The 144,179-nt window shown below is 37.6% G+C and overlaps 2 protein-coding genes and 4 pseudogenes across 4 annotated transcripts; all 6 read right to left on the reverse strand.

The window, feature by feature from the left end:
* Positions 1-1,489: 1,489 nt before the first annotated feature.
* Positions 1,490-25,667, reverse strand: LOC120618858 (zinc finger protein 420-like; annotated as a pseudogene).
* Positions 25,668-26,473: 806 nt separating this feature from the next.
* On the reverse strand, positions 26,474-27,862 carry LOC120618859 (vomeronasal type-1 receptor 2-like; annotated as a pseudogene).
* Positions 27,863-35,414: 7,552 nt separating this feature from the next.
* On the reverse strand, positions 35,415-48,323 carry LOC120618847 (zinc finger protein 677-like). Of its 3 annotated transcripts, none has more exons than XM_039882891.1 (4): positions 47,193-48,319; positions 44,065-44,156; positions 42,601-42,727; positions 35,415-38,345 (listed from the first exon to the last, which is right to left on the reverse strand). In XM_039882891.1, exons 1-4 carry the CDS (start codon positions 47,197-47,199, stop codon positions 38,200-38,202), a joined length of 372 nt encoding a protein of 123 aa, XP_039738825.1. In that variant the 5' UTR covers positions 47,200-48,319; the 3' UTR covers positions 35,415-38,199. The 3 variants fall into 3 exon arrangements, with proteins under 3 accessions (XP_039738825.1, XP_039738824.1, XP_039738827.1); XM_039882890.1 differs by having other exon boundaries at positions 35,415-38,469; positions 47,193-48,310; XM_039882893.1 differs by lacking the exon at positions 35,415-38,345 and adding an exon at positions 38,476-39,266 and having other exon boundaries at positions 47,193-48,323.
* A 916-nt stretch (positions 48,324-49,239) lies between these two features.
* Positions 49,240-62,500, reverse strand: LOC120618860 (zinc finger protein 253-like). Its single transcript, XM_039882902.1, has 4 exons — positions 62,210-62,500; positions 61,811-61,892; positions 56,671-56,807; positions 49,240-49,451 (listed from the first exon to the last, which is right to left on the reverse strand). Exons 2-4 carry the CDS (start codon positions 61,819-61,821, stop codon positions 49,240-49,242), a joined length of 360 nt encoding a protein of 119 aa, XP_039738836.1. The 5' UTR covers positions 61,822-61,892; positions 62,210-62,500.
* LOC120618864 (uncharacterized) lies at positions 58,600-58,718 on the reverse strand (annotated as a pseudogene).
* A 57,574-nt stretch (positions 62,501-120,074) lies between the features above and the next one.
* On the reverse strand, positions 120,075-121,046 carry LOC120618861 (Y-box-binding protein 1-like; annotated as a pseudogene).
* Between the last annotated feature and the right edge of the window lie 23,133 nt (positions 121,047-144,179).

The raw sequence follows: 144,179 nt of genomic DNA on the forward strand, positions 1-144,179 counted from the left end.
ATCCTATAGAGTGACAGGAATCAAGCCAGGGTATTTGTTATTGGCAGAAGGATAAGCACATAGGTCAATGGAAGAGAATAGAAACCCAGAAATAGACATATACAAATATATTCAATGAATTTTTGACAAAGGTGCAAAAGCAATTGGAAAGATAGTTTTTCAGCAAATGTTGCTGGAGCAATTGGACATCCATAAGCCCAAACAAACAGGAAAGAAAATCAAGCCGAAACATACAATGTAGGCAAAAATATAACTCAAAATGGATCTTATACTTTAAACGATAAAATCATAAAAATTTTAGTCAAAAACATAGGGAAAAGTCTGGGCTATGGGGTTAGGCAATGATTCCTTAGATTTGGCACCAAAATCAAAATCCATAAAAAGAAAAATTGATAAGCTAGACCTATCATAATTGAAAATGTTTGCTCTTCGAAAGATTCTGTTAAAAAAATGAAAAGATAAGCTAGTCTTAGGAAAAAATATTTGCAAATCATATATCCAACAAAGGACTAGTATCATCTAAAACATAGAAAGTACTCTCTCAAAACCCAATAGTAAAAAAAAAAACCAAAAACCACACAATTCAAAAATGAATAAAAGACACAAACAGGCATCTCACCAAAATGGATATACAGATGGCAAATAAGCTCATGAAAAGGTGTCCAACATAATTAGCAACTAGGGAAATTCAAATTAAAACAAAAAAGAGATATCACTACACACCTATCAGAATGGCTAAAATAAAAGGTGATGACAACACCGAATACTAGCAGAGATGCAGAGAAACTGGGTCTCATGTTAATTATATTAGAATGTCTTGTTCAAAAATGATTTATCTGATGCTTAGTGAGACTGACAAAAGATTGACTTTACTGTACTTTGTAGTCTCCCTCTCATTTGAATTTTGTAATAATATACAATTAAAATACAGGATAAAATGTTTACAATAATATCTTACATCTATTATGCATAAACTATGTATGTAAAATATATATGTATGTATTTACTTCTTTAAACTGCAGAACACCATGATAAGATAGATCATGTTGTTATATAAATGAGAAACTAAAGCAAACAGGGGTTAAGTAACTTTCCCGAATGAACGCACATGTAGTAAATGGTGGAGCTCAGATGATGCTGAAGAACAGAATGATGTTGAACAACAGAACCTTACATTTTAGTGTCGTGTTCTCATATGAATTCACTAATGTCTAACAAAGACTGAAATATGATAGAAAGTACTTCTGCATTTATATTCATCTAGCATTCTTCACTGTAAATTCTCTGAAAGTGAGTTAGTTATAAGTTAAAGTAAAAAAAAATTTGCAGATTCGTAATTTGAATTTTTTGATATTCCAAAGCATGTGCAGACAGGTAAAGGAGTTACTAAATTATTTTTGTACAGTTTTCCTCTGTTATAAAATTTATGTTGAATAAGGTGTGAATGACATCTAAATTCCTTACTGCTTTCATTACATTTGTAAAGCTTCTAACCAGAATGAATTCTCTTACACTGAGTCAGTTGTGAGCCACAAATAAAGGCTTTCCCACACTCTTTACATTCATAAGATTTTTCACAAGCATGAATCCTCTGATGCTGAGTAAGAGGTGATCCATGAACAAAGGCTTTCCCACATTCCTTACATTCAGAGTTTTTCACCAGTGTGAATCCTCTGATGCTGAGTAAGATGTGAACTACAAATGAAGGCCTTCCCACAATCTTAATATTTATAGGGTTTTTTCACCAGTATGAAGTGAAAAAAGTCTATGATGTAGAGTAAGCTGTGAGCCAGAAATAAAGGCTTTCCCACATATATTACATTGATAGGGTTTCTCATCAGTATGAATTCTCTGATGTTTGGTAAGTTGAAAGCCATGACAAGAAAGACTTCCCACATTCATCACATTCACACATATGAAATCTTTGATGCTGGGTAAGATGAAAGCCACAACTAAAGGCTTTCCCACACTCTACATTCATAAGCTTTCTCCCCAGTATGAATGAATTCTTTGATGATAAGTGAGTTGTGAGGCGCAATTAAAGGCCTTTATACATTCCTTACATTCATAGGGTTTCTTAGAAACATGAACTCTCTGATGGTAAGTAACTTATGGGCCTCAAATAAAGGCCTTTCCACATTCTTTACATTCAGAAAACTTTCCATTAGAAAGAATATTCTAATTTTCAGTCAGTTGAAAGCCAAGGATACAGTATTTTATGCATGCTTTACATTCATAGCATTTCTCAGTAGATGTACGGAATGCGGTCTGCCTAAAATCAAGAATGTACGGAATGTGGTCTGCCTAAAATCAAGAATGTCTCAATAAGCAATAACTAGTTGCCTGAAAAATTCCTCTTTATTTCTTAATTTGCTTTCAAACTGGTCTTTGCTTTGCCTAGCACCTTGCACTCATTTGCACTTTTGCACTCATACTTATGGCTTGTAAGAGTATCTCCCACTGAGATGATTCTATTTCATAAATTTCTCTTTTTGAGGATAGCTTCTTGGTCTTACACCTGGATCCCAAGTCTATAAGATAATAAGAAAATAAATGCAATTTTCATATTCCTTGAAAATAAAACTTCTAAGGTAGAAATCATAGTCTCAATTGGAATATTATACTTATAAGAAGTCAACAGAAACGATAGAGCAGAAAAGAAAGATCTAGAAACAGACGCAAATATAAGTACAAATTTAGTTAGCAATAAAGCTGGCAGCTCATATTAGTAGGGAAAAAAATGGACTATTTAATACACAAAAGTGATAAACATAATAAAGATAAATATAGAAAAAAAGATAAAACTGAATTAATTTGTCAGATTATATAGCCAGATAAATTCCAGATGGATCAGACGTTCATATTTACAAAAATAAAAACACACGAATAACTACAATAAAACTTGGGTGACTTCTTCTGTAACCTAGAGATGGGGAATACTTTCCCAATCATAACTTGATAAAGATGACCACATTACAATTAAAGAAAAAAATTGTCATGTCAAAAACACAATAAGGTTAAGTAAAATGACAAATTGGGAACAATATTTGCAAAGGTACAATATCCCTAACATATAAAGTTTCTAAAAATTGGAAAGAAGAGACTACCAGTACTATATAAAAATGAACTAGAAAATGGAGAGTTGATAGAAAAATAATGTAAATCGCTCTTAACAATATGAAAATATACTCAAAATTATTCATAAGATAAATGAAAGTTAAAACTACATAGAGGTGAAGCTATGGAGAAATTGAAAGCTTCTTATGTTTCTAATGGGAATGTAAAATGGTAGAGCTGCTTTGGAAAAGTTTTGCATTTTCTCAAAAAGTTAACATAGAGTTGCCACACTACCTAGTGATTTCACTCTTAGTTATATACCCAAAAGAAATGTCCAACATAGAGCTACCACAAAACCCATGAATCCCACTCATAGGTATATATCCAAAAGAATTGAAAACATGTCTGCATAAAAACTTGTATACACTGTTTGTAATAATCAAAAAGTGGAAACAACTCAAACATCCATTAACTAATAAATGGATAAATAAAATGTGGTATATTCATATAATGGAATATTTGGCAAAAAAATAAAAAGAAAAAAGAAAGGAAAAAGAAAATACTGACACATGCTACAACATGGATAAACTTTGAAAACATTATGCTTAGTGAAAGAAGCCAGTCACAAAATACAACATATTGTATGATTCCATTTACATAAATTGTCCAAAATGGGCAAATCCATAGAGACAGAAAGATTAGTAGTTGCCTGGGCCTGGGATTGTGAGGGGCTTAAAGGAACATGAAGAATGGCTACTGCAGGATATTAGGTTTCATATTGGAGTAATAAAAATATTCTGAAGTTGACTGTGGTGGTGCCGATACAAGACTAAAAGTCATCAAACTGTCTACTATAAATGGGTGAATTGTATGGTATGTGAATTAATCTCTAAGTAATTATTAATAACTACATTGAAATTTTATGAAAGTTTGCAGCAGGAGCCAAGATGGTTCTTTTGTATGGAATAAATCACTGGAAACAGCTTGAGTGGGCCCACAAGTTGGAAGAGGCAGAGTCTCGGAGAATGTCCTGGGTGGAGCGACCTGTGTTATCCAGGTGGGTGGCACATGTGTCTGCTGGAAGGAACAATGGCTTCTGCCTGCATCTCTGTCCAGAAGCAAGCTGTACCTCCAGCCCTCATCCTGAAGCCCAAGTGCTCAGTGCCTCCCTGTATGTCCCTGGCATCCCTCAAGCAGCTGCTCAAGAACTGAAGCTCAGAGTGAGTAAGTCCATCAGCAAGTAAAGCTGGGCATAGGTCCTTTAGAGGAAGGTCTTCACTTCCCACAGCCCTCCATGTCACTCAGCCACAACCTCTGCTGGTTTTCACAGCCAGAGATTGTGGGGACTTCTCTCTTCCTGGCACTAGAACCCTGGGCTGGGGAGCCCAGTGTGTGACTGGGCCCCCTCACTACTCAGGTTGAGGAGGTGGCTCTACAGCCAAGATAGCCCTCCTGATTCTCGCTCACCACATGTGGTTGTGGGATCAGGCTATTCCACATCTTCAACCCTTCTTCTGTTTTGAGGTGACCTAGTTGCAGGGCTTCTGTTCAGCCAGACCTCTGGCAACTTGGAGTACTGGTTGCTCTGTAGTTTTGTTATAATTTTGATGTGGTCTCAAGAGGAGGCATACCCAGCATCTAGCTTCTACGACATCTGAATCTCTGCATCGCATGTAATTCTTTAATGTGTACTTGAATTTAATTTACTAATATTTTGTTGCAAATTTGAGAATTTTTGAATCTATATTCATCAGGAATATTAATCTATAGTTTTCCTGTAGTGTTCTTACTTTGAAATCGGGATAATGCTGGCCTCATAGAATGAATTTGGAAGTGTTCCTTTCTCTTTAATTTTTAGAAAGACTCTGAAAATGATGGACATTAATTCTTTAAATGTTTGGTAAATTCACCATTGAAGCCATCTGGTCCTCGGGTTTTCTGTATTGGAAGGTTTTTAATAACTGATTTAGTGTCTTTACTGATTGTTGGACTGTTCAGCTTTTTATTTCTTTCTGATTCAGTCTTGGTAGGTTGTATGTTTCTAGGAATTTATCCATTTCTTCTAGGTTATCTAATGTGTTGAAATATAATTGTTCATAGTAGTCTCTTATAATCCTGTGTATTTCTGTAGTATCAGGTGTAATGTCTCCTCTTTCATTCCTAATTTAGAGTCTTCTCACTTTTTTTCCTTTGTCAAGCTAAATGTTTGTCAATTTTATGTTTTGTGGATTCTTTCTATTGTTTTTTCTCATCTGTATTTTATTTATTTCTAGTCTGATTTTTATTATTTCCTTCCTTCTACTATTGGGATTAATTTGTTCTTGATTTTCTCTTTCCTTGAAATGTAGAGTTAAGGTTATTTGAGATCTTTTTAATTTCTTGACATGCATTTATTGCTATAAACTTTCTCAGAACTGGTTTTGCAGCATCTCATAGTCTTTAGTATGTTGTGTTTCCATTTTCATCTGTTTGGGGATTTTAAAATTTTTTTTTGATTTCTTTCTTGACCTATTGGTTGTTCAGAAGTGTATTATTTAGTTTCCGAATATGTGTAGATTTTCCTGATTTCCTCTTGTTGATTTCTAGTTTTATACCATTATGTTTAGAAAAAATAGTTGGTATGATTTCAGGCTTCTTGAATTTGCTGAAATTTGTTTTGCGTCCTATATATGATCTATCCTAAAGAATGTTTCATGTGCACTTCAGAAAAATCTATATTCAGCTGTTGTTAAATGGAATGTTCTATACATGCCTGTTAAGTTCATTTGCTCTAAAGTATAGCTCAAATCCAGTGTTTCCTTGTTATTATGTATGGATGATCTATTCATTGCTGAATGTGGGGTATTGAATTTTTCTATTATTGCTGTAATGATGTATATATCATCTCCCTTCAGATTGTTAGTATTTGCTTAATATATTTAGGTGCTCTGATGTTGGGTGCATATATATTTATGATTGTGATGTCTTCTTGATTTATTGACCCTTGTATCATTATACAATTACCTTGTGTGTTGTTACAGTTTCCAATTTGAAGGCTGTTTTGTCTTATAGAAATATGGTTACTTTCACATTTTTTGGTTTCCACTTGCCCAGAATATAATCTTCCATCCATACGCTTTGATCCTATTTGTGTCTTCAAAGCTGAAATGAGTCTCTTGTAGCATACAGTTTGGTGAGTTTTTGTTTTTGGGGTTTTTTTTTTTTTAACTCATCTAGTCATTCTGTGTTTTTCTTTGGTGAATTAAATCCATTTATATTTAGAGTGATTTTTTGGTATGTAAGCACTTACTAATGTTATTTTATTAATTACTGGTTTTTTTTTTTGTATTTTTATTGTTTCTTTTTCTCTGTTCCTTCCTACTTTTGTAAATTGGTGCTATTCCATAGTGGTATGCTCTGTTTTTGTTGTTGTTGTTTGTTTGTTTGTTTTTGCTTTGTGTTTGTTTTTGTTTGTGATTCTGCTCTAGATTTATATTTTGTGGTTACCATGAAGCTTACATAAAACATTTCATAGATAAAACAGGACATTTTATGCCAACAGCAACTTAATCTTTGTTTTGCCTATAAAGGCTCCACCCTTTTACTCCCCTCATTTTATATTGCAATGTTAATATCTCCTTTTCATTCTGCATATTTGTTAACAAGTTATAGGAGCTATACTTATTTCTGTTGCAGTTTTCTTTACATTCATTTTGTTCCTCAGCTCAATAATCTTTTTTTTTTTACTATTTCTCTTTGTTATATTTTTATTTTGTTCATGTATTGTTTTTTCTTATTTCATTGAATTGTCCTATGTTTTCTTTAGATCACTGAGGTTCCTTAAAACAGCTGTTTTTAATTCTTTACCATGTAAGTCACAGATTTCCAAGCCTTTGAAATTAGTTACTGGAAGACTCTTTTAACCCTTCGGTGCTTTTATACTACTTTTATCTTTCATGTTCCTGACGTTTTGCACTGCTGTCTTCACTTTTAAGATAGCAGTCGCATGCTCCAGTTTTTAGTAACTGTCTTTGGTAGAGAAATACCTTCCATCAGCCCTCTAGAATTAGGAATTCTGAGGCTTTCTCAGACCTTCTATGGATAAACCATCTATATAATGTTATTAACATTGGTTAATAACATTATATAGATTACAAGTGTACATTATAATTTGATACCTGCATATTGGATTGTATGTTCCCTACTCAAAGTCTAGTTTCCTTCTATTAGCATATATTTGACACACTTTACCCAATTTTCTCTTCCACTACTTCTTCCCCTCTGGTAATCAACATTCTGTTGTGTGTATCTAATGGTTTAGTTCTATTTGTTTTGTTAGTTTATTTGTTACTTTTTTGTTTTATATTACACATATGAGTGAAATCATATGGTTTTTGTCCTATTCCATCTTATTTCACTTAGTTGAATACCTTGAAGATCTGTCCATGTTGCTGCAAATGGCAATGTTTCATTATTTTTATGGCTGAGTAGTATTCCATTGTATGTGTATGTGTATGTGTGTATGTGTGTATGTATGTGTGTATATATATATATATATCTTTTTTATCCATTGTGTGTGTATTCCATTGTGTGTATGTGTGTGTGTGTATATATACACATACACATGTATATACCATATCTTTTTTATCCTTTCATCTGTTGATGAACATTTAAATTTTTACATGTTTACATTAATGTTTTTACATTATATAAATAATGCTATAGTGAACATAGGGTTACATATATCTTTACAAATTAGTGTTTTCACATTTTGGGGTAAATACCCAGAAGAGGATTTGCTGGGTCATACTGTAGTTTTATTCTTTTTTTTTTTTTTTTAGGAACTTTCATACTATTTTCCACAGTGGCTACACCAATGTACCATCCTACCAACAGTGTACATGGGTTCCTTTTTTCCCACATCCTCAATAACATTTGTTATTTCTTGTATTTTTTTAACAAAATCCAGTAAGGTTCAGGTGTACGATTCAACAGAAAGGCATACATATATACATTGCATTGTATATTCACTGCCCATAGTTAGTTTTTTTTGTCACTACATATTTGAACCTCTTTACCCCGTCTACCTCCTACTCCACTACCCTCTGGTCTATTGTCCATGTCCATGAGTCTCTGCTTCTTTGTCCTGTTCGTTTGTTGATTTTAGGTTTATATCCCACATATAAGTGTTTTTCATGTGGTTTTCAACTTTTTCTGTCTGGCTTATTTCGCTTAGCATGATTATCTCAAAGTCCATCCATGTTGTCACAAATGGTAGTATTTCAAAACTTCTTATGGCTGAGTAAGATTCCATTGTATATATGTACCACAGCTTCCTTATCAAATCGTCTGTTGTAGGACACTTCGGTTGCTTTTATGTCCTGGCTACTGTGAATAATGCTGCTATGAACATCAGTGTGCAATTATCTTTTCAGATATGGGTTTTGAAGTTTTGGGGGTAAATATCAAGTAGAGGAATTGCTGGATCATATGGTAGATCAATTCTTAGTTTTTTAAGGAACTCCATACTGTTTTCCATAGTGGCTGTACCAATCTGCAGTCCCACCAGCAGTGTATGAGGGTTCCTTTTATCTATTTATTTTTTTTTGCATCTTCTCCAACATTTGTTATTACAAGTCCTGTTGATTATAGCTATTTTAACAGGTGTGAGATAGTATCTCATTGTGGTTTTGATTTGCATTTCCCTAAAAGCTAGTGATGTTGAGCATTTTTTTGTATGTTTATTGGCCATTTGTATGTCTTCTTGGGAGAAGCATCTGCTCAGGTTCTCTGCTCAATTTTTGATTGGATCATTTGGTTTTTTGTTGGTATTGAGTTGTATGAGTTCTTCATATATTTTGGATAATAGGCCCTTATCAAAAGCATTGCTTGCAAATATATTTTCCCATTCAGATGGTTATCTTGTTGACAATTTCTTTTGCTGTGCAGAAGCTTTTTGTTTTGATCTAGTATCATTCATTTATTTTTGCTTTTACTTCCCTTGCATTTGAAGTCACCTTCATAAAATGCTCTTTAAGTTCAAGGTCCTTGAGTTTTGTTTCTATGTTTTTTTCTATGCATATTATTGTTTCAGGTCTTATATTCAGGTCCTTAATCCATTTTCAGTTAATTTTGGTGTGTGGTGATAGACAACAGTGTAGTTTCATTCTTTTGCAGGTGGCTTTCCAGTTTTCCCAGAACCATTTATTGAAGAGGCTTTCCTTTCTCTATTGTATGTTTTTTACTTTATTGTCAAAAATTATTTGCCTATATAAACATGGGTTTACTTCTGTACTCTTGATTCTGTTCCACTGGTCTTTGTGGCTGTTTTTCTGCCAATTTCATGCCAATTTGATTACTGTCGCTTTGTAGTATAATTTGAAGTTGGCCAGAGTGATGCCTCCAGCCTCGTTCTTTTTTCTCAGGTGGCTTTGGCAATTTAGGGTCTTTTGTACTTCCATACAAATCTGATGATTTTTTGTTCTATTTCTTTAAAAACTGCCAATGGGATTTTGATGAGGATTGCATTAAATTTTATAATGCTTTAGGTAATATGGTCATTTTAACTATGTTGATTCTTCCAATCCAAGAACATGAAATATCTTTCCACTTCCTGTACCTTCTTCGATTTCTTTTAATAGGGTCTTGTAGTTTTCATTATTTAAGTCCTTCACATGTTTCATTAGATTTATTCCCAAGTATTGTATTCTTTTTGTTGCAATTGCAAAAGGAATTATCTTTCTCACTTCTTTTTCTGACACTTCATTTTTAGAGTATAGGAAAGCTATGGGTTTTTGAACATTGATTTCTATCCAGAAACTTTACTGTATTTGCTTATTGTTTCTAGTAGTGTTCTTGTGGAGTCTTTAGGGTTTTCTATATAGAGAATCATGTCATCTGCAAATAGTGACAGCTGGACTTCTTTGTTTTCTATTTGGATATCTTTTATATCTTTCTCTTGTCTGATTGCACTCGCTAGGACCTCCAATGTTATTTTGAATAACAGGAGCAATAGTGGACAGCCTTGTCTTGTTCCTGATCTTAGAGGAAAGGCTTTTAGCTTTTCACCATTAAGTATAATGTTGGCTGAGGGCTTGTCATATATGACATTTATTATGTTAAGGTATTTTCCTTCTATACCAATTTTGTTCAGTGTTTTGATCATAAATGAATGCTGTATCTAGTTGAAGGTTTTTTCTGCTTCTATTGATATGATCACGATTCTTATTTTTTAATTTGTTTGTGTGGTGTATCACATTAATTGATTTGCGTATGTTGAACCATCCCCGTGTCCCTGGGATGAAGACCACTTGATTGTGGTGTATAATCTTTTTAATATGTTGCTGTATTTGGTTCACTGGTATCTTATTTAGGATTTTTGCATCTGTTCATGAGAGATATTTGTCTGTAGTTTTCTTTTTCTGTGTTATCTTTACCAGGTTTTGGTATCAGGGTGATATTGGCCTCATAAATGAGTTGGGAAGTATTGCCTCCTCTGTGATTTTTTGGAATAGTTTGAGGAGACTAGGTATTAAATCTTCTTTGAATGTTTGGTAGAATTCACTGGTGAAACCATCTGGTCCTGGACTTTTACTTTTTGGTGGTTTTTGATAATTATTTCTATTTCCATACTGCTGGTCAGTCTATTTAAATTTTCCAGTTCTTGATTCAGTCTAGGAAGGTTGTATTTTTCTAGCTACTGATCCATTTCTTCTAGGTTATTAAATTTGGTGTTATATACTTATTATAGTATTCTTGTATGATCCTTTGTATTTCTGTGGTGTCTGTAATCTTTTCCTCTCTTTCATCCCTGATTTTGTTTATTTGTGTCCCTTCTATTTTTTCTTTAGTGAGTCTAGCCAGAGGTTTGTCAATTTTATTAATTTTCTCGAAGAACCAGCTTTGTGTTGCATTTAATTTTTCTATCGTTTTGTTGTTGTTGTTGTTCTCAATTTCATTTATTTCTGCTCTAATTTTGATTATTTATTCCGTCTTCTGACTTTAGGCTTCATTTGTTCTTCTTTTTCTAGTTTTTTAAGATGAAGTGTTAAGTTGTTTATTTGGGTTCATTCTTGTTTTTTTGAGATACACCCGTAATGATATGAACTGTCCACTTATGTCCACTTTTTGCCATGTCCAAAAAGTTTTGATATGTTGTACTATCATTATCATTCTTTCTATGTATCTCTTGATCTCTCTTTTATTTCTTCTCTGACCCAGTTCTTCAGTTGCATGTTGTTTAATCTCCATGTATTTGTGGTTCTTACTGCTTTCTTTTTGCAGTTGATCTCTAAAAGCATTATGATCAGAGAATATGGTTGGTATGATTTCAACCCTCTTATATTTGTTGAGGCTATCTGTGTGTCCCAGTATGTGATCAATCCTTGAGAATGTTCCATGTGCACTAGAAAAGAATGTATAAGCAGCTGTTTTGAGGTGGAAGGCTCTGTAAATGTCAATTATGTCCAGTTGGTGCAATGTGTCATTTAAAAATATTATTTCCTTACTGATTTTCTGTTTGGATGATTTTTCCATATCTCACAGTGGAGTATTTAGGTCTCCTAGTATGATAGCGTTGTGGTCTGTTTCTCCCTTTAGTTCTGTAAGTAGTTGCTTTACATATTTCAGGGCTCCCTGATGTTAATAAGTGTTAATATTAGATATTAATAAGTGTTATATCTTTTTGGTACATGATTCCCTTTATCATTATGAAGTGTCCCTCAGTATCTTTCTTTACCTTTTTTATTTTGAAGTCTATTTTTCTGATATTAGTACCGCTACTCCCGCTTTTCTCCTAATGCCATTTCCTTGAAATATCATTTTCCACCCTTTCACTTCTATCTTTGTCTTTGGAGCTAAGATGTGTCTCCTGGATACAGCATATGGTTGAATTTTGTTTTTCGATCCATTCTGCAACTCTGTGACTTTTTATTGGTGAGTTCAGTCCATTTACATTTAGGGTGATTATTGAAATATGAGGTCTTCTTACAGCCATTTTATCTTTTGCTTTCTGGTAGCATGGTGTTTCCATTGCTTCCTTGACCTTGTGTTTCTGTGTTCTTTATTTTGGTTGGCCTTTGTGGGTTTTTCTCTGGCCCTTCCTGTTTCATGTTTTATACTTCAGTTCTGAAACTTTGGCGTGTGGTTACCATTATGAATATGTAAAGGATAGTTATGTATATATAAAGTCATGCATTTTCTCCTGCGCTCGCCTTATCTCCATTCTCTTTTGTGAATTTGGATCTTTGGATCCTCTCCTTTTTAGTCATTGTTATCTCAAGTTGTCCCTGTGTATGCTGAACATTCATTACTATAATGTTATAACAATTTAGTTCTTATTATTTAAGTTATAATTCCTTGTTCTTAGTAAAGTTTGCACTCCTTTGCTGCTATTTGCCTGATAGTCACTTTACTCCTAATTATGTATTTTTGTTGTTGTTGTTGTTGTTGTTGTTAATTTAGGTGAGCTGATCCTTTCAGTATTTCTTGCAATGCAGGCCTGATCCTTTCAGTATTTCCTTCAATTTTTGTATGTCTGAAAAGGTCTTTAGTTCTCCTTTGTATCTAAAGGAGAGCTTAGCTGGATACAATATTCTTGGCTGGTAGTTTCTTTCACTTAATAGTTTGAATATTTGATCCCACTCCTTTCTGGCTTGTAAGGTTTCTGCTGAGATGTCTGACAATAATCTAATGCGCTTTCATTTCTAGGTTACCACCTTCTTTTCCCTGGCTGCCCTGAGAATTCTGTCTGTGTCGCTGATTTTTGATAGTTTTAATACAATGTGTCTTGGAGAAGGCTTTTTTTGATTGAGATAATTAAGTGTTCTGTTGACTTCTTGAATTCCAAGCTCCAGCTCATTCCTTAGATTTGGGAAATTCTCGTTAACTATTTGTCTGAAAATGCTTTCTAGTCCTTGCTCCTTTTCCTTGCCTTCGGTAATGCCCATTATTCTTATGTTTCTTATCCTGATGCTAACAGCTAGTTCTTGTATTTCTCTTTCATTATTTTTCATTCTTCGGTCTCTCTCTTCTTCCTTCTGATTTATTTCTAGATTTCTGTCTTCAATGTCACTGATCTTTTCCTCCATTTGGTTGACTATTTCCCAAGCTTGCTATTTCATTTTTTTAGTTCTTGCAGAGTGTTTTTCATCTCCAGAAGTTCTATTCTGTTCTTTTTGAGGGTTCAATCTCCTTGAAATCTCCTGCTAAAGAACTCATCCTGCTCATCTAGTTGTTTTTTTAATTCCTGAAATTGTTGATATGACTCATTTCAGAACTCACTGAGTCTTTTCAGAACTACCATCCTGAAGTTTTTGTCATTTAAGTTGCATATTTCTATGTCTGTAAGCTTACTTTCTGGAGATTTTTCTCTTTTTTTTTTCTGAGATGCCTTGTTGCCTTGGTTGTTCATGGTGTTTAATGGACTATTTCTCCACCTGGGCATTAGTGGATGTGTGTTCTGCTTTTTTTTTCCAGAAAGATTTATTATATAAAGGTCACTCATTAGTCTGTTGCAAAGAAGGAGTTTTTGTTCTGGTTTCCAGTAGGTGTTGTCTAAGCCTTTTGGATCCCTGCTTTATCTAAAGTCTTAATCATTCCTTTTTTTTTTCTTAGAGATATTCAATCACGCTCGCTATCTGCAGTCTCAGTCTCTGTCAGTGTTAGTGACAGTTTTGGTAGTGTTTGCTCAGATATCCCTGGGGCTCCGCTTTGTTCGGTCTTGAGGATATGGGGAGAGGGGCCCTTGGGTTGGGGAATGGGGGCTGCTGCCCAGCTTCGCATTTTGCAACCACAGCTGGTAATAATCAATTCTGTTTCTCTGCTGTCCTCGCTTCTCTGCCATTCCCACTTCTCTCCCTTCTGCCTTGATGCCTGAGCACTGCCACAGGCTGCGTGGAGCTCACTTCTCTCCCAGGCAGAGCTGTGCAAGGAACTCGCTGCACCTTCTCCCTTCTCCCTCTTCCTGCAGGGTATTCCCGTGGCTGCAAGAGGCAGCTTCTTTTTTTCCCAGCGTACCACCTGACTCGGCTTTCTGACCTGTGGTAGAATCCATACTCAGATGTGCTGATGTGCAGTTTGGATGTTTTTTGTTGAGTTTTAGATCTTCAGCTTGTTATTTCAAGGGGAGAGATTTGGGACATCTCTCACTCTGTCATGTTTTTGACATCACTTGAATAATTATTCTTTTAGCCCAGTGTCTATGCCACTACTCTCTCTTCAAAATGATTCAATTTCCTTTCACGTTATCTCTTTACTTTAAATTAACAAACTGCCATGGAAAAGTAACTTCATTGTTAATTACCTCTACTATTAATTTTGACTTTTGTCTTTTCAATCTTTTTGTTAACTTTATATCTTCTAGGCTGCAAGGCTTCCTGCTACTCCCAAATGCTGGAACAACCTCACATTCTCTGTCTGCAGGGCCCTTAGAATAGGCTTCTAAACAATTTTATTCCTGGTAAGCAGGGACTACAGCCCTATCTCAGTTTTGAAAAAGTTACAGAAGATAGTCTTATGTCCCTCAACATCCCCTTACGAATAACAGAATAAAATCTCTTTGGGAATAATGGGGAAGGAGGCAAGAGAATTAAAATGTTAAAACAAGCTATATTCAGAGACTGCTATATGCTGATCAGCCCTGCAGCCAGGCCAAGGGGACACCTGCAGAACAAAGGAAGATTTCCGCTAGCATTACTAACAACCCATTTCCCACACCTGTGAAGGGGAAACAGGAAAAACAGAGTCCTTAAATGGCTACCCTACACAAAATTGTTCATTCTCTATGGCTAAAACCATCGGGAACCTATGGAATAAAGGCTGGGAACTGCCATCAGGCCTCTTTCATGCTACATGTCCTTACCCTTTTCATGCTACGTTCTCTTCCTCTTCCTCACTATATGTCCATATCAAAGAAAGTCTTTTAAATTGTAACTCGCAGGAACTAAAGAATGATATATAAACTGAATTCCTCAAACACTTGGAGTCCCTTTCAGTCTCTTTCTCTGGGTCCCTCTCACTGCCTTTACTCTGTCTTTTCTCTGTGTCTTTCTCTTGGTACTGTTTATTCTGTCTCTCTCACTGTCCTTATCTTTCTTAGGCTCTCTCACTCTCTGCATCTGAGAGGAGACCACACTTTGCCTGTGGAATGTTACCCCTTTTCTAATAAACTTTCTTTTTTGCCTCTAACTCTGGCGTGTGTGTTGAATTCTTTCTACACACTCCACCAAAAGACCCTGTTCTTCTCTGTGTAGGACTGGGTCTCCCCCAACTCAGGGAAATCTGCCCTATCCCTCATCACTTGAATTCTTATGGCATTAGACAAGAACCTGGTCACCAGAGATCCATGTTGGGGTCCCTCCCTGGACTCTCCTCCATCTCAGCCCCAGGGAGGCGTGTCCCTTGGTAGTCACAATGGTTGGCCATGAGAGCTTTTGCTTGGACACAATCTGAACTGGGTGTGACAGGGGATGATCCCCCTCCTACTCCCAAAGCCACCATTTAGTGGTCAGTGGCAGACACAGAGGGGAGCTGTTAGGGTGCCAATACCACTGGGTGTGAAAGAATTCACAAAGTCAGGAAGTAAAAGGTTTATTCACTTTCCAAGCCAGGAAACAGACCAAACATTAAGAGTAACGCTGGCCCTGCAGGGTAAGGGTTTTGAGCTTTTAATGAGTTGTAAAGGGCAGGGCAGCTGATGTTTGTAAACAGCTGTGCAGACTGACAAGAAACTTGGGTATTCTTTGATGTTATCTAAAGCAAAGTCCCAGGATGTAGTTAATTAACTGCATGTTTGCTTTTCTTGGTATCTTTTCCCAAGCCTGTGAACTGAAGCTTGAGGGAAAGAAAAATTAGAGGGGCCTTGGGGTCCCTTGCAACTTCACGTTGGTTATTGTGGTTGCTAGACAGGCCGACTGCGGCATAGGCCCTTGGGTCCGAGAGCACTTCACTCCTTTGCTGCCCACCCTGGGGCCAGAGGCAACATGTACAAGGTAAAAAGCCGGTCTAAGTCCTAAAAGCAAAGGAGTTCCTTGCATTAGGTTGTCTGTTGGGGCCTGGGATAAATGTTTAATTTTATAACTGCCAAACAGCTGTCCAAAGTGAATATACTCTTTACACTCCTATCAGCAATATATGAGAATTCTAAAGCCTCAACATCCTTGTTACAGATTCGAGGTTTGTGTGCCTGATTGTTCTAATATCTAATATTCAAACCGTCAGAGTCTGAAATAAGGAAAGTTGATGAAGAAGGCACCAGCTCAAGAAGATAGGGAACTTTAACTCTTCTGCAAATTCATCTTAAGAGAGCCCCAAATTCAGGCCTTTTTTATGTCAAGGGAAGGGAAGAGGGGCAGGAGATGGGGTTGGGTGAGGACTTTAGGCAGCTAGTCCCCAACAGGGATCCAAGGAAGAGCCGGAAATCTCTAAATCTCTTAATTCTGGGTTAGTCTGTTTACCTCCACAGATGTGTGAGTCTGGTCTTGAGGCTCCAGTAAATCTTTGATAAACAGCCTTTGTTTTGTATATAGTCACCCACCTTTTTAGGAGAGGCACCTTCTGACAAGGCACTGTTTTTGCAAAATACTCAAGCCTCAAGCAGAATTCCTGCAGTTAATTAGCATATCTGTAGCAGGAACTATTAGCTCCAATGAGAGAGAGAGAGGGAGAAAGACAAGAAGGAAGAGAGAGAGGGAGCGCTAGGGCCTGAGAGCATTTACTCTGTTACACTCTCACTGAAATTTGGTCTTACCAGGTTTTGTTTTGTTGTAATTTTTGTTTGTTTTTGGTAATTTTAACCATTCTAGAAAATATTAAGTGGTTTCTCACTATAAAACATAAAGTGGTTTCATTACAGTTTTTCTGGTGATGAGGATGACTCTGTAGGGGAAGAAAACTTTTCCTGTCTTCACTTCTAGGTTTTTTGGCTGGTCTAATAATTAAATTGACATGAAACAGATTTACAGAAGAAAAGTAATTTAATTTTGTCCATATGAGAACCCCAAAATATAAGACTCAAAGACAGGCAACTGAGCCTTAAATACCATCCTGGGCTAAGGAGAAGGAGGTAAGGATCTAGCACTTCAAAGGGGAGGAAGACAATTCACATGAAGATGGTAGAACAAATGTTTGGTAAACGAATGTGTGCCAGGCCATGCAAATGTCTTTCTGATATTAAAAAAATATATAAAAATAAAAATCTCTAATATTAACTCTCTTCCTGGTGATGCAAGACAGGATGAATCTCCCCCTGTGGGGAGATTCAAGTCCTGTACCAAGAGAGCACATAGGAAAGAATTCAAGTGCACGCAAGAGTTAGAGACAAAAGTATACTAGAGAAGGAATAACGCTCCATAGAGAGTGGTCTCCTCTCAGAGACAGAGAATGAGAGAGACAAACTTGTGTGGAACTCAGTTTACAGTCATTCTTAGTTTCTACGAGTTATAATATAAAGACTTTGTTTACCTGTTTTCCTTTGATGGTATGGGCATACAGTGTGAAAGATATGGGTATGCAGCCTTACAAGCATGCTAGCAATTTTTGTTCTATAGATTCCCCATGGTTTGGCGATAGAGAATGAATAGTTGGGTTTATTTGTGTAGAATATGACTTAAAGACTGTATTTTCCTTTCATAGTGTGGGTAAATTGTTAGTAATCCCAGTAGGAATCTTCCTTTGTTCTGAAAGTTTCCTGTGGTTTGTCAGCAGCATGGTTGTAGGATCTGGTTTAACATTTAGTCAGTTTATATAGTTCTCATGTCTCTTCCCATATCACTGGGACAGGCCTTCTATCTGAATTCTTTTAGGCAGTTATGGGAGAGATAAACAAAACTCTTCCAGAGACTGATGGGTCCTAATTGCCTTTAGCTCAAAACAATCTACATGCAAAATGGCATATGCATTCAAGAGTTGTACTTATAAAAGTGAAGATTATAGTGTTTATTGCCCGGGGCTGAGAGTGAGGGAAATGGGAAGATGTTGGTCAAATGGTAAAAAGGTTCACTTATGCAGGATGACTAAATTCTGCAGATCCACTGTACAGCATGGTTACTAGAGTTAATAATAGTGGATTGTATCTTTGAAATTTAAGAGAACATCTTAAATATTCTCACTACAAAAAAAAATGTAGCTATGTGAACTGATGAATATGATAATTAGCTTTATGGTGGTAATCACTTCACAATGCATAAGTGTATTTACTCTTTTATAACTTTGTGCAACTCCTAGATCTGCAGCTGTACCAATTTGCAATTATACCTACAAAGTATGAGGGTTCCCTTTTCTCCACATCCTCACCAACATTTGTTGTTTTTTGATTTATTGATGATAGCTGTTCTGACAAGTGTGAGGTGATATCTCATTGTGGTTTTAATTTGCATTTCTCTGATGGTTAGTGACTTTGAGCATCTCTTCATGTCTATTAGTCATCTGTATTTCCTCTTTGGAAAAGTATCTGTTTGGGTCTCCTGCCCATTTTTTAATTGGATTGTTTGTTTTTCTGTTGTTGAGTTGTATAAGTTCTTTATATATTTTGGATATTAACCCCTTATCAGATGTATCATTAGTGAATATCTTCTCCCAAACAGCCGGTTGTCTTTTTGTTTTGTTGGTTTCCTTTGCTGTACAAAAATATTTTAGTTTGATGGAGTCCCATTTGTTTGTTTTTTCTTTTGTTTCCTTGCCCAAGGAGATACAGCTGAAAAGAAATTCCTGTAATATCAGAGAGTTTACTGCCTGTGTTTTCTTTTAGAAGTTTTATGGTTTGGGGTCTTACATTTAAGTCTTTAATCCATTTTGAGTCTATTCTTGTATACGGTGTAAGAAGGTGGTCCAGCATGTATGTGTCCAATTTTCCCAAACCATTTATTGAAGAAACTGTCTTTACTCCATTGTATATTCTTACCTCCTTTGTCATATAGGCATGGATTTATTTCTGAGGTCTCTATTCTGTTCCACTGATCAATGTATCTGTACCATGCTGTTTTGATTACTGCAGCCTTGTAGTATAGTTTGATATCAGGTAGTGTGATACCTCCAACTTTGTTCTTCTTTCTCAAGATTTCCATGGCTGTTAGGGGTTTTTTATGGCTCCACATAAATTTTAGGATTATTTGTTCTAGCTCTCTGAAAAATGCCACTGGTATTTTTGACAGGGATTGCACCGAATTTATAGATTGCTTTGGGTAGTATGGCCATTTTAACGATGTTGATTCTTCCTATCCGTGAACACAGTATATGCTTCTATTTATTTGTATCTTCTTCAATATCTTTTTTCAATGACATAATTTTCTAAAAACAGGTCTTTTACCTTCTTGGTTAATTTGATTCCCAGGTATTTTATAGTTTTCGATGCAGTTGTAAATGGGATTGTTTTCTTAGTTTCTCTTTCTGAAAGTTTATCATTGGTCTATAAAAATGCCAATGACTTCTGAATATTTATTTTGTAACCAGGTATTTTACTGAATTCATTGATCAATTCTAACAAATTTTTCGTGGAGTCTTTTAGGGTTCTCTCTATATGTTATCATGTCATTTGCAAATAACAAGAGTTTTACTTCTTTCTTTCCAATTCGGATACCATTTATTTCTCTTTTTTGTCTTATTGCTGTGGCTAAGACTTCCAAAACAATTTTGAAGAGGAGTGGTGTAAGTAGGCATCCTTGTCTTGTTCCTGATCTTAAGGAAAATGCTTTTAGCCTTTCCCCATTGAGTATGATGTAAGCTGTAGGTTTGTCATGTATGGCCTTTATTGTGTTGAGGTATATTCCCTCTATTCCCACTTTGCTGAGAGTTTTTATCATAAATAAGTGCTGGATTTTGTCAAATGCTTTTTCTGCACCTACTGATATGATCATATGGTTTTTATCTTTCGATTTGTTAATGTGGTGTATCACATTAATTGATTTGAGGATATTGTACCAAACTTGCATCCCAGGAATAAATCCAACTTGATCATGGTGTATGGTATTTTTAATGTATTGCTGAATTCGGTTTGCTAATATTTTGTTGAGGATTTCTGCATCAATTTTCATAAGAGATATCAGCCTGTAGTTTTATTTTTTTGTAATGTCTTTGGTTTTGGAATCAAGGTAATGGGGGCCTTTTAGCCTGCAAAGTTTCCATTGAAAAGTCAGCAGATATTCTTATGGGGGTACCCTTGTAAGTAACTAGCTTCTTTTTTCTTGTCTTTGACCTTTGACATTTTAATTATGATGTGTCTTGGTGTAGGTCTGTTTGAATTCCTCTTGTTTGGGACTGTTTGTGCTTACTGAACTTCTATGTTTAATTCTTTTGCCAGGTTAGGGAAGTTATCTGTCATTATTTCTTCAAATAGAGTCTCAATCCCTTGCTCTGTCTCTTCCTCTTCAGGTACTCCTATGATCCAGATATTTTTATGCTTCATATTGTCCCAGAGGTCTCTTAAAGTATCCTCATTTTTAAAAAATATTTCTTGTTGTTGTTGTTCTGATTGGGTGTATTCTGTTACCTTGTCTTTCAATTAGCTGATTCGATCTTCTGCTTCATCCAGTCTACTGTTGAATCCTTCTAGTGTATTTTTCATTTCAGTTACTGTATTCCTCATTTCTGTCTAGTTCTTTTTTGTGGGTTCTATGTCCTTTTTTATGCTGTTGAGGTTCTCATTGTGCTCATCCATTCTCCTCATAAGTTCATTGAGCATCCTTATAACCATTATTTTGAACTCTGTCTCTGGTAGATAGCTTGCCTCCATTTCATTTAGCATATTTTCTAGAATTTTCTCCTGTTGTTTCATTTGCGACATGTTTGTTTTCTCATTTTATTAGCCCCTCTGTGGTTTGTTTCTATGTGGTTTGTTTCATCTCACAGACTTGGCCAAGATGGCCTAATGTGGAAGGTGTCCTGTGTGGCCCAGTGGTGCACTCTCCCTGATTCCTTATGCCAGGGGCTCTGGATGTGATTTTTGTGTGGGTTATGTGTGATCTTCTGTTGTCACCAAGCCTTTATTGTTGTTAGTAGATCAGCAGATGGGATTAACGTTCAGGCTAATTGTGGGAATTGGCTGCACCCACAGGGTTAGAGTTGTTGTGTGGGGGCTGACCCCACTGAGTGGGATTTTCCCTAGCAGGCTTGTGTACTTGTTGCAACCACCCTTTGTGTGTATCACTGATGGGACTAGTCAAAAGTTGCTCTGTCTAGTGCCAGCCTCCAGATGCATTGGCTCCCCCATAGGCCAAGGTCAGCTGCTGCTTTTGATTGCTCAGGGCTATCCGATGAGAACTACAAAGCGATCCATAGATGGTTGTTGCCTATGCTGGATTGGCTTCCATGTGTCTCCTTTATGTTATCAGATATAGGTATTAAGATCAGCTGGACTTCAGGTGATTCTCCACGTTGATTATTTTATAATTTGTTTATAATTTCAGTGTGGACCTGGGAGGAAACAAACCCTGCTTTTACCTAGTCTGCCATCTTCTCCTCTCTCTGCCTGCATTCTTTCGTCCCCTGCAGTTCATTATTCCAATTTTTAAGTGGAAATATTTGTAATATGCTCATCTTTCTCCATGAGTATTGTCATATACCATGAGATCACTTTTGCTCTTAGGATGCAAGATACAACATGGACAACTTCGCCTCCTATGCCTAAATTAACTAAAATCTAATTTTCCATCCAGCTTCGCCCCACACCACTTGCATTATAACTGAGGGTCAATGTTTCCCATCCCAGTTTCTTAAAGGTCCATCACACATGCTAACCGTTTGTATGGAACTTATCTCAAAATCCTACATCCAAGTAAATCTTGGAAAAATATAATATCTCATATTAAAAGGTAAACTCAAAGACATTTCCAATATCTCCTCAAGATTTCAGGACAAACCATTTGGACTCTGACTTTCTCTACTGTGGCCATAAGTAAAAAAGAATTATAATAATTACAGAAGAGTTCACTTAGTATGGCCATTATAAATGACTCATATTAGAACAAATTCTCAGTCTGTGATTCTATCTGCAATGAGACTGCCTTGTATTTGTGCAGAAGATTCTTTGAGGTATGTATATAATAATGAGAGACATGGTAAAAATTTAAATTTTTCTAATGAGGTAAGTAGATTGTTTCTTTCTCCCAGGTTACAGAGACAAGAGCCTGAAATCACAGGAGTCACAACTGAAGAAAATAAAGGGGATGAGAGTTGGGAAATATGCATTGATTCAGGCAGAGGTGCTGACCAGCCACCAAGTGGTCTTATAAATAAAAAGAAAAATAACGGTAAGTAATAAAAAAGATGTTATAAAAACATACAATGTTACTCACATATACATACATACAAATGTATATATAAAGATATTTCCAAAGTTTGATGTATTCCTTTACATAACACAATGTATTGACCACCGTTATCAGTGCTTTACATATTCCGACTTATTTAATATTCAGAACTCTGTGCTTTAGGAAATAATAATTCTCCTTTTACAGACAAGGATAATTTAGCCAAAAGAATGTTAATAATATATCTAAATATTGGTAGAGTTGAGACTGGAATCTGTAAGACCTGTCTGCAATGGTGTTACCATTGTGCTATACTCTCAAAGCTACCTGGCTGTGCTTTTTAAACAATCCATATGTCTGTCTGTATGTATATAAATATTACATATATATATATAATTATGAATAAAATATAAATATAATTATGCATGTATATAAATATATAATTATTAAACATATTTATTAATAATTATAAATTTGATTAATTCATAAGTGTGCTGATTTATCATTTTCATTTTTGTTTTATTATACAGACATATATCACTTGCGTATTCAAGGGCCTTAATAAAATGTAGATGCTCTGAATAAATTTCCATAACCAGACTGGGTTTGCTAAATATGGGCCAATATTTGGATAGCAACATAGACAACTCTATACCTAATTTTTGCCAGTGAGACCAACCACAGAAATTATATATAACATTGGTTTTGCTCTAAGCTATGGTATATGAGATTTAAATAAGAAATAAAATATTTTATGGTAGAATTAATCATCACTAGAAAATATACAATTACGTTTTTTAGAAAATTTAACTGAAAATAATCAGCGTTTTGGGAATGATAACGAAATACAAGACAATAATGAAAGAGGAAAATTCAAGGCATTAATTTTTGTATTGAATAAATTGAAATGGGAGAAACAGAAGAAGGAGCCTAAAAATGACATTAGAGTTTTTTTTAACCAGACAGATATCATGATATATTTGAGCTTGAAAAATTCTGAAGTCCTTAATTTTTTTCCTGACAAAACCCCTCAAGTGGAATGCTAATTTTTCTGAATATCTCCTTCCCTAACTTCAGAAAGGAAAATTGTCCGACCTTGAAAAACAGATTACAGTTATTCTCAGGAGAGACCTAATTATCATCTCCATTAAACATATCAAATCCAATAAGAGAAAAATAATACTTTTCAGCAATTACCAGTCACCTTATGTACACAGAGATGAATGATTCAATTAGCTCCATTGAATGCATTATCACATGCACAGAATTTTTGTGAAATAACTATATTAATCATGCACATTTCTCTATGATTTCTGTAGAGCAGATTGAATTGCAGATTAATTTATGAATTATAGTCTTAAAGATCATAAAAATCAGACTTTATTACTGCTTGGAACACATTCTAATAATCATCAGGAAGAATTATATTAAAATATGCACACAGAAATATACACATTCACATAAATATGCACACTCACAACATATGTACAAATGTACGGACATATATACACACATACATACCCATACAACACAGAATTCAGTACATTAAAAATGTTCTTTGTATAAGGTAAAAAAAATGAAGTTTAATAATCCATAAATATATTATAGAAGAGTATTATATATTTATAAAATGTAAATTCTAATAGAGATATGAAATGTAATAAAACTACACAAAATACCTATATATTAAACACCTTAAATAATATTTATGGCTACTGTAAAAGAAACTGATTTTATTAACTAAAATGAGATACTACATTCTTTTTTCTTTTTTAGAATCAAAAGAAAAGTTTATTAGAAAAGGGGTAACACTCCACAGGCAGAGCATAGTCTCCTCTCAGAGGAAGAGAGAGGGACCGAGATACTACATTCTAATGGCTTATTTCACTATGAGTATTTCACAGAAATGTAAAGACATAGTTAAATAATATGAACACCTGATTAACAAATATATATTTATATATATATAGTGTATAATTTTTATTCGCATTAATAAAACATTTCATAGCCAAATCTATATGCCAGATAATGCTGTATGCTGTGTAAAATGTATAGCATTTTTATATTTTAATTATGCTAAAACAGTGCTAAATGAAAAAAAACTAAGTCTATACCTTAATAAGTTAACAAAAGAAAATTAATTCAACTGTCCTCACTCCTTCATGTTTTGACTGGACTTGGTGACTCTCGTCCAAGTAATAGAAGATGGAGATGAACACATGGTAACTTTATACCCGGAAAACACTATCTCAACTAACTGATCAAGGTTAACTTGCATGAATTCCCTGATATGACATGACATGTTGAAATGAGATATTCTTACAAACACGTATAAAAAAAAAAATCAGACAAACCCAAATTTAGAGATATTCTAAAAAGTACTTGACCAGTCCTCTTCGAACCTGCCAAGGTCAGGAAAATCTAGGAAAGACTGAGAAACTGACACAAAATAGAAGAAACTGGGTGGACGAGATGACTAAAAATAATGTATTCTGGAATGTATTCTGGAAGAGAAAAGGACAGTGTTAAAACTTGGAATACGTGAATAAAGTTCAAGGTTTAGTTTATAGTAATGTGCCAATGTTAGTTTCTTAGTTTTGTTAAATGTATCATGATGATTGAGATGTGACCATCAGGGAAAATGGGTAAAGATTATATGAAAACTCTCTGTATTATCTTTGCCTCTTTGCTGTGAGTCTAAATTTATTCCAAAAATATTTACATAAAAATTCCAACTGTTTTTAATTATAGAGAGTTACATTGAATTATTGAATACATTTGAGTTAATATATCCCTTGGTGACTTCAAAAGCAATAAAACTCATTTAACAATAGATTTATGTCTTTTGTCCCCAGATTGCTACTACTTTACTGCTCCAAGCTTGATGAAATCCTCCTCCATAAAACTGCTTCTTAGAATTGGAAATGAATGAGACTACTTTAAACCTGTTTCTTGTTAACAGATCCAACTGGCATCAAGACTGAACACAGAAAGTTTGTCTTCTAAGGGTCACCAAAATCCATTCAATTTGATACCACAAATGAAATGTCTATTTAATGTTTGCTTCCCACCTACACCTTTAAAATATCAGCCAATACATTGTGTTGCTGTAGATTTGAGGTTCTGAGGTAAAGGGTGCTAGACTCAGGCAGTTGGAAGAAAATGTGGGGAGCTACAGGCAACTGCGGCATAGCTCTTTATTCCCGCAAGGGCATAGCCCACCTCTCAGGACAGCGGCATCTTTATATACACAGGTTAAACAATAGCGGCACACTGCTAAGTTACAGAAGCCCGCATCTGCCTACTGGACACATAGTTACATAAGGGGAGAAGTGCTGAGTCACTTTCACCAGGAAGCTGGGTGTCAAGAGGAAGCATGACTACAGCCATCCTTCTTTCTCCTCACACACATCTATGTTTTCCTTTGTCTCCTGCAGTTTACCTGGAAATATTTTAATATGCCAATCTCCATGAGCATTTTCATATTTTGAGTGATCATCATATCTTTTAGGATGAAAGGTCTAATATTAACAATTTGGCCTGTATATGCCTATAAAATTAAAACCTAAATTTCCCTAAAATTAAAACCTAAATTACTAGAGCATTCTCTTTTTTTCACAACTCTAATGTAGAAAAAAACTTTGCATCCAAAATCTATACTTGTACCTAAAAAACCTAAGGTTCCCCCCAGGCAACTTGCATTATAATTCGTGGACACTGTCCCCTACTCCAGTTTCATGAAGGACCAGAACAAAGCTAATTGTGTTTATAACTGTCCTCAAAATCTCATGCCCAGTTAAATACTGGGAAAAATAATATCTCAATAAAAAATATACAATGTCAAAGACATTTCCAATATGTTTACGTTAGTGCAGGACTTTTTTTTTTTTTTAAACACTGATTGGACTCAGCTCTTCTCTACTGCAACTGTTAATAATGTAAAATTATATAGCTACTTATATAATAATTATACAAGATTTCATTTACTGTGGCTATTATTATTTACTATTAATTACTAGAGCATTCTCTTTTTTTCACAACTCTATCTGCTTATAATTGTGTTTAAGATTCTGTTGGGGATAAGTATATCAGTGACTGAACATGGTGAAAAACACAGAATTTATATTTTTCTGATAAGATGAGGTCATTACATATTTCTTCCAGCGCATGTACAGAAGAGCCTGAATACACAGGGGTTATAAATCAAGAGAATAACGGGGCTGCAGTTGGGAAACACACATTAAGACAGAGGCATTCACTAACCACCTGGAGCTCTTACCAAAAAGAGAAAAATAAATGTAAATGATGGGCAAGGGGTATAAAAAGGTACAAAAGTGCTCACGAGGACAAGGATGGTTTGGGTAACCCTGGTCTCAGGGAGAAGTTTAGGTGAGATATTGTTCTTATGAATATGATAGACTCTTTGTTTATATCTGTACAAGATGAAAACCATGGAGCTGCTAGCCCATAGCATGAGTCCCAAACACAAACATCAGGGGTAGATATGAATACTGCATATAGTAACTCTGCACTTTTGTCATGAAGTGTAGTTGAACAGTACTTAAAATCTATACTTGTACCAATGTTTTTGTTACTCCATTTTTCAGTCACATACATAGGTGCAATGTTTTTTACTAGCATGTGGAGAATCCAGTACAGGATATTGGAGGAGCCAATGTACTATGGGGCTTTTCCTTTAAGCTTTGCCCACCTGGAGTTTCTGGGGCTAATTGTCATGGCCTGGAAGACACTCAAGAGGCAGGTGGAACAAAGGACACACCCTGGCCACTCTGTGAATGTAGAAAAAAACTTTGCATCCAAAATCGCCGAGAAAATGTTTCAATCCAAAAACTGCCATTGTCTCGAATTCCTCTAGAGAAAGAGAAATGACCAAGGAGTTGGCTACAGTCAGGTGCCTGAAAATCAGATCTGCAGATCTTGATCTACCTCCACTGAAGTAAAAGATATAAGAGTGAGAAATTTCCCAGGATTCCAATCTGGACCAGGAAGATCATTCTAATTTTCAAATCCATGGAGGCCATTTGGTTACTTTCCAGGGCTTGTATTCATTCTTTAAACAGAGGATTTTGCATGGAGACATGAGTATGGACTACCATTTTCAGGGGGAATTAAATCCAAAATTTTCCACTAAATATCACTTTCCCTCTGAGAGTTTATTTCTAATATATATTTTCTTTTGTTGAGAGTTTGAAAGTCTGATACGGCACTTATAATGTATGGGTCACTATTTTTAATGCTTTATTTTTAACATATTTAGTATTTACAACTCTTTGAGTGAAGACCTAACAATATTCTCCTTTTACAGACAAAAAGAATTCAGCTGACAAGAAGTTAAAGAACTCAACTAAATGTCAGAGTATAACCTGAGTAGCTTGGTTGCAATGACACTGGTGTTTTCCATTGTGCTATTTCTTCATATCTTTTATGTTTTTTAAATAATCCAAATATACACGGTCATATTTAAAACTTGTATTTTATGTTTAATGTGCTAATAATTTTTGATTATTTAGTCTGTTGACTAATATCACTTGTGAATGAACATTTGACGGTCTTAATAAAATGCCAATGCACTAAAAAATTTTCCATTTACAAAGTGACTTTAGAGGAAATGGGTCAATATAGGGATAGCAATAAATCACATCATATATTTTGCCAATAATATCTACTACATAAAATATTGCATAATATGGGTTTTTTTCCATAAGCAATTGAATTTAAAATTTAAATAAGTAATAAAATATTTTAGGGTACAAAATAATCTTCATTTTATGTAATAAAACAAGTACAGTACACAAAATATAATTTGAGACATGAAATTTCATGCACTGAATAAATTCAATTAGGAGAAACATGACTATGAGACTGAAAATGACATTAGAAAATTAGAAATTAGAAAAAATATCAGAAGGCATATTTCAGCCTGAATAATGCTGAAGTTTGTTCTGCTGTCTGAATCTCTCAAGAATGAAGTTACTTTTCCATAAAAAACTCCTTCACTAACTTTGTGAAGGAAAATTGTCCCATCAAGAATACAAGTATTTTCAGAAGAGACATAATTAACACTTCCATTAAACTCATCAAACCTAACAGTAAAATAATTATATGTCAGCAAATATCACTCAGTCACGTTGTTTATGCAGAGATAAATGATTCAGTGATCTCCCTCAAAGTCATCACATTCACAGAAATTTTTCTGAAATAACCGTACTAATCATGGAAATTTCTCTGTGATTTCCATAGAGCAGATTCATTTCTGAATTCTAACCTTAAGGATCATAAGAACCAGAATCCATTAATGCTTGGAACAAACTCCATCAATCATCATCAGTGAGGATTACATTAAAAAACATTTTAGGAGCAGTTAGAAATTGGTGTAGGGTCTCAGACTTCCAGTCTCTCTCCACAAGTTCAATCTGTGCCTCAGGAATTTTTACTTTCCTGGGTAGGTTTATTATGGAACAAATTTCTACCCCAGAAGAATCCCTTCCACAGACATAAGCTTTTACCCAGACCCTGATATGCCTTAGTCCCATATATAATCTGTGTCTCGGAGTGAAATAGAAAAATACTCACTCAACTCTCTTCTGCTTCCTGGACGGGGGGTTTGGTGGCACAGTCATGACACTCTCTGCTTGTGTGGGAGGGAGGTGGCTAGACCCTAAGATATGCATTCATGATTCTTTTACCTCAACTTTCCACAGAATTCCAATTATCACTTCACCTGTAGTTTCAATGACAGTGCATGACTGGACAGTTTTTTAATTCATCTTTAAAAAAACTTTCTCTGAGTTCCCAATTCCCAGAAACAATGAGAAGTTCTAGTTCCAAAGAGACAGGGTGAACATTTTGGAGAAGTGCTTTTTCTTTTTTCATAATACCTGGTTGCAGACAGAGTCTCATTTGGTAGAATCAGAAAAATGTTGAGATCTGACATATAAGAGAATCACAGTGAAGCATGTGTATATACTTGGACCCTCAGAAGTTCACTATACTTAAAATACACTTGTCTGTTTATCTCCAGGCTTCTGAGATACAAAATAAGGTAGGTTATGAGCAGAGACATGTAAGGATACAAAGGGCCTGAGAAAGATTTTTCAAGAAAAGAAGAGTGAAAGGAAGAATATGATATAAAGAGCATATATTAAATATCATTAGAGATAATTTGTACAATAGTGCAAATTATTTTAAAAGTCTAGTTGACATGTATATTTCTGGGGGTATATATTCTATGACACTGTCCCCAGAAGTAGTACAAATTCTGAACCGAATGATGTGCACAGAAGGAACAGCAATACTTATAAAGAAACTCCTTCACTAAAACAGCACCAGCTGATATGGTTTATCAGTGGCATTCCACCATTGCTAAATATTAGATGAACCCATGCTGTTTAGGCCATTCAAAAGTTATTTCTCACAATCTTACAAAAATTGCTACAAATATTTAACAGATCTCACATATGTCTAGGGATGTTAAATTATTAAATATATAATATTAGAAAATATTGCCAACAATAAAAGATTTAGCAAAATGAAGTTCAGATTATACCGGGTAGGCAATGGTTTTATTGATAGGAAATACATTAGTATAATTAATTTTCTTTATGAAGAAAGGACATATGATTATGTTAATAGATGCAAACAATTTTTTGGCAAAATTCTACATGTGGTAATGATAAAAACAAAACAATAACATATTACTGGGTATGTTCTCAACTTCATAAAACCAATGTCATTGAGCTAGAAAGCTGTTAGCTATACTGACCGTGAGAAAAGATTGAAGACTCAGTTTACTAATACAGAAATCAAAGTATTGATTTTACAAAAATAAAAAGGATCATAATAGAGTACTATGTACAGTTGTATGCCAATAAACTGGTTAATATGTAAACGAAATGGGCAAATTCTTGAAACACACAACCCACCAAAACTTAATCATAAGCTATAGAAAATATGAACAGACCTATAACTAATGAGCCAATCGAAGGAGTAACCAAAAACCTCTCAACAATGAAAAGCCCAGAACCAGAAGGCTTCACCAGTGAATTTTAGCAAAAAAAACAGTATAAAAGAATTAAACCCAATTTTCTCAATCTCTTCCAAAATTTGAAGGAGAGAAGACTTTCAACTCCTTCCATGAGGTCTGCATTACCTTGAAATTAAAAGTCAGACAAAGACTTTACAAGAAAAGAAAACTATAGACCAATATATCTTAAGAATTTTTATGCAAAAATTCTCAGCAAAATACTAGTAAATTGAATTAAGCAGCATATTTAGAAGATTATAAAAGTGACTTGCATTTATTTCCAAAATGCAAGGATGGTTCAACACAAGAAAATCAATCAATGTAAAACACTTCATTACAAGAATGAAGGAGGAAAATACATGATAATCACAATTGATGTAGAAAAAGTATTTGACAAAATCCAGTACCTTTCATGTTATGGAAAAAAAAAAGTCAACAAACTAGGAATGAACAAAACTACCTGTAAAATAATAGGAAAATACATGTTCCTGGCACAAAGCACCTGTAACTTCCCAAATATATGAGCACTAAGAGCATCTCTTGTTCTAATATTTGGTCTTTGACCATGTTCCTAATGCTGGGATCCTATAACCCTTATAAATCCTAAGTAATAAAAGCACTAGGAGCTTCTATTGTTCTAATGAGGCAACTCTGAGTAGGCTCCTGGATGGTTCCTGGGCACCAGAAAGACCAAGTCATGATCAGAAGCTTGGAATTTCCATTCCCATGTCACACACACACACACACACACACACGACTTTTCCATAGAGGTATATTAGGAAGTGGAAATGGACTTGAGTAGGCCTCTATAAAATCCCATTGTAGGGAGTTCAGAGATGTTCTGAGTTAGTGAACATATGGAGATTTGGGGAGAGTGGAGCACTTAGAGCATGAACGCTCCATGCCCCTTCCCCATACCTTAGCCTATGCATCTTCCATCTGGCTATTTCTGAGTTACATCCTTTTATAATAAACCAGTTATCTAATGAGTAAATGGGCTTCCTGAGTTCTGTGGGTTACTCTAGCAAATTATCCAAACCCAAAGAAAGGGTCATGGGAATCTCTAATTTATAGCCAGTCAGAACTATGGGTAACAACCTGGACTTGCAACTGAGTTGAAGAGGGTCATTGGAACTTCCAATTTATAGCCAATTTGTCAGAAGCGCAGGTAAAAACCTGAGCTGTTGATCAATGTCTGAAGTGGAGGGAAGTCGTGTGGGACTTTGCCCTTAACCTGTGGGATCTGATGCTATCTCTGCATAGATAGTGTCAGAATTGTTTGAATTGTAGGACATCCAGCTGGTATTGGGGAATTGCTTGGTGGTGTGGGGGGAGCCACCCCCAAAACATTGGAATTACTGTCTAGACCTTTTACTACCTCAAATGATAAAGGCCACATATGAAAAACTTATAGCTAAGAATATAATCAATGGTAAAAAAACTGAAAGCTTTACCCCTAAGATCAGGAAAAAGACAAGGATGCAAGGATGCTCACTTTCACCATTTCTAGTTAACATAGTATTGGAAATTCTAGCCAGAGAATTGAGGCAAGAAAAAGAAAAAAAGATCCAAATTGGAAAGGAAGTAAAACTGTCTCTTCACAGAAGACATGTCTTTATATGTAGAAAACCCTAAAGATTCTACTAAATGAAAACAAAATCTACTGAAATAAACTAATTCAGCAAAAAGGCAGGATGTAAAGTCAACATATAAATCAGTTGTATTTTTATACACTAATGGACAATCTGAAAAGGAAATTAAGAAAACTGTTTACACCTCTTCCCTTCTGCAGCTATTGCTGAAGTGCCAGTGGCCAAAACGAAGTATAATCCCTTTTTACATCTTAGACATTGTAATATCATCCCCATGCACTGGTACAGTGTTGGTACAAAGGGTGAATTGATGAGGTCTGGAAATACTACTATTTTGTTCACATGTGAACACAATAATATCAAGACACATGCATATGCTATGTGGATTTTTTTGATTGAGAATGAAATAGAGTTTGCATGAATGTATATCATATTAAGTATTAATGTATTTCTATGTAGTAAATCTGTGGATGAGTATGTTTATGTTGGAATGTGCATGTGAGGATGCATTGCATAAGTATGTGAACGCATATTTGATTGAGTGTGCATGTGTCTGTATCTGTGTGTATGTCATTGTGTGTGTTAGGGTGGGTAGATGTATTGGGGGCTGTCCACCATTATGGCTCTACTACATGACTTGGATATTGAGAGATATTGGGTACTGAATCTGGATCTAATGTGGATTTATTTATAGGAAAATCTTCAGGGTGAGGTGTAGGGAGAGCAGTGTTAATGAAACATACTCCCTTGACATTTTCCATCAGTGGGTAGCTAAGGATATTGTGCACACATTTGCCTCTACCCTCCGATGTCAGTTTTAATTACATAGGTAATGTTTTGTTTTTTTGGAAAGTTAGAGACACTAGCCTTGTCAGCTCTGCCTAGCATGTTTCCTCTGCCAGTGGAGAAGACTAATAAAATACAACAAATTCAGAGTTCTCTTTTCCAACTAAACTTTATAGGAAATTTGTGGGCAGATGTGCAATGTTCAATGATTCCAGTATTAAAGAAAAATAAAACTTTTACCCTTCCCCTTCCATCAAAAAGGAGGCAAACCCCCTTATTAGACTTTGAGAGCAAAAGAGACAATCCAAGTCTCTGTGCCTGATTATGCCTTTTGGAGTTTAGACTCAGGTTTGACACAAGTAAACTACTTTTGAAAAGCGGCAATTAGCTTGCAATCGAGCTTTTGTCAAAACTGAAGCCTGACTCATATAGGGCTCTTAAATGTCCAGTCTGACATTCCCATTTGTCAATTTGGATTCTCAACGAGGTAGAAATATCCCAAAAAGACTAGCTGAGAATGGCTTTTGGGGTATATTAGACTGAGAATCTCTTGAATTAAGATACCGAAGTCTATGGCTTATAATAGGAGGGCTCACACATGTACAGTGCTGTAGGGAGCTAAAGCTCCCAAAATTCAAGAGTGCATGGATTATCTCGGGAGGCCTGCTTGCATATAAAAGGGAAAAGGCTGGTTCTGAGGAATTCCAGGAAGAAGAAGATTAAGAATAGAAAAAGGGAGTGTCAAAGGGAGTTTCGATTGTACCTTGATCTTCAGGATGTTACTTTAATTATGTTATCTTGGGATACACAAAGGAACAGATTATGTATAAACAGGAGCATAAGAAATAAACTCGGAGAGACAGTTGTGAGATCTGTTCTCCCTCCTGCACCCTGTCTGTCTTCTCTTTTTTCTCAGTCCCCGCTCCCCCATTCAGGTACCTGGTTTGACTTGGTCGGCTGGTTTCCGACACAGTGCCTTCTATTTACCAGGTTTTCACAGGAGGTTCCCCTGTGAGCCTCGCAATAGCCAAATGAAATTTGCAGGACAAGTATAATCTCAAAGGAGCAATCTGAGACTTACAAAAGTTTAGCAACTTGTCCAAAATGAAGACCTGGAAGTTCTGCCACCAAACCCAACTGGTAATCCTCACTACGCCAGAACCCATTCATACTCCTACTCTTGTCTCATGTTGGGTAAAAATGAATCTCCCTATTGCTACTTCAGAAAATGTTTTATTTCGAGGATTATGACATTCACCAATGTCCATAAAATTCTCATAAAAGCACTAGAGTATACCTGGACCATCCTCACAGGCCTTATGAACAGGGGCATATGACATATTAGAGAACTATAGAAAACTGGTCTTTGTGTGCGAGGATACATTCCCTCCACAAGACCTGTTCTTTTGTATCCTTTCTCCATGGTGAGTCTCTTGAGAATCTCTGCCTTAAATGCTTGAGATTCAGGTCCCTGTTCTTAAGGGAAAGATTGAAGCTTTATTAATTCAGAAATGAAAAGAATCTTTTCACTTTTTAAATTTCTGAATTAACAAAGCTTAAGATGCTCAACTTCATTAGCCATTAGGGAAACGCAAATCAAAACCATAATGAGATACTACCTCACACCTGTTAGAATGGCTATCATGAAGAGGACAAGTAATAAATGTTGGAGAGGTTGTGGAGAAAAAGGAACCCTTATACACTGCTGGTAAGAATGCAAATTGGTACAGCCACTATAGAAAACAGTATGGAGTTTCCTCAAAAATTAAGAATAGAATTACCATATGACCCTCTTCTGGGTATTTATACCCAAATTTTGAAAACATTTCTGTGAAGATATGCGCATCCCGATGTTCACGGCAGCATTATTCACGGTGTCCAAGACATGGAAATAACCAAAGTGTCCTCCAATAGATGATTGGATAAAGATGTGGTACATATATACAATGGAATATTACTCAGCCACAGAAAAGATGAAATAGTGCCATTTGCAACAACATAGATGGATCCTGAGATTATCATGCTGAGCAAAATAGGTCAGACAGAAAAAGTTGAGAACCATATTTCACTCATATGAGATATAAAACTGAAAGCAACAAAGAAACACAACAGAGACTCATGGACAACAGTTTACCCAGAGATAGCATCAGATCCCACAGTTCTACCAGAGGGAAGAAGGGGGAGGGGAGGAGGCAGCTAATGGTAAAGGGGGTCAACTACATGGTGACAGAAGTAAATTAAACTTTGGATGGTGAACACACAATGCAATATACATATGTTCACTGAATTGTATACTTGAAATCTATATAATTTTATTAACCGTCACACCAATAAAAGAAAAAGAAATAAAAAGAAAAAGAAACAAAAGTTGAAAGAATCACAAGAACTGAATCTGCTCTCGATTCAGTTCTTGAAAGTAGAGTAGATCCACATTACGTAGGATGTAGGCATATCCTTAAAAATTCGAAAGGAGGCAATGAGTAGACAGTTTCAAGAATTGTTTTTAACTAGACTTATTGGGCAGATCATTTCATAAGTTATATAAATGTCTAACCACTATGCTTTATACATGAAATATTGAATGTCAACAGTAATTTTTAAAAACTTAATCTAAAAATGAAGAAAAACATTGTTTTTCGACTCATTTACAATACCCTTTATTCTCATATGAACAAAGAGCTAGATTTGAATTTTATAAAAACACAGCACGCCATGTTCAATTTTTAAACTTTTTATTTTGAAATAATTATATATGAACAGGTAGATGCAAAGATAGCTCCTTGTAAACTTGTTTCCTCTGATATTTGCATCTTACATAAGTACAGTACAATATCATTCTGTGAACACAGTAAACAAATTTGTATCCAAAATCTTGAGAAAATGTTTCTACCCAATAGCTGTCACTGTACTGGAGATTCCTATAAACATGATCTAAGAAGCTGGCTACCAGCAGGTGGTTGACAATCAAATCTGTGCACCTTAACCTTCACCCTAGTGAAGGAAAGGAAGATATAATGGTACAGAAGAAATTCCCCAGGATTCTAATCGTAGTCTGTGATAAGATTATTCCTATTGCTAAAAACCTGGAGGCCATCTGTTAGTTCCCAAAGTCTGACATTTTTCTTCTGGGGGATGCTACAGGAGAATGTGAAGCATGGAATACACTTATCATTTCAACTGAAATCCAGTATTCTCCACTTACCATTATTTCCCACTGAGAAATATTTACTTAATTTTTACTTTCACAAAAGCCTTTTAAGAATCAAATGTGGAACTTTAAGAAAACACATAATGTAAGAATCACTGCTGTGAAGGCCAGTAAAATCTTCATTCTTCATAAATCTTGGAAGTGAGAATTACTATTTCCATCTGAAGAGAACTTACAGAGTTAAGTGACTGCACTAACTTCACACCCTGTTTATCAGCAGATTACAGACTTAAACTTTGTGGGGATGGTTATTATGTACAGTATTTAATCATCCTGAAAAAGCTCATTAGCTATGTTCTCCCCATAATCTAAATCTGTATTTGTTTTTATAACATATTTTAGATCAGTGGTATGTTATTTTATTATTTTAAAACTGTATGTGTAAAGATTTATTCTATATGCTAATAACAATTATGCATAAAACTTTTGAGACCATAATAAAATGCAGATGATCTGGTTGCAATACAGTAAAACAGGAACCTGCCCCAAGACGATGTCGGACTTAATGATTGCAAGACAGGCTTGGTATTAATATGGTAATAGATTTTTTTTATGACTCACTTTTAATTTTTAACTTGTTTTTAGAACAAAACAGAGTGGGTACCTATCACTGCAATTATTAAACAATCTCATATGATGTCGTAAAGTGTTACATTACGTGCCCTTGATTCAACTCCAACTCCTGGTGACCATATGAATTAATGAACTGTCTCATCATTGGGTTTTCAAGGCAAAAAGAGAAAGATTAAGAAAACAAAATGCAGAAGTGTCTTCAAGTACAGTACATAAAAATTAATATGCAATTATAGCAAGGTTGCAGGATACAAAGTTAATGTACAAAGCTAACTGCCTTCCTACATACCAGCAATAAACAAAATTAAAATCAAAATAGCATTTACATTAAGACCAAAAAATAAAAGAAGTTCCTCCACAGGTACCATCATAGCGACACAAAGAAGGTCTGTGAAGACATATCATTGACATATTTTGAAACACAAGTTGAAAGTCAATCATAATATAGCCTTATCAAAAAACCTAAAATAAAAATATTTTATAAACCAATGATAAGTAGGCTTTTCCACAGATGACCTTGCTTCTTTGACACCCATTGTCTCAGGACGAATAAATAATTTTGACTTACTCTGCGGAGTGCAGCATTTGATTTGATTAATCTTCAAGTGGGACTAGACTTAGTTTTCCCTAGTAAGAATTCTCTAATGCTAGCACATTGTGAAATCTACTTAAACAACTTACCACACTCACTATAATTGTAAGCACTTTCTCCAGTATGAAATCTGTGGTGAATCCTGAGGCCAGGTCATGGTCTGAAAGCCTTGCTACATTCTTTTGTAGTTTCTTTCCAAGTATGAATTCTCTCATGACCCCAAAGGTGTGAACATTTAATAAAAGCATTACCACAGCCTCTGCATGTGTATCTTCACTCTGTGTACATTCTGATGCCTACTGAGGCTTGAGCACTGCTTAAAGGCTTTACCACTTTCACAACACTGGTAAGGCTTCTCCCCAGTATGAATTCTTTGATGAACTGTAAGGCTTGAATTCTGACTAAATGCTTTGTCACATATGTTACATTTATACGATTTCTCTCCAGTATGTATTTTCTTATGTTGAGTAAGGTTTGAACTCCCTGTGAAGGTTTTGCCATACTCGTTACATCTGTAAGGTTTCTCTCCAGTATGAATTCGCTCATGATCCCAAAGGTGTGAACATGTGGTAAAATCCTTACCACATTCATTACATTTGTAAGGTTTCTCTCCAGTATGGATTCTCTGATGCCTCGTGAGGTTTGAGAACCTGTTAAAGGCTTTGTCACACTTATTGCATTTGTAAGGTCTCTGCTCAGAATGAATTCTTTGATGATTAGCTAAGTTGAACAATGGCTAAAAGCCTTCCTACAGTCATTATATTTGAAAGGTTTTTCTCTAATGTATGTTTTCTGGTGTTAGGTAAGCAATGAAGCATATGTAAAAATCTTCCTATACTTATTACAAATGTTGGTTTTTACACTAGGAGAAATTCTTTGAAGTGGTGAAACTGAGGAACGATATTTGATAGACTTCTCAACTTGATTACATTCATAAATTTTCTCTTTAGTTTGAAATCTCTGCAGTTCAGCCAGATGTGAATGAAAGCTTAATCCAAGCCTATTTTCCCAACATTTTATGTACTCGTTTCCTGAATAGGCTACACTATTTTTTCGTTCTTTTTCCCTTTTATATGACTTGTCGTGTTTATAATATTGAGACACACTTCTTACAGAACTATTTTGCTTTACAGGGAAATTGTTCCAAGGTTTATGATGCCGTTGATCTCTTTTACCAATGTGGTTTTTGTAATGGATTGTAGGATCTCCTTCATAATTTTTTTCTTCACATACCCACTGATCCTCAACCTTGTGCATATTTTGCTGGACTTCCCTGAAATCAAAATCATTAAAATCATGACTTATATCTCTTTCTAAAATCAATATTTGAAATAATTCTCCATTACTAATGTCTTCTTTTGGTGATAATTCTTTGATCACACATCTAGTAGAGATATCTGTAAGATATAAATAATCATAGGCTTCCTATTAACCAGAGTTGGAAAATGAAGAAGGGGAATTTTTCCACGGGCATCCCAAAACACACACCACTCACAGGAGATATATGGGTGTCTCACATTGCGAAAAAAAAGTAGATGGTAAAGCTAATTGCTTAATACTTATTATACACAACATTAAAAACAACACTTAAAGAATAACAAAATATTCTTCTGAATACTTCTTACAAACTATATCCATGCAGAAAGGCATATCGCAACAATAACGATCAGTGTGCTTTGGTTATACTACATAATATATGCTAAAAATTATTAATCAGAATAAACACTAATAAACAATTTAGTTATTCAAGACAAATCCAGCAGGAAATAATAAGTATTTATAAACATATATAATATGTATAATACATAATATTATATACATATAAAAGGAATTCACCCATAAGAACAAAAAGACTTATATTTCAGAAAGAGCGCACAATTTGAGAGTTAGAAAATATGAGAATCACTAATTTTGAAATAAGAGCTTCAGGTAAATATATAACATTATAAAGATTAACAATGGGGAAATGTGACATCAAAAAAGGCAAAGGAGAAAACTCCAAATGTACTTCCTTCTATAAAAGCAGGAAATGAAGTAACGAAAACTGTTAGAATCTACTTTAAAAGAACTCTAGAAATTAATCAAAGAATTCCAGTAACCAGTCATACTCTTAACCATAAAAAAGGCAGGTGTTTTAACTTACCCTGACCTTATCCTCTGTTCCCCAGTTGGCAGTGGCCTTGAAGACGGCAGCCTATAACGTGGTACAGGCTCCCAGAATCAGATGGGACAAAACAGAACTTATAAAGAATTGTAGAACTTTTTTTTTTTAAATCTGCCTGCTGACTGCCTGAAAGAATGGCGCAAGGTGCTTGCCTTTATTTGGCCTACCTCAAACAACTACCTAGGTGGAGGTGCTAACCAGGAGGCATTTGTCAAAAACATTTAAAAGTAAATGTATTTGCCACTGCCATTTAGAGCAAAGCATAACAATAGAGGCATACAAGGGACAACCTGAAAACCCTGAGAAAAACACTGGGGAGTGAGTTGCATTGGGAAATAAGAACTTTGAAAATCTCCCACATATTCCAATAATGAAGATGGTTATGGGCATGGACATGATTGAACACATGAGAAAAGACCTGAGAATCCCCTAAGCTAACCCCTGCTAACCATCATATTCTATGCAAGCAGGAATGAAAGGCTAAGGCAGAGTTGTAAACCTCTTGGCTGTCCAAACACATGCAGAGCTCAACTACAGATTGCAGGTGGTTTTGTTTTTGGTTCCTGGGGTTTAAGGATATCTGTCAAATTACTAGCAGACCAATAAGCTAACCAGAATTCAGTAGCCAAATACAGCAAAAACAACATAATACATAAAATTAGTTGAGAACAAAACCTGGGAATGAGAAAATTATGATTTCCAAAGTTCCAACGTCTCATTTTTAACAAAAAGTTACAAAGCAGGAAAGGAAACAATAGAGTATGGCCCTACAGAAAAATAAATAACAGAAATTGTCCTTAAGGAAGCCCAAAATTTGGACTTACTAAATAAACATTTTAAATCAACTATTTAAGCTAAAGGAAATGATGGACAAAAAATTAAAGAAAATCAGAAAAGCAGTTTTAAAACGAATGAGAATATCAATAAAGAGTTAGAGATTATAAAAAGAAACTAACGGAAATTCTAAACAGAATTCTTAAAGATAAGAAAACCAAAATGAAAAATTTCTTAGAGGGGTTCAACATCAGATTTGATTAGGCAGAAGAAAAAATCAGCAAATCTGTGGGTAGACTACCGGTTGAAATTACCCAGTCTGAGGAGTAGAAAGAAAAAAAGACTTAATATAAATGGACAGAGCCTAAAGACCTATGGATACCATCAAGTAAGTCAATATATAAATAATGAGAATACCGAAAAGGAAGGAGAAAGAGGAGGCAGAAATAATACTGGAAGGAATATGGTCAAAAAAATTTTTAATATGAAACAAGACATGAATTTACAAATCTAAGAACTTAATGAACTGAAAAAGGGGTAAACTCAAGAGATCCACACTGTAACAAATTATAATCAAACTGTTGAAAGGAAAAGGTAGAGAAAGAAATCTTGAAAGCAGCAAAGTAGAAGGTATTCATTATATACGAAGGATCCATAGGAGATTAAAAGCTGATTTCTCAGCCAAAACCATGGATCCAGAGACAATGGGATAACATATTTAAAGTGTTGACAGAGGGGAAAAAAGAAGGCCAACCAATTCTATCTCCAGCAAAACTGTCCTCTAAAAATGAGGGAGAAATTAAGACTTCCAAGGTAAACAAAGGTGAGAGAGTTTCTCACAACTAGATTTGCCCTACAAGAAATAAAAGAGGGAACACTTCTTAATTTCTTCTATTGCAGACCAATAATTCTTATGAATGAACATGATACAAAAGTCCTAAACTATCTAAGATACTAGCCAAATGAATATACAGCATATTAAAAGTATACATAAGTAAAGGAAAGTTATTCCAAGAATCCAAGGGTGGTTAGTTGAATATATGAAAATCTATCAATGTAACAGCCTACATTAATAGTAAGAATGCAAAAAAGAAAACTTACATTATCATCATGTATGCAGAATAGACATTTGAGAAAATCCAGAACTGTTTCAGAACAACGCTCACCATAATAAAGGGAAATGAATTTCCTCAACCTGATAAGGATCAGTTATGAAAAATCCACAGCTAATATCATAGTCAATGATGAAAGAATAAAAGCTTTACCCCTAAGATATTAAATAAGACATGGCTGCCTCTTTCACCACTGATATCCAGCATTATACTGGAAGTGCTACCCAGAGCAATTCGGCAAGAAAAGAAAAAAAAAAGCATACAATTAGAAAAGAAAAACGAAATTTATCTCTACATGCAGATAACATAATCCTATATGTAGAACATTTTATAAAACACAAAGACAAAAATCTACTAGTGTTAAAAATGTCAGTAAAGTTGCAGAACACATGAGAATTAGTTGTGTTTCTTTACATCAATAATGAATAGTATGAAAGAACATTTAAAAAATAATTCCATTTATAATAACATCCCAAAAATAAAATACCTAGGAATAAATTGAACCAAGAAGGTAAATGTTTTCATGTAAACTGAAAACTATACAATAGTGCTGATAGAAATGAAAGAAGACCTAAATGAAAGATATTCCATATTTATGAATTGGAAGATTTCATATACTTAAGATGGCAATATTCACCAAAATGGTCTACAGATTCTATGTAAACACTATCAAAATTCCAAGACCCTTTTCTGGAACGGCAAAGGGCCCTGAATAGTCAAGACAATATTGAAAAAGATATGAAATATACAGAATAGAGAAATCCAAAGGGACGGAACAAAGACTGGCAGTTTCCACGGACTGGAGACAGAGGAAAATGTGGAGAAACTGCTTAAGTGGTGATGGATGCTAATGTGGAGTGATGAAAATGTGGAACTAAATAAAGGTGGTAGTTGCACGACTGGTAAATGCCATAATGCCACTGAGTGGTTCACTTTCAAATGGTTCATTTTATGTTATGTAAATTCCACCTCAGTAAAATGTTTTTTTAAAAATAACTAACAATCTAAGTGATTTCACAATATTTTTTTAAATAGATATTTATAAATTATGATATGTTAAAATTTTGAAGCTAAGTCTCTTTATACTATTTAAAAATAGTGTCTCCTTTGCTGGCCTCTAATTACCAGAAATTCTATCATTGAAACATTTAACACAATCCTTCACATGAAACAGACATATCTAGTTCTCTTCCAACAACTACTGAATCAAAAGCACAGGAGTAAAACCAGGAAATCAGAAATTTTAAAGTTTTGCTACAAGATTTTGTGCTTATTCAACTTCTAGAACATCCACTAACCTAGTATGAATTGGGAAGATTATCTGAAGAAACGGGAAGTTTAAAATCCAGACACTGCATCATAAAGCTTTTCATTTCTGAATCAACATTGCTTTACTCTTAGTTCCCAAGAGACTCACAAGAGAAAATGCAAAGATACACAAAGGCAGATTCCAATTTCTAGAAGAAAACTATCCTCACCCATGGAGAGCAGGTTCCTATAGTTCTCTGACATCATGTCCCTGTACAAGGCCCTCTGAGCACAGACTAGGAATTCCCACTCTTCCAGAGAGAATTCTATGGCCACATCCCTGAATGTCAACAGTTCCTGAAAAGAAAACACATTTCACCAAGAAGACATCAGGAGAGTATGTATCCTCACACAAACAGAGAGGAGGAGGAAGGTGTTAAGGGTCAATTAGCTAGAAATGAATGTTCTGATAGAGCCACAATAGTTAATTTTGAGCAAGTCCTATATCCTCAATTTTGCTTAATTATACTTTTCCAACAGACAGTATGAAATTACTAAATTACTGATGATTTTACAATTTTGTTCAAGTCAAAAGAAACATACAACTGAAAAATTCAACTAAGGGTCTCTGTACATAAGTTCTAGATTTTATACATCAAATGACAGCTAATGTCTAGATGAATTACAACATAAGTAGCATCTCCAGGGAAGACAAAATCCACAGTAGCTTTAAAGAAAGATGAGAATTGAAAAAATGGCATAATTACAGTAAAACCAGGAAGTTTGGGATACTTCACATATGGTAAGCTTTACTCTAAATGTTTTGTAAGTATGAACTTACATAATGACAGCATTAGAGAAAGGTTTGTTCTCACCTTACCAAGGACCCCACTCTTAAGAGTCACCGAGACTCTAAGAAATTCGCCTTAGGTCAAAATAGTTAATAAATGACAGAACCCGCACTTGAACCAGGTGGTTCGCTTTAGAATGGAACCTATAGTTATCACAGTTAAGTAATAGAAGCAACGTTAAAAGTATGTTGACAGAGTTGTTTACTACGAAAACCTGAAACTTTAAGGGTGAAAATACGGAACTGACTAAAAGGTCACTATATATACACGTACACACATGCATACACACAGTCCGTTATTGTTACTGCTATTAACTCATAAACATGGTAGAATAGAAAAAAATTTAAGGCCATGGAAACACATAAGACATACTTTTGAAGGTTAAAAAATGTTATTTATATACACATCACGAGTTCCTGCTCACATACAAAAGAGTGCACACAACATAACACCGATATTAACCGAAATAAAAGTAGTAGTCTCTGACATATTTTTTTGGATAAATCTTCATTATCTATCTTCTTTTACTCACGCATTCTTAGTATAATGAACACGTATAAATTATACTTAATTTAAATAAGATGTTCAACATTATTCTCAGCCTACTTACCAAAAAAAAAAAAAGCTGCAGAAAGTGAAAAATATACATAAAACACATTTAACTTGAATCTTCATTAAATACATATTTGTAAATGCCACAGAACCTGCATGGAGACTGAGGGAAGCCCCTGGGGTGGATGCAAGCAAACAGGTCAGGAGGGTAATTTAGAGTAAGAGATTATCAAGTCCAAATGCCATTTCAGGACAGAGAGGACAGAACAAAGAATGAGAAAATGAATTGACCTGAGAAAGAGTCATTCCTGACTCCTTGTTCTCTCTGCTTCTTCCTCCTCTGGGCTTCTTCCTCAGGCAAGGTGAGTCTTGAGACATCAATCCTGAGTGTCAAAAAAAATGCTACTTGATGCTGAGACTCAATATACCCCATTCGGTGCCTCAACCACACACACAGCACCTCAAAATGTAGAATAGACAGTCCTTTGCTGCACACGGCCACAGGAGGGATTCAGGGACAGTAAACTCCTACCTGCAAATTAACAAGTGAGGTTTCTGACCCCTTTGTTCACAACTCACTCCCCTCCTGGGAAGCCCTCACACAAGCTGCAGCTGCGGGGATCTTGGCAGGACTGACCTTCCCCTTGAAGTCACAGACCCATCCTCACCAAACCCCGAGCAAAGGGCAGCTTTCACGTCTTTCTGGATTAGGAGCTGGTTTCAGTCCTCAGAAATGAATGAGCCCTGGGCACAGAATAGGATCACTTGTGGCCCTTTAAACACCATTGAAGCTGGGCCTTATTCAGCTTTGACCATAAGGAGAGAAATCTCTGGGGACTGGGCACAAGCTATGCCTGCAAATGTCTCAGCAATCCAACATGAAGATGGGACTGAGCACCACTCAGAGGCGGCAACTCCAGCACACTTCTCACCTGTGGCTCAGCTCTTTTTGGGAGCCCTGTCCCTAGTATCTGGACAGTGGAAGGGGAAGGAGCAGGCAATACAGGCCAGGGCTGGGAGGAATGTGGATGGAATGTTAAAGGGGTGTCAGAGAAGACCCCACAGAGAAGAGAGGTGTGGTGTCAGAATAAAGAGCTGGGGAAGGAGTTCACCATGTTCATCTGAGGGGTCAGAGGGTTCTAGGCAGAGAGGCCACAGGAGAAGGCCCTGAAACAGTGACCCTGGACCCAGAAAAAAGACATTTGTGTGGCTCAATCCCAGGGAGGGTGTGTGTGTTAGCGGGGGGGGGGGGCAGTACAAGCAAGATTGGTCACAGATGAACGGGAGGAGCAGGTCAGGAATGGCTGTGGTTTTTTTCTCCCCATCCCCGTGATTCCCTCACCTATCTTAATACCTAATTCTTTTTAAAATTTATCTTAAATAAAACACATAGAAATAATGTAATAATCTGTATATTTTAAAACATGCCAAGATGGTCACAGAAGCTCCAGGAAGTACAACACTGCTCTTAAGTAGAATTTGGTGGGGGAACACAATTGGGGAGTTCAGGTCATGTTTGGACATTTTAAGGTAGAGATGCCTATTAGGTGCCCCCAACAAAGATGCCAGGAACACAGCTGGGCTGTTAATATAATTCTGGAGTTCAGCAGCGAGATCTGAGCTGGAGATGAGAAACTGGGAGATGTCAGATGTTTAAAGCCATGACGAGGATAATACGGAAAGTCACGGGGTGTAGGCAGAGAAGGGGTCCGAGACTAAGGTATGGGCCCACCCCCAAATCAGAGACAAGAGATGAATAAAAACCAGCAGAGGAAACTGAGAAAGGAACGAGAAGAAAACTGAAACAGATGGACAGATAATAGATAAGAATTATATTTAAATAGTGGGATGTCCTGAAAGTCATGAAAAAAAGAGTTAAAAGAAGATGTGATCAGTTGTTCAATGTGATGCTTATAGGTCAAGACAAGGCCTGTGAATTTCTAAACCACTACTGGATTTAGAAATGTGGAGGACAGGACTGCTGCTAACAAGGCAAGTTATCAGTAGAACAGCAGATGAGAAAACGACTGGATGGGGTTTAAGTGACAAGTAGAAGCCTCTTTCCTTCTAGTTTTCATCACTCTTATTAGGCTGGGACCTATAAGACTCTAATTACAACTGTCTCTCCACACGCAGACACACTTGTAATATTGCCAGTTATTTCAGGGATCACTGTCACTTAGTTCGTGGTCTTGTCCATCAACTCCATGTTGCAGGTTGGTTCACTGAGGCCCAGCGGAAGTCTTTTTTCCAACTCACCTAGAGAACATCTGACTTGAATGAGAACTGAATTTAGAAAGAGTGGCCTAGATGAGGCAGTGGGCAGTTTGTCCTTATCATCTCATTTACTTTTTAAAAATTCCACTTTCATCTTTATTTTACCTTAGCAAAAGAAACTTATTTTGCAGTTTTAATCACATTGGCCCCAAGCATTTCTCTTTTCCAGGAAATCACAGTGAAGTATTAAAAATATAAAATCATGAACACAAACTTTGGTGTTGAAAACCTGGTTAGCTTTGGAAATATGCCAATCGAATTACTTCACCATGAATAGATGGGCTCTGTGGAACAAAGTTTCATGTCAATACAGTCCATCCTTCAACATTTTCAGAGAATGGACGAGAGGGACTTCAGGGGAACATCTACTCTGTAGCTCACAGTTAATTCGACAAATTACAGAAAGGAGGAAAAAAGCTGCTGAATACTAGACTGATTAGCTAAACTAAGTCCTGAGTATTAAGATGACAGACGTCCTTACCAAGCCCACACTGACATGGCCTCACATTATTAACTAAGTAACAACAGATGTTTCAACATATGATAAAGAATAGAAAGAATGCAGGGCTTATAATAGAGACATAATATATTAAAAAGGGAAATCAATTTGGGATTTTTTTAAATGTAATGACTTCTAGAGTGAAAGTCTTTTAAAAAATTGAGACCACATCATATTTATAACAGAATGATAAAAGATGCCAAAGCTTATTTCAGAAGTAAATGACTACAAAGAAGAAATTCAATACACTAAGATTTATTTCAATATGCTTTAAAAAAAAAATACGAGCAGTAGAAAGAAAAAAGTAAACCCATTTAAAAGAAATAAAAGAACAACATTTTTAATATTCCTTGAAAAAGCTTCATTTGGTGACAGACTCAGTCATTTCTTGTCCCAGTTCACCTCCCTCTTGCCATCCCAGGAAATGAGAAGGGACCAAGCCTCTCCCCTTTGGCTGAATAAGGGTTGCAAATGGAAGCCATCTGGTGATGCAAACAATTATAAAATGCGCAAGCCTTATAAACTGGAGTTTTATAATTCTCATCTGTAAAACTGAAATAATTAAGCAAATGTTCAGTTTAACAGATTATAAAGCCACAAGTCAATATATCACAACCTATTCATCCACATCCCATCAACTCACCACGCATCCAGATGTTTCCCTTTTTCTTCTGTTAAGGATTTCTGTTTATCAACTTGTTAATGTCGATTTCTTGCTTCTCTCCACTGTTGTCCTTTCCTGTTACCCCTCAATTGTCCCCTGCTGTTTCTCCCAACACCTGCTCGGTGAAACTTAATCTCCTAACCACGCTCTCCGACCGTCTAAAGTGCTTTGCCCTTTGTGGGCCCCACTCCTGCTAACCAAGGCCCCTCTCCCTTTTTGCTTCCCTTCATCCCTCTAGACCTCCACCTTTCCTCCGTATTTTTCTATTTTTTCTTCTCTTGCTACTTTCCCTCTTTCACTCTATCGCTTTACAAGTCCCCCGCCCCCATATCGACAATTTTGCCGTCTCTTTGGACCCTCTTACTGATCTTTTCTCCCTCTCATTTGTCTATTTCTCTCATTCTCAATCTCTCCTGTAATCTCCCTCACACCTCATTCTCCCGCTTTCCTGGCCTCCCCTTCGCAGTCACGGCTTCCACAAAGCCCCTTCCGGTGTGGGGGAAGTGACGTGTTCTCGTGACACCCCGTGGTCTTACCTCCTGAACCCAACCCCACTGAAAAGTGTACTGTTCCTGGGCATCGGGCCTCTTATTAAATAGGGGAGGGGGAGGGCTGCAGAATCCCAGGCCGGGGAAAACTCGGGGCCTCTACAGGCCGAGAGTGACCGGGGCTGGGGTAGGGGCTCGAAAAGTTTGAGTCTCTCTCTCAAGACTTTAAATGACACAGGGTGGGAGAACTGGCCAGTGACGGATTTTAAGCAGGAAAACAATACGGCGGACGGTATCTAAGGGCCCGAAGTCAGGAAGATCACAAGAGAAACGGCCTCAGAGTTTATACGGAAACTGGGACACTCCGCACCGCTGCGGAGGTCGGGGCTCGGGACGTCTCGCCGGGACGCTTGGACTCACCACTGTAGACGGCGCGGGTGTGGGGATTTCGACTTCCCTAGAGATGCCTAGGCTTCACGTGTGTAGGACTGTGAACTGCGACGCTGTTTTTAACCAGAAAAACCGAAAGTTACGGACGCCCACCTAACCGTCCTTGCGCGCGAGCCGCTTCCGCGTCTGCTGGAAGCTGCGCTTGCGTGATGTCGGTAAACCGGAGCCGGGCCTGGGCGGAGCTCTTCTGGCCGGAAGTGCACAGCGACCAGGCGGGTGCGCAGACCGCGGCGGGGCGGGGCGGGGCGGGGCGGGGCCGGGCCGGGCCGGGCCGGGCCGGGCCAGAGGGAGGGTGAGGTGGGGCAGGGGCAGGGTGGAGCCGGGGAGGGGTCTGGGCTCCGCTCCGCCTTGTTCTCCCCGAACCTCTTTCAAGCTTGGAAACTTCTGAATTTCTTTCTTGTCCAATGGAGCAGGCTTCTCTGCCAATTTCAAGCTGCTGTTTCAGACAGTTTACGGTAAAAGCTTAGAGTTGTGTGGGCCCCTTATGTTGAAAGCTAACATGTTTACTTTTTTTTTTTTTTTGCTATTTCCTTTATTTGGAAGTTAAATATGATTAAATTAAAAGAGGAGTCTATATGCATGCCTTGTAGGCAAGGGGAGGAGTCTGGTGTCTTTGCCATTAAAACTATGCAGGGAAGGAATTCTACACTTCCCGGAATTCCTTCCCTGCATAGTTTTAATGGCAAAGAGAACTTTGCCAGGAATTTGGAAGGTGAAAGTGAAGCAGTGGCCCTATTTTTCATATTTAAGAAGTTCAGGGCTAGTGACCTCATTGGTATGAGGCAGCAGCTGGTCCCACAACTCCAGCTGCTGTAGATATCCTTGGGGAAACAGCAGGCCCTGCAGCTCCTCCAGATTGTTGTTATCTTCCAGCTTCCCTGAACTCTCAGCCAGTTGCATGAAACTCCATGTGTAAGTACACCAGCTGTCTGACACGTCTCCCGCATCACCCAGATAGGAGGCTTTGAGGCAATGACAGACTAATACAAGTCCTGGAATAGATGCCATTCTAGAATCGGAGATCCAAATTTCTTTTGCTTTCAGCGGCTCTCCAGTAAAACTTCCCACCACCAGCCTTTCCTTTCTCTTCATCCGGGAGCATTCACCCTTCCTGGTTCAAGATATTTCCGTTTTAACAAGTTGAAAAAGGTTTTAGTCAAAAGTTTTTGCGAATGGGTGGAGACGCGCCTCTGGGGGGACGGGCGGGGGGGGGGGAGAAGTGAGGAGGGCTCCGCAGCCTGGGAACCCCGACCTCGATGAGGACTCAATGTAGGGCGATGACTGGGTCCAGGAAAGCGTTCTGCAATTAGAATTTAATTTAAGCATTTTACTGGAGGAAGGAGTGTGATTGTCTATGTAGGAGATGCAAACTTAAAAGTAACATTCAAAACTCACCTATGCGAAATATGCCATTTCATACCGACGACTATCATAACATCATTTTCATTTCTATTCCCCATTCACCCTGTGCTGACCCTGTGCTCGGTTCCATTGACTTTCATAAAGACAAGACCTGGGGTGCGGGAGGTGGAGGGATGAGATATGTAATAATATAGGTTACTAATCATTTCTTTAAAAAAAAAAAAGCAATAAATTTTACAAAATGGATATAAATTGCTTTATTCTTTATGTATTCTACACTTGAAAGGAATGATAAATGCAATATCTTTGAGATAAACTTTTGACATAATTCATTTTTCAATAACTTCTAAATATAATACAATTTCAAATTGACATTATACAAGAGTAGAAAGAATATTTTTCTATATAAATATTATTTTATATTTCAGCTCTTTTGTTTCCTACTTCTGATATTGTCAGATGTAGATAATAAATCCTGTCAAGTATGTATAGTATTTAGAAGGCAGTTGGTTTTCACCTAAAGAATACTCTTGCAATATTTCTAGGGGCATTTGATAAGGGTGTCTATCCTCTTTTATGTGAACCCTGAAGAAAGTAAAGCTAGATTATCAAATTTCCAAAGGTCTCATTTATACCTTTAATAATCGTTAAGGCAATATCCATGAGCTAATATCCATCATAAAAAATGTTTCTCTCAGATACCTAGATGTGGAAGACTTCTGTCCAGTCAAAATCTTAATGAGATAAAAGCATTTTGGATAAAAAGGCTTTTAACATATATTAAGTTTATAAGGTGTCGCTGCCATATACATATGATGTTTCATAAGTTTTAAGCACTGGTTATAGACTTTGGATGTAAAGTTTGAACATCATTACTCATAAAATTTGTAAGATTTCCCTCTAAAATTAGTATTATGATTATTCTCCCAAGGACTGAATTTTGGATAAGAACTTTGTCACACACATTATATTTTTATTTATCTTAGATGTATATTTATTGAAGTTTAGTAATGCCTGAGTCTTGGTTAAATACATTGCCCAATTCATATTTTAAGATCTCCTCCAGTCTGAATTTCTGATGCTTAGTGAAGATTCATCCTGCCTAAAGACCTCTCAAATTCATCATATTTGCTCATGGAAAGAATCTACAGACAATATCATGAATTCTTATGGTCATGATTAAACAATAAAAGGAACGATTAAAATGTCAGACCCATGAAACATTCAGCACCTTAAATTACCCTAGCATCCTCTCTTCTACCAGCTGAGCCCTGTTGAAGACACATAGGAGAGGAAGTTCTCTCCACCCCCTCTTCTTCCCTTCCTCTTCCTCATTCCAAGGTTTCTGTTGTATGATTTAGTTCACAAACTTCACTACTTCCTGGTTTTGGCTTATATTGAAAGCTGAAACTTCTCATGAAAACATCTGAGATTTCTAAGGCATATCAGTAGTTTTCAAAATATTTTTATTTTAATCTCTTAAGAGTTCGATAAAACTATTTACCATCTCATATTTTTTAAGATGGCATCTAAATTTTTACACTAAAGTATAATAGTTACAGGAGACAAATCTTAAGAATATAAAAAATAATTGTGTGTAAGTACAAAACATATATCAGTCTTAAATGGAAATCTAACGACCACCATTATCCATGAAAAATACACCCCTTAACACAAATTTTACTTATTTAAGTCTAAGTTAGCAATGCATGTAGGACACACAATTAATTTAGGCACATTTCTTATCAGTTAAGGTGCAGTAAATTTTAGTTCAGAGAGAATATTGACATCTAAGAGATCTGGACCAGAAGGGAAAGTGCTTCCACCTCTAGGGCTGGCAGGTGGACTATTGTTTGGATATTCTATCCATTGTTGAAAGTGGGGTACTGAAGTCCCCTACTATTATTGTATTGTTATCTATTGATGCCTTTAAATCTGGTAGTATTTGCTTAATATATTTAGTTGTTTCAACATTGAGTGCATATATAGTGACAATTTTTATACCCTCTTCATGGAATGACCCTTTTATTTGTATCTATTACAGCTTTTCACTTAAAATGTATTTTGTCTAATTATAGCTACTCCTGCTCTTTTCATTTCCACATGCATGGAATATTTTTTTCCATCCCCTCATTTTGAGTCTGTGTCCTTAAATCTTAAGTGTGTCTCTTGTAAACAGCATATACCTGGGTCTTTTTTAAAAATCTATTTAGCTGCTCTGCATCTTTTGATTGAATAATTCAATTTATTTATATTCAGACTAATTATTGATAGGTAAGGACTTACTAGAAGCTATCTTATGAATTCTTTTCTGGATGTTTTATAATTTCCTTGTTCCTTTCTTCTTCCTTTAGTACTTGTTGACTTACTAGACTGGTATGCTTCAATTCCCTTTTTTCTGTGTATCTACTCTAGGTTTTTGCTTTGTGGTGACCATAAGGTAATCATCATAAAACCATTTTATAGATATAATTGTCTATTTTACACTGATAGCTTAACTTTGATTGAATACAAAGTTTCACCTTTTAATCCCCCTCCCACATTTTGTTTTTGATGTCACAATTTAGCTCATTTTATATAGTATATCCTTTAAAATAATGTAGTTATAGTTATTTTTAATACTTTTGTCCTTTAACTTTTATACTTGAAGTGGTTAACATACCACATTATAGTATTATTCTGAATTTACCTATATACTTAATGTTACAAGGTTTTTTAAAATATATTTTCATGTTACTAATTAAAATTCTTCATTTCTCCTCAAAGTCCAAAGTCCAGGCATCCTCAAAACAATCTCTCGATTTCTTTTCTCTTGTGACTCAGCCATACTTTTGTTTTTCTTTGCATTCCTCTGTTTTTGTTGAAAACTGGCATTTTAAGTATTATACTATAGAAATATGGAAATCAGACTCTGCTTCATTTTTAGGATTTGTTGTTGCTGCTTGTTGTGATTGTAATTTGTTTAGTGCTTTTTCCAAACTAATTTTGCAAAGACTGTCTTTATTATCATGTATGGTCAATATACTCTCTCTTCCATTAGATTAGTAATCATACTATTGTTTGACAGATGTCATTAAATGCCCTGAGTCAGGGCGGGGGGTGGGGCAGGGACAGGAAAAAGGAAATTAGTGTTTCAGTGTTTGCAGATTGGCTCCGAGTTGTGACACTCTTTCAATGCTTAGCCATGCTATTAAACACTCTGTCATCACCTGCACTTTGTGCAGAGCCGGAGGAGATAGTTATGGTTTTCCCAGGTACTTTTATTGCCCAGTATATGTGGGCTATTTGAAAAGCCCTTATTCCACACACATCTTTTTTTCTCAGCCTCTCCTCATCATTTTGGTCTTTCTATTGCTTATCCCATTATCCCTTACCCTAACCTGCTATGGCCAATATTTTTGCTTTTATGTGCTGTATGATTCTCACTAGGTTTGTCAATGAGAAAAACCTGTAGAGAATTAGGAAGGCAAAGTGAAGCAGAAGTCTTAGCTAGAGTAATCAGGCAAAAGAAAGAAATAAAAGGCATCCCAATTGGGACTGAAGAAGTCAAACTGTCACTTTTTGCAAATGACACGATTCTCTATATAGAAAACCCTAAAGATTCCAAAAAGATTATTAGAAAAAATAAACAAATACAGTAAAGTTGTGGGATACCAAATCAACATACAAAAATCCACTGCAATCCTATACACTAACAATAAAACTTCTGAAAAATAAATTCCTTTTGCAATTGCAATAAAAAGAATAAAATACCTAGGAATAAACTTAACAAACCATGTGAAAGACCTATACACTGAAAACGACAAGACATTATTCACAGAAACTGAAGACACGAAAAAAATGGAAAGACATTCTGTGTTCATGAATTGGAAGAATCAACATAGTTTAAATGGCCATATTATCCAAAGCAATATAAAGATTTCACGCAATCCCCACCAAAATCCCAGTGGCATTTTTTAAAAGAAATAGAGCAAAAAATCCTAAGACTTGGAATCACAAAAGACCCTGAATAGCCAAAACCATCCTGAGAAAAAGGAACAAGGCTAGAAGTACCACACTCCCAGTCCAGTTGGGAGTGTCGTATAAATTGAAGCTATAATAATCAAAACAGCATGGTATTGGCAGGAAAATAGACACCCACACCAATGGAACAGAACTGAGACCCCAAAATAAACCCACATATATATGGGCAAATAATTTCCAACAAAGGATCCACAAACATACAATGGAGAAAGGAAAGTCTCTTCAGTAAATGGTGCTGGGGAAATTGGAAAGCCATATGCAAAAGAATGAAACTAGACTACTATCTATCACCATACACAAAAATTAACTCAAAATGGATCAAAGACCTAAATATAAGACCTAAAACAATAAATTGCATAGAAGAAAACATAGGTATTAAAGTCAAGGACCTTGGTCTTAGAGAGGATTTTATGAATTTGATCTCAAAGGCAAGGGATGTAAAAGCAAAAAATAAATGAATGAGACTGTATCAAACTAAAAAGCTTCTGCACAAAAAGAAACCAACAAGACAAAGAGGCAACCAACTAAATAGAAGATATTTGCAAACAATGCCTCTGATAAAGGGTTAATATCCAAAATATATAAAGAACTCATATAGCTCAACAACAACAAACAAAATTCAATCAAAAAAATGGGCAGAGGACCTGAACAGACACTTCTTCCAAGTACACATACAAGAGATCAACAGACATATGAAAAGATGCTCAACTTCATTAGCTATTAGGGAACTGCAAATCAAAACCACCTTACATCTATTAGAATGCCTATTATCAACAAGACAAGTAATAACAAGTGTTGGAGAGGTTGCAGGGAAAAGGGAACCCAATACACTGCTGGTGGGAATGTAAATTGGTACAGCCAGTATAGACAAAGGTATGGAGGTTCTTCAAAAATTAAGAATTAAATTACCATATGACCCAGCAATACCTCTTCTGGATATCCCCAAAAATTTGAAAACATTTGTCGATATTTAAAATAGTATTAGTCACAATGGCTAATACATAAAAACAACCAAAATGTCCTTTGATAGATGACTGGGTAAAGAAGATGTATAAAACAGAATTCTGTGTCGTCAAAAATATATGATTAATAATTAAGATTTTAAAACATTTATAATACATGGAAATATACAGGATGAAAACAACAGTGGATTAAATAAAATAAACTAGGGTAGAGTTACAGAATGGAGGCTTCATTTAACTTCCTAAGTTCCCTCAGTATGACGCATCACAATCTATTTGTTTAAAGGTAAATGAACACCCATGAACTAAAGTTTGGTCAAAGACTTACAGATATTTGGTTGTGACAATGTTCTCCCTGGGATAAATACATACACCTAGGGTTGTCGGGCAAAGGGAATAATCCTTAGATGTTTGGTCAACATTGCCACACTGTCCAAGAGACACTGTGACACTCCACAAAGAGTAGAGACAACCATGCCCACTCATCAGGCAGATTCTACTGATACTTCCTATCTCAGCATCCTAGAACTTGCTGACCACTTGGTGGCTCAAATGGGCACTTCTGTAAGTAGCAGGATGGCACTGTAGTATATTATCCAAAGTGTTCTCCTTCAAAAGTTTTCTGTCACCCAGTAAGCCGCCTCCATGGGTAAGTCCACCAGAAATTGTCCACTATCTAAAAGTGAGTTATCAGAGCAGAAAAAGATGATACTTCAGACCCTTGGAAAGCAGGTTTCAGAATCAAGATGACACAAACTTAGAAGAATACAAAAATCTAAAAATAGCTAGGGTTTGTCTACATTCCCAGCCTAGATGGAGTGCTAGAAGGAGAAAAAGCAAGGTATGGAAGAGCAAGGGGGTCAGATTTTTCAGGGTGCCTGAAAAGGAGCTCTGTGCTCTGCCCACAAACCCCAGGCTGAGTGCCCGAAAGACTGAGATATGCTCCCCACGTGGGACTGAGTTTCAAAGGGACCATCTTTCTGTCCACTGTCTTTACAGTACCACTGAGTACCAATCTCAGAAGCGCCACCTACTGCCCTGTTATATTGTCCTGACGTGTGGCACACACAGCCTGAAAAAATGGCTATGAGGCCTGATGAGCCTGGGACAAGCAGTTGCTCGGGGCCCCTGAAGCAATGTAAGCGCAGCCAATGTTTCCCCATCTCCTAAGAAGGTCTCCCTCACACGGGAAATGAGGATGAAACCTGGACAGGTCCTGGAGTCGGGACTGTGGAGGAATTGATGGAATCAAGTGCAGAAGGAGAGACCACAGGACAAAAGGGTCCCTTTGAAACAGCGCTCCTCATCATTCTCAAAGCCAGGGGACCAAAAAAGTCACAAGAGTCAGAGAACAGTGTCTAGGTCATGATAAAGACTTTACTTTGGTCTCTGCATAGGCTGGAACCCCACTGGACGGCAGGAGGATATGTTTTTGAGTCTGCAGAATAGAGGGATGGGAGAAGGGAAGGTTTCCTTTGACAGCTCACAGTACTTTTCTTTTCCCACAGACGTTTCTTATTTGGAAAGTTTCTCAAATAATATTTAATGACGTAGCTTCCTCTCTGGCCATCAGAGCTCTTACTTCTGTTCAGATCTCTGATACACTCCCACCTAACTGGTTTTTTCCCCTATTTTGAGATCATTCTCTACAGCTCAGGGTTCTTTTCCTTGCTCCAAATTAGAGGTAATGTTCAGGTCAAAAAGAAAGATTCCTCCTGGTAAAAATAAAGAAACATGAAGTTCTGTGGCTTTCCCAGAATATAATCCAGCCCTTTGGTCAGCTAACACAGGACATTACAGTTGGGTCTAGAAAAATATTTCACAAATTTGTCCACTAAATGCCTTCTTCCGACTGCTTAAGGAATATTTTAAATATACAGGTATCTCATTGTGTTTCAAGAATTACTGAATCAAAAGCCCAGAGGTAAAACCAGGCAATCTGGTATTTCGAATTTTTGCCACAAGCTGTTATGATCACTCAAGTCGTGAAAGCTGCACTAATCACTAATCTAATGAGTCATGGGCAGATCATCTGAAGAAAGGAGAAGGTTAAAGTAGGTGCCGCATAACAACCTTTTTCATTTCTGAATTTCTCTGAAAAACAAGGATCTGAAAGTTAGCAAGGCAGGGCTCCATAGAGACGCTCAAGAGAAAAGACATACAAATAATTACCGATTTCTGGAGGGAAGTCACCCTCACCCAGGGAGAGCAGGGTCCCGTAGTCCTCCGACATCATGTCCCTGGACAAGGCCCTCTGAGCAAGGTCCAGGCGTTCCCACTCCTCCAGAGTGAATTCAATGGCCACAGCCCTGAAGGTCAACAACACCCATAGTAAAAAACACATTTTCACCAAAAGGACATGAGGAGTTATTATCGTCACACGGAGAGAAGTGTAAGGATTGATTCAGCTGTAGTGAGTGTTTTGACAGATCAGTTTAAGATAATGTTGAGTAAGTCAGATATCCCTAATTTTGCATTATACTTTTCAGAGAACATGTGCACTTCACAATTTTATGGACAGTAAAAGAAATATACAAAAAAAAATTTATCACAAGATAGTTTATATAGAAATGCTAGATACAACATTATACACATCGATGATATTTAATTTCTCTGATTAGCTAGAGCATGGGGGTATCGTCGGGGATTACAATGTTCACAATGGCTTTAAAGAAACTTGAGAATCTAAGAATTGTGATGATGACTATAATGGCAAAGACAAAAAAGTTTTGCACATTTACCATGTGCTAAGCATTACTCTAAATGTGTATTAATTTGTGTAATAATATTAGAGAAATATCTGTTCCCACCCTATAAAGGAGACAACTGTGTCACAGACACTCTAAGCAACTTGCCTTAGGTCAAACATCTAAGAAATGACAGAGCCAGCACCTGAACCAGGTGGTCAGAGTTTAGAACTAAACCTAAAGAATCACATGGTTAACTACAGATGCAGCATTAAAAATACATTGATAGTGGGTTTCGTAAATGAGAAAACTTGAAACAAGGTCAAAGCCAACAACATGGAAGTACATAAGAAGTCATGATAAACTCACATGCAAGCATGCGCATAATATGTTACTATTCTTACTATTTATTCACAAATGCGATAGTGTAAAAAAATCAAGGCTGTGGAAAACATGTAAGAATAATTTTCAAAGATTAAAATAATTATGAAAGTTATTCATGAAATCAAGATGTGTCTTTTATTTACACCATATGTTTCTGTTTGCATGCACACACACATAAACACACTCTTCCAGTAAGCTGTCTCTGAATGACAGCTGTTTTTTAATGAATTTTTTATCTACAAACTTTTTACTCGTGTATTACAGATTTTTTGGTAAAATAAACATTTATAAATTGTACTTAATTTTAATTAGGTCAACATTATTCCTTATTGCCTACTTTAGAAAAATTACAAAATTGAAAAAATTATACAAAACTTTACACTTTCAATCTCTACTAAGTACATATATGTAAATATCGATAAAAATGAGTCATTTAAATTTTGATATTTAGACATTAATTTAAGCCAAATGGAGTTTATTCAATAATAAAACATTGATTGAAGATTAGAAAATTTATCGTTACACATTAATTTATCAGATTAATATAGCAATAAAAGACTTATGAAAGCAGTAGATCTTTGAAGAAATTACTGGATAATTAAAATTCATGGTGAGTGGGAAATTAAAAGCAATGTTATTAAGCAAGAAAATTGCAGCAAACATCATGACTAGCAGTAAACAATGGAAGCATTTCCGCGAAAGATGAGGCTGACACAAGGAGTGTTATGGCCAGGGCTCCTGCCATTCACCACTGCACACAATGCTTGGGTGGGGCCAGCATAAGAGGGAAAAGGAGGAAACACAAAAATACAGAGTTGGAAATGTTATCCATGATAGCATCCTTAGTTACAGTAAAACAAATAATACGAGAAATAGCTTGCATTTCCATTAACAAATATATGAAATATATACCCTATTTCCAACACATTTCTAGACCTATGTGAAGAAATAAGTTATAAAAACTTCACTGAAGGATATAGCAAAGACATAATCAAAGTCTGAAAAACACAACTCTTTTTTTTTTTTTTAACGCCTACAGCACCTGGGATTCCTACGTGGTCTCCCATCCAAGTACTAACCAGGCCTGACCCTGCTTAGCTTCCGAGATCAGAGGAGATCGGGCACATTCAGGGTGGCATGGCCATAGTGAAAATCACAACTCTTATTTGGAAGATGTGATGACATAAAGATCACAGTGATTACAGAAATTCTGAGCAATCCAAACTCACAAGAAACATGGAAATTTCAAATAAGAGTCTCTGCCGTATCTAGTAGAGCCAATGTAATTTTGAAAAGAAAAACCAAATAGAGGAACCTTCCAAATTACAAATGAAGCGATTATTGTATAGACTATCTGAAACTTTAAAATGAACGAAACAAAAGAACTATAAGATATCCAAAGAATCTGAGTTAAAGAGAAACTTAAACATTATTTTGCATAAAATGCTAGTATAAAATGGAACATAGTATTTTGTAATCATGAAATAGGTGAGGTAATCCAAAGCAAGATAAAAAATCAGAGAGCCTGAAAGAAAGAATTAGGCCACGGTCCTCAGTTTCTGGAAGATAACCTCTCAACTCTTGGAATTTCCTTAGTTATTGGAACGTCTTTATTATTTACGGTGGGACCTGTAAATTCATGTTAACAAACTGACCTATGGTGGGCCCCTAGTTGATTTACAGTAATGGGATAACTCAGGCTGGGGGCTAGCCATTTCAGAAAGACCAACCACGTGATTAGAAGTGTGGGGCTTTGTGACAGGTGATATCATCTGACTCTGGGGAGGGGAGAACACTGGAGACTCAGTTCAATCACATGACCAAATGCTTCGATCATTGCCTAAGCAATGAAATCCCAATACAAATGCTGGACTTCAAAGCTTTAGTCAGCTTCTTTGGATGGCGATATTCAGCCCATTGTCACACATCGATGTGCCAGGAGGGTGTAATGTGTCCCTTCACATGAAGGAAGTTTCCTATGTGGAACCCTCTCAGCCCTTGCCCTGTGTGACTCTGCCCTTGGTTGGTTTTGATTTGTATCCTTTTGCAATAATAAAATCGTAATCGTTAAGTCTAGTACTTTCCTGAGTTCTGGATGTCACTGCAGTGAGTTATTGACTCTGGAGATCATCAAAATCCCTGAATTTGGAGCCAGCTGGTCACAGTAAGGGTGGCCCAGGGACCCCAGAACTGGTGGCTGGTGTGCGAAGAGAGGCGTTCTTGTGGAGGACTGTGCCTTAACCTGCGAAGTTTGGCACAACAATGGGTAACTGCAAAACATTACAAACTATAAAAAACACTAGGGCATATATATAAAATTAAACTACAGAATATAGAAGTTCCTAGAAATGTATCAAAAAAATACCATCAAAATATGGAAATTCACTTTGCAGTTCTACAAAATGATGAAATTTACTCAGACTCACTGTAGTTAGAAATTGGAAATACAGTTGTCATTTCCTCAGATTTTCAAAAGACAAAAAGTATATAGTACCAAGTTTGGCTTAAATCTTGGGAAAACTCACATGCTATTGGTTGGAAGGGTAATTTTGCAGCTTTCGGGGAGGGTATCTTACCAGAATCTATCAAAACATGAAATGCACCAACTTTGACCAAGTAATCACACTTCAGGTTGCCTAACCCAGAAGAACCCTCAGACATTTGCAGGGAAGTCGACCTGCTCAGAGGAGCCACTGCAGCATTCTTTCCAACAGCAAAAATGTGCAAAGGTCCCATGCATCTTCATTCTGAGAATGCTCCAATGAGATCCAAAAGAGCAAGCTATCTCTGTGTTTACTAGCATGAAAATTTCAAGATGTACATGCAAAATAAAATGTCACAACATAACATTCACGAAGAATTTTAACTAAAATCACTTAATGTCAGGTAAATGCATTTGTATAAAACATAATCTTGGACAGAACTGAGGACAATGATACAGAATAAAGATGGTGAATGACGCTGGAGATGTGACATGAAAGATATTTTACTTCTTAGTTCCTCATCTGCATCACCTGTTTGGAGTTTTACCTTAAAGCAAAGATATAGATCATGTGATGTTTAAAATAACAGAAATGTAATATTTAGCAACTGTGGAGAGTGGTTTGTAAGCTGACAAGGTCCTTGCAAACTGCGAAGGCAACCAAGGGTTACTTTGCCTTCACAAAGTCCTCCTGAGAACAAGATAATACAAATATAGCCATAGACAGATAATAAGCTGAAGGCCAGGAGCATGTGTAATGTCGGAGAAACAGAAGAAACAGAAACAGAAAAAACAGTGTTACTATGCTTTAGAGAAATTGCTTACGACAGCAGCAACTATATGTTCCTGTATAAAAACAGCTTGCAAAAATAAAACTGGGCCATTGTCCACCGTCAGTGGGCATTGGACCTCCTGATTCCCACTTTCTGTCTTCTTTCTTTTCTTCATCTCCCACCATTCTCACTCAGGTTTATTTTCCAGGGCCGTGCTTGATGTGGCAGGATTTTACCACTTGCTGGACGCCGCAAGCAACAAATGGTGGAACCAGAATTTGGCTCCTGCCTCTCTGATGACAAAGATAAAGTCCTCTCCTCCAATGTCATGGCTGAATTATAAATATTTTTACCTATAGCACTTCCTACACAAAAAAGTCTTCATGGCATGAATGTGCTGTGAATGATTTTTAAGAACCTCTTACAGTTAAAAACAAATAATACAATAAACATCCTCTATCACTGACATGTTTCAAAACTTTCCATCTAGTCCAAATCATTATATTTTACAGTATTGTACAGTCAGAAACACGCTGATTCAGTTGTTTAGCTTCAAATGCATTGTAAAATCAGGAAGAATAGGTTTCCTCTCATTGTCCAGTCTTATTTTCCAGTTGTTTCAGCACATAAACGTGCGATTATTTTTAACGCTGGTCTACGAGAAACTGAGTACATTCGTACAGAACCCCTAGAACAACCCCTTTGCCCAACCTCACTGACACCACAGGGCCCACTTCCCGTCTCTGAGCCATGCCTAAATAGGAGAAACTTTCCATGATGATCCAACAGAGCCTCTTCACAAGCTCCACGCCATTGGATCGTGGTGACATAGAATATAAGTGGAGATGGCAAGAGCTGAGGGGAAGCCCTAGATGAGTTCTACCAAATCAAACATTTTAGGTAGGATACTTCAGAATTTGAGATTATCAAGTCTAAAAACACAGCATTTCGGGAAAAGAGAGAACAACTAAGAATATGACTGTTACCTGGGAGTCATTTCTGGTTCCTCTTTCTTTCCTCTTCCTCAAGGCTTCTTTCTCAGGTAAGACCAGTCTTGGTAAGTCAATCCTGAGGGTAAAAATAGGCTGTTTAATGCTTTGGATCAACACAATCCCCTTACTGTGCCGCCACCACCACCACCACCACCACCCCGCCCCAACACACACACGGGATCTCTCCACGTAGAAAACGCAGTCCACAGCCACAGGACGGGATCGAAAACAGAGACAAACAAGTGAGGTCTTTTTTTCCCCTTTTCCTCAGAACTCGCTTCGTGGAGCCCATACGTTCGGCTGCTGCAGCGGGATCGGAACTGGACTGACCCTCGCCTTCAAACCACAGAACCGGCCCTGACCAAACTCCATACAGAATAGATCCCCCCTCACCTCTTCCTGAACCAGCCAAGCGTTTTAAACAAGAAAACGACCAAGCGAACTCTAGAGGATCGAAGGCAGAACTCCTAAAGGAGGGTACAGACATGAGAGCGATTTTAACCTGACGTGTATAGGGATTCCGAGGACCAGGCAGCAGAGCTACCAGGCCTCGGAACGTCTCACGGCGCCTCAAGGAGTGACCGTGGGCGAGAAGGCAAAGACGATAGCTTAAGCGTCCAGAGATCCCTGAGACCCAGGTCGGAACACAGAAGGATGAGCTTATCTGACATTCAGCTCGATTCACTTCCGGGTCTGTAGGCAAATGCGCATGCGCGGGCGGGAGAAGGGCTACAGACGGCGAGGGATCTGGGCGGAGCCGGTGCCGGTGAGAGGCTGGACGTGGATTGTGGCTGGGACTCGACAGGAAGCGCCCCGGGGCTGAGACAGGGTCAGCGTGCCGGCGATGCCCGCCTTCCCTTCGCTCAGTTCCTGGCGGTTTTCCGGTCTGGTGTCCCTCTTTACACCTACTCTTGTTTCTCTGCTTTTTGATTTCTCTAAAACAGAGCTGCCCCCAGCCTTTGATCCCACTAACTGCTGTACCGCTCACCTTTCCAGCTACCCTCCACCAGGTCGGCCTTCTCTCCTTCCCTCAGCCTCCTCCTTCTCTTTCCCCAATCTCTTACTCTTTAGTTTTCTCTCTTCTTCTGCTCTCCTTAATTCCACTACATTTGCTTTCTCTCTCATTTTCTTCCCACCTCTCCTGTTTCTCTCCTTTTCTGCTCTCCCACCTCCACATTCTATTTTCTCTCCCTTTCCTTCTCTCCTCTTATTTCTATACTTTGAGGTGTGAAGAGAGAAGACACACTCCTGGACAAAGTACTAGTGAGAACTTTGGCCAACAAGGAGTGGAGAGGGTTTGTCACCCTCAAGTGTGTGAAGCTTTTCAGGTGGTGTTGGGGCCCAGGACAACCTCCCCCCACCCCCCATCGCCCCGGATATTTCAGAATGGCGTGTTGAGTATTTGAAACTAAGATCACTTGAAAAGCAGGAAAGCGGGAACTCTCTGACTCTTCTCTGTCCCCCTAAAAGCAGGAAATAAATCATGATAGGTACCCTCCGTGCAAGGAACTTAGAGACAACCTTATTACAAGTTATAAAATCCAGAGTTGAAACAAACCTTGTTACTCCTTTACCCCACAAGGCCAAATTTTGTATAGATTCCTCAGTAATGAATACCCAAACCTTGCTTAGATTCCTCTCTAACGAGCACTTTCTTTGTCCTGTCAATTTCTCACAAATTTATTGTCTAAAAAGTGTAAAAAGGGGCCAGGTTTGATCATTTCTTATGGTCCAAGTATCATACTTTGATTCTCCAGTGCTCATATATTCAACTGTTTTTTTTTTTCTCCTATTAATCTAGTCTTGTGTCAATTTTATTATTTTATTATTAGTTCTATGGTAAGAAATAAAGAAGAGTAGAAGGGGGAAATTCTCCCCTCCCAGACACAGTCAAACAAATGTGAGAGATGGAGGAGAGGGTGTAAAAAGATACAAAGGTGCTCACCGGGACAAGGATATTCTGAGTGGCTCTGGTCTCAGGGGAGGATCTTGGGAAATATTACCCGTATGAAAGTGTTGGATTCGCTGCTTGGGCCTGTACATGGAGAGAACCATGGAGCTGCTGGCTCAGAAACTGAATCCCAGAAATAAAATATCAGGGAATAATTGCAATGCTATAAATAGTGACATTCTGTTTTTGTCCAGAAGTGCAACAGAACAGTATCCAAAATCTCTCTGTGATGTTCTTGCTACTCCATTTGCCCATTACATACAGAGGAGAAACTCGATTTATTAACATGAATAGCATCCAGCCCAGCAAAATGGAGAACCCCATGTACCTGGAAGATTTTACTTTAATTAATCTGCCCACGGGGGAATTCCTGGGGCTGATTGTAATGAACTGGAAGATACTGAAGAGGCAAGTGGTACATATAGATACACCCCTGACCATGCTGTAGGCATAGAAAACACATTTGCATCCACTATCACTGAAGAGATGGGTCCACCAAAAAGCTGCCATTGTATTGGTCCACCAAAAAGCTGCCATTGCCAATACTTCTGTATTTCCTTTAAAGAAAATAACAGAAGTTGGCTAAGGTCAGGTATTGGAGAATGAAATCTGTGACCTTAACTTGCATCTAGTGAAGTGAGGAAGATGCAATGTAAAGAAGATAGAAATTCCCCAGGATTCCAACCACAGCCTGTAATAAAAACATCAATCCTATTGCCATATTCTTAGAGGCCATTCTGCCTGTTTCAAGGGACTGATACTCACCTTCATGGCCAGAAGGTCCTACATAGGAATATGAAGCCTGAGCTATATGTGTCTTGTTATTTGCAATCCAATATTCTACATGTACTATTAATTTCTTTTATTGGTTCACAATTTTAGAAGTTTCCTGGGTGAAATCTGAAACTGATCCCCTTTTATGAAGGACAGAGAAAGACCTTAAAAAGAGGCTTATCACTCCAGATTGGTAGGTATCAGGTTTAATAAGCAAGGGAACTTACTTATGAGGTTTGTCTTGGGTGGCCACAAAATGAGTAGGATTTTCTATCTACCTGCGAGACAAGTTTAAAAGTTTATATAGAGGTCGTATTGGGTTTAGTCACATATACTGTCCATATGGTCTCAACAGCACATTGTTCTCTCAAGAGTACAATCTTGAATTGGTTCCCAGTGTGGGAATGGTGGGCAAGAAGGTACATTCAAGGACAGGGGAGAGGTGAGAAGCCTTCCATTGCCTGGGTCCAACTCGTGGGTCAGCTGGTCGTCACATCCTCGCAATGACCTCCTCCAACACCTATTCAAAAATACTTAGTAACACTGTTTTTCTTTTGTTAAGAGGCTTCTAATTTTTGACCATATTAACCTTTAAGTAATAGTTTGTATGAAACTGGTATGAACACTATGCATAGCATAAGCTCTTTCATCTTCACAACTGTACAATACAGGCTCTTTTGTAATTTGTATTCTGTAGAGGAAAAGTAATCAGGCATAGGATGATTAATCAGTTGGTCAAATGTACACACTTCTTAGGAGTGGAATGGCTGAGCTTGTAGCAAAGGTTATCCTTAACCAATTTGCTTCACTAATAAATCCAGAAAGCGGGAGTTTTGTTTCTTATACCTTGCCATTTTACTTAATATTGATAGTATTTTATTTTATAATTTTGGTTTTAAAAGTTTCTCTTTATGTATATTCTATAAGCCAATACCGATTAAGAATAAAGCTTCAGAGTTTTTTGCAAAACAGAGATTCACTGATTGCAGTGTAACACTAAAAGAATCTTCCCCATAAGCAAGTTGGACCTAATGAAGGCAAAATTGGCTCAATATTAGGATATCCACAGACTCATTTGCTTCTATGCCAAGATCAAAGCACAATGGCATATATCATAGTAATTGAACAGTAATATCACATAATTAGGGTCTATGCCCTGCTTTAAACTGTGGGTCACAAAACTTTAATAAATGAAAAAATGTTGTGATATAGAAATAAAATTATTACTTATTTCTGATCATAAACTTATCTATTCATACCTGAGTTAAGTGCAACAAAAAGTGAGATTTATGAAATCTTGTTCATAGTATAAAGTTGCAGAGAAATGTGTGTTTAAGTTGGGCTTAACATTAAAGTATTTTTAAACCAGAGAAAATATCACTAGATGAATTTGAGAGTGACGTCAGAAACATGGTAGAGTGAGAGATGTCCCCAGGTCTCTCCCCTTAAAACAACAATAAGCCGAACATCTAAAACTCAACAAAAACAACCAACCTGCTCACCAACATGTCTGAGCATGGAATCTGTGAATAAGAGCTACTACAGGTCAGAACCCCAGGGGTAGGGGGGCGCAGTAGACCAGGGAAACAAAGAAGCTGCCTCTCACAACTGGAGCTCCCTATAAGAGGAGGGGCAAGGGAGAAGGTGTGGTGAGTTCCCTGAACAGCCCTGCCTGAGAGAGCTGTGAGCTCCAAGCAGCAGCAGTGTCCAGGGATCAGGGCAGAAAGCAGAGAAGTGGGGACGGCGAAGAAGCAACAGTTGATTATTACCAGCTGCGGTTGCAAAACACAAGGCTGAGCTGCAGCCCCCATCCCCTAACTCAGGGGTCCAATACCAAACACCGCGGAGCCCCAGGGAAATCTGAGCAAACACTGAAACTGTCGCTAACACTGACAGGAACTGAGACAAGATGACTTTGAGCCTGACAACTGCTGTATGAAACATACAAATCCAGTTACCTTTCTTTAGATTCTGTTTTCCTAACTTCAACAGGGAAAACTGTCTCCAATTAGATAATGGATGTTTTCTGTGGAGACAGAATCAATGTCCCCTTATTTGTATCATAACCCAAGTTATATTTCTATTCCAGTAACTGCCATCCAGATACACTTTTTCTGCAAATGATTAGATTCCTATAGATCCATCTTGTTTTTTATTAAAAACAAGGAAGTATTATAGGGGTACCTCTAAAAAACCTAAAATTTTAGTTAATGATTTCTGTAAGGTATACAGCAAGTCCTTGAATGAATATGTTTTGTTCAACATCATTTTGTTAACATGGATTAGATGACTTAGGACATTAACTGTTGTTTTTATGAATTAGCCTATGGTAAAATTGGTTTTGTTATACTTTACCACAGTTCTAAGAACCTATCAATGATGTTAAGTCAGGAATCACTGTACTGAAAAGAAGATTGACTTAAGAACTATCATTCTTAAGCACCTTTACAATCATGTATCAGGATCACTTGGGTTAAACACTAAAAAACACTGTCAGTAAGGATGACATTTAGTTCCATTAAGAACCATCAGGGATTGGTTTAGGGAATACTGCCCCCATGTCTCTTTACTAGCTCAGTCCCAGGAATTTCCCTCATTCCTGTGCAGCTTTGGTGCTGGATCCCTTCTGACACAGCCACTTACCCAGATTCCTGTTCCCCTCTCTTTTCCTTACAGACTCTGCTTTTCAGCCTAAAATAGAAAATTCTCACTTGAATCCTTTCTGCTGCCAGGACAGTGGGCTCAATGTGAAGTTGCAACAGCCATTGCTGTGTTGGAGGGAGGCAGCCAGACGTCGAGATTTGGATTTGTGGTCCTGTGTCCTCACCACCCATCAGACCTACATTTACCATTTCTCCTGTAGTGACAATGACAGTGCAGGCTTGCAAACTGGGGATGTCTCTGGGAAGAAATGATTTCCCAGTTGCCAATTACCAAAAACATTTCTGATCTTCTAGTGAGTATCTCCAAAGAGATCTTGGGAGTGTTTGGGAGAAGTTCTTTCTTTTCCATGATCCCTGGAGGCAGACAGGAAGAAAGGAGGAAATTCTGAGGCCTGACGTGTAAGGAATTGTCATTGAAACAGGTTTGTTTCACTAGATTCTCTGCTTACCTGGGAAGTTTTTCTGCCAAAAAGAGTTTGTTATTAATTTGTAGAGCACTTACCTCAACCAGCTTTAAGTAATGAGCAGAAATACAGAAATACAGAATCCAAAAGTACCTAATAAAGATAGTCAATGAAATACACATAAAAGGAAGAATGTGAAACCACTAATGTACATTAGAAATTACTGGACTCATTTGTACACCTGATGCCAATTATTTTGAAAGAAGAGATAAAACTTTAGTAGGAAAATGTAATTTAGCAATATTGACCCCAATAGCAAGCCTCAAAACAAAACAAAATAAAACAAAACAAAACAAAAACAGTAGCCATAGAGGAAAGAGATATTTATAAATAGCCAATGGAAGCACTGTTGTTGGATGGTTTAACAGATTCTATCATTTTAAAAATATGAGATAATTCTGGAGTTTTGAAGAAACATGGCGGAGTGAGAGACATCCCCAGATCTCTCCTCTTGAAACAACAATAAGCAGAACATCTAAAACGCAACAAAAAACCACTCAAACTGCACACCAGCACGTCTGAGCGTGGGATCTGCACATAAGAGCTATCACAGGTACTTTAAGGCATTATATAAAGCAGGGATCCAAGAGGCTTAGACGCCACCTACTGGAAACCAAAGGAAAAGCACCTTCTTTGCAACAGATTACCGACAGACCTTTATATAATAAACCTTATTTCTGGAAAACATCGTAATACACTACCATTAACGCTCAGACGGAGAAATAGTCCATTAAACACCATGACAACCAAGATGACAAGGCAGCTCAGAAAGAAAGATTAAAATCCATAAAATAAACTTACACACATAGAAATATGCGACTTAAATGACAGAGAATTTAGGATGGTACTTTTGAAAAAAATCAATGAGATCGAAAACAAATCATATCAACAATTTCAAGAATTGAGAAAACAACTAGATGAGCAGAGCAAGGAGATTGAAACCCTCAAAAAGAACCAAATAGAACTTCTGGAGATAAAAACACACTGCAAGAGTTGAAAAATGAAATAGCAAGCTTAGGGCATAGAGTTGAACAAATGGAGGAAAGGGTCAGTGATATCGAAGACAGAAATCTAGAAATAAATCAGAAGAAGAGAGAAACCGAAGAACAAAAAACAATGAAAGAGAAATACAAGAACTAGCTGATACCATCAAGAGAGGAAACATAAGAATAATAGGCATTATTGAAGGTGAGGAAAAGGAGCAGGGACTAGAAAGCATTTTCAGACAAATAGTAGATGAGAATTTCCCAAATCTAAGGAATGAGCTGGAGCTTGGAATTCAAGAAGTCAACAGAACACCCAATTATTTCAACTCAAAAAGGCCTTCACCAAGACACATTATATTAAAGTTATCAAAAAATCAATGACAAAGATAGAATTCTCAAGGCAGCCAGGGAGAAGAACATGATAACATATAAAGGTAAACCCATTAGATTATCGTCAGACTTCTCAGCACAAACTTTACAAGCCAGAAAAGAATGGAATCAAATATTTAAACTATTAAGTGAAAGGAACCGCTAGCCTACATTAATATATCCAGCTAAGCTCTCCTTTAGATATGAAGGAGAAATTAAGACCTTTCCAGACATACAAAAATTGAGGGAATTCTCCACTACAAGACCTGAACTACAGGAAATACTGAAAGGGTCAGCTAACCTAAAACAAATTAACAACAACAACAACAAAAATATATATATAATTAGAAGTAAAGTGACTAGCAGGCAGATAGAAGCAGAGTTGTGCAACCTTTACTAAGAACAGAGCATTATAGCTTAAATAATAAGAAGTGAATTGTCATAACAAAATAGTAATGAACGTTCAGCATACATAGGGACAAACTGAGACAACAATGATTAAAAAGAGGAGGATCCAAAGATCCAAACTTGCAAAGGGGAATGGAGATAAGGCACGTACAGAAGAAAATGCGTGACTGTGTGTGTGTATACACACACACACACACACACACACACACACACACACACACACACATATATATACACACATATATATATACACACACATATATATACATATATATATATATCCTTTTCGTATTCATAATGGTAACCACACACCAAAGATTCAGAGCTGAAATATATAACATAAAACAGGAAGAACCAGAAGCAAAACCCACAAAAGCCAATCAAAAAAAAAGAAAACAGAAACACAAGGCCAAGGAAGCAATGGAAATACCAAGCTACCAGAAAGCAAAAGATAAAAATGGCTATAAGAAGACCTCATATTTCAATAATCACCCTAAACATAAATGGACTAAAATCACCAATAAAAAGGCACAGAGTTAAAGAATGGATCAAAAAAAAAAAAAAAAAACCATATGCTACCTCTAGGAGACACATTTCAGCTCCAAAAACAAATACAGACTTAAAGTGAAAGGTTGGAAAAATGATATTTTAAGCAAATGGCATTCAGAGATAAGCAGGAGTAGTGGTACTAATATCTGACAAACTAGACTTCAAAATAAAAAAGGTAAAGAAAGATACTGAGGGACACTTCATAATGATAAAGGGAATCATGCACCAAGAAGACATAACACTTATTAATATCTATGCCCCCAATCAGGGAGCCCCGGAATATGTAAAGCAATTACTAATAGAACTAAAAGGAGAAACAGACCAAAACACTATGGTAGTAGGGGACCTAAATATCCCATTGTTGGATATGGACAGATCATCCAAACAGAAAATCAGTAAGGAAATAACATCCTTAAATGACACATTGCACCAACTGGACATAATTGACATTTACAGAACCTTCCATCCTAAAACAGCTGCTTATACATTCTTCTCTAGTGCACATGGAACATACTCAAAGATTGACCACATACTGGGACAGAGAGATAGCCTCAACAAATATAAGAGGGTTGAAATCATATCAACCATTCTCTAATCATAACGGTTTGAAACTGGACATCAACTGCAAAAAGAAAGCAGTAAGAACCACAAATACATGGAGATTAAACAACATGATACTGAAGAATAACTAGGTCAGAGAAGAAATAAAAGAGAGATCAAGAGATACATAGAAACGAATGATAATAATAGTACAACATATCAAAACTTTTGGGACACGGCAAAAGCCGTCATAAGAGGAAAGTTCATATCATTACAGGCCTACCTCCAAAAACAAGAACGAGCCCAAATAAACAACCTGACACTTTATCTTAAAAAAAACTAGAAAAGGAAGAACAAATGAAGCCTAAAGTCAGCAGAAGAAAAGAATCCAAATTAGAGCAGAAATAAATGAAACTGAAAACAAACAAACAAACAAAAAAAGATAGAAAAAATAAATGCAACAAAGAGTTGGTTCTTTGAGAAGGTTAATAAAATTGACAAACCACTGGCTAGACTCACTAAAGAAAAAAGAGAAAGGACACAAATAAACAAAATCAGGAATGAAAGAGGGGAAATTATGACAGACACCACAGAAATACAAAGGATCATACAAGAATACTAAGGAAAAGCATATAACACCAAATTTAATAACCTAGAAGAAATGGACCAGTACTTAGAAAAAATACAACCTTCCTAGACTGAATCAAGAACAACTGGAAAATCTAAATAGACCAATCAGCAGTAGACTAAACAGACAATCATCAAAAACCTACCAAAAAGTAAAAGTCCAGTACCAGATGGTTTCACCAGCGATTTCTACCAAACATTCAAAGAAGATTTAATACCTATTCTCCTCAAACTATTCCAAAACATCAAAGAGGAAGCAATACTTCCCAACTCATTTTATAAGGCCAATATTACTCTGATACCGAAACCTGGTAAAGATAACACAAAAAAAGAAAACTACAGACCAATATCTCTCATGAACACAGATGTAATAATCCTAAATAAGATACTAGCAAACCAAATACAGCAACATATTAAAAAGATTATATACCACGATCAAGTGGACTTCATCCCAGAGGCACAGGGATAGTTCAAAATATTCAAATCGATTAACGTGATCTACCACATAAACAAATTGAAAAATAACAATCATATGATCATATCAATAGATGCAGAAAAAGCCTTCAACAAGATACAGCATCCATTTATGATCAAAACACTTAAGAAAATCAGTATAGAAGGAAAGTACCTTAACATAATAAAGGCCATCTATGACATACCCTCATCGAGCATTATACTTAATGGTGAAATATTAAAAACCTTCCCTCTAAGATCAGGAACAAGGCAAGGCTGTCCACTATTGCTGCTGTTATTAAATAAAATATTGGAGGTCCTAGCGAGTGCAATCAGACAAGAGAAAGATATAAAAGGCATTCAAATAGGAAACAAAGAAGTCAAACTGTCACTATTTGAGGATGACATGATTCTCTATGTAGAAAACTCTAAAGACTCCACAAGAACACTACTAGAAACAATAAACAAATACAGTACAGTTTCTGGTTACAAAATCAACGTTCAAAAACCCATAGCTTTCCTATACTCTAACAACGACGTGTCAGAAAAAGAAGTCCAAAAAATAATTCCTTTTGCAATTGCAACAAAAAGAATAAAATACCTAGGAATAAATCTAACGAAACATGTGAAGGACCTATATAATAAAAACAAGACCCTGTCAAAAGAAATCGAAGCAGATACAAAAAAATGAAAAGATATTCCATGTTCTTGGATTGGAGGAATCAACATAGTTAAGATAACTATATTACCTAGAGCATTATACAGATTTAATGCAATCCCTAACAAAATCTCATCAGCGTTTTTTTTTTTTAAAGAAATGAAACAAAAAATCGTCGGATTTGTATGGAAGCACAAAAGACCCCAAATTGCCAAAGCCATCCTGTGAAAAAATAACAAGGCTTGAGGTATCATTCTGCATGACTGTAAATTATGTTACAAAGCTACAGTAATCAAAACGGCATGGTATTGGCAGAAAACCAGACATACGGACCAGTGGAACAGAATCAAGAGTCCAAAAGTAAACCCATATTTATAAGGGCAAATAATTTTTGACAAAAAAGTAAAAAACGTAGAATAGAGAAAGGAAAGCCTCTTCAATAAATGGTTCTGGGAAAACTGGAAAGCCACCTGCAAAAGAATGAAACTACACTGCTGTCTATCACCACACACCAAAATTAACTCAAAATGGATTAAGGACCTGAATATAAGGCCTGAAACAATAAAATGCATAGAAGAAAACATAGGAACTAAACTCAAGGACCTTGGACTTAAAAAGGATTTTATGAATTTGAGCTCAAAAGCAAGGGAAAGAAAAGCAAAAATAAATGAATGAGACTACATCAAACTAAAAACCTGCTTAGCAAAAGAAATCATCAACAAGGTAAAGAGACAGCCATCCGAATGGGAAAGTATGTTTGCAAGCAATGCCTCCAATAAGGCCCTCTTATCCAAAATATACAAAGAACTCATATTACTCAATAACAACAAAAACACAAATGATCCAATCAAAAAACGGGCAGAGGATCTGAACAGACACTTCTCCCCAGAGGACATAAAATGGCCAAAAAATATTTGAGAAGATGCTCAACATTGCTAGCTATTAGAGAAATGCAAATCAAAACCACAGTGAGATACCATCTCAAATCTGTTAGAATGGCTATAATCAACAGGACAAGTAATAACAAATGTTAGAGAAGATGCGAAGAAAAAAGAACCCTTATACATTGCTACAGCCACTATGGAAAACAGTATGGAGGTTCCTTAAAAAACTAAGAATTGATTTACTGTACGATCCAGCAATCCCTCTACTTGGTATTTACCCCCAAAACTTCAAAACCCATATCAGAAAGGATATTTGCACACCGATGTTCATAGCAGGATTATTCATGTTGGCCAGGACATGGAAGCAACCGAAGTGTCCTACTACAGATGATTAGCTAAAGAAGCTGTGGTACATATATACAATACAATATTACTCAGCCATAAGAAGAGATGAAACACTGCCATTTGTGATAAGATGGATGGACCTTAAGATAATTATGCTAAGCGAAATAAGCCAGACAGAAAAAGTTGAAAATCACATGATATCTCTTACATGTGGGATATAAACCTAAAAGCAACAAATGAAAAGGCCAAACAAACAGACTCCTGGACATGGACAATAGAGTAGTGGTTACCAGAGGGTAGGCTGTGGGTGGAGGCGGGAGGTAGATGGCGTAAAGGAGGTCAAATATGTGGTGACAGAAAGAAATCTAATTATGGGTGGTGAACACACAGTGTAAATATATATATGCCTTTCTGTTAAAGTATACAGCTGAAACTTATTGCATTTCATTAACCAAAGTCACCATGAAAAAATAAAATAAATAAATAAAATATATGAGATAATTTTCTTCTTACTCAGGCATTAAATAATTACCAAATCCTCTACACTTTTTTGCTGGTTTTCTGTAATGAGCATTCATCACTTTTGTAATTAATGAATAAACATAAAATATGTGAACAGACCAATTATTGGTATTTCCAAATATCCATTCCAAAGTTAATCCAAGTTAACTATTCAATACCAGATTTCTGGTTAGGGTTTAGAGCCATAATGGTGAACAGAGCATACTTACACACATCACACACAGATACAAACACCCATGTGCATGCACACTCACACAATCATAGTCACGTATACTCATTTAAACACGTTTGTACATTCCATCACAAGCACATTTCTCCCCCCACCTTACCACCAACTCAACTCACATTTATATACACTAACAGCAACACACACACAAGCTTACACAATCAGACTTGCATTCACATGATTACATTTCACATCATCATGTGTGTTTCAACATCATGTTCATATATGGAAGAATAGCAGTATCTCCAGGCCTCTAGATGACTGAAAAGCAGAAGCCTTAGCACCCTTTTTGATATCTAACTCTGCAATGCTTGTAATGTGATCTTCTAAAAAGTACAGTGAGCATGTCCTCTTTAGGTTGAGGTGAATGGTAGGAAAGCTGGAGTGTTTGTGGAAGTGATAATATGGGTGTGAGATAGAACAGGATAATAAAGAGAACACAAGATAGGGGAACACAGGGATAATATGGGGGCACAGAGTGTGGAGTGTAGAGAGATGGAGGGTGCAAGAGGAGAGTACAGATGATTAAAAGGCACAGAGGGTTAAAGGTTGGAAGGGATCAAGGACAATATAGGAGTTAAGGATTTAACGGACAATGTATGCAAATGAATTGGCAGCATAAATGTTGGGGATATTGGATGTTGAGGGCATTGGAAATGCTGAAGGTAACAGAACAAAAGGTATCACAGGGATAGGGAAATAATAGGCAAAGTGGGTATAGTGCAGGTGAAGGTCGAAGCAGATGAGACTTAATATCTACAAAGGGTTAAAGGACATAGGGAAATAAGGACAATAGTGATATATGTGGGTCCTAGAAGACTTAGAGGTCCAAAGCAAAGATGGAAGCTGGGAAGGGGAAATGGAGAGTAAGGAGGGGTTAATGGACACAAGAGGATAAAGTGAGTAGTACACTATGACTAGTCTTAGGAGGGGGAATGGACAGCATGAGAGAGCTAAATACTCCAGGAAAAAAAAGAGCAGGGATTACAGGATTAGGGTGGGTGAGGAGAATGAGAGTACAGGACGGTGGGGAGATGGGACATTTGAGAGCAGGGAGAGAAGACACTGGAATTGGGGTGATGTTACTGGAATGGGGTGGGACATGGGCCAGGGGAAGAAGGAAATAAAGACTGCAGAAGGATGAAGGTCAAAGTGGACACAGGATAGAGGTGGAGGGTGCAGTATTGAAGTCTAGAACTGTGTTGAGATAGGGTGGGTGTAAGTGTGTGGAGGTCTAGGGGATGGATAAGTGTCTCAGGGGCACAGAATGGAAGTTACAGTGGAAGATACTGACAAAGACTCTGTAGTGGACTAATATCTAGTCAGGCTCCTCTGAGACCTCTTTCCAAATAGGCCTCTTGGGCCTAGGAAAACATCTTTCAGCACAAATCATTTCCTCAACACACACACTAAGAGACTTCAACAAATACTAGCATGGTTTCTAACAGCTCCAGGTCATGTTCCTAGATGAGGATTCCATTCAGAGAAAGTTCAAGGCCACCAAAGGAACTTGCTGTTTGTTAGAACCAATAACTGAAGACAGAATCTCTGTTCTCAGTCTCTGTGGAGGGAAGGAGCCTAACCTTCATAAGCACCAGCTCTCCAATCTAGGTGGTCTCATCACATTAACTTATGCCTTTTCCAGGTATTTTGTAAATTTCCACTTCGCTGTCTCTGCTGAAGCCCCCAACATTCTCCCTTCCTACTCCATCATTCTTCCTTTAAATCATCAATCACCTTTGCACAAATTGAAGTTGGGTTCAGTTCAGAATAGAATGTTTTCATTGCCTTTAACTAGTGTCAGGCATCATTTACCTTTTATGTGTGGAGCCACACTGGTGAATATTTCCCTTTCACTAGGGTTGTTACTATAAATATTTTGGGGAGTTATCTCCTTGTTGTCGTGACCAGAACATGAAGAATGGACTTGCTTCATCATCATTTACATCACTCCATGTGGAAGATATCATCCACAGAGAAATGGAAATCAATTGAAATGTAATGTTTAGATGAACAAATTTGGTATATTTAAAATATTTTCTGGGAAAAATGAGAATATCTTGGCATGGCACACTTATAAATGGAAGAATATATATTGTGGAGAGTGGTTTGTAATTGTAGAGAGAGGTTTGTAAGCTGACAAGGTCCTTGCAGACTGCGAAGGTAACCAAAGGTTACTTCGCCTCCATAAATCCTCTACAAATTCATCCTGAGAACAAAATAGTACAAATATAGCCATCGGCAGGTAGATAAGCTGAAGGTCATAAGAAAATGTGGTCTTAGAGAAAGTAGAAGAAACAATGTTGCTATGAAACTGCATGATCCAACAATTGTATGCTTCTGTATAAAAGCAGCTTGCAAAAATAAAGAACTGGGCTGTTGTCCACCATCAGTAGGCAGCGGACCTCCTGATCCCCTCTTTCTGTCTTCTTTCTTTTCTCATCTCCCATCGTTCCCACTCGAGTTTATTTTCCAGGGCTGCGCTGGACATGGCAGGATTTACCACTTGCTGGACACGACAATACATCATCTTACTTATAAAAGATGCGGTGACAACAATAGATTTGGGGATCTTTTATAAGGTAAGGTATTCTGTATTAGGCAATATTACTAACTGGCAGTGCTAGCAAGAAAGACATTTCAGCATGAATTCCCATGATTCCAAGCAAGGAAATGAGTCAATAATGGAACTTTTCATTACACACAGAATAGAGAAGCTGATTATAGGTGAAAGTCATGAATCCATGTTGTTTATGGGGAGTTTTGTTGCTGTATAATTTTCAAGGAAGCAAAATGGACAAATTCACACACAAAAAAGAAAATGTTTCCTCAATAACAGGAAGATTTTGATGCCTCTCTCTGTAATGCCATGATGAAAGTTACAAATTAACAATTCAAAAATTGAAAAATACAACAGTCTAATTTGACCTGTGTATATATATCAAGGATGGTTTACCCTGAAGTCACGTACTCTTGGGAGCAGATGTCGCAGCAGCGGGGTTGTTCTGAATTATAATGCTCAGGCTTTGGAGAGGTGAGAAGTTTAGGTAAAGTTTGATTAAGTTATGTTACCAAGCCTTCCCATTGATCAGTCAGCACAAACAATTCAGTAATCATGGATAAGTCCAAAAATGGGAATTTTGAGTGTCTGTGTCTGGCTTGTGCCTAAGTGGACAAATGGGCTCTCAGTCTTATTGAAATTAATGAGGAAGGTTGATTCCTGCCAAGTAAGCTGTTTCCTGCCTCAAAAGAAGAGAAGGATTCTTTTACCTTTGCTGTTTTCCAGAGTTATATGTTGGAGTAAAGTCCAACATTGTCACTACAGTTGAACTGATAATTGCAGTTTTGAAAGAAGATATGTCAAAATCACAAACATGTCTCAGAGACTGACTATGCACCCCTCCGCCCTCACTGAGGCTACAGTCCAGACAGCAGGAAGAAACTGGAAGAATCTTTTCCCATTTCAGTCAGGGAGGCAGAGTCTGTAAGGGAAAGAGGTGCGTGAGGAGTGGGATAAGGGCTCACATCTCAGAAAGGGATTCCTGTGGAGCAGAAGCTAGTCCAGTGGCAGACACAGGGGCAGGAGGAATAATTCTTGACAGATGGGCTGAGTGTGGGGAGATAAACAAGAGGTCCATGCTGATCTGAGTGCTGCTGAGAAGCTGTAATGGAATCCTGATCATCGTCTTTGATGGTTTATTTCTGTAGCATTTAATCTCGTTAAAATTGCCTATGGTTTTAACTCTGATTTGCCTAATATAAAAGAGCCCAATACAGTACTTTCCAGGTAATAATTGCTAATAAACCTTCATGTATGTAATTTCAAATAGAACTAATACAGTGGTCCAATTATGTAGAGAAACTTCATGTATTTTAGTGAAAATGAGTGGAATATGTGTCTTTTCTCTAATTCTGGACATGACATGCTTATTGGAGGCAGCTACTGTATAAGACAGAAAACACTGCTGGTCTGTTGACTATGCTGAGAATAATTTCCCTCTTGAATTTAAGAAAGAGCTTTTCAGGAGAACTTAAATATCATCAATGTGGGTACATGAGAAGTTTCCACTTTTCAAATAAATCAATAAAGGTATATATATTTTTTTAGTTAGAAATATTTCTTCTGGGAGGGCTGATAGCAATATTCTAAAAGATTGTGGGGATGATTTCACAACTTTGTAAATGTACTAAAAATCATCGAATTCTATATTTAAAATGAAACAATTTCATGGTATGTAAATTATATCTCAATAAATTCCTTGATTTTTTAAAATTCAGTTTTAGTCCTAGCCTCTCTACAAATCTATCTACTATATCAATTAATGTACATAGTTCCACAGCATTTAGATCAATGTTAAATATGTGTTTTGAATATATTTGCATAATTATTAATATTTCTAATAATTCCTTAGTAGCCCTCCATTAATAACTAATTATATGATCTGTAATCAAGAATAATTTAGTCTCTACCTTGAAATGTTTGATCTCTTAAATTTTTGTTCTATACTTGAGCTAGGCACCACATTGTGCAATTATTTCAGTATTTGGTATCACTTTACCCTTGTTCCTGGCTAAAGAGAAATTTGTCTTCTGTCTGTCATAACAATGAACCATTCTTGCCTCAATCAATCCATCTGCATCTTAGATAATCTTTCCTGAAGGATTATGTGGTAATCAATGTATCTCTGTCTTAAATAATAATTCATTACTAATACTGGCCTGTGAAATAAAAGTATAGACATAACAGAAACTTACCATAGCCACAGTTGTCTATGAAGATAACCCATTTTAAAATGACAGATACTCTTAAAATTAAGTACAGATGTTAAGTAGTTGAAGGATAGAAATATTTCACCTTGTTAGTGTAGCATCATAGTTAAGAGGCTTGTCTTTGCAGCCAGACAACATGGATTCAAATCCTGAATCAGCCACTTACTGGGAAATGATTGAAAGAGTCTTTCAATCTCTGTTTGTTCTGAGTTCTTTCATCTGTGAAATGAGAATATCATCAGTACTATTTCAGAGACTTGAAGATTCAATCTGTTATCACATATAAAGCATTAATAACAGTGGCTCTTAACTCAAAGTGTGAGATAAAAAAAATATACATCAAAATTGAGATCACTTATTTAAGGAACATGTATTTATTACTTTGGAATGGAAACAAATTCTAGGTAGAGGACATTGGATATCATGGTAAAGTAGCACAAATCTCTTTTCCTGCCAGATCCTCTGGCTCGGAATACCAGCCACAGGGAATGGCAAAAAGGCCTTCGGGCATTTGCAATGGAGGTTGTCTCTTGGTCACAAAGGACAGTTGGAATCTTGGGGACTTGCTATCTCACTCAACATTATATTTTCAGCTACTTCACTGTGTGCTTATTGACCTCCATACACTTGATTTTCAAATACCTGGTCAAGCCATTTCCCACATGAAAAGATTTCAGTTCACCACCTTGTGTCATTCTAGTTCATTTTCATTGAACTAAAGACCTAAAGGAACTCTCTTTCTTCATATTTTTGGAGCACCCATTTTTTCCTGTCATCACCGTATGTGCATTTTCATGTCAGAAAAATCTCAATACAACCTATTGATTTATATATCCCATGATATAAAAGAGAAAAATGTAAATAAAACATATAATATGTATCACAATGTTTAGAAGGAAGAATGGTAAAGAAAACTTATATTAAACAAAAAAGAAATTTTACTACAGGTCAAAATGAACCATGTAACATATTGTATTGCCTACTACCATAATTTAAAATAGAGATTTTAATATTCTTTGGCAAATTGCTTATCTAATAAACATTCGCAAGCATCAATTTCCTTTAAACTAGTGTAAAAATATCTTGGATAAAGTATATATAGTATTTTACAAGCATTTTCAACAACCATGTCCTACAATAGAACCTGTGTGTGCAGCAAGAAAAGGCATGTAATAAATTATTAGCATGAAGAAAATTGTGATCTTTCCCAACCAAGAAATCAGGAGTCTCAAGAGTAAACACACAGTGTTTTATTAGAGTCTGATTCCATTTTTTTAATGTTTGACTAGTGACAATTTTTAAGCCTCACTACAACTTCTCCCAATTCTGCCCATCTGGGCAAGCAGATAATACAGCCTGAGTGCTCCCTCTTTTGAAACCAGCTGGAAATTCAAACAATAAGTAGATATCCTCACCCCAGGCCCATGCAGTAATCTCCCTCACACATTAAAATCAATCACTATTCCCCATTCCCTCAAGTAATTTTTTCACCAGCTGGAAGTCTATCTTGCTCTCCTTACAAAGTTTTCTTCTGTAACAAATAATCTTTTAACACATTAGTGTATGACATTATCAGTCTTGATAAACCAGTCTTTGGGTAAGGTTTCACCCTGTTCCCCTGAATGGCCACAAGGGCAAATTAACAACAAAAATGTTTTGGCAGTGAATACATGAAATTTCTAGTTTATCAAACTAAAAAAAAAAGGGGAGGTCCCATTGTATATTGCTCATCCTAAATTATTGTAGAGTGCTCCAAGATCAAAAGAGATTTTATTATTTTTATCCTTATTTATACAATTTTCTTTTATTTCCTACTTTTTCCATATGCTTACTATATTCCTTTTTACTTCATGTAAATCAAGGAGCATGTCATGGGTTTTATTTGAGCACAGAAAAATGACATAAAAAATACCATATGGTGTATATATATGGATGGGGGCAGGTATTAGGGGTCAAAGTCTGAAACTGCAGTGCTATAGTATTTTTATTACAGCTTCATGTCCTGGGGTAGAGTATGGAGAGAATAACTCAAGTGAAAATTCTAAGTATATAACCCCACATTGTATGTTCTTTGATTCCATCATAGAAGGAAATTATTATAGATTCCTTTAACCTTGAGAGACTTAGTTATACCTAGTATGGGTGGTTGGTTGTAAAAATTGGTTAAAATTTTTTATTACATTCATTACATTTGTAAGAATTCTTACCACTATAAATTCTTCAGTAAATCCTGAGGACGCATCCAGTATTTTTGTACAGTTTCTGTCCTACATGAATTGTCATTACTCCAAAGGCATAGACCTTTGGTGAAAGCCTTATGACATTCATTACATTTGTAAGGTTACTCTCCAGCATAAATCCTCTGATGTCCCACAGTTTTGATCTTTGAGTAGAAGTCTTAGCATGTACATTACTTTTGTGTGGTTCCTTTCAAAGATTTATATTCCGATATTTAGGGAATTATGAGGTCTGGATAAAGGTTCTGCCATGTTTACATAATTTCTCTTCACTATCAAGTCTCTGTTGTTGCATAATACCTGAACTCAAAGTAATGGCTTTGCTGTACTCATTACATTTGTAAGGTATTGCTCCAATAGGTTCCCCAAACTTTGACCTCTGGGCGAAAACCTTACCATACATACTACATTTGTGTGGTTTCTCTCCAAGATGTTTATTCTTACATCTAGCAAAAAGTGAGAACTAATTTAAAACTTTGCCATATTCATTGCATCTGTAAGTCTGTAAGTATGACCTAATTGGTGAACCCTGAGTTTAAAGCAATACCTAAAAGCCTTGCCACATCTAGTGCTTTTGTAAGGTTCTGTCCAGTGTGGAATATCTTATGACTGCTGAAGTGTGAGCCCTCAGTAAAAGCTTTCCCACACTCATGGCATTTGTAAGGTTTCTCTTCAAATGAATTTGACAAATCCTGAGGTCAGACCATTGTCTAAATTCAATACTTTTATAAGGCTTGTATGAATTTTCCATGTATAAATTTTCTCATGATGCCTAAGGCATGAACACTTGCTAAAAGCCTTGCCAAATTCATTACATTTGTTAAGGTCTCTCGCCAGTATGAATTTGCTGATGGTAAGTTAGACTTGAATGCAATGTAAAGGCTTTGCCAAACACATTACATTTGTAAGGTTTCTCTCCTATATGAACTCTCCAGTGATTTGCAAAGTGTGCATTTTGACTAAAGACCTTGCCACATAGATCACACTTATATGGTTTCTCTCTAGTATGGATTATCTGATGTGTACTGAGGTGTGAGGCCTGCCTAAAAGGCTTTGTCACGCTTATTACATTTGTTAGATCTCTCTCCAGTATGGATTACCTGATGGCAAGTTAGGCTTGAAAGCACCATGAAGGCTTTGCTATGCTCATCACATTTATTGAAGGATATCTAAAATCAGTCCTGTAGATATCAGAAATGTTGGCTTTGACACTAGGAGGAATCGTTGAAGAGGAGAAACTGAAGAAGTACTGTTAATAGATTCCACTAGATTCATAAAATTTCCTTTCAGTTTGAAATATCTGCAGTTCATCCAGAAAGCTTAATCACAGGCTTGTTTCTTGTGTCTCTTCTACTGTGTTGATCTCTTCTATCAGTTTTTTATAGGTTATAGGCATTCCTTTGTAATTTCTTTTATCATCTCTCCACTGACATTCAAAGTCAGGCATATTTTCCTGGATTCCCCTGAAGTAAAAATCTTTGATTACATGATTTTCATATGTTCCAAACCTCACTTTCTGGAAAACTTCTCCTGTACTACTGGTTTTATTGGTTGTAATTTCTTGACCACATGTGGAGGAGAGTTATCTACAAGATATAAAAAGCCACAGGTACCCTATTACTTATAGTTTCTAAATAAATGTTTCATGTATAAATGTTTCATGTGCAAAAGTAAAGTTATAATGAACAATTACGAAACTTCCCCACTATGATCCTCAATTTTTTAGAAAAAAAAATAAGATTCTTTACTAACAAAATAGCAATCACATGTAATTCAAATTAATTTTAGGGTAGCCTAGTTTCAAACATCCTGTGATAAAACCACTCGTGCTGTGAAAACTTATGTTAGCTCTCTAAAAAAAGATATTTTTCCACTAAGACACCAAAGCACTGACCAACTGGCAGTAACCATACTGCTATTTCATGAAAGAGGAACAAAAATATTATATTATACATATTTTTATGTACATATTGGACATGAATAAATGTTAAAGAGCAGACAACATATTGTAATGATGAACAATCCCAAACAATATTATATAATTTAAGTAAATGGAAATTTAAAACTGTACAATCAATATAGCATTGAAGATTAAGTCAATAAATATATTTTTGTATATACTTATATACAAATAAAACCAAAACATTCTGTTATAAAACTACCTGTACCTATAGAGGCCATGCACATTAGAACATTAACAAATGGTGTATATTAGGTATATTGTATGATATCTGCTGAAAGTCTATCATCATTGCATCAAAATAAAAATTAATAAATAAAATATTCTGGGAACACATGACAAAACCAGCAGTAAATAACTGGCAACCATATTACAGAACATTATACTCACTGGAACTCTAAACTTTTCCCTTCAAGAATAAAGAAAGAACTATTATTGTAAAAAGATCACACAATATGAGAACTGAGAACTATGTTGAGATCACTGAATTCTGTATTATCAGGTCAGGAAAATACAAAATTTTATAAATAAGAATTCCAAAAAAGAAGTCAGAAGTCACCATTATGATTTTATGACTGTGATTATATAATAGCCAACAACTAGAGCAATTCCCTGTGTACGCAGTGCTCTTTAATTATCCATTACATTGGCCCCACAATATATGAAATACAGAGTCTGTGCTTTGAAAATTTATTAACTAAGATCAGGAAACAAATTACAAAATAAAACCATACAATGCACAGAAATAAATATCTCATAATAAACATGACAAAATTTTGGTATATCTTCTTAAAAATAAAACATGTGGAGAAAAAAAATGGCGTAGATGATAGAAGCTATGTTCATCCCTCTTGCGACCAAATCAAAGTTGTGACAGAATAGCGGAGCAAACAGCAAGGAAAGTCACCTGAGATCTAGATGAACAAGCTCTTCCACTAGGGAGAAAAATAAGAAATTACTCTAAAACAGGAGGAGGTAGAACAAGGTGAGGAGGCGAGTTTGCCCAGTCCAAGTGGCTGAGTGGGATGGAGGCAGCAGCAGCGGCTGTGGCAAAAGCCTCTTAAAGGGCATCAGCGAGCAGACTCTCCTGGTGATGGACCTGCTCGACCTGAGCACCAGTGCCAGTTCGACTATGCAGGGGGCACCAGGAACTTACAGGAGGACACTGAGTTGTCAGAATGAGGGCCGAAGAGAGACTCGCTCTGTACAGAAGTCTCGGTGGTATTCGTTGTTCCTCTGTTGAGCTCTCCCACTCCTAGTGTGCAGACACAGTGCCACTATAGTGGAGACACCAACAAACTAGATAACAGAGGTCACTCCACCCAGAGGATTCCCTGAAACTCGCCTCCCCCAACTCAGGTCCCCACTCAAGCCACATCCAGGTGTGTCCTTGCTTAGCTAGGTGTCCCTTGATGAGCAGCACCTAGACTCACGCTGGTGGCATCTGGCCTCAGTTTCTGGTGTGGCCTTTTGAGGCAACTATAAATAAGCACAGCATCTGTGGATTGCTTGCTGAATCTTAACAGGTGGCCCTGGAGGGGTATGGACTGGGGCTAAACTTGGCCTGCAGCTGAACCACTCTCAGGACTGTGCCACTGGAAACCTACTTCACAAAACCATACTAATAAGGCCAGAGACTTAGGAGCTTTGCTTAGTATATAGAAACAGACACAGAAAGGCAGCCAAAATGGGAAGACAAAAAAAGAAACCATATGAGAGAACAGAACAGAGATCCAGAAATAATAGAGTCAAGCAATCAAGATGCAGAGTTCAAAACACTGGCTATAAAGATGCTCAATGAACTTTTGGAAAATGTAGAAGAATTCAGTGAGAACTTCAACAAAGTGATAAGAAAACAAAAATGGAAATGGAAATTATAAAATAGAACTAGTCATAAATGAAGACCACATTATCTGAGATGAGAAATATATTAAATGGAATAAATAGAGTAAATAAAGAAGAGGATCGAATGACCTATATAGAGGATAGGAAAGCCAAGGATACTCAATCAGGATGGCAAGAAAAAAGAAGCCAAGACTATAATAATAATTCAAGGAGCCTATGGGACATTATTTTCTGTGTCACAGAGGTACCAGAAAGAAGAACAAGATGTTGAAAAGCTATTTGAAGAAATAATGATGGAAAACTTCCCTAACCTGATGAAGGAAATAGACATAAAACCCCAGGAAGCTCAGAGAGTCCCAAAAACCAGGAACCCAAAGAGGCCCACATTAAAATGCCAACGATTAAATACAAAGAGAAAATCTTAAAAACAGCAAGAGAAAAGCAGATAGTTACCTACAAGGGAGCACCCATAGACTGGCAGCTGATTTCTCAAAGAAACTATACAGGACAGAAGGGCTTGGCACAAAATATTCCATGTGATGAAAACCCAGGATCTACAACCATGAATACTTTATCCAGCAAAGCTATCATTTAGAGCTGAAAGACAGATAAAGAGCTTCCTAGACAAAAAATAAGCTAAAAGAATTTATGGACACCAAGCCAGTATTACAGGAAATGTCGGAGGGACTCCTTTAAGAAGAAAAAACATGTATCAAAAACAGGAATAAAGAATGGTAATAACTACATTCCTATCAACAAGTACCTCAAATGGAAAAGAATTAAGTGCTCCAACCAAAAGATAGAGTGGCTGAATGGATAAGAAAACAAGACCTCCGCATATGCCACCTATGAGAGACTTACTTCAGATTAAAAGACATACACAGACTAAAAAGAAGGGGATGGAAAAAGATATTGCCTTGATGGAACCTAGAGGGTATTGCATTGAATGAAATGGGTTGGATAGGTAAAGACAAATATCACATGATTTCATGTACACGTGGAATCTAAAGAACAAAATCAACAACAACAGGAACAAAAGCAGAAATAAACTCATAGATATAGAGAATATTTTGAGGGATACTAGATGGGGAAGTTGGTAGGACAAAAAAAAGAGCAAAGGGATTAAGAGATACAAATGGAGAGTTGCAGAATAGACATGGAGATGTAGAGTGTAGCATGGGGAAGACGGTTAATAATATAATAAATATGTTAGGGTACCAGAAAAAAGAATAAGATGTTGAAAAGCTATTTGAAGAAATAATGATGGGGGAAGAAGGGTACTAGATTTAGTGGGGTGATCACTTTGCAAGTTATGTGGATCTCTGATCACTATGCTATACAACTGAAACTGGTATATTATCGTATGCCAACTACAATTGAAAAAAAGCTCATGGAATTGTACATCGTAAATACAAGCGAATAACTGTCTATTATATTTCAATAAAGACAGAAAAAAAACATGCACTATCTTAAGCCATCTAACAGTGCTAATATGTTTTTTAAAGTTTTGTGAGAAATTACCAATATTTTTCAAATAATTCACAGGGTTTACATACATAACTCTCATTTACATAGAAAATGAGAGAAACAGAATTGGAACCTAGACGTATAGACTCAGACAACAAAATCTTAAGCATGACTGCCCACCCAGGCAGTACAGATTAGAAAAGGTCACAACAAATATCAGAATCTTACAAAGTAATACTTCAAGATAAATATGAGTACTGAACTATGTCACTATAATACTGTTGCTCAGCCATGTCTCCTAGAAATATTGATTTAGGCTGTGTCCTGACAAAGTTGTTCTGCTGATGAATAGAGTGCATTTTTTCCAATCTGAGGAGTGCAGGTGAAGGAAACTGATGAGTTCAGGAGCACAGACTTAACATGCCAGGAAATTCCAGCCAGATCAAGGTACCACACAAGGTGGTCAGGACTGGGGAAGGCAAGAGTGGAAGATAGCGAGTAATGGGCATGTGGGGGCGGAGCTTGCTCTTCTATGGCTGTGGAAATATAACTGCAGGAGGACAACTAAAATCCTGATCCATGGCTGTGGGAATATAACTGCAGGAGGGCAACTAAAATCCTGATCTTGGAAGAAGAACTGGTTTAGTGGGTAGCATAATACTGTCTCATTTTAACTATGGAAATTAACTATGGGGCAAAATAAAAGAAATTTAAAAATGAAAAGAGTATAATGTTCTAGGGTGAAAACAGGTTACATCTATTATAATACTTGCTTTGAAATTTATCAAATTAAATATCTTATAAGTTCTGTTTCCAAGCATATATTCAAGGGAAACATATATAGATATGTGCAACAATGTTGTCAGCAAGAGCCAGAAGGAAAAACCACAAAATGGCCACCAAGAGAAAATGGATAAGTTTATTCTGTACACCCATTCAGATATAATAAAATCTTAACAACGGTACAGCACAGTAGGAAGACCAGGGTTTCAGAATGATGACTGAATGAGCAGAGAGTTTGTCTTGAGAAACAAACCTAGCAGGAGTTTTTTCTAAGGTCTGAGTATTTTAAGGACGCAATCACATTAGTTAAAAAAGAAAAAAAGAATCTTACTAAATAAAATATTAATTGCAAATATATTTTAAAATAATTTTCACAATTTTACTGTATAGGTTTTTTAGGCTAGGATTCCTTGTTTGGTATGAAAAATAATAGTGTCCCATTTGGTCAAGTATGTAATTACTTAAAATCATATCACTAGATCTCTTAACACAATCTCTGCAGTAAAAAAGACATGAGGAGTGATGCCAGCAGATGGGCAGACCAGTAAACTCTAAGCAGTGATCACCCCATGAATACACCAAATTAACGACAAAACAGTTACAAACAAAAAATGCTTTGGGAAAATCAAAAAACAAAACAACAATAACAAAAAAAAAAAACAGGCAAGAAGCCACAGCACTCAAACAAATGCCTAACCCCAAAATGCTGAACCAAAAAGTATAGGATAGTATATAGCAATTTGCTCACCTTTCACTCCTTCCCTCCCCAGCAAATACTGAGAATGAACAGAAGAAAGCCTCCTAATTCCCAGCACCTTCTTTAGGAAGAAATGCAAATCCAAACCACAAAGAGATACCACCTCTGCCTTGTTGCAATAGGTATCATCAAAAACCCCAGAGATAAAAAGTGTTGGTGATGATGTGTGAAAAAGAGAATCTTAGTACACTCTAGGTGGAAATATAAATTGGTGCAGTAACTATGCAAAACAGCATGGAGATTCTGCAAAATATTTAATAAAGAAAATCATATGATCAGTCCATCTCACTTCTAGGAATATGTTTAAAAAAGTCAAACCACTATCTCAAAGAGATATCTGCACTCCCATGTTCACTGCAGCATTATTTACAAAAGCCAATACTGGAAAAACCTAAGTGTCCAACAATCGATGAATGATATATATAGAAAGAAAATGGAGTACCATTCAATCATAAAAAAGAAGAAAATTCTGCTACTTGTATCAACATAGATCAGGGCATTATGCTAAGTGAAATAAGTAAGACAGAGAAAGACAAATAGTGTATGATCTCACTTATATAATTTATGTGGTATCTAAAAAAAGGCCAAACTAATAGAAAAAGAGTAGAAATAGTGGTTGCCTGGTAAGTTGGCAGAAATAGGGAGATGTTAGTCAAAGAGTACGATCTTCCAGTTATAACATGAATAAATTATGGGTACATAATGTACAACATGGTGACTATAGTTAATACTGTATTATATACTCAAAAGTTGTTAAGACAATAGAACTAAATGTTCTCACTAAAAAGAAATTATAATTATGTGAGTTAATGTCTGTGTTACTTACCTGTTGTGGTGATCTTGGAAGATTTAGCAATATATGAGTATCAAGTCATCACAATGAACACTTTAAATTGACACCATGTTATATGTTAATTAAGTTTTAATAAAGCAGGAAATACAAAAGAGTGTATAAAGAGATCCTGGTTTATCATGTGAATAAGAACTTTGAAAAAGAAAAGAAAAAAGGTCTCGGAAGAACAAAAGAGCCAAAACTAGCTCTCTAGAAGGAAAAAAAATAGAGATAAACATCATAGAGCATCAAAAGTGAGAAAAAAAACATGAAACTAAGAGTTGGTTCTTTGAAAAGTTCAACATGGTTGACAAACCCTTAGCTAGATTAACTAAGAAATAAAGAGAGAAGAAAGAAAGCAAAGCAAAGCAAAACAAAACAGCACACACAACAGAACACACGCACACAGAGGATTGGAGCTCTTTGACAAAAAAAAAGAAATAAAGAGAGAACACATAACTAAAATCAGAAATGTAGGGGACATTACAACTAATTGTAACTGATTCTACAGAAATCAAAAGGATTATAAGAAACTAAAATGAGCAATACTATGCATAACTATTAGATAACCTAGAAGAAATGAAAAAATTCCTAGAAAATCATGACCTACCAATGCTGAATCATGAAGAAGTAAATTTGAACAGACGTATAACTTGTAAGGAGATTAAATAACAAATCAAAAAGCATTTTGCAGAGAAAAGTCAGGTAGCCTCATTGCAGAATTGTACCCAACATTGAAAAAGAAATCAAACCAATCTTCCTCAAACACCTCTCAAAAAACTAAAGAGGAGAGAACACCTCCAAACCCATCCTATAAAGCCAGAATTACTCTAATACCAAAGCCAGATAAAGACAATAAAAGCACAGACCAATATCTCCAATGAATACTGATGTAAAAATCATCTATGAAACAATAATAAACAAAATTAACAGCACACTAAAAGGATTATACATCATGACTAAGGGGGATATATTCTTGGAATGAAAGGATGGTTCGAAATATAAAAATCACACAACGTAATACTACACAGTAAAAGAATGAACAACAACAAAAAAACCCCACATGATCATGTCAATTGATGCAGGAAAAGCATTTGACAAAAGTTTGCAGTCTTTCATGATAAAAACACTCAATAAACTAAGAATAGAAAAAATACTACCTCAACATAAAAGAAGGTTATATGTAAAAGTCCACAGCTAACATCGTGCACAATGGTGAAAGACTGAAAGCCTTTCCTCTTAGATGAGGGACAAGACTAAGTAACCAGAACAAATAGGCAAGGCAAAGAAATAAAGTCTTCCAAACAGAAATAGGGGAAGCAAAAATTATTCTCTGCTCACAGTCAACATAATCTAATATAGAAAAAACCTGATGACTCTGCAAAATAAATTGCTAGAACTAATGAATGAACTCAGAAATGTTGCAATGTATGAAACCAAAATGCAAAAATCAATGTGCTTCTACATATTAATGAAGAACAATGAGAAAAGAAAATGGAGAAAATTCTATTTACAATAGCATAAAAAATAAAATACTTAAAGATCACTTTAGCAAAGGAGGGGAAGATTTGTATACTAAAAAAAAATTGTTGAAAAAAATTATAAAAGATACAAATAAATGTGAGGATATCCCACTTTCATGGATTATAAGACACTATTGTCAATATGTCAATATTTCCCAAAGCAATTAACAGATTCCAGATAATCCCTAGTAAAACCCCAATAGAGTTTTTGAACAAATACATAAATTCATGGTAAGATTTATATGTACTATCAAGAGATTCTAAATAGAAAAAACAAACTTGAAAAGAATAAAGTTTAAGGTCTCACAATTCCTTATTCCTAAACTTATTACAAAGCTAAACTAATCAAAACAATATGGTACTGGCATAAAGAGAGACAGAGAAACCAGTAGAACAGAATAGAGGCATCAGAAATAAAGTCATATATATACGGTCAAATGATATTCCACAAGGGTATCAAGACACTCAATGAAGGAAAGGCAGGCTATTCAACCAAAGGTGCTGAGAAAACTGGATATCGGCATGCAAAAGAATATATGTGGGCCAATATCTCACATTATATACAAAAAAATAACTAAAAATGAAACAAACACCTAAACATAAGACCTAAAACTATAAAACTCCTAGAAGAAAACGTAGGAGAAAAACTTATATTTGATTTAGCAATAATTTATTAGATATGACACCAAAAGCACAGGCAGCAAAAATAAACAAAGAAATATTGAACTACACCAAAATTACAAACTAGTGTACATCAAAGGATAAAATTAATTGAATGAAAAGATAATCTATGGAATGAAAGAAAATATTTGCAAATCATATATCTTATAAGAGATTAAAATAGTGGATATATAAAGAAGTCTAAAGGGTTTGATTACCAACTCCATCACAGAGGGCTGTGTCCTCACACCAACAAGCAATCCTCCAAAACCAGCTGGTGTCCCACAATTCAACTCAATTCTGACACTATCTAGCTGGACATAGTGTCAGATCCCACAGGTTAAGGGTTCAGTCCTGTAAGATTACTCCTCCTCCTCCCATTCAGATGCCAATCATGTCTCCATGTTGTCACCTGGGCTTCTGAAAGATTACCTATAGATCAGAGGTTTCAACCACCCTTTTCCTCGGGTTTGATTTATTTGTTAGAGTGGCTCACAAAAGTGAGACAAACATTTTACTGCTAGATTACTGATTTAGTATGAAAGGGTACAACTCAAGAACAGTCAGAGGAAGAAATGTATAAGGCAAAGTGTGGAGAAAGGGTGAGGAGCTTCCATGCCCCTCCCAGCACATCACTCTCTCCAACCTCCATGTGTTCACTAACCTGGAAGCCCCCCAGACTCATTCCTTTTGGGTTTTCATAGTGCCCTGGAGAGATGCTTTTTGACACTCTTCAAAACTAGAAAGAAAACTAAAAACACTTTTCAGTCAAGCTCTCATGATACTTTCTATCTCAGTATACCGGGACATGCTGACCACTGAATTGAGCAGCTTCAAATGTTGCTTCTGTTTTATAGCAGAATAATGTTGCAACATTTAGTGAAAATATTCTCTGACATTAATTTTCTGTAACCAAGTAAACCCTCTCCATCGAGGAGTCCACCAGAAGCTGTCCATCACCTAAAGGTACATTATAACAGCAAAAGAATATCATGAAATATCAAACTCTAGGAATGCGTATTTCAAAAGAAAGTTTCAGAGGAAAAATCATGGAAGCTTAAGAGAATATGAAATTTGGAAGAGTCTACATTCCCAGACAAGGTAGAGCAGTCCAGAGAGAGAAAAATACAAGGTATGGGGTCAGATATTATAGGATCTTGAGATAGAAACATGCACTCTACCCACAGACACCAAACTAAGAGCCTGAAAGATTGATAAATGCTCCCCACATAAAACTGGGGATCAAGGTCAGGACCACAAAGGCCACAGCTCATATCTATGTAGACTAAAATTGGAATCAAGTCTAGAAGAAGAGACCAAAGGAAAAAGAGACCACCCTGAAACAGGACGCCCTATGCTCCTCAAAGTCAAGAAACCGAAAAGGTCACAGGGGCCAGATAACAGGAGTGTTGTGATCATGATAAAGACTTTGTCTTTGTCTCTGTTGAAGATATAGCACCAGCGGAGAGTGACAGGATAAACTATACATGTTGAAGGACAGAATGGCAAGTTGAAGAAAAATTTCCTCTGAGGGCTCATAAGAAATAAACTTCTGTTTTCACTTAGAACTCTTTTCACTTGGAGAGAGTTTCCCAAACACTATTAATGGTGCGGCTTCCTCTCTGCCCCTCAGAGCTCTTATCTCTGTTCACAAATTTGAAACATTCCAACCAATTTCATTTTTTCACCAAAATTGCCTTGCTCTCCATAGCCCAGGGCTCTTTCCCTTGCTCCATAATGGAGATAGTATTCCAATCAGAAACAGAAATCCTGCTTATAAGAAGAAAGGTGATGAAGAGCTGTGGTTTTTTCCAGAATCTCTGATTTTTGTTCAACTGAGGAATAAGAATATTACAGATGGGTCTAGTAAACTATTTCCTAAATCCATCCACTGCTCACCTCCTTCTGTGCACAGGGACCAGTGTAATATGCAGATACCTAGTGTTCTTCGAAGAACTCTTCAATCAATAGCACAGGGGTAAAAGACAACGGATTAGATATCTAAAAAGTTTTCCACAGGGATTTATAAAAACTTAATCTCTGGAACAACCCCTGATATATCATGAAGGGGACAGATCATCTGAAGAAAGGGAAAGTTTAAAATCCTGTTGCCACATTATGGACTTTTCATGTCTGAAAAAACAAGGCTTCAATTTCACTCAAGTAAGGCAGGGGCTCCCAAGAATCACAAAAGGGAAAATGTAAAAGATGCTCAAGGGCAGATCCTGGCTTCTGGAAGGAAGTCATCCTCTCCCAGGGAGAGCAGGTTCCTGTAGTTCTCTGACATCATGTCCCTGTACAAGGCTCTCTGAGCAGGGTCCAGGCATTCCTCCCCTCCTGAGAGAATTCTACGAACACATCCTTGAATGACAACTGACCTTAAAATGAAAAACACATTTCACCAAGGGGACATGATGATAATTTTTACCTTCACACAGAATGAGAAGAGGAGAGAGGTATAAAATCAATTCAGTTGAAGTGAATGAATTGACGGATCCATTTTTAAGCAAGTTATGTGTTCCTAATGTTGATTTCTTATACTTTACAATAAGAGATAATGATAGCCTATAAATCAGTGAGGGTTTCTCATTTTTACAGACAATACATGAAATATACAAATGAAAATTCAACACTGGGTTATCTATATCGATATAGATATTATGTTCTACACACTGAATGATATTCAATATCTAGATGAACTAGAAAATGAATAGTATCTTCAGATGACAAAGTTCACAGTGGCTTTAAAAAAGTTTAGACTCTTAAATTGTGATAATAATAGCAACAGCAATGACTAAAAGCTTTTGAATACATCCTACATGCTAAGCATTACTCTAAATGCTTTACGTATTAACTTGTTATCAACATAAAAGCTCACTAGAAAATGATCTGTTCTCATCTTACAGAGGAAAGAAAAGGTCACAGACACTCTAAGAAACTTGCCTCAGATCAAAATCTAAGATTTGACACAGCAAATACCTGAATTCAGGTGTTGGAGTTTAGAATTAAATCTGAGGAATCAAACAGTTATGTAATAGACACAGCCTTAAAAGTACATTGACAAAGCATTCTCTAACTGACAAAACAAGTTCAAGGTTAACAACTTCGAACTGCATAAAAGGTCATTGTATTTGTACACATACACACATAATATATTACTATTCTTACTACTATTTAGATCATTAATTATTTGTACCATTTTGTAAAATGGTACAAACTAAAAAGAATATAGACTACTTTGACTCCAATCTCTATAAAATTCTTATTCGAAAATACAAATATGATTTTATCCATTTATATTTAGATATGTAGGCATTAACTAAAACCAAATAGTTTATTCATTTATTCCATTCATAAAACAATGACTCAAGATTTTAAAAGTTATTAAGGATTTACATTAATTTAACAGATTAAGATTTTTAAAATTATCACAGTAGTAGATACTTGAAAAAATCTTGGATAATTAAAAATCATAACAAAAAAGAAATTGGGGATAAAACTATCATTAAGAAGGAACATTTCACCAAATTTTTTGATCAGCAGAAAACACTAGATGCATTTCCTCTGAAACTACAGTGGCAATAGCTCCTGCCTAAATAGAGATCAGCAGAAGAGGGAAAAGGAGGAAAAATAGATTGAGTGAGACAGAGAGTCAAAGAGCTGGAACCGTTAAAATTCACAAATCTAAGGATAGAGATTGGCTAAAAACAGAAAGAAGAAAAAACATATTCCATACAAACCTTATTCTAAAGACAGTCAGAGTGGCTATATATTATCACATAAAACAGACTATCAGATGAAAACTGTCATTAGAGACAAAGGATATAATGATAATTGGATCAATTCATCAGAAATGTGTAACAATTATAAATATATATGGATATACTAATTAGAGCTCCCACATATATGAAATTTCAATATCCCAGTTGTAGTTATAGATACAACAACCAAACACAAGGTTAATAACAGAAGCCTTGACCAACACTATAGATCGACAGAACCTCACATACATATACAGAACACTCCAACCAACACCAGCAGAAAACACATTCTTCTCAAACACACATGGAACATTCTCCCTGATAGACCATATGTTAGCCTTAAAACAAATATTAACAACCTTTTAAAAACTGAAATCATAAAAACTATCTTCTCTAACCACAATAAAATGAAACTAGAAACAAATAACAGAAGGAAAACAGAAAAATCCACAAAATGTGGAAATTAAACAACTCATTCTTAAACAACCAGTAGGTCAAAGATGAAATCACAAGAGAATTTTAAAAATATCTGGATGAAAATAAAAATGAAAATACAATATATTAAAATTTACAGAATGCAGAGATAGAAGCACTAAGATGGAAGGCTATAGTAGTAAATGCTTACATTAAAAAAGAAAAAAGATCTCAAATCAAAAATCCATCTTTACTCCTTAAAAAAAATAAACGAACAGACATTTCTCCCAAGAAGACATACAAATGGCCAACAGACATGAAAAAATGCTCAACTTCACTAGCTATTAGGGAAATGCAAATCAAAACCACAGTCGGATTCCACCTTATTCCTATATAATTTTATTAAGAACTAAACTAAAATTTAGCAGAAGTAAATAAGATTAGGACAAAGACAAATAAAATGGAGAACAGAAAAACAATACAAAAATAAAGAGTTGGGTTTTTTTTAACAGATTAACAAATTTACAAAACTTTATCTACACTAAGAAAAAAAAAGATTCAAATAAGTGACATCACAAATGAGAATCCACAGAAATAGATGTCACAGAAATTTTTAAAAAGAATTTTGAGAGTAACATGAACAATTATATACCAATAAATTATATAACCTGTAAAATATGGGTAAATTCCTAGAAAAAAAACAAGACTTAATAATTAAAAAAATTAAAAATGTAAACAATTATAAGTAAACAGGTTCAAGTAGTAATAAAAAACATCCAGCAAAGAAAATCCCAGGCCAGATGATATCACTGAAAAATTCTACCAAACATGGATAGAAAGAAATCAATACTAATCCAGCTTAAAATCTTCCAAAGAATTCAAGAGGGAACACTTGCAAGCTCATCCTGTAGAACCTGAGTGAATCTGATTCCGAACTGAGAGAAAGACACAAGAAGAAAATAATAGACCGATATTCCTGATCAAACCAAGGCAAAAAGTCTTAACAAAATACTAGTAAACCAAATTCAACAGCACATTAAATAGATTATACATGTGACCAAGTGGAATTTTTTCCTGTACAATAAGAATGTTTCAACATACAAAAATCAAAGAGTATAACCCACTACATTAATAGAATGAAGGAAAAGAAAAAAAATGATCTCAATTGATACAGAACAGGCATTTGACAAAATTCAACAACCTTTTAAGACACTATCAATAATAGTAAACTACCTCAACATAATAAAAGCTATATTTGAAAAGCACATAGCTAACTAACATCATAGTCGATGGTAAACATCTGAAAGTTTTTCTTCTAAAATGAGGAAAAAGGCAAAAATGCACACTCTCAGCATTAATATTCAACGAAGTACTGGAAGTTCTAGCTAGAGCAATTAGACAAGAAATAAAAATCATCTAAAATGAAAAGAAGTAAAATTATCTTTCCTCATAGGTGAAAAGACCTTATCTGTAGAAAACCATAAATATTCCGCACACACAAAAAAAAAGTTACGACTAAAAAACTATTTTAGGAAAGTTGCAATGAACAATATAAAAAAACTTAAGAAAGCAACCCTATTTGCCATAGCATCCAAAAGGATGAATACTTAGGAATAAACGGAGCCAAGGAGGTGAAAGACTTGTACACTTCAAACTACAAAACATTGCTATAAAAAGTCAAAGAAGATACAAATAAACAGAAAGACATCTGTACCCGTGGATTGGAAGACTTAATATTGTTAAAATGTCCATGCTACCAAAAGTGTTCTACAGACTCTATGGAATCCCTATCAAAATTCCAAAGGCAATTTTTCCAGAAATAGTAAAAACACACACACTAAAATTTATATGGAATCAAGCAAAAGGGATCTAGAAGAGCCAAAACACTTAAAACAGAAGAAAGTTGGAGGCTTCACTTTTTTAGATTGCAAAATATATTACAAAGCAAGAGTAATCAAGATGGTATAATACTGACATTAACCCTGATACATAAACCAATGGAACAGAATAAAATGCTTAGAAATAAACCCCTGCATATATGCTAAATGATTCTTGACAAGGACACTAAAACTATACAATGAAGAAAAGTCAGTCTCTGCACAACTGGTGCTGGGAAAACTGGATATCTATATGCAAAAGAAAGAAGCTGGAACCTTACCTACATCAAACATAAAAACTTCTGTGTGTCGAAGATGAAATCAACAGAGGGAAAAGGCAACTTCTGGAAAATGGATTTTAAAAAAATGATCTAAAGCAATGGTCCCAACCTTTTTGACACCAAAGACTGGAGCTCCTATGAAAATTTAATGCCTGATGATCTGAAGTGGAGCTGAGGTGGTGATGCTAGTGCTGGGGGGCAGAAGGGCGGGGGCGGGCAGGGGGTGGTGGAGCGGGGCAGTGGCTGCAAATACAGATAAAGCTTTGCTTTCTAGCCTGCTGCTCACCTCCTGCTGTGCAGCCCGGTTTCTAACAGGTCACAGTGCAGTACGGGTCCATGGCCTGGGGTTTGGAGCACCCTGATCTAAAGAATCTTCAACTGTCAGGCATTTCAGTTGATTTCATATTTAAAAATTGATGATAGAATAAAGCAGCCTCTGTGACTGATGTCTGTTTCTGAACTTTCCACACCATTCCCAATCATTAAGATTTTGACATGAGTGACTCACTCATTTAGCTTCAGAACTGATTTCTCCTTATTAGTCCGTATTCCTGAACTTAGTAGGTATTTGTGCATATCTGCGCATGACTCACATATGCAGCTTCTCTTATCCTGGTCTAGAGAGAGCTGAAAGCGCATGAAATGTAGCCCCTAAACAACCCCCGCTGCCCATTCTTGCTGATGCCACGGGGCCCACACCCCATCTCCAACCCAAGGGTGTGAAGCCCTGTCCACAACGATGCCAAGTGGAGCCTCTTCACAAGTTCCATGTCACTGCATCATGGTGAGATGGAATCTAAGTGGGGATGAGAGGGACTGAAGGTGCCTGTGACTGAACAGATGTCAGGCAAGTCACGTCAGAGTCAGAGATTAGCTAGTCCAAAAAGGGCATTTCAGGAAGGACAGACAGATCAACCAAGAATATCGTTTTACCTGAGAAAGAGCCATTCCTGACCTCTCTTTTCTCTGCCTCCTCTTCCGGGCTTCTTTCTCAGGCAACAAAAGTCTTTAGAAGTCAATCTAGAAAGTTGAAAATATGCTGTTTATCAACATCCCCCCTTCCTGCGCCACAACCACACACAAAAGGGAGAACTCACCACGTAGGGGAAAAAAGTGTCTGCTTCCCCTGCTACAGGGGAGATTCAGGACAGCAAACTCCTACTCAGAGACCAACAGGTGAGTTTTCCCACCTCTTTCTTCAGATCATGCTCCCCTCCTGGTGAAGCCTTCACACATCGCAGCCGTGGAGACCTCGGCTGCCCTGACTCTTCCCTTAAGGTCACAGACCTGGCCCCGATCAAACCCCACACAGAAATGAGCCCCCTCACCCTCACTCCAAATCTCAGTGCTCAGAAATGGAGGACCCAGAGCCTTGCTGTTCAATAATGGATTCAAATTAGAATCACCTGAAGCATTTTAAATATTGAGGCTGGTCCCACTCTGAATATCTGAATGAAACTTTCTGGTCAGGGAGCACGAAAGATGTAATTGCAAAATGCCTTAGCAATCTAATGTGAAACAGTATTTGGCACCACTTCCCACTTGTTTGTTCTTTTCCATTTTCACTGAGGCATAATCAACAAATACAAACTGTATATCTTCAGGGTATACAACTAATGTAGGGAGGAGGCGTGAAAACTAAATGTTAAATGAAACTGTATTCAGAGCCTGCAGCGCGTTGCTGCCAGACCACAGGAACCCTATAGAACAAAGGAAGATTTCTGCTGGGATTACTAACAAACTATTTACTCACACCATGAAAAGAAAACAGGAAAACAGAGCCTTTAAGTTGTACCCTACACAAAATAGACCCAAGCATTCATTCCGTAAGAGGAACCTATAGATCAAAGGCTAGAGATTGCTAGCATACTTTCTCACTATATACCCATGCCTTTTATGCTACATATCTTTACTTTCACACTGTGTATCTGTACAATCAAAGGAAAAATAGGTTAAAAAAAATGTCTTTAAACTACAATTCATAGAAACTAAGGATAATGTATAAACTAAATTTCCCAAACACTAGGGCTCTATCTTTTCTGTCTGTCTTTTGGTCTTTCTTTTTTCTCCAGGTTATTTCTCCCTGTCTCACTGTCCTTCTTGGCTCTCTCACTCTTTGTCTCTGAGAGGAGACTATGCTTTTCTATGGAGTGTTACTAACAATAAACTTTTGACTCTAACTCTGGCAAGCACTTGAATTAGTTCCTAAGCTTAGTCAAGAACCCTCTCTCTTGGTGCGGGACTTGAATCTTCACTCAGGGGGATTCACCCAGTCCTGCATTACAACCTGATAATTTGAAATACAGATGCACTATGAAATAATTATCACAATAAAGTTAATTAAGAAATCCATCACTTCACAGGTAACTTTTTTGGCATGTTGGTAAAAACACTTAAGCTGTACTCTCTCAGTAAATTTCAAGTATACAATACTGTATTATTAATTATAGTCACCATGCCGCACACTAGAAACCCAGAACTTAATCATTTTACAATGGAAAGTTTGTACCCTTTGACCAACATCTCTCCATTTTCTCCAAATCCCAGCACCTGGTAAGCACCATTCTCTTCTCTGGCTCTATGAGTCTGATTTCTTTAGATTGCATATATAAGTGAGATCATACTTTGTTTTCCTTTGTCTGGCTTATTTTACTCAGCATAATGTCCTCCAGCTCATGCATATTGTTGCAAATGGAGGATCACCTTCATTTTTATGAGTGCATAATATTTCCTTGCTTATTTTTATATATACATATACATATATGTATATATGTATAATCTTTATTGATTCATCTATTGAAACGTTTAGGTTGTTTCTACACCTTAGCTGTTGTGAATAATTCAGTAATGTTCGTTACAGTACAGATAGCTCTTCAAAAGACTAATTTTGTTTCCTTTGGATATGTAACCACAAGTGGGACTGCCGGATTATATGTCTGTTGTATTTTTTATTGTTTTTGAGGAAACTCCATACTGTTTTCCATTATGGCTGTACCAATTTACATTCTCAACAGTGCACAAGGGTTCCCTTTTCCCCATACTCTTATCAACTTGTTATCTTTTTGTGCTAATAACCATCCTAACAGGTATAACATCTTCTATGTTCTGGCACTACTCTCCCCTTGGGGCCTTGTGAAAAGGGAAAGAGCAAAAAGAAACATGCAGAGCAGGCAAATACGGAGGGGTGGAGTGAGGGTGGGGGTATGGCTGGCACATTAAATGGAAGGGGTAGTCAGAGAGGGTCCAATAAGGTGATAAAAGAACATATATCTGGGGGAGGAAGGCTGTTTGCCACCTGCATCTGAGGGGTCAGGAAGTTCTAGGTAGAAAGATAGCCCAGGTGAGGGCCCTGAGGCAATAGCAACCTTGGTCCCAGAAAAGAAAAATGACTTACGTGTCAGAAGCAGGGTGAGGAGGAGGACACAATCAGAAACAGAGGGCAGAGAGGTATGGGGGAAGCTGATGAGGAAAAGCTACAATCTTCAAACATTGTTCCTCCATATCTCAAAATCATTGTAGCAATCATGTATTCCCTCACTCGAAGCCAACATCTAGTGTTTTTTTTTATCTTATACAGTAAAAATCATATATATTATATGTAAACGGCAAAATGTTGACCTAAAACCCAAGAAGTAAAGGGTCATCCTTAACTGAGAGGTGGAAGACCACATGGGAAATATGATTGGGGAAGTTCAAAAAGTCAGTTTTAGACAATTAAGGTAGAGATGTCTGTTAGATCTCTCAGCGGAGATGTCAAGGGCACACCTAGAAACAGGATTCTAGACTTCAGAGGAGAGATCTGGGCTTGGGAGGTGAAATTGGGAAACATATAGGTAGTGTTTAAAGTCATGAGATGAGATGATATAAAAAGACAGTGGGTGTAGGCAGAGAAGAGAAGAGGCTCAAGGACTAAGCCGTGGGGTGCTCCCACAATCACAGACCAGAAATTTCAGGAAAATCCATTGGAAGAAACTGAGAAGTAAACAGAGAGGTGAGAAGAAAATGGAAGAAAATATATTTTTAAAGGTTAATGAGATGCCCTCAAAGCCAAGAAAATCAGCCTCTTTCAAGGAAGAAGTAGCAACCAACCGTAAAACATGCTGCTGATAGGACAAGTAAGATGAGAAGAGGAAATCGATTTTTGGACTGAGAAATGAGTTGCTGACTCTGGAAAAGACAGTATCAGTGGAGTCTTGGCTATGAATGATTGAATGGATGGGATGACAACTAGAGGCAGGAATTGAAGAGAAAGAAACACTTTTTTAGTATATTGTATTCTGAAATGAAACATAGTAAAAAGAAACTAAACAGAGGAGAAAGAAATGCACTTAATTGACAGTGTTTTCTTTTAAATACGGAAGAGAAGAGTGTATGGATTTAAACTAGAAAGATGGAAACTCACCCTCTGCAGCGTTATTTAAACTCTCTAAACTCTACATCTGGGTCTGCAGGAAACTGTGCATACCCAGGGAACAGGGAGGGCGGCCTTGGGTCGAGGCCCGGTCTGAGAGGGATAGATAGGGGGAGGGGTGTGGAGAAAGGTCAGGCCACGCAGACTGTGAGGGGGCTGGACAAAGCCAGCATGGGGCGGGGGCCAGGGCGGGGCCTGACCGTTTCTCCGCCTTGCTTTTAAGGTGTCTTTTCCCGGTTTAGAAATGCTCCAGTTTTTTTCCTGTCTTGTTCAAGGGTTTTGCTTCCTGTTTATTTTAAGTTACTAGTTCTAACAGTCTTAAGGTAAAAGCTTACAGTTGTGTGGCTGCTTACATTGGAAACTGTTTAAATCAAAAGCTGTTTTTGCCAGCCAGTTGAAACTAAATCCTAAGGGTGAGGCTGAAGCAACTCAGTGAGAACTGGAGGGGTAGATATGTGGTAGTGGTTGGATCCAGGAACATTTCTGCAATTAGAATTAATGTAATCAGTTTAATTAAACAAGAACTGGAGTTGTCTGTGTGAGGATTACAAACTAGACTGTGAAATATGAAATTCCCTGGGTGGACTAGGCAATTTCATACTGACACCCAACAGAACAGCCTTTTTATTTTTATCCCCATTCACCCTGGAGTCCAAGACTCAACATGGCTCAGGACCAGAGACTTTCATAGGGACACAACCTGGGGTATGAGGTGTGGAGGAGAAAAGCATGTGATAATTTAAGTGACTAAGCATTGCTTTAAAATATATAACTTTTTCAAAAATTCTTATAAATTGAATTTTAAAAATAATTGTTACTCTGTTCCACAATTTAAAATAAGTTTTATTCAACTACCTTTAAGATACTTATTCACATTGTAATATGCTTAAGTCAATAATATCAAAATATAATGTAATTTCAAATTCATAATATGCTCCTTCTGAGAGCAATTAGAAAGTTTATTTTTTATTTTAAATTTCTGTATGTTGTATTTCTTTTTTATTTTATATTTCTGAATGTTCTATCAGCTGTGGATAACAAAACCTGTAAAATATATAGTCTTGAGAAGACATCGGGATTTAATTTTACCTGAACAATCGTTAATTTTGCAATATTTTTAAGGGTGGAATATTCTTTGTAAAAAGAGGCTTAAAAGAAGTAAAATTAAATTGTCAAATATCCAATAACTTCATTTCTACCATCTATAATTTTTATGGCAACATAAAACATCTACTATTAAGTATATTTTCTCTCATTCCTCCTTGTGGAAGATTTCATCTATAGGGAAATGGCAACTCAGTCTTCAGGGAGGGAGCAGAGCTCAGGGAAGTGAGCTCAGCCCTGGGAGCCTCAGAAGAAAGAGAGCCAGGGAGAAAGTTGTTTTTGTGCTCTCGCCCAAGAGAGATTTATGGTCCAAACTTTCAATCCATTTGGGTCTAAGCATTTGCTTACTTAAAATAATAAAACCTCAGTAAACTATCAGGGAAGAAATTACCTTAAAAGTTTGAGAACTGTTATTAGTTCTGAGGAAAACAGAAGAATGCCCTTTATTGGAAATAACCTTTAATTTTTTTCTGTAACATGTAGAGTGATGATCTAGTTGATCCAAAATCCTGCCAGCACCATCTTCAGAATTTCCACAGAAAATTCCCAGAAAGAAGCCATTAACTTGTAGATTTCAAGTTAAAAATTATTAAATGTATAAATGATGCTATTGAAAATGTAAAAACTAGTTTTACTATTTGCTTTTACTGTTTATATAAGGAAATAGACGTTGTGGGGTTAATTCAAACATAGGCCCTCCATGGACAAGGAAGCAAAGAAGACTGCTGGGTCAGCAGCCCCAAGGAGGATAATGAACAAAGTATTTCCCGGGCTGTGTATGCCCCCAAGGACACTTCCCATTGCTCCGATGGGCACTATCTGCTCCTTTGGCCATTTCCATGGACATTATCTCCTCACTCTGCTAGAGGACATGAGGACACGGCTGGTCTGGTCCTCCCAAACACTAGCTAGGCAGCACGTCCAGCTCCCAACCGCAAGGGAAGACTTATGTTCCCCAGGATGAGGCAATCCCCCTCTACTCTGCTCACATACTCACATGTAGAACAAATGACTGCTCATGGCCAATGGCCTTTTCCTGCAGCTCCAACTGACCAAGTGCAGAAGCTGCCTTGTATTGTGAGTAATAAACGGATGTCTCACTCTGCTAGTCCTCCTGGTGTTTTTTTTTTTTTTTTTAAATATCCACTGCCCAGGTGCAGGTTCCTGCCCTGGAGCTCCTGCATTACAGAAAACCTTATCACATGTCTCTGGAAATATTTCAAAATTAATATTTTATTAGTCAAATGCAAAGCCAAATATCTCTGAAAGAATGCACTTTTACAAACTTCATTATTTGCGCTTGACACAAAGCATCGAGAAGGAGCAAACAAAAGGATAGAGGATAAAATATCTAATTTATCTAATTTTCAAGTTAAAATATTCTTCCAACTAACTGAGGATTGATGTTGAAATATAGGATGCCATCCTATATGTCCAAAGACTATTTGGATTTACAATTCATCTCAAGAAGTGTGGACTAGAATAACAAGTTAAATTAAAAAAAAATTTAATTCATATCCATGTTTCGATGAAAGAACGTTCAGCCTAGGATAAAGTCTTATGTGAGTTTATTTGATCCAAACTGATGACAATTATCAAGAAGCAAAATCTCAAAAAATTGAGAAAATACTCTGGAGAAAGGCAGTTTTGCAGCTTATTTTATATAGTACCATCAAAGGAGGACATATAAAAACAGTTACATGAAATCTATTAGTGGTAGATTAGGGAAGCAGGAGAAAGCAAAACTGGGAAATCTTGGAGCTTGGATAAAAAGTTAAACAGAGAGACACGTGCTCCTTTTACTTTGGTGAGTACAGGATGGTTAACATATACAGCACATAAAAATGGTATGTGGGCATCAAGATAACAATGTCTCCTGCTCTGGCGCTGGTGGTTGTGCCTTTGAGGGGTTTGGAAAAGATTACTCTGACATTTCAAAGGTATGTTATCTTACATGCACAAAGACAGTAGACAATTTCAAAGTCAGAGATTGACCTTTGTCAAGGAAGCTACAGATCTAGGTCTTTATTACCCAGTATGGAGTTGCTACATTCAGACCACTTTGTGTGGTTATCTGGGTTTGATACCTAGGTTTGTAAGGCCTGCCATGTGGGCTTCCCTGAGCTTGTCAGGTTTAGTATGTCCATACACGCAAGCAGAAATTTTTTGTTCTTTTAAAGCAATGTCTCAGCCCTCTACCCCCAGAATCCAGGAGTTCCTGGAACCCAGCCCTGGGTGGCCTCTCTGCCTCTTAAGTAAATGGTGAACAAAAATGGAAATTACGTTTTGGTGCAAAGTTAGTATAAATTTGCAGACTCCCCACAGACACAGTTTAGTATTTCACATTCTAGTTTTTATATCACCTGTACAGATAACTCCCACCCTTGCTTGTTTAAAGAAGTTGTAACCTCCAGTTCTCAGATGTTCTGGGATCCACCCCATTCCCACGATTACTACCCATGAACCATCCTCAAACTTTCTGGCTTTGGTCCACATAGACACTGACTCCCTGCCATCGTTTTCTTGCTCAAAACCTTTCTCCAGCTCCCAACTCCCCTTCCCTAGCAGAACCAGTTGGGCAAAGTCCTCACTCAAGAAGTGGATACATGTCCTTCTCCCAACTCAAAGGAGAATGGAGGAGGAACTCGGACCACAGAGAAAGAGGCAAAATATATGGAATTACAGGCCCATCAGAAGTTTGGAGAGAAAGAACTGCCTGGATTGAAACTGGTTGCAACAGAATGGGGCCAAACACTGTAGGAGGATGAGTGGAGAGAGAGGGAAGCAAAAGGTGTCTACAGAGGAGGAAACATGGAAACAGGAAAAAGGAGAGAGGAGAAATAGAAGCACACAGAGGCATATACAGGAAAAAAAACACAGTTGTGGAGAAAGCAGGGACCCTGTCAAGCAAAAGATAATATAGACTAGATGTTTCATCATCAAAGAGGATTTATTTGGGAAAAAGAAAGAGTTACAACCCAAAGCATGCAGATGTGGCAAGCCCTGGCATACATTGGCTTACATGCAAAGATGGAGGGATAGTCATAGAAGTAAAAAAGGAAGTTAAGGGTAGGGACAGTTAGAACCATAGAGATTTATTATAAACGTGAGTTCTTTCTGCAGTGTTCTCATGTGTAGGGTTCTCACCATTACCTAGTGTGTAACAACTTCCATAAGCTGTAGCTCCTCCCATATACCCTCCCGACTGATTACGATTATTTTTCCAGCCAGTTTTTATCAACCCAAACCCAGGTGAGTATTGAGTTGATTGGATATAGAATATTAACCAATGAAGTACTGAATTATAGCTCTATAATTTAATTAATGTAAGATTTATTAAATTGTTTAAATTATCCAGAAAAGAATGAGAGTTGTATAACCAGATATTTGAGGCATCTGCATTTTCTAATTATTCCATCTGAAGATAATTCCATTTGTGGCCTCTATTCATGTAGAGAACAGAGACTAGTGCACTCAAATGCCAAGTGATCCTTTTCCTTTAAGAAACAGAAAAAGACTTTCCATTAACACATAGTACATTTTAAAATGCACATTATTAACTGTACTGTTTTTCTCTACCCCTTTATTCTGTGGCTCATGTCCTTTTCCCCTAAATTTGATGTATCCTCATATTTATTTTAACTTTAAACACAAAATTCATTGGATATTTTTTAAATTTCCAACTTATTTGTCTTCTTAATTTTATTGTTCAGTTGATGAGGCTCCCCTCTCAAGTCACCTTAGTCCTTTCTGTGCAACATTAAAGAATGGGCTAGATTGCTGCAGAACTAGGTCCAACAGATTCCATCTGCTCATGATGAAGAGATTGCTCAGAGCTCATCTCTATAGGTCATCCCCTTTCATGTTGTCCTGAGGCTAAAATTATTTGTAATTTCATATTTTTTAAATACTTTTCAGGAAAAGAGGAATTGAATACCTGGGTTTGACTAAATCCATGGAAGAGAAGTTTCTCTTCCTCAAGAATGTGAAAACTAATCTGGAATTAGGACAAACCTTTCTACTGCCCTATCCAGGGCATCGTTTCAGAATTTATTTACACATAGTTCTGCTCCCTTGACTCAGATCTTTTCAGGGTACTTGGTAAAATTACTCCTCCTCGGAACCTCAGTGCACCCACCAATAACATGGAAGTGAGACCAGGAATTTTGAGTGTGAGCAAATGGGATCCCCGAAATAATTTTCAGAATTAGGCATATGTCAGCATTTGGTAGTTTTCTGGGAAAGTATGCTCGGTTAGAATTAGAATTGAAAATCTATCCTATTTCCCCTAGAATAAGAAGTACCACTAGAAAAGAGGCAGGGGAAAGGCTCAGAGACAGAGCCATGCCTCTCAACATCTCTTCCTCTCTGTTTCATGGGTAATTCTTAAGTTTCGTTATGTCACAATAAAGTGGAATTCATTCTAGGTGTGCACAAGGATGCAAGTCAATTAATGTGATATACCACATAAACAAAATAAAGGATAAAAGTTATATGATCATATCAATAGATGCAGAAAAAGCATTTCACAAGATATAGTATTAATTTATGGTTAAGACACAAATTTAAGAAGACTGAAATCATACCAAGCATATTCTCCAATCATAATGCTTTGAAACTGGAAGTCAACGGCAAAAATAAAGTGGGGAAAAAACACAAGTCTGCAGATATTAAACAACATGCTACTCAAAAACCACTAGGTCAAAGAAAAAATAAAAGGAGAGATCACGAGATACATAGAAACAAATGAGAATGAAAATACAACATATCAAAACTTCTATGATACAGCAAAAGCAGTAATAAGAGGAAAGTTCATATCATTATAGGCCTATCTCAAGAAACAAGAAAGAGCTCAAACAACCTAACATTACATCTTATAAAACTATAAAAAGAAGAACAAATGAAGCCCAAAGTCAGTGGAAGGAAGGAAATAATAAAAATTAGATCAGAATTAAATGAAATAGAGAACAAAAAGACAAAAGAAAAAATTAATATATCAAAGAGCTGTTTCTTTGAAAAGACTGATAAAATTAACAAGCTTAACTCACTAAAGAAAAAAGAGAAAAGACTTAAAATCAGAAATGAAAGAGAAGTTACAACAGACACCACAGAAATACAAGGAACCATACAAGAATACTATGAAAGACCACCAAATATGCCACCAAATTTAATAGTCTAGGACAAATTCTTAGAAATACTACTTTCCTAGACTGAATAACAAAGAACTGTAAATCTAAATAGACTTATCAACAATAAGGAAATTGAAATAATCATCAAAAACCTCTTAAAAAGTAAAAGTCCAGAATCGGATGGCTTTAGTAGTGAATTCTACAAACACTCAAAGAAGATTTAATACCTACACTTCTCAAACTCCTCTATGAAACCAAAGAGGCAATACTTCCTGACTCATTTTATGAGGCCAACATTACCCTGATACCAAAACCTGGCAATGATACCACGAAATAAAGAAAACTACAGACCAATATCTCTGATGAATACAGATACAAAAATCCTAAACAAAATGTTAACAAATCAAATACAGGAATACATTAAAAAATAATAATGCATTACAATCAAGTGGCATTCATTCCAGAGTGCAAGAATGGTTCACCATAATGGATCAATGCTATACATTAACAAAATAAAGAATACAAATCATATGATCATATCAATAAGTATGGAAAAAGCATTTGATAAGATACAACATCCATTTATGATTAAAATACTCAATAAATGGGTACAGAAGGAAAGTACCTCAACATAATAAAGGCCATATATGTCACACCCTCGGCTAATATACTCAATAATGAAAAACTAAAAGCTTTTCTTCTAAGATCAGGAACAAGACAAGAATGCCCTCTCTCATCACTGTTATTCAACATAGTACTAGCTAGAGCAATCAGGCAAGAGAAAGAAATAAAAGGCATTCAAATTGAGAATGAGGAAGTCAAATTTTACTTTTTGCAGATGACATGATTCTTTATATAGAATACCCAAAAGGCTCCACCAGAAAACTATTTGAAATAAACAAATACAGTAGAGTTTCAGGATACAAAATCAATGTACAAAAATCCATTGTTTTCTTATATACCAACAATGAAATTTCAGAAAAAGAAAAACAATTCCTTTTGCAATTGCACTAAAAAGAACAAAATACCTAGTAATAAGCTTAATAAAGGATGTGAAGAACCTATACACTGAAAACAGCACGACATTAATAGAAATTGAAGACAACACGAAGAAATGGAAAGATATCCCGTGTTCATGAATTGGAAGAATTAGTATAGTTAAAATTACCTTATTAACCAAAACATTATACAAATTTAATGTAATACCCATCAAAATCTCAACGGACTTTTTTAAAGAAATAGAGCAAAAAATCATCAGATTTGTGTGGAACCACAATCTAAATAGCCAAAGCTATTCTGAGAAAAAAAGAAAAAGCTGAAGATATCACACTCTTTGACTTTAAACCATACTACAAAGCTACAATAATCTCAACAGCATGGTATTGACAGAAAAAACAGAAACAAAGACCAATGGAACAGAACTTAGAACGTGGAAATAAACCCACATATATATGGGCAAACAACTTTTGACCAAGGAGCCAAAAACATATAACAGAGAATGGAAAGCCTCTTCAATAAATGGTACTGGGAAAATTGTAAAGCCACCTGCAACAGAATGAAACTAGACACTATTTGACACCATACACAAAAATTAACTCAAAATGGATCAAAGACCTAAATATAAGACCTGAAAAAATAAAATACATAGAAGAAAAAATGTGTATTATACATATGGACCTTGGTCTTAGAGAGGATTTTATAAATTTGACCTCAAAGGCAAGGGAAGTAAAAGCAAAAACAAAGGACTGAGACTATATCAAACTAAAAAGCTGTGCAGCCAAAGAAACCATCAACAAAACAAAAAGGCAACCAAGTAAATGGGAGAAAATATTTGCAAACAATACCTCTGATAAGAGACTAACATCCAAAATATATAAAGAACTCATACACTCAACAACAAGACACAAACAATCCAATTAAAAAATGGCAGAGGACCTGAACAGACACTTCTTCTTGGAAATGGCCAAAAAATACATGAAAAGATGCTCAACTTCATTAGCTATGAGGGAAATGCAAATTAAAACCACAATGAGATACCACCTCACATCTTTGAGAAAGGGGATTGAATGGAGGTAGAAAAAGGTAAAGGGTTTTAAATATATGGTGACAGAGATTTGACTTTGGGTAGTGAACATCCAGTGCTACATACAGATAATACAGTATAGAATAGTGCACTTGAAACCTATATAACTTTATTAACCAAAGTCATCCATTAAATTTAATAAAATTATAAAAGAGTAGAGTGTGCTTGTAAAGGACTCAAAACTGGCCACTAAAAATGCATTTTGATACCATGTTATTTAGAATATATCATACTTTTTATGTCTAAATAAGTAAAATATAATATTTTGTTTGTAGCCCTGAATCTATCATGTGCTTTCTGTTCACACAAGCATATCTCATTGGGGTGCTTCTTAATGAACACAAATAATACATCATTAGGCACTCTAGGTTGCATGACATCTATAGCAATTTCTTTCCATGTTCGATTCAAACAATGTACAATTTTGAAAACAAATTATTAAGAATTTGCATGTGAGTGTATTTAATCATTTCTGTGGCTATAATGAAAATGCCAGACAGTGCCATTTCAGACTCTCATCTCCTAAAACCTGTCTGCCTATTCATGAATATACACCATAGGATTATATTGCTCCATGTCTTTTATTGTTCTGAAATAACACCCATGATTTGCTAAGAATGAACATACACAACTGGATTTTTTTTGATAGATAAACTACACAGGTGTCTTGACTGGTGGCTGACCTATAAGAACAGGGGCCAGGACAGCTTTCTTCATGGTCATTTGGACAGACATTGGCCTGGTGGGGTGCTGTGGGAGAAAGAACCTCCTATTAGATACTTCGGGGGTCAGAATTATCAAACTGGATTCAGTGAAGGACTGATATTCAACCCTATCATTATAGAAAACATGGAAATAATAAGCGACTTAGCACAAAGGGAAAATGGCAGACTAATATGGTACAGGAAAATAAATAGACATTAGGATTTTCTCTACATCAGCAGAAAAAGAGAAACAACTCAATTTAAACCAAAAACAAATATGAAATTAAATTTCAGAGAAAAACACATGCAAATGATCACTGTACACCTGCAGAGATATCGACTTCAGAGGCGGTCAGGCGAAAAATTACAATTCCAATCAGATTTTTTTCCCTATCGGATATGACAATTCAATCTTTTCTTAGATTGCCTGTTGTTAAGATCAGGAAGAAAAAACATTCCCCACCCAATGCTGAGAATGTAAATAGCAACTATTGTTTTGATGGGCATTTTTCTTGATATAGCATCATAGAAGGCATCATATAAAATACTTCACACATGCACAGAAATGCCTCTACTAGCATTTGCTGGCCTTTACAAAATAGCAAAGAAAATTGAAATAAAGAAACTAGAATGTAAAAAATATACAAAACAGGACTCCTACAGGCCAGCTTGGGTTTTAACATAACCCCACACACCAGAGGAGCACAGAAGTGAGGCAAAACAGATGGAGAAGACAGACAGAACAAGGATGGGTCAGGACACCTCATGGGGCACCTGATTCCGGGGATTCCTGCCAGGTTGTCTGCTGCTTCTCTTGGGGCCTCATGGGAAATTTCTGTCCTAGACATTTTTCTGTTGCTCTTCTTGACTGCAGAACAAATGAAAAGTCAAAACTGTCCAGATGCCCAGAACCTTCCTGTTCACCAGTGACTGGGAAGCAAGCTTTGCTTTGGGGGGAGGGAGGCACTGAAGCCCTTGCGAACTCTGAGAAGGCAACTTCCTCCATTACCTGAGAGGCAGCCCCCACTTAAAGGAAGGGCCCCCTTTTCTACAGTGCTTTCAGCATATGATACTCATTTAGATTCTGCTGCTTCTCTGCCTGCCACATGCAACATCCCACAATATTCCCTGGTCCCACTCCCTTAGTGATTCTCAGGACTAGAATGAGCTGAGTGGTAACCCCTGGAAGGTGTGGTGCTCTTGTCTACTTCTCTTGAGTTTCCCTGCTTCTGCCTGAGATGGCTGCACAAAAAGAGTGGAGGGGAGACACCATCTCCTGAGATTCCATTGCACAGGGATCATTTTGACCCTGAGATTCCTCTTCTCTGTCTTGATTCCTTCTCTCTGTCAGTCTTGTTGAAGGATCCTGGATTCTGGACATATTGGGCCTTCCTGAGTTTCAAGTCTTCCTTCTTATTGGAGCCTAAAGTTTGGCAGGCAAGGGGCCCACCCCAGCATGTCATGGGGCACCTCCTGCTACTGGCCCTGTGCCCAAAGGCCCCGCAGTTCTTGTACTTCACCTGTAGGTGGAGAAGGAAGGTGGTCAGTGAATTAGCAAGACCACAGGCAGCTTTCAAAAGTTAATATAAGGACAGGTACTTTGATTGGATATCAGTTTGGAGACAAGGACATAGACAAGTGGCCTATTAGTTGCCAGGAAATTCAAGATATTATGGTCCTGCCCAGAGACTGTTTTAGAGAGGAATCAAGGAGGAAGGAATTTAGTGTCTGAAGGTGATGATTATGAAATGGATTTGAGTATAGGACAAACACCAAGCTAAACATGATTGAAAGATGAGGTTGCTCCTCAGAGGATCTGAATGGGCCCTTCATTTAGATGGGAACATCACTAACTAGGCCAGCCTTGGATATATAAGAACACCTGAGTTATGAATGCAGATATTTCCACTGATAACAATGAACTGTTATCAGTGGAAATATCAGCAAACACAATTAGTCCACAGAATCTATGGGAGGAGCTAGGACTTATGGAAGTTCTTGTGCTCTGTGTAATCACGAGAACACTACAGGAAGAATTCTTTGTGTATAGTAAAGCTCTATGGTTCTAACTTCCCCATCCCTTAACGTTCTTTTCCCTTTTCTAAATACCCTTCTATCTTGGCATGCAGGCCAGGGTGTGCACGTGGCTTGCCGTGTCTGCATGCACTCGGTTGCAACCCTTTTTTTCCCCCAAATAAATCCTTTTTGGTGATGAAACACCTAGTTGATAATATTTTTCAGTCAACACCATGTTTAAACCCACTCTCTCGTGTCTGTGCAGACCCCATGGTTCTTGAAACATTGATGCCTCCACTTACTTTGGTATTCTCTTGTTCTGGTGAGGGGGTCCTTGGCCCCAGTTCTTCCCTCTGTAGCTTCTTCACATTCTGAGCAAGAGGGGATCTTTGTGGCTGAGGGTGTGTGTGATCACCAGCCTTCTGCCTCATGTCCATTGGCTTCTGGTCATTCTTTCTCAGAAACTGACTATTCTATTTCCTAGTCACAAGAAAAGGACAGAATAAAATTATAAAGACAGAGACAGAAGTCTCTCATTTCCTCACTTCTCTGAGTAAATATGAGAGGCGCTTTCTAAGTCACACACACAATGAGTTGGTTTTCTCATGAATTCATATTCCATTCTGTACCATTTTGTGATCTTTCCCCATCCTTACTTACTTCAAGAATAGGACATTGAGGAGAAAGGACCACTTGGTATCTAAATGGTGAAATTAGATTTGTAACTCTGAATGGTGAGTTAGATTTGCCTGATTCTGGAGACTGCAATTCCAGGGCTCCTTGTACAGTTTCTCCATGAGAATGTCAATATAACTTAGGCCTGTGTTCTGGGTTTTGGTTCATCTACTCTCTGCAACCTTAAAGCATCTGCCAATAACAGGCAGCCAACAACTATGCATTTTTTTCCCTCATTTATTTCCAGAAAACACAATTTTCAAAGAACAACTTCTTACTGAGAAAATCTGTTAGTTCTTCTGACAATGTTTTGCAAAGATTTGATATTTAAACCAATGAGCTCTTGTGAAATGTCATATAAGGCCCCCATAAGCACATACCAATTTTCAACAGAGGCATGCCCAAAGCCAAACAAAGACAAGAATTACTTTGCCTGTGGAACCTTACATATTTGTACAAATACACATCTGGCAACTCACAAATAAAAGCTTATGTTATGGTAAGGGACACACAATTCAGATGTCTCCTGGAATGTTCCGGCACAAATCTACAGCCTATACTTGTGCCCCATAGGGACTCCGTCCAGCCCTGCCCACATGACCTCTGACAGTTGTCCTACCCCTCTTCCTGGCCTCCACGTCTCTGTGAACCTGTGTGAGGCTGACCCACTGATGGCTGATATTTCCTCTTTGGGACACAGTGGGAACTTGGATCTTCTCCTGGCATCTCAAGAAACCATAGCAGAACCTCCATAGTGGCAACAACTATCCATTTCTCAGTCATGGTGTCGCTCTGATAGAAAAGAGAATCAAGATGCAATCAGAGCCTGAACGTAGAAAGAAGCCTTGCAATAAAGAAAGATAAACTCCCACATTGTTGAGTTCTTTAAAGCCATGCTTATCAAAGGGTAACGGTTCTCTGCTCTAATCCCACAATAAGTGTGCTGATGACCTCCAGTGGCATTAAGGGGTGTGAACTGATTGTCTATGGAATGATGGTGGTCCCCAGGTGGGAACTGAGGCCACAGCAGCTGCATAGACTCTTGTCCTTCTGATCATTGCATGTCCATTTAATTGGTCGGCCCCAAGTGTCCATGTTGTTAGTCACTGAATTTCATCTCTGTTCATGGGAGAACTTGCCTCAGTACTGACACTAGGTTTGGAGTCCATCTCATTCCTTACATGTAACTTGCCCAGCATCTCCCATACTTACATCTCTCTGTGGAATCCCAAGCTGCTTTAAAAATTCTCTGCCCTGTTCCACTGAAAGCATGTTGGAATCTGCGAGCATTGGTTCTGTCCCAGGGATTCTGCTGGTCTGGGGAGGATAGAAAATGAATCCATTGGGTTTTGCCCATCCCTGGAATCCCCCACATGCAGGATGCAATCAACTCCCATCTCTCTTCTCTGCCTACCATCTCATTTCACCTGTTACCCTTTCCTTCAAACCACAGGTATATGTCCTTCTACTAGTAACAGTACCAACCTGAATGAGAAATAAGGTGATAAATCAAAACAATTTCCTCCACTAGACTTAACATGTTTGACATATGTGAAATGTAGTTTCTTTATTAAGAGACCTTACAAAGTATACCATAAAACACTTGGAAAAACTGATCATATAATTGGTTTCAAAGAAAGTTCAATATATTAGAAAATTGCATATTTTATACTCTATTGTCCCTCCTTTAACGTAATTTAAATTAATTAATTAGATGTCATTATGTTATTTAACTTCCTTATATATTTATTGAACTATGAAATACATTCCTGAAAATTTCTGAAATCAAATTCCTAAAATCAAAAATGAAGTTCAAATCAAAATCATTAAAGAAGAATGAAAGATAAAGCACTTTATATTAAAACTTAGGATCAAGGAAAACTGCATTCAGGGGAAACTTCTTAGTCTAAATGAACCCATTATAATAAACATACAATTTATAGAAAGTGTTCAGCAAGAATCTGGAGACAGAAAAACAAAAGATTACAAAAGGGAGAAAAAGATGTATCGGTTAATCAAAAATAAATAGGACCTGGTTGAAAAACAAATAGGCTACATCAGGAAAATATATTATTTATTTGAAATCGGTAATAGAATACATTATCCTGGGCTGTCATAAAAGGGTAATAAAATTTATCATAATAGATTTTATTAGGAAAAAGAAAAACAATTTTGCCATAGAAACAGGAAAGAAGTGCTCTGGGAATGCCATGTCTATTTAGAACAAGCATATTTGAAAATCCAGAATAAAGTATGCTTTGCTCTTCAAATAATAAATGACCAAAATTGAGCAGTGAAGAAGCTTTCCCCAACAAATTAAGGTAGAATCATTCTTGTCTCTATGTTGGACTGGGGGCTTCACAGCTGAGGCGCTGCTCTGTTTTATTTATGGTCAGGGTTAGAGTACTGAATTTCAACAGCTCCAAACAAGTTCTCATGAACACATTAGAATAAAAGATAAATTAATGAGTCACTTACGGTTTTTAAAATTTCTGGGTCAAAGACAACAGGGCTCCATGAATGCTTAGCCACCATCCCATGCAAATCAGGTGCTGTGTGATCATTCCTTAGAAATTTTGACCTTTGTCTAAAAATTAACATTTTGGAAATATTTTTTGAATCAGGGTCTGTGCTAAAAAGTACTATTAAACAATAAAGTATCCTTCCTTCAACAACTAAAATGGTCCTTTTATAGAATTTCCCACTTTCCTATTTCTCAGGGGTAAATTGAGGTCCCAGATAGTAATGGAAACTAGCCTGTAGTCCTCCTGAGGGTCAGTAGCCACTCTGACATGTGGACACTGGGCAAATGCCACTGGAGACAGAGGGGATGCCAGGATGACTGAGGGAGAGGTGACTGAGAGGAAGGTCCCTTCTTCTGGGCTTTGTCTGGCTTCAGGACTCCAACATTTCCCTTCTTGCTAACTCAATCAGCCTAATCTAGTAATGTGTGATCTCATCACTGCCTGCTCTACCCCTATCAATGGAATCCTTTATTGGCTGTTTACTGTTCCTCAGCCTCTTTATTTCATCTCATTTGTATACACTGAAACCATACACTATAATTTGGTGTTTGCAATTCCTGAGGATTTTTCAAAGATGCACATATATCTATATGCTTTTAATACTATATACTATGTTTAAAATATTCATACAGATGTTGTATGGGAGAGGAGGTTTCTGAGTGTGGGCAAGAGTATATGGGAAATCTCTCAGTATTGTTGTGAGTCAAAAGCTGCTCTAAAAATAAAGCCTATTTTATAAAAATATTTATATATATGCCAACCTGCTGGCTGATTCACTCAGCATCTAATTCACTCGGGCATGGGAAACTCCTCTCCCCATGGCGAGGAGCTCAGTAGAAACCAGGACTTTGGAGAGGCTGACCTCCTGGGCGCCAGTGCAAAATAAAGTGAAAACCAAGGTTGAGAATGGCCTGGATCAGAGTTCCAGTCAAGAAGGTGGAGTAGGTGAATGCTCTGCTTGCCTCCTCTCACAGCCACATTATAATTACAACTAAACTAAAGAATGGCCATCATTGAGAATCACCTGAAGTCTAGCCAAACAAAAGTCCTACAACTAGGAACAAATAGAAGAGGCCACTTTGAAATTGGTAAGGGTGGTGGAGACGCAAAACAGGCTGGTCCCATTCCTGCATGTGGTGGTTGAGAATCAGGAGAAAACGTCTTGGCTGCAGAGATCTCCCCAGAGAAGCCAGGGGTCCTGGCTCCACACCAGGCTCCCCGGCCCCAAGTTCCAATGCTGGGAAAAGAAGTTCCCACAACTTCTGGCTGTGAAAACCAGTGGAGATTGTGGCTGAGTGAGCTGAAGGGCTGTGGGAGTCCCAGGTGCTCCTCTCAAAGGGTCCTGCGTGAACTTACTCAGGGACAGACTCACTCTGAGCTCCAGCACTGAAGCAGCATCTCAAGAGGCACCAGGGACATATAAGGAGGAACCGAATTGTCTGGCTTCAGGGCGAGGGACGGAGGGGCTGGTTTCTCTCAAACAGAGATGCTGGCAAAGGGCCTTCTTCCTTTGTTGAGCTCTCCCCTGTCAGGCTTGCAGACCCAGGCAGCCACCATATCTGAATCTCCATCAACCTGGCTAACACTGGTTGCCCCACCCTGGTGATGCCCTAAGACTCTGCCTTTCCCAACTTACCAGCCCGCCCAAGTTGCTACCAGTGGATTTTCCATGCAAACGGCCTGTCTTGGCTCATGCTTTGAACTTTCCTAAAATCTTTCAAAGGTTCACAAAACCTAAACAAGCAGCTTCTGGCCCGGGGATGCCCCATATCTCTTGCTGAGCAGCCCCAAGCCTCACACTAGCGGCAGCCGGTCTTGATTTGTGGCTTAGCCTCTCAAGGCACTACGAAGCCCAGAATGGGTGGCAGCCATCTGTGGATTTCTTGGTGACTCACGCCGGGTGGCCCCGGACAGGGCACAGGCTGCAGCTGAACTTGGCCTGCAGCAGGGTCCCTCCTAGGAGGCCCCAGCCTACACATCTAGTGGCTGGCTTTGATCTGAGCCAGAGCACCACCCAGGGTGATTTCTGAGGATGACACACTCAAAGGGCAGACAGGGAAGGCATTAGAGCCCTGCTAAAGCAAATCTTGCTCTATAGAGTCACCCTTAAACAAAAGCTTCTCCACTGGTCATGGCCAGTCATGACAATCAGACTGAGAATCACTCCTATTGACAAGCAGAGAGCAACCAAGGCTCAACTACAATAGACAGGCACACACAGCCCATACAAAGGACCTACCTAGAGCATCTGGCTCAAGTGACCAGGGAAGACTGTGCCACTGGGCCCCATAGCACATCTACTACATGAAACCACTCTACTAAGACAGGGAGACATAGCAGCCATACCTAATACATAGAAACAAACACAAGAAGGCAGCCAAAATGGGGAGACAAATAAATATGTCCCACATGAAAGAAGAGAACAAAGCTCCATAAAAAAGAACTCAACGAAATGGAGACAAGCAATCTACCAGATGCAGAGTTCAAAACACTTGTTTAAAGGATGCTCAATGAACTTACGGGAAGAGTAGATGAACTCAGAACTTCAACAAAGAAATAGAAAACATAAAAGTGGAGATGTTTTTTAATGAATTACAATAGTGATTATAAGAAATATAATCTTGAATTACAACAGTATTTCTGAAACTTCATCCACAAGTAAGTACTGAACACTGTGGTAACCATCCAGTGCTCTTGGATTAAGTGGCATTTTTCTGTCTCCTAGACAGAGAAATGGCATGTCAGACCATCTGGTCTATTTCATCTAGACTTACAAATTGATTGGCATTGAGTGCTTGACATCATATTCCTCCTCTTATTATACTTTGAAAGTCCTTCTCAGGTACTTTGTCTGCTTCCATTTCTTTGTTCCTAATTTAATGACTGTTCAGCTCAGCGGTCTGAAGATGAGGAAGAACTCTTTTTTGGGTGGAAGAACTTGTCAGCGAAGCAGAGCACCCAGTAAGACACAAATTCCTACAGGAATGGAAAATAGTCTCTACCAATCATTGCAAGGCCCCTTTGTAGCTACTAAAGGGAAACCTGTCAGTGGTTTTGGTAATTTCCAGTGTTAGAGAAATGTTTTTCATAAATGTTCACAGCACCCTAAGTCTGCACCGTCATTGTCACTACAGGTGAAACAATAATTGCAATTCTGAGGGGAGGTGCAGTCACAGAATTACTACACATATCTCAGAGTCTGGCTGACTCCCTCTCACATGTTCTGGCTATTGTGATCATCACACTGAGCTTACCATTTAGATAGTGATGGATCAGGGATGGATCTGGAGAATAATTTCTATTTCAGTTGAGAGGCAACATCTATAAGGTATAGATGCATATGACTAGTGAATGTGGGCAATGATATCAGGAATGGGGATTGTTCTAGAGTGGAAATTGATCCAGGGCCAAAGCCACACAGGAAGAAGAATAATTCTGAGACATGAGCTGAACTATTAAAGAGAGAAGGGGTTCTAGACATACTATAATCCCCGTTGGCTCCTAATGGAATGAAGTATAAACAACAACGACAGTGATTGTTGGTATTTAACCCAGTGAAAATGAATCCTAATTATTATTATTATTATTATTATTATTATTATTATTATTTAAGACCTTTATTAACAGGTGCTTGCATTTTGTTGACTTTTTTGAAAAAATCAAATTGTAAGCTTTTATTACAAATTAAAAATTAAGTTCTTAAAAATCTCTGACTTGACCAGATATGAACAATTTAAAAACCCTTAAAGGTGTATTGCGAAAAACCAGGCTTTTAAAAAACAAAACAAACAAAAAACTCCCACATTTGTCATCACCAAAAAGAGACGTCTTTAGTTAAAAATAATAAAAACCCTATGCTATATAGATAATGCAGATAATAGTTCTAGTTACCTGCTCAACAGACAAAAAGCAAGCACTTAAGGTCTTTAGCTCCAATCTTTTGTTCATTTCTTATTTCTGGAATTTCAAATTCACTTCTTGTTGGATGACCAAACCCGATGATGGTAGAGATGGTAAACTGGCATTTACTCAGTCTCGCCCTGCTCGGCCTTGGGGACTGACGAATTCTCAGCTGGTGGATCGGCTGCTTTTGTTTCTTTGCCATCTTGTGGTTTAGGGTTTTCTGGGCTCTGCGTCGTAATTCAAGTTACCACGGTACCTACGTTGAGGTGGCTGCTGACCTCGGGTCTCATCGCCTTGATTTGCCTTATCTTCTTCACTGCTGTCCTCTCTAGGCTGTCTTTGGTGAGAAGGGCCCATGCGGAATAGTGGTCTACAGCCCCAGTACATATTCTGTATCACTGGTCTACCTTGTTCTCCTGCACCCTGATTGTCAGCACCCTCCATCACTGCACAGGCGGATTGGAATACTGTGGTTCATGCCTATAGGGTCTCCTAATGTAGTAAGGTGGGAACTGTTGCCTGCAGTAGGGCCGCCGCTGTTGGGCCTAGCCTTTGGGAGCACTCTGATCCTTTATTTTTTCCCCACTCTCACTATTCTGGTAATTCTGCTGGTAATTTTGTGGAGGACCCCTGAGACGTGGAGAGCCGTCTGTAATGGTTACAGTCTGCTGCATGTTTACTGCCTTGCACTGGAACTCCACCAGGGCCTGTAACATTTGCTGCCTCCCAAACCCTTTTCTCCTTCAACAACATCAAACTCCACAGTCTATCCATCTCTTACACTGCAAAGGTACTTCCTGGGGTTATTCTTCTTTATGGCAGTCTGGTGTTCAAATACACTTTCTTTGGTGTCATTCCCGTTGATGAAACCATATCCATTTATTACATTGAACCATTTACTGTCCCCAAACCTTCCTTGTGATGACCTTCTTGTCCCCACAGGCCGGGGGCCTCTGCTCCCTGCTGGGCTCCAGTGCCAGGCCAGTGTCCACAGCAACAAGGGTGGGGGCGGTGGTGCGTTGGAGGATTGAGAGTGGGGGTGGGGGATGGAGGAACGCTGCTGATGGCTGTTGGGTCTCGCCCTTGCTGTTCATAGTTGTGGTGATGGAGACTGGAGCCGGCTGGGGCAGCTGCGGCTCCCCCTGGGGGTGACGGCAACTAGGCCAGAGGCAGTAGTGGGGGTGCTCAGAGCTCTCTGGGGTCTGCTCTCAGCTCCTGCTACCCATCAGACTCCTAATTTTTATTTTTATTTATTTTTTTATTTTTGAGTATTTAGTTTGCACTTTATTTTTTTTACAGTAGATTCGATCCCCTTTACCCACTTCACCCTCCCCCAACCTCCCTATATTTGATCCCCTTTACCCTGTCTACCTCTTCCCTCCTCCCCCACCCCCACCCTCTGGTAACCACTAGTCCATTGGTATAGCCACTATGGAAAACAGCATGGAGGTTCCTCAAAAAACTAAGAATTGATCTTCCATATGACCCAGCAATCCCTCTACTGGGTATGTATCCCAAAGACTTGAAAACTCATATCCAAAAAGATATTTGCACATCGATGTTCATTGCAGCACTATTCACAGTGTAGCCACCATAACATGGAAGCAATCGAAGTGTCCTACAATAGATGATTGGCTAAAGAAGCTGTGGTACATATATACAATGGAATATTATTCGGCTATAAGAAGAGATGAAATACTGCCATTTGTGTCAATCTGAATGGACCTCAAGATAATCATGTTAAGTGAAATAAGCCAGACAGAAAAAGTTGGAAATCACATGATATCACTTATATGGGAGATATAAACCTAAAAGCAACAAATGAACATGACAAACAGAGACATGAACAACGGACTCCTAATTTTTAAAGATATTTATGGCCTAAAGTTCTGAAACAATTGTTTTCAGCCTACCTTACAGGAATCATAGACTAAATTTTCAGCATTATTAGAGGTGTATCTATAATACCTCCATGTTTGTATAAGATTAAGATAAACCTATAGGAACCATATAATCTTGTAAAGAAATGCTTTATGCCAATGACAATGGCAGGAATAGACAGATTTTCTCTAACTCTGGGAGTATGATATGCTTCATGGAGACAGCTATGTCTCTACTGAAACCGTGTGTAGTCTATTGATTATTGTGAGACTCTTTCCCCTGGAAGCTGGTGAAACAATGTTTTAGGAAAAGGTAATTTTGTAGTAATAAATTTCAGACAGCACTGTATTCAGGCTCAAATATATCATGTGATACTTTCTTAAATATCAATTGCAAATTATATAATGTCATTTTATAAACTAGACAATATTCACATATTAGAGTTTCTAATCTGCATATGCCATACTTTAATACATTTTAGATTTAATACTGGCAGTTTCAGCTTCTTCTTCAATCTTGATCAATCAGTATGGAATTTTCTGGTCAAGCAAAAATAAGGTAATCTGTCATGTAGGCCCATTCTATCCCTCATAGAAAGAAGAGGAAACCTACATAATATAAATCCTTTTCTTCTCTTTCCCCAAAGAAGAGCCGTCTTGACCTCAAAAATAATCCTGTCTTTTCTTTTGCTAATAGCTCTTTTGTCCCAGCCATTTTGCTATAAAAACCTTCCATTTTGTACAACTCCTTGGAACCCCCTTCTAATTGCTAGATGGGGTGCTCACTGATTCATGAATCATTTTATCAAAGTCAATTAGATCTTCAAATTTACTTATTTAATTTTGTTTTTTAACACTAGTAATGTAGTTATTAACATGTTTCTCTGAGTTCTGTAAACCGCTTTAACAAATTAATGGAACCCAAGGAGCAGTTGGTAGGAACCTCTGGGTCAGAAATACAGGTAACAACTGAGACTTGCAATAGACATCCTGAGTTGGAGGGGGTTGTGGAATGTCCAATTTGTAGCTTGTGGGTCAGCAGCAAAGGTAATGGTCTGGGCTTTCGACTGACATCTTAAGTTTGGGGTTGGGTGGGGATAATTTTGTGGAATGAGCTCTTAACATGGGGCATCTGATGCTATTGCTGGGTTGATTGTGTCAGAATTGAGTTGAATTATCAGACACCTAGATGCTGTTGCAAGAATTCATTGTTGGTTTGGGGAACCCCGCCAACACTGAAATTGGTATTAGAATCTATTTACATTGGAACTTTAATGTCTAAGGATTCCAATGTCCTTGGATGGTGGTTCTAAAAATGATTTTACCCCTCCAGATTTTTATCTCTTTGTTCCTCCTCCTCTTCTTCTTCTTCTTCTTCTTCTTCTTCTTCATCTTCTTTGTTCCTTCTCTTTGTTGAAGGGCTCAGGGATCTGGAGTTGCTGAGGCTTCTTTGGTTCCAGCTTCTCCTTCTTACTGGAGGCCAAGGGCCCCCCCCCATACTTCTTGGGGCACCTTCTAATCTTTGCCATGTGTCTCAAAGCCTGGAAGTTCTTGCACATTATATGGGGTTAAAGAGGAGAGCTAAAGTGAGTCAGCATCAGTCACAGGTAGCTTTCAAAGGTTGATATATGTTGGGTTTGCATGTTGGTTTTTTAGGAGAGTACACAAACATGTGGCCCATCAATGTCCAGAAATTCATGATGCAATAGTCACTCTACACACCATTTTAATTAGGGACAAAAGAAGGGATCATGACATGGATGATGATAATGATTCAGCTGTTCTTATCAGCTCACACTGTGAATGTTGAGCAAACTCCATGGGAGACTGGGGCTTCCAGGATGACTGAAGAAGTGTGAAGATGAGGGAAAATTTGGGAGGTTTATCTTGGCTGCAGAAGTTCCCCAAGAGAAGAAGGGGTCCTGGCTACACTGGGCTCCCCAATCCAGGATTCCATTTCCGAAAAGAGAAGTCCCCACAACTTCTGGCTGTGAAAACTAGGGGAGATGTGGCTGAGTGAGACAGAGGTCTGCAGGAGTTGCAGACATTCCTCTTAAAGGACCCGCACATGAACTTACTCATTGACAGACTCACTCGCTTTGAGCTCCAGCGCGGGGGCAGCTGCTTGAGGAGTTACAGGGACATACAAGGAAGAAATAAGTTGTCTGGCTTCAGGGTGAGGATTGAAGGGGCGGCTTTCTCCCATACAGAAGTGCTGGCAGTAGTCATTGTTCCTTTTTAGCCCTCCCAATTCCCAGCATGTGGACATGGGTGGCTAACATATCTGAGTCTTTGTCAACCAGCTAACACAGAACACTCTACCCAGGAGATTCCCTGATATCTCACCTCTCCCACCTTGTGGAAGCACCCAAGCTGCCTCCAGTGGTTTTTTTCCATACAAATGGTCTGTCTTGGCTCATGCTGCAGACGTTCCTAGACTCTCTCAAAGGCTCATAAAAACCAAAGAAGCAGCATCTGGCCTTAGCATGCCCCGTACCTTCTGATAAGCAGCTCCAAGCCCAGCACTAGTGGCAGCCAGCCTTGGTTCCTGGCTTGGCCTCTCAAGGCACACATAAGCCCACAAAAGGAGGAAACCAGCTATGGATTGCTTGGTGACTCTTACCAGGTGGCCCCAGAAGTGCACTGGCCTGTATCTGGGCCCCTCCCAGGAGGGCACTTGGGCCAGCACACTCGGTGACTTACTTCAACAAGAGCCAGAGCCAGGGCAACTCCCAGGGCTGCATGTTAGAAGGACATATCTGAAGAGCAGACTGGGAAGGCACCAGAGCCCTGCTAAAGTGAATCCTGGTCTGTAGGGTCAGCCCTTCACCAGCCAAGCCTCACAATAAATCAGCAAGGAGCAATCAAGGCTCAACTACAACAGGAAGCCACACAGAATCTGCACAAAGGACACACCTGGAGCACCACCTCAGGTGACCAGAGAAGGCTGTGCCACTGAGCTCCACAGCACACCTACTACATAAGGCCACTCTACTAAGACTGGGAGACTTAATACCCTTACCTAATACTAGAAACAAACACAAGTAGGCAGCCAAAATAAGGAGACAAAGAAATATGTCCCACGTGAAAGAACAGAACAAAGCTCAAGAAAAAGAACTCAAGGAAATGGAGAAAAGCAATTTACCAAATGCAGAGTTCAAAACACTTGTTATAAGGATGCACAGTGAACTTAGGGGAAGAGTAGATAAACTCAATGATAACTTTAACAAAGAGATAGAAAACATAAAAAAGAACCAGTCAGAAATGAAGAATACAATATCTGAGATAATGAGTATATTAGAAGTGTAATGGCCTGCTGAAATGTGAAAGGGTTAAAGAATAATTAAAACCTGAAACTGGACAAAGGAAGTCTATAACTTAGGCCTAGTTTCTGGAACCCCTAACCACATTCTGTTAATCATAAAACTTGTAACAATGAGCTCATACGCTAACTGCCAATTTTAGCCTGTGTAACCCTGCTTGCTTGCGTGGCATGAAAAATAATCAATTGTATATAAGCTGAAAATTACTGTTTGGCCATCACCCATGGGAACACTGGCTATTGTCCATGGGAACATAGACAATCACCCATAGGAACATAACATTCTAACACAAGCTTTCTGCTTCTGTACTTCCCGCTTGCACACCTGACCAGTGGGTTGACAGGTAGTGAATAGGAGAAAGATGGACCTTTGTGTATAAGACAGAATGAGGAATGGGATTTGGGGCTTAAAAACCTTGTATCTTGGCATTTCGAGGCTGCTCCTTTGCAAGGACAGCCGCCGGCTAATAAACTGTCTCCTGGTTAAGAGCACTCAAGTTGGGTCTGGTTATTCTGGACACAACAGAAGGAATCAACAGATTGGATGAAGCAAATAATCAAATCAGCATTTTAGAGGATGGGGTAGCAGAGGACACCCAATCAGAACAGCAACAAGAAAAAAAATGAGGATAGTTTAAGGGGCCTCTGGGATAACATCAAGTGTAACAATATTCACATCACAGGGATACCAGTAGGAGAAGAGAGAGAGCAAGAAATTGAAAACTTATTTGAAGAAATAATAACATAAAACTTCCCTAACTTGGTGAAGGAAATAGACATACAACCCCAAGAAGTGCAGAGTCACAAACAAGATGACCCCAAAGAGACCCGCACCAAGCCACATCAGCATTAAAATGCCAAAGGTTAAAGACAAAGAGAGAATCTTAAAAGCAGCAAGAGAAAAACAATTAGTTACCTACAAGGGAGCTCCCATAAGACTGTCAGCTGATTTCTCAACAGAAACTTTACAGCCAGAAGGGATTGGCAGGAAGTATTCAAAGTGATAAAAAGAAGGACTTACAACCAAGATTACTCTACCCAGCAAAGCTGTCATTCAGAATCGAAGGCCAGATAAAGACCTTTCTAGACAAGAAAAAGCTAAAGGAGTTTATCTCCATCAAGCCAGCATCACAGGAAATGTTGGAGGGACTTCTTTAAGAAGAAGAAAAAATGTATCAAAAATATCAATAATAAAATGGCAATAATTACATATCTATGAACAAATACTTCAAATGAAAAATAATTAAATGCTGCAATCAAAAGATAATGCCACTGACTGGATAAGAAAACAAGACCTTTACATAAGCTGCCTAGAAGAGATTCACTTCAGATCAAAAGACATACACAGACTGAAAGCAAAGGAATGGAAAATGATAGTTCATGAAAATGGAAATGAAAAATAAACTGGCGTAGCAATACTTATGCCAGATGAAATAGACATTAAAACAAAGGCTGTAACAAGAGACAAAGGATCCAGTGCTCCTACTTCTGGGTATTTACCCATAGAAACCCAAAACATTACTTTGAAGGGGCATGTGCATCCATATATTCACTGCAGCATTATTTACAATAGCTGAGATATGGAGGCAACCTGGGTGTCCATTAATCAATGAATGAATAAAAAAGAAGTGGTATACATATACAATGGAATATTATTCAACCATAAAAACTAACAAAGAAACAAACAAATGAAATCTTTCCATCTCCAACAACATGGGTGGACCTAGAGGGTATTGTGCTGAGTGGAGTAAGTCAGATAAAGACATATGCTGTATAATTTCACTTACATGTGGAGTCTAAAGAACAAAATAAACAAATAAAACAGAAACAAATTCATAAATACAGGGAACATTTTGAGGGTTACCAGATGAGAGGAGTGTGTGGGGGTCAAAAAGGGGAAAGAATTAAGAAGTACAAACTGGTCATTACAGAATAGTTATGGGGATGGCATAAGAAATATAATGAACACTATTGTAATAATTATGCATGGTCTCAGATGGGTACTAAATTTTTCAGGGTGATCACTTCATAGGATATATAAATGTCTAATCACTATATTGTACATCTGAAACTAATATAATGTATGCCAACTATAATTAAAAAATAAAAAATATTTAAAAGAAAATAAGTAGGGATTGGTTAAGCCTTTTATGCAAATGAAGGATGCTGTTGGCTTACTGGGTTGGCTCCTTTCAAAGTACAACCTGCAGATGATCTGGTTGTTAAAGTGAGGAGAAGATAAAGTTCAGGCACCGCTCAAAAGTTCAAAGGTTTCTGGATAAACATGCTGAATGGGACGTAAGACAAAATTCTTTGTGGCCTCCCTGCTTCACTTTAGTTTTCTTAATATAAGTGACTCCACTTTGGCAATCTCTGCTCACACCAAATATTGTCTGCAAGTACAAAATATTTATACACATGTGAATATACTGTTTAGTTCTATATCTTGACTTTTTCTTCAGTTAATTCTGAAAAATCTCCTTTTACACATATACCTCTAGTTCATTCGATTTCACCACTGCTTGTTATTTATTTCTGTCCGTGTACCGGAGTTTCTAGTTTTAATATCTGATCCTATACTGGACATTTATGTTGTGTCCAATATTTTCATTCCACCACAATGCTACCATAAATATACTTGGGCAATCTCTTTGTTGTTATGCACAGAAAGTGAGAAATTGAATTGCCGGATCATCTTTCTCACACATGTGACTATATTCTCCTTTGGAGTAGGTAAGCCAATAATGCCCACACTGACTCTAGAGGAGAGCCTGAGAATCTCACATCATTGACACTCTGGGTATCAATACGAACAGTATGTATGGTGGTGGTGTTTTTATATTTGTTTTAGTATTAGCAATGCAGTGTGCAATGTAATATAATATTCATCACATGAGTTTACTGACCTGTGAATTGTCTTTTCAAAAACATTTTTTCAATTTGTTGTGGATTTTCTTCCTTTGATTTGAATGGGTAAAAATTCATTTTTATATATTCTGGATAATATTTCTTTTTGAGTGATAAAGATTGCAATTATATGCTTTCATTTTATAGCTGGTCATAAATAATATTTTTAGACAGAATTTACCAGTTTTAATGTTAAAATAAATAATTGTAATATAGAACTTTGTTTAGATCCTGGTTCAAAAAGAAATTTTAAAACGTGCCTGATAAATTTAGGAAAATGTGAACATGAACTGGGTATCAGATGATATTTAAAAGTTTAAAGAATAATTTTGTGTTTGCTGTCTTCTATATCCTTAAAGAATTATTTATTAGAGATAAATTTTATGGCTCACAACTTATTAGAGAAATATATAATTCTAGAATTTGCATTAAAGTATCTCAGCTCCATTTCCCACCCAATCCCCACCCTAAGGAGAAGATTGAAATGGATGATACAAGATTGGCAAAACACTGACACATTTTGAAGTGGTCTTAAGGGTAAATAGAGGTTTACTTTACTTTTATAAATTGTGTGAATGTTTAAAATTTCCACCTTTAATGTTTTAAAGAAAATAAATCATTACTAGGAAATTATGTTTACAATCAATTATTTTTAGGTCATTGCTGGTTTCATTTTTATATAAAAGTTTGATGTTTGTCAGATATATTCATAGATAGGATGGACTTGTTAACTTTTCCTACAGTGAAATCTAGTGTTTGATGATACAGAGGAGAGTATTGGAGAGAAATATACCGCTGGCATAATGGTTCTGGTAAACACTTATTTTTTAAGTTCAATTTCCCAGTGACCTATATAGAATAAAATCAGAGAAAATAGTGAAAATACATGTATTTCATTGATATGGAAGAAATCCTTCTAATGAGTGTATGTAATCCATATACTCTTGGACAGCCCTCACTTCTCATTTCATGGTGGAAGAAGCAGCAGAAATCTGGGCAGGGTCTTAAATAATCCTGGGTAGGTTTGGGGCCAGAAGTAAGATGGTGAAGACCTTTTGCCTTCTGGTCCTCTGCTTCCTGGTTTTCCTATTCTGCTCTTTGACTCTATGACGGGATCCTGCAAAAGTCTTCCCTTATCTCTGTGGGGATCGCCAGTCCAAATTGTGGATCTCAAGAAGAAAGATATCTCCCAAGGACTCCTCAGGGTAAACTGGGCACAAATTCATAACCAGCCAATGCTGACAGAAGCCTCTCACATACGCTGCATTTCAGGGAAAAGCCACAGACTGAGCTGCCACCCTCCTGCACTGTGGTCCTGCCATCTGAGTCAACCTTTATAAAGGAGTTTCTGTATATTTTAACTAATGGGCTGAGATCTGAGCTGCGCAATCAGAACTATCCACTATATCCTCATTTGCATCTTCACTGACCAATCAGAGCAGCTCCATAAAGACCAATCAGAATGTGATTCCAACCAATTAGGACTGTGCTATTTGGACCAATCAGACTGTGCAAATTTGGATTCATTTGCATAAAATGAACTGATCAGGGATCAGGGTGGGGAATTTCTCTATAAAAGGCGGCTTCCTCTTTGTTTCTGCAGAGCACACTTTCAGCTTCCACCAGAGGGTGTGTCTCCCCTGTTCGCAAACTGTTTACCTGAATAAGGTTTCTCCTTTACCACAGCCCAGACTGGGGACTCATGTTGGCATTAGATTGGTGGTAGTGACCTTTTTAGACAAACCATAACAAGCACATTCCTATTTCAGCCCAGCTGAGGCTCTGATGAGTGGTAGGAAGGTAAACAACCAATAGGAGAGAGCCGTGCCCTCTGAGAGGGTCATCAGGCCAACCTGGACTTCTGACTCTTGACTTGACACAGGGAGGGTCTTTCATTTGGGTTTCAAGATGGAATCAGGACAGGAAAACCAAGACCCTTTCAATTCTAGTCAGACTCCATTCAAAACCCCACTGACCAGCCCTCCTCCAATATAACTCATTTGAAGAAAGAGGCTCAGATGTGGAGGAGAAACCATTGTTAAAAAGAAGCAAGACATTCTATTCCCAGTTAAAAGAGAACAGCACCCAAAGTCATAGTAAAGATGGGCTGTGTGGAGGCTAGAAAGAGGGTGGGATCAAGGAAACTGAATTTTGTGTCTTTAGTTGGATTTTATTTTAAGATAGATGATAGAAAATATCATCCAGCCTTGGAACTTTAAGAAGCGTGACAATGATGCCTTGGAATCATCTTGCTCTGGTCACACTTGACACTGGCTGAACAGACTCAGTGGAGGGAATTGCCTACAAATATGGGTCAGGGATTGTAATGCAGGAGTTCTAGGCCAGGGCTTAGACCTGGGCGTTGGGTATTCTGGAAAAACCATCAGGAGGACCAGAGAGGTGTGAAATTCTGTTTATTACTTGTGAAACAGGGAAGCTTCAGCACTTGGTCAGGAGGAGCTGCAGGAAAAGGCACCCAGGAAAGAGCAGGCAGTGTTCTATATGCGAGCAGACGAGAGGTGGATTACCTCATCAGGGGAGCAGGTGCCTTCCCAGGTGGATGAAAACAGAACATGCTGTCTAGATAGTGTTTGTGAGGATGGCAGACCTCCACTGGAGCGGCAGATAATGTACATAGGAATGGCCAAAGATGCAAATAGTTCCTATGGGACAGCAGAAAATGTCCTTGGGAGGAAGCACAGCCCAGAGAACTCTTTGTTCACTGTCCTTCTTTGGGGTTGCTGACCAAGGAGCTCTTTTTGTCTTGTTTATGTGGAGGGGCTATGCTTGAATTAACCCCACAGGGATGGACTAGGAGGATTCTCGGTGGGAGGCTAGTCACCAAAACTTCTTTTTCTCTAGGGTTAGACCAGTAAGAGAATTCCAAGGAAACTGAATTCAAAGGCAAAAATAAATGCATTGCTCCACCAGGTAAGATTTTATTTTTCTGAGAAAGAGGAACAGCAAATGGGTAGCTCAGTCTTCTCCAGCAGGGAACTGGGTGCTGCTCTTGGCAGCCAGGGCCTTGCAGATCCTGGACTCTAGGAACAGCTGAGAAACAGTTTTGGTTGTAACTTTGTTTCCTTGTGTGTCCAGGATGGACTAATCTTTCTAGGGTGTCTGGTTGCTGAGAGTCACTGAAACTCTCACTTTATTCACAGAAGCCGAGCTCCAGGAGGAGGAAAAGCAGATCTAGGGACAGTCCCCGAGCTATAGCAGGGAGGATGTTGTTAAGCTGAGAATATCTGGACATTTATGTTGTGTCTAATATTTTCATTGAATTGAACTCCTGCATTACAAAGAGGGGTGTTCAGTCGCCAAAGTAGTTTGAGACTCTGAGATCCAGGGAGCATTTGGGGCCCCAGGATGGGTGAGGCACCACCTGCTGTAGAGATATGAATCAGAAAAGGAGCTGGACATTTGTGGGGTTCCTGTGAAGTCGCAGGGTGAGATTTGGGATTGGGAGCCCCTGGGAATTAATCGGACAGGTCTCACCCATGTGCTTCCTCCGCAGGGGCCTCTCTAGGAGAGGAATGCAGGAGAAGAGCGACTTTGGAAAAGAAGACCCCCAAAGTCCCCGATGCTGGCCACAGCAGCGCCTGCGAGAAGACCCGGGATGTCTGACCCAGTAGTGCCCAGAGGAGGCACACCGGGTGCACTAAGCGGCAGAGATCCAGGTCCCCAGGAGTCCATCCACCTCCACTCCGGAAGTGCCTGGTGACCTCCCTGCGCGCTATGTCTGAGGCCATTTATCAGAACACGGTCCGGGTGCAGAACCGGCGAGTTCCTTCCCAGCTGAGCTGGGAGCAGCTCGTCATGCTCGCCCAGATCCGGGGGGCATCTGTGTGCCCAGGTGCAGACCGTCTAGGCCATGGCTACCCAGGTGGTCCGTGTCTTCCCTGCTGAGACCTGGCTCTTCTCAACCCCAATGCCGGGTCCCTGGGATCCAGATGGAGAAGAAGCCCAGGGCTCCTCCTAGGAGGTAGACTTGGGAGGGTTCACCTCTTCCTTGGACAGGAGGTGGCTGAGGCTGCCAGTGGCTGGAATTAGGGCTCAGCTAAGGGCACCAGACCCTATTCAGCAGATGCAGTTCTGGGAGCAACAGCAGAGCCTGGTCCTTCCCAGGTTCTTCCAGATGCCCAGCAAGGGCTCTTTTCTCTTTTTTACTAAACGATAGACCTTGGGATTGTCATCAGAAAGGAACTTGAAAAACAGACAGAATGGTGAACTTTGGGTTTCCTTAAAAACTAAAATTTCAAAGTGTAAATTTTGTGTCACACATTTCACATATATTGCATATCTTAGGAGAGCCAACATTATTTGAGAATGAGAACAAATATCTGGATGTAATTCTTATGTTTTCATGTACTACATATTGTAAATAATTACATATTTACCCATATGAAATTTGTTTTACTGCATGTGTGAGTTGGGAAGCTGTTTTCTTTTCACTCCTACTTATCTGCATCTTGACTCTTCTTCACCTAACAGCTCTTGTCCTAAGTAGGAAGGGCAGGTTTTCATTCCAGTGGATGGAGCCAATTCAATGACATTACAAATCAGTTTGACAATGACATGGCTTCAACATATATAAAACGAGTACCTACAGATGTACAAAATTAATAATAAACAGTAATTTCTGAGGAATGGGGGTGCAATTACCCAAAGATAAAATAAAATACCTGGAATAAATCTAATAAAAATGTATAATGTATATATAAGGAAAACTATAGAAAATTCCCTTTTGTCCTCTTTAGCCCTGACCCCATTGTATCCAGGCTCTCTGCAGGCACAGAAGGAATACACGATTACCTAAAATGATAACATAGCTATTGTTTTTAGGTTTTTTTTTTGAAACACAATGTATTCATTCATTTTTTATGGAAATTTCAGCACTACAATGAGCTGTCACACAACAGAGAGGCTTTGAGAAAAAAAAAATCCAGCCAGTACCACCTTCGGAATTTCCATGGGACACAGAATAAAAGCTATTAACTCAAATACTCCAAATTAAAAAATTATTAAGGGGAATAAATGATACTATTGAAATGTGAGGAGGGTTTCAGTCAAGATGGAGGAGTAGGTGGATGCTGTCATTGCCTCCTCCCATGACTGCATTAAAATTGCAATTAAAATATAGATCAACCTGAAGAACCATCTGAAGACTAGATGAACAGAAATCCTATGCCTAAGGATATAAAGAAGAAGCCACATTGAGATTGGTGGAAGAGGGCAGAGACATGAAACAGGTTGGCTCTGCACCCACATATGATGGGTGAGAATCAGTAGGGATATGTCAGCTGCAGAGGTCCCCTCTGAATATCGAGGGGTCCCAGCCCCACACCAAGCTTGCCAGCTTGGAGCACCAGTGCCAGGAATATAAGCCCTACAACATCTGGCTGTGAAAATTGGCTGAGATTCATTCCATTTGTCTAGGTGAAACAGAAGATAGCTGGAAACCCAGGCATCCTTTTAAAGGGCCTGCACACAGACTCTCTCACTTCCAGGCACTCACCCTGGGCTGTGGGGAAGGAACAGCGGCTGGGGAGGTGCAGAGATATACAAGGAGAGACTGAGTTGTGCAACTTCAGCGAGAGGGCTGGAGGGACAGCTGCCATTTTCCCTGTGTTGAGCCCTCCTCCAGCATAGAAGGGAAGCCAATGCCATCTGTCCTATGTTGAGCCCTCGAGATTCATGGCCACATGTGAATTTTCATTGGTCTGGTGAGCCCTGCTCACTCTACTCTAGTGACTCCCTGGGACTCCACCCATCCCACTTGTGTAATGCTAGAGGCTTTTTCACATCTGGCAGACAGCCTTCGTTGCCCCATACTACAGTTTTTCTTGGACAGCTTTCAGGAGTTCATGGCCCCTAGGAGGGTGGTGACTGTCCTTGGTGGCTCTGAGGCTTTTGCAGAATGGTCCCAGGCTCAAAATAGGCACCAAATCTGAATCTACATTAGCCTATTGAACATGACTTACCCCATGCTGATGACTCCTTGAGACCCTGCCCCACCCGACTCCTATACCACCCATACCACCTGAGGCTCCTTCAGCCAGCTAAGCCTTATAAACAACTGGCAGGCAGCGGCAGGCCTAGGTGTTCCCTGGGCTTTTTGTTGAGCTGACCCAAGCTTGGTACTGGTGATGACTCATCTTTATTCGCAGTGTGGCCTCTCCCACACACCTCAAGGCCCGCCAGGCAGTGACCAACTGCAGATTGCTTTGAAGTATCTACCTGGTAGCCCCAAACCAGTCACAGGCAGCGGCTGACCTTGGCCTGCACAGGAACCCCTTCCAATAGGTCTCAGAACCAGCACACTTAGTGGCCAGCTTCAAACCATAAAAGAACACCACAAGATTAGCCCTACTAGTGGCATAGCCAAAGGGTTGTCTCGGCAGGCACCTGAGCCCACTGGGGCAAATCCAGCTCTGTGGGATCAGCCCCCACACAGCAGCTCACATGCTGTAGCCGTGGCCAATCCTCACAGCTAGTAAGCCTGAGGGTCAATCCCACTTGCTGATGTGCCAACACAATCAAGGCTCAACTAAAACAGTAGGGAACACACAACCCACACAAGGAGCACTCCTGGAGCACTGAGCCCAAGTGACCAGGGAGATCGCACCACTGGGTCCCACAGGATACCTAATACACATAAGGCTGCCCTGCCAAGACTGGGAGATATAGCAGATCTGCCTAATACATAGTAACAAACAGAGAGAGTCAACCAAAATGAAGAAACAAAAAACATGTCCCAAATCAAAGACAGGAGAAAACTCCAGTAAAAGAACTAAACAGAATGAAGGTATGAAACCTACCAGACACACAGTTCAAAACAATGGTTATAAGGATACTTAAGGAATGTAGTGAGAACATCCACAAAGAGATAACAACCTTAAAAAAAGATATAGAAACCATAAAAAAGAACCAGTCAGAAATGAAGAATACAATAGCTGAAACAAAGAATATACTAGAAGGATGCAACGACAGATTAGGTGGAGGATCGAATCACAGGTTTGGAAGACAAGATAGCAAAAAACACCCAACTGAAACAGTAAAAAGGAAAAAGAACTTAAAAAATGAGGATAGTTTAAGGGACCTCTGGGACAAGATCAAGCATAACACCAGTCACATCATAGGGGTACCAGAATGAAAAGAAAGAGAACAAGGGATTGAGAACGTATTTGAAGAAATAATGACTGAAAATTTCCCTAACCTGGAGAAAGAAATAGACATACAAGTCAGGGAGCTCAGAGAGCCCTAAAGAAGATGAATTCAAAGAGGCCCCCACCAAGACACATCATAATTAAAATGTGAAAGGTTAGAGACAAAGAGAGAATCTTAAAAGCAACAAGAGAAATGCGTTAGTTACCAACAAGGGAGAGCACATAAGTCTATCAGCTGATTTCTCAACAGAAACTTTGCAGGCCAAAAGGGACCAGCAGGGAATATTCAAAGTGATGAAAAGCAAGGAACTACAACCAAAACTACTCTAAGTAAAACAAAGCTATCATTCAGAATCAAAGGATAGATAAGGAGCTTCCCTAATAAGAAAAAGCTAAAGGAATTCATTACCACTAAAACACCATTACTAGAAATGTCAAAGGGACTTCAAGAAGAAGAAGAGAAATAAATTTTAAAAGAAACATAAATATGAATAATAAAATGGCAACAACTATGTACCTATCAATAATCACTTTAAATGTAAATGAATTAAATGTTCCAGTCAAAAGACATAGGGTAGCTGAATGGATAAGAACAAGACCTATACATATGCTGTCTACAAGAGACCTACTTTGAATCAATAGATACACACAGACTGAAAGTAAAGGGATGGAAAAAGATATTTCACACAAATGGACTCCCCCCCGCAAAAAAAAAAAAACTGGGGTAGCAATATTTATATCAGAAAAAATAGACTTTAAAACAAAGGCTATATTAAGAGATGACAAGAGGAATTACATAGTGATAAAGGAGTCAATCCAACAAGAGGATATAACCTTTATAAACATTTATGCGTCAAACACAGAAGCACCTAAATACATAAAGCAAATATTAACCAACATAAAGGGAGAGATTGACGGCAATACAGTCATAGTAGGGGACTTTAAGACTCTATTGACATCAATGGATAATCTTCCAGACAGAAAATCAACATGGATTCAGTGGCCTTAAATGACACATTAAATCAGATGGATTTAATTGATGTTTTTGAGCATTTCACCCCAAAGCAGCAGAATATGCATTCTTTTCAAGTGCACATGGAACTTTTTCCAAGATAGACCACAAAACAAGTCTCGATAAATTTAAGAAGACTGAAATCATACCAAGCTTCTTTTCTGATCACAATGGTATAAAATTAGAAATCAATAACAACAAAAAAAACCTGGAAAACACACAAACACATGGAAACTAAATAACATGCTACTAAACAATCAATGGGTAAACACTGAGATCAAAAAAGACTTCAAAAGATACATTGAGACAAAGATACATGGCCAAAGTAGTCCTAAAAGGGAAATTCATAGCAATACAGGTCTACTACCAAAAAACAAGAAAAATCTCAAATAAGCAATCTAACCTTACACCTAAAGGAACTAGAAAAAGAACAACAAAGCCCAAAGTTATTAGAAGCAAGGAAATAATAAAGATCAGAGTGGAAATTAAAAAAATAGAGCCTAAAAACACAATACAAAAGATCAATAAAACCAAGAGCTGGTCCTTTGAAAAGATAAACAACATTGATAAAGCTTTAACAAGACTCATCAAGAAAAAAGAGAGGACCCTAATAAATAAAATCAGAAATGGAAGAAGACAAGTGAGAAAAAACATAACAGAAATACAAAGAATTAAAGAAAATACTATCAACAATTATATGTTAACAGATTCAACAACCTGGAAGAAATGGCAAAACTCCCAGAAATGTACAATCTTCCAAGAATAAATCAAGGAGACACAGAAAATCTGAACAGACTGATTGCTACTAATAAAATCAATTCAGTAATCAAAAAACTTCTCACAAACAAAAGTCTTTGACCAGATGGCTTCACAGGGAATTTTACCAAACATTCAAAGAATTAACACCTATCCGTCCAAACTATTGCAAAAAAATTCAAGAGGATAGAAGGCTCCCAACCTCATTTTTGAGGCCACCATTACCCTGATTCCAAAACCAGACAAAGACATTACAAAAAAAATATATTGTAGGCCGTTGTCCTTCATGAACATAGATGCAAAAATTCTCAACAAAATATTAGCAAACCAAATTCAGCAATACATTAAAAATATCATAATCATGATCAAGTGGCATTTATTCCTGGGATACGAGGTTGGTTGAATATCCACAAATCAATTAACATGATACACCACAGAAACAAAATGAAAGATAAAAATTATGTAATCATATCAATAGATGCACAAAAAGCATTTGAAAAAATCCAGCATTAATTTATGATAAAAATTGTCAGCAAAGTGGAAACAGAGGAAACATACCTCAACATAATATAGGCCATTTATGACAAACACATAGCTAACATTATACTCAATGGTGAAAACTTAAAGCATTTTCCATACATTCAGGAATGAGACAAGAATATCCACTTTCACCACTTCTACCAACATAGTATTGGAAGTCCTAGCCACAGCAATCAGACAAGAAAAAGAAATAAAAGGCATCTAAATTGGAAAGGTAGAAGTAAAACTGTCATTATTTGTAGATGACATATAGAGAATTCTAAAGATTCCACCAAAAAACTATTAGAACTGACAAATGAATTCAGTAAATTAACATGATAAAAATTAATATTCAGAAATTGGTTGCATTTCTAACACCAATAATGAATTATCAGAAAGAGAAATTAAGAAAATAATCCCATTTACAATTGCATAAAAAACCACCTAGGAATAAATTTCACCAAAGAGATAAAAAACTTGTACTTGGGAGATTATAAGACACTGAAGAAAGAAATTGAAGATACAAATAAATGGAAGCATATACTGTCCTAATGGGTAGGAAGAATCAACATTGTTAAAATGTCCATACTACCCAATGAAATCTATAGATTTAATTTAATTCCTATCAAAATACCAATGGCATTTTTCACAGAAATTGAACAAATAATCCTAAAATTTATATAGAGCCACAAAAGACCTTGAATAGCCTCAGCAATCTTAAGAAAATAGAACAAAGTTAGAGGTATCATGCTACCTGATATCAAACTGTACTACCAGGCTATAGTAATCAAAACAGCATGGTACTGGAATAAAAACAGACACAGATCAATGGAACAGAATAGAGAGAGCAGAAATAAACTGACATGTATAGGGTCAATTAATCTATGGAAAAGGAGACAAGAATATACAATGGGATAAAGACAGTTTATTAAATAAATGGTGTTGGGAAAACTGGACAGATACATGCAAAAAGAAAAAAAGAAAAAAAGAAAATAAACTAGACCATCTTCTTACACCATATACAAAAATAAACTCAAAACGGATTAATGGCTTAAATGTAAGATCCAAAACCATAAAACTCCTAGAAGAAAACGTAAGCAGTTAAATCTCTGACATTACTTATAGTTAACATTTTTTCTGATATGTTGCCTTGGGCAAAGGAAACAGAAGGAGAAATAAACAAATGGGACTACATCATACCAAAAAGCTTTTGCACAGCAAGGGAAATCATCAACAAAACAGAAAAACAACCTGCCAAATGGGAGAAGGTACTCTTCAATGACATATCCAATAAGGGGTTAATATCTCAAATTTATGAAGAACTCAGACAACTTGACACCAAAAGAGCTGATAATCCAACTTAAAAATGGGCAGAGGACCTAAGTAAACATGTCTCTAAAGAGGACATACAGATGCTAACAGACATGTGAAGAAATGCTCAATGTCATTAATCATCAGGAAAATGCAAGTTAAAACCACAATGAGATATCATCCAACACCTGTCAGAATGGCTATCAACAAACAACAAGTGTAAGCGAGAATGTGGCGAAAAAGGGAAACCTCGTGCACTGTTGGTGGGATTGCAAATGGGTGCAGCCACTAAGGAAAACAACATAGAGGTTCCTCAAAAGATTAAAAATACAACTACCAAATGACTCAGCAATTCCACTTCTTGGTATTTATCTGAAGAAACTTAAAACACTAATTTGAAAAGATATATATGTTCATTGCAGCATTATTTACAATAGCCAAGGTATGGAAGCAACCTAAGTGCCCATCAATGGATGACTGAATAAAGGAATTGTGCTACATATATACAATGGAATATTAGCCATAAAAAAGAATGAAATCTTACCATTTGCAACAACATGGATGGAACTGGAAAGTTTTATGCTAAGTGAAATAAATCAGACAGAGAAAGACAAATACCAATCGATCTCACTTATATGGAATCTAAACAACAAAATTAAAAAAAAACTAGCAACAGACTCATAGATACAGGGAACAAGCTGGTGGTTGCCAGATGGGAGGATGGTTGGGTCACTGAATGAGAAAAATGAAAGGATCCAAAAGTACGTAATGGTAGTTAGGAAAAAGTCATGGGGATATAAAGTAAGGCAAAGGGAATGTGGTCAATAATATGATAATAACTATGTATAATGCTATGTGAGTACTAGACTAGTCAGGGGGATCACTTTGTAAATTATATAAATGTCTAGCCACTATGCTGTACACCTGAAATCAATATAAAATAATATTGCATGTCAACTATAATTGAAAAATCAAAAAGTGGGGAGAAAGGTGAAGGGGAATAAGATTCAAACTTCTAGATAGAAAACATATTAAGTCATGGGGATATGGTGTGCAGCATAGGGAATATGGTCAATAATACTGTGATAGTGTTGTAAAGTGTCAGACGGTTGGACTTATGATGATCACTTCTTTAGGTATATAGATGTTGAATAACTATGGTGTACACCTGAAACTAATACAATATTGTATGTTCACTGTATTTTAATAAAAATTATTAATAAAAAAGAAAAATCTTTGCTGGATTTCTGAAAGCATTCAGAAACAGAAAACAAAAAGATAGGTTAAAGTATCTAATTTAATTTTCAAGTTAAAAATACTCTTCCAAATAACTGAGACTAAAGGCTTTAAAAATTAACATTGCAATTATATTTAGTAATTAATGACATAAGCACAGCACAGAATGCCATTCAGTGTGTCTCAAAGGTATGTGGATTATTTCATCTGAGAAAGTATGGATTAGAATAACAAATTAAATTTAAAGAAAAATTCATTTATATCTACGCAAGCACAAATTTTTATTTTTTTAAAGCAATGTCTTAGCCTTCCACCCCCCACAGAGTAGGGTCAGCCCCAAGAAGTTCTGGAACCTCCCCTACAGTAGTGTCTCTGTCTCTCAAGTGAACGGGGGACAGAAATGGAAATTAGTTAGTATGACTTTTCGGACTTCGCATTTCACATTCTAGTTTCGAAAACCTGCACAGACAACTCCAGATCTTGCTTGAATAAATGAGGAACTGTAACTGTCTGAGTCAGAAGTTACAGAGCCAACCATCGCCCTTCACGGTCACCACCCACAACGACCCCACCCCAGGTCCCAGCGCTTCTCCCTCCTCGCTCCCAGGACTCGCGCACCTACCCCTGGCCCAGATAATTTTCACCTAAACCGTTTTCACCTTGTTAAGGGAAAACATCTCCACTTGCAATATAAGTTACCCACGCACCTGTAACTCTGTACCTAGCCTGGCGCTAAAGGACACCAGACAGATTCAAAGAAACCCCAAAGCGGAACACTATTTCCCGCGGTGGAGGACAAAGAAACCTGGGGTGGGGACCCAGTGCCAGCCCCCACCCGCCCAGACCCCGCCCAGACCCCGCCCATATGTGGATCACGGCCCCACCCCCAACTCTCCTCGACTCGCATCTCGGAGGCATCGCCCTTCACACACACCTGTGCGTTTTTGCAGACCCAGAAGCGGATAGCGCAGAGAAACAGAGACGGTGAGGTGAGGAGTCTGGGTTTTTCTGATTCAAACCTGCACTTCGCTATCCTCAGGGCTCCATCCACCACACCCGGGTTTGGGGTCGCCCCGTGAATTAAACCTGAATCCGCTTGTCCCGCTTGCTGTTCTTTTGGATTATCGCAGGGACGCCATAAGACCTCACAGATTGCTTGTGCACTCTGAGAGTCTGCGTTGGAATCCGGTTAAAATCGCTCTGAGATAGGTATTAGACCTAATTTTTGTGCCTTCCGTCCATGTAGGCACTGACTGCCTACCCCGTGGTTTTCCTGCTAGAAACCTTTCTCCAAGTCCGGACTCAACTCCCTCTAGCCCAACCATAGGGCGAAGTCTCACTCAAGAGGTGGATACATGCCCTCCCCTCCCTCTTCCAGGGAGAGCAGAGGGGAAACAGATGGAGAACGAGGCAGAAATATATGGACATAGAGGCTCGACACAAAGTTTGGGGAGAAGGAAGGGCAAGGATTGATATAGAGTGCAACAGTGGGGCCTGTGGGCAGAAAAGGGGCTTATAAGGGAAGCGACCTCATAAGGTGATCTGATTATAAATGCCTAACTGGGCATGTCTTGTTGGGTAATCAAGCCCCAGGCTGATAACTTTAGTAAAAGAGAAACCAGAGGGAAACTAAGTCTGGGCTCGTGCTACCTGCTCCACTCATAGCCACAAGCCTGAAGCAGGTGTTGGGCTAAATAGAATAAGCGTTTGTTAGAAAGTTGCAACTCCCAGGACACACAGTTATTGCTCCAAGAGCCTCGCTTCCCCCAGTGTCTTGGGAGCACCGTTTATATAGGGAAATCGATAGTCATGGAAACTAACGGAGTGGGGGCGGCCAAGGCCATCTATCTTGGCTTTTTAGTTTGGGCTTGTTTCCAGGCCACCTGGAGGAGAGGCAAAGAGGAACAGGGTGTCTGGTCCTGGAAACAACCTCTGCGTCATCCTTTGACGTTCCTTAGCAAAACTAGCTCATAAGAGGAGTAACTGCTTTCCCAAGCGAGAGCAAAATGTGCTGCTTAGTTGGAGCAGATAGCGTTTTTGAGAACAGCAAACCAGCCGCCTTCTCTAGAGGAGCAGGCAAATAACGTCCATGGGAGTGGCTGAAGGAGCATACACAGCAGAAAATGTCCTTGGGAGCAGGTTGTAAAAGTGGAAATTCTCCAGTTTCAGGGAGGTAGTATCTCCAGATGCCGGCCCCTAGGGAGAGCAGTTACTCAGTTACAGGGAGGTGATATCTCCAGGTGCCAGGGAGAAGCGCAACATTCCAAGGTGAAGATGATAAAATTGTCTATTAGGCCTTTTTTGAGCTGAGAGTTCCCCTGGATATCTTTATCTGTGTACAAAAAGTTAACAACTAACTTCTGCTTCTTGTGACCTATTCATTCAAAAATGTAGTAGGAGACCTTATAAGCTGCCCCCCTCAGGAAGTTCAGGGCTGATCTCTTCTAACCCTGCATGGTACAGAGTCAGTCGCCGACTGGCTAATAAAGGCTCATAATTAATCTCAATTGGCTCCGTGGGTCTCAGAATCATTCGCGCCATAACACAGGGGTTACCCAGAGTCCTTTGTTTATTGTCTTCTTTGGGGCTGCCGACCAAGCAGCCCTTTTTGTCTTCTGAGGACAAGGAGGGGCTGTGCTTGGATTAACCCTACATTCTACCCCAACATAACTACTTTATGTCACATTCTTCCTCTCAGGTCTTCCGGATAGGGGGTCCTTGTATCAGGTGCTTCTTCAATAGGATTATCTTTGCTTTAAGCCCTGTCCATTGTTAACGCACCTGAGAAATGTCTCTTTTCAATCACCCTCTTTCTTAAAGCCTGACCATCCTCAAGAGAACACATAATCTTGTAAACTATCTTGTAATCCAATCCCCGCCTTGCTTTCTCTCACCTTCATGTAATCTTCCTTGCTTTCCTTCTTTAATTCCAAATGCATAAAAGAATCGGCAAACTGTCACTTTTTGAGGATGCATTTTTTTTTAAGTCTTGAGATCTTGCTTCCAGGCATTTCCTCTGTTTGGCTCAAATATATTTTTATAAAAACTTTATACAGGTTTGGAAGTTCTTACACAGACAAGAATATACACAACCTATAATGAAGGTTCAGGGCCTTTCAGTGCCATTCAAAGATATATACACTGGACTCCCTTAGCAAATTCGTTTTTATTATTATTTGTCTAATACTTTAATGTTTCTTTTTTTCCTAATATGACATTTGTATTTATTTTTGTTTTGACCTATGCTTGGTGTCATAATTGGTAGTGACCATATTGAACGTTATCTGAGCCTTATAATCCTAGAACAAGCAAAGCTTAAATTCTCCCAACTCCTTGTGTTCACAGAAACAGCATACTGTAAAGTAGCACTCTTTCTGATATTACCCAGGTAGTGTTGTAGCCGCCAGCCCCCAAAAGACGCACGGACCACAAGAAATCAGTGAGTTATAAGAAACACACTCTTTATTCAGCCAGCTGGGTCTGCCAGGCGTACGCAGACCCCAAATTAAGCAGCCCCGAAATGTAGAGGTACAGGGTTTTTAAGCCCTAAATCCCATTCCTCATTCTGTCTTAAACACAAAGGTCTATTTTTCTCCTATTCACTACCTGTCAACCCACAGGTCGGTTGTGCAAGCGGGGGTACAGAAGCAGAAAGCTTATTGTTGGAATATTATGTTCCCATGGGTGATAGCCTATGTTCCCATGGGTGATAGCCAAGCAGTAATTTTCCAGCCAGCACATTCCCCACTGGCCTTAGCAGAAAATCAAATCTTTGATTCTTCATGTGGAATTTGCTCATAGCCTCTATTTTGTAATACTAAAAGTTTAATAGAATTAATTCTCTTCCTTATATATGCAAACAAGAAATTGAGGAAACATGGGCCAAAAGTTAACAAGAGGAGGAGGACGATTAAAGGGCCAGCTACAGCAGATAGGAGGGTTGTTAGCCATGGGGACCAATTGAACATCCTATGAAACCAGTTATCTGATTCTAGTCTTTGTTTTTCCTTGGCATCTAAATTTCTTTCTACTAGTCTTAAGCTCTCTCTAATTACTCCAGAGTTATTAGCATAGAAGCAACACGTTTCACCTAGAGCCATACATAATCCATGTTGTTC

Source organism: Pteropus medius, unplaced genomic scaffold (genome assembly GCF_902729225.1).
Source record: "Pteropus medius unplaced genomic scaffold, Ma_sr-lr_union100, whole genome shotgun sequence".
In the NCBI taxonomy this organism is placed as follows: domain Eukaryota; kingdom Metazoa; phylum Chordata; class Mammalia; order Chiroptera; family Pteropodidae; genus Pteropus; species Pteropus medius.

What these genes read in the sequence shown, in the direction of transcription:
- LOC120618860 (XM_039882902.1), bottom strand. An exon ending in TGACTTCCCTCCAGAAATCG is followed by an intron (nt 49,452 to 56,670) that starts GTAATTATTTGT and finishes TTCTAATTGCAG; the next exon opens with AACGCTTTCCTGGACCCAGT.
- LOC120618847 (XM_039882890.1), bottom strand. An exon ending in CAGGAATGACTCTTTCTCAG is followed by an intron (nt 42,728 to 44,064) that starts GTCAATTCATTT and finishes TTTTCTTTTCAG; the next exon opens with GAACTGTTGACATTCAGGGA. An exon ending in TAGGAACCTGCTCTCCATGG is followed by an intron (nt 38,470 to 42,600) that starts GTGAGGATAGTT and finishes TATATCTTACAG; the next exon opens with ATATCTCTACTAGATGTGTG.